Genomic DNA, 120,250 nt, shown 5'->3' on the forward strand with positions numbered 1-120,250 from the left:
AGATGGAAGAATGAAGAAAGGGGAGCAGAGCCTGAAGAACCTATGGGATACCATCAAACATAGCAATAGGAACATTGTGAGAGTCCCAGAAGGAGAAGAAAAAGAGAAAGAGGCAGAGAGAATATACAAAGAAGTAATGGCTGAAAACTTCCCAAATCTAATGAAAACCATGAATATACATATTGCAAATGCTCAGCAAACTCCAAACAGGATAAACTAAAATAGATCCACACTAAGACATATTGTAATCAAATAATTAAATGCCAAAAATAGAGAGTGAATTCTGAAAGTCACAAGAGAAAACATGTCAATACAAGGGTGCCTCAATAAGATTAAGTGCTGATTTCTCACTGGAAACCAAGGAGGTAAGAAGGCAGTGGGATGACATTTTTAAGGTTCTGAAAGCAAAAAAAAAAAAAAAAAAGTGCCAACCAAGAATTCTATATCTGGCAAAATGGTCTTTCAAAGTTGAGGGGGAGATTAAGACATTCTCAGATTTTAAAAACTAAGAGGTTTCATCACCATTAGACTGGTCCTACAAGAAATGTTAAAGGGAATTCTGCTGGTTGAAAAGAAAGGACAATAGGCAACCAAGAAAAGCTGCCTGAGAAATAAAGATCTCAAGTGAGGGTAACGAAATAAATGTCTGTGTTGTATTTTTGGTTTGAACTCCACTTTTTACTTCCTAAAGGATCTAAAAGGCAAACATAATAATAAATCAGTGGTTCTGGACTCATACTGTACAAATATGTAATTTGTGACAAGAACTACATAAAGGTGGGGGGACAGAGAAGTATAGGAAGTTACTTTATATGTGCTATTGAAGTTGTTGTCAAAGAAAACAAGATTATTATAGATTCAGAATGGTAAATTTAAGCCCATGGTAACTACAAAGAACATATCAGAGAACATGCAAGCTCATGGAGACAGGAATTAAAATACATGTTGCCAAGGGCAGGGGGCAGGTGAAATGGGGATTTAATGTGTAAAGGTGTAGAGTTTCTGTTTGGGGAGACAGAAGCATTTTAGTAATGGGTTGTGGTGAGGGCACCGCAATAGAGTGAATGTGATTAATCCCATTGAATGGTATGCTTGGGAGTGGCTGAGATGGGAAAGTTTATGTTGCATGTATGTTCCCACAGTTTAAAAAAAGAGAGAGAGCAAGTAAAGACATTAATGACAATTAAATGCAATACAGGGAAGCAGACATGGCTCAATTGATAGAGCACCCATCTACCATATGGAAGGTCCAGGGTTCGATCCCCAGGGCCTCCTGACCCATATCGTAAGCTGGCCCATGCCATGCGCAAGGAGTGCCATGCCACACAGAGGTGTCCCTGCATAGGAGTACCCCATGCACAAGAAGTGTGCCCTGCAAAGAGAGCCACCCCGTGTGAAAAAAGCACAGCCCACCCAGGAGTTGTGCCACACACATGGAGAGCTGACGCAGCAAGATGATGCAACAAAAAAGAGACACAGTTTCCCAGTGCTTCCAGATATTGCAAGCGGATGCAGAAAAACACACAGCAAATGGACAAAGAGCAGACAAAGGGTGGGGGGAAGGGGAGAGAAATAAAATAAATCTTAAAAAAAAAAATTCACTTAACTTTCAAACTGTAAAAAATATATATATATATATATATATATATATATATATATATATATATAAATGCAGTACATAATCCTGGATGGGATCTACAAGGAAGAGAAAAGATTCAAAGGGGCATTATTGGGACATTTGAAAAATTGGAATAGTGACTGTAAGCTGTTTATCAATGTTAGATTTCTTAGTCTTGATAACTGCACTTAAGGTGGTTACATAAGTGAATATCCTTGTTCTTAGGCAATGCACATGATGCTGGTATTAAGGGTTCAAGGAGCACAATGTTTACAACCTACACTCAAGTGTTCAGAAAATGGATAGAGGAATAGATAGAATGATACAGCAAATGTGGCAAAGAGTTAAAATTGGTATCTGGGGATTTAGGGGTATGCTGGAGTTCTTTGCATGGGGTTTGTATAATTTCTGTAACTGTCTGATAAGTTTGGAAGTATTTCAAAATAAAAAGTTAAATAAAAAATAATAATAATAATTACCCAGCCAACACACACACACACTCACAAAAATAAATTAGATTAGTCACCCATCCTCTCACCCCCATGTAAGGACCATGTGGGCTGCCTCTACTCCTCACCTGCCCCTCCTGGGCTGCCCCCCTCCTGCCGCTCAACTCCCCAGGGCAGCCCCTGTGCTTCCTCCGCCGTCTGTATAGCAGCTCTGCTCTCTATTGCTCCTAATCAAAACTCGCTCTCAGGAAAGGAGTTAAACCTGAGGGCCATTCTGTTCTTTCATCTTCCAGGGGCATTTCTATTACCAGTCTTCTCCTTATCATCAATTACCAAATGAAAACCTTTGTCCCACAATGTGAAGGAAAATTCAAGGGGTGGTTTTTCTCAGCCCTCTCAGAGCCTTAGTCTTTTAGTAACAGATAAGAAGAAGGGAAAGGAGAGCTGCGGAGGAAGGGGAGGAGAGAGAAGAGAAAATCTCCCCAGTGGGGTGAGGAGAGAGGGCAGGAAGACCCCTGACTGCTCAGACCCATTCTGTGGTTTTGAGCGGCTGTATACACCCGCAGTTAAGGTATGAGCAACGACGGAAGTGGGGAGACAGGGTTTTCAACAAGACCAAAGAGCTGGCTGAAGGCTGCAAGCTTGCGTGAGCGCTTGTGCCAGTCTGCAGCCTGAGAGAGGAAGGAAGAACCTCGGTCCTGAGGTAAAGAGGCCTGCTGGGGTTGGGGAGGAGGGATAAGACTGTGGCTCCCACAAAGGCAGTGTCTAGGGAGGTGCCCGGGGAACTGGGAAATCTGTTTCTTGGCGGGAAATGTCCTTTGCCTTCAGGAGTCGGGGGGAAGAAGGGTTACTTGTGCCTTCAGGCCCCTGCTTGCTCCTCGCAGCACACTTTCAGGGACGCTGGCCCCATCCTCAAATGGGAAAGACCCAAACTGTGAGGAAATCCAGGTGTGCTCCCTGAAGTGGCTTCCCCTGACAAAGCCTGAGCCATTTTTGCTGCTCTAAGTCCTTGAGGCTATTTTTCTTTTGTTCACGGCTCATAAGGGATGAATGACAAAGGGTAAGAAATTTTCATAAGCGAAAGGAAACAAAGAGCTCCTCTGGGAAATGGGTCAAGATATGGAGTTTTCTCGTAGCTGGTGCCCTCATGGCCTGGCCTGGGACAAGTCCTTCCAGGCTAGACAGAGGTTGGAGCTGGCCTGGCAGGTTCCTTTGAGAGAAATCCATGTCCCTGGTGGTGTGTTTCGTTGGGGCCGGGATGGTGATGCAAACAAAAGAGGCTTCTGGCCACTGGCATGTTCATGGCAGAATAAACCTGGGAATTCTGGTAAAAATAATTGTTTCAGACTTGCGCACTTCACTAGGAAGTCCTTGGGCCTAGGAATCAAGTGGCCTGGATGCCTCAGTTTCCCTACTTGCAAAATGAGAAGCCTAGTCTGCAGGGGTTCTCAACCAGGTGTCCTAGATGCAATCATGATATTCGTGACTTTGGTGGCCGGGGAGAGCACATCTTTATTTTCACCAATCTCTACTTGAAATTTAGCATTTGCTTCAACCAGCAATCCACAGAAATCAAAGATATTTTCCAATCACATTGCAGCCATTAGCAATTTCTTCTTCACTTATGATAGTTACTAGGCCTGATGCTGGATCTAAAGAAGCTCATAATTACTCTACTATGCATTCGTGTTAACGCTTTGACAACTCTTTTAATGTAATTTATTTCCTTTGTTATCCTTTGTATTTTGTTTCGTTAGTTGTTAAATGTTATTCTGGGGAGGGGACCCATATGCCTCACCAGACAACTCAAGGATCCATAGCACATAAAAGGTTAAGAAGCCCTGTTCTAGCAGGGAGAGGGGGCGAGAGGGGGAGCCTGAGCACAGCAGACAAGTGCTCCAAGGACCTTCTGTTGGTCTTAAAGTTTGTTTCCACTCTAGGGTAGTTGGGGTTGTGGAGAATGAAAGAGAGCAACTTCCCTCGCAGAGAAAAAAGAGCTCCCCTCTGTGGTCTGGGGCATCTTTTTTTTTTTTTTTTTTTTAAGTTTCCTGGGAAATCTGCAGGAATTCCTGGAGCTGAGAACCCACATCCAGCTTCTCTGAGAGTTAGAGCTGGGCTTTGGTTGCTGAGAGAAGAGAGCCTTTTCCTTACAATCTTGTCCGCACCACCGATGGCCCACACTCCAGAAAATCCTGGGTAAGGCGTTAGTGTGCCGTTTAACCCTCAGAACAGCCCCATGAAGGAGCTTTAACGTCAAGAGGAACGTGAAGCTGAGCAAGGATAAGGGTACAAAGAAGGCATAAACTTGACCACGTGGCCCACATCACACAGAGGCAGCCTGGATCTGAACTCCAGGACCACCCGACCATGCCTTAAAGCGGCAGGCAGCGAGGCCCCTTTGCTGCGGGCGGAGGTCGCCAGCCCCGCCGCCGCGCCATTCCCAGAGGAGGGAGGCCCTGGGCAGCCAGCACAGTTCAGAGCCCCGGGGAGGCTCAGAGGGAGGATGCCAACCTATTCTGCACCCTCACCCCGCTTTATGACCCGCTTCAGGGCTCACCACGTTGTACGAGGGACGGGCGCCCTGCCCCTGGCATGTGGTGGACCCGGAAAGTCCTCAAATTACCCTTCACTACCTCTTTGCCCCCCTGCCAAGGGAGGTTGCTGCTCTGGGAGGGCTGCGTCCCCGGAACCACCAGATGCCACCTCGTCCGCTCTTCACTTGCTCTACTGGTTGACGTTTTCCCCGAATCCTACTCCCGGGCTCCCCACCCCTTGGCGGCTCCGGGGGCCCGAGGCCGCAGCGAGGCCCGGCGGGGAGGCGGCCGTGGCCGGGTCGTACCGCGCCCTCTAGCGGCGGGAGCGCAGCCCCAGGGCGGCCTGCCCCGGCCCGCCCCGCCCGCGCTCGCCTCAGGGGCTCTCCCCTCAGGGCTGCCAAGGGCACCTCTTCCGAGAGCATCTTCGCCCCAGGGCCCTCACCGCTCCCAGCCCGCAGACCTGCTAGCGGCCCACAGCACCCTTACACGCTCTGCCCCCACTCGGCCCTAGGCACCTCAAAGCCAGGCCACTCGTGCCCCGGAGCCTGGGGGGTCCGTCCTCCTCCTGGAAACTGCCCCTACACCGCCCCCTAACAGCCCCCAGGAAACGCCTGGAGAAGGGAGCTGACCTCAACTGAGTGGCAGAGCCAGGACTGGAAGTCACACCTCTCCAGCCCACTCCCCGCCTTACTTCACCCACTAAATTCATCAGGCACCAGCTCCCCGGAGTCGGCAAACATCTGTCCATTGCCGTCTTGCAGCCTTTTTCACATCCATCATCCAGCACTTCTCTTTCCCTAACCCTGATATACTTTATGATTTTACTGTTCTTAGCAAGTCCTCCGTACATTACTGCTCATTGTGCATGGACGCATGGCTGTGACGATGTCCTCACAGCAGAGGGACAAAAAACTCCAAGAATAAAAGCTCATGGTGACCTTAGCAAGTCACCATGCCTCTCCAAAACCTCTACAGGCTGAGTACAAATGATAAGTCTAAAAAATAGTAATAGCTCAGCATTTTATGAGAACAAAACATAATCATAGATGTGCCCATGCTCAGGACACCATAAATTGCTTTGAATTTGAGGAACCATAGAATAACTGTGGCTAACCTTGCAGAGCCCTTGCTCTAGGACAGGCTCTATGGTAAGTATTTAAACAGGTTATCTATTTCATCCTCCCAACAACCCTGGGAAGGGAATATTATTATCATCACCATTTTATAGATCAATAAAATGCTTTTCAGAGTGGTTAAGAAAACTGCCCAAGTCACACAACTAGCCGGCTTTAGGACCAGGACTTGGGACATAGTCAGTGCTTTTAACCAGGACCCTGTACTGAATGAATGATGGCAATCCTTCTTTATCTTCCTCTGCAAGTCTAGATGTAAAGCAGGTCTCTAAAAGTATGTTTCATTTCAAGAATCAGCAGGATATTCTGGTGGAGATGTGGTGCAGCCTAAAGATGTGACCGTGCAGAAGTAGCAAGATGTTTAGGCTAGGAGAGGCAGCATTAGGGGATATTTTGCTGAGCTACTACTGGGATTTTTTTTTTATTAGGTTTGTAATAAATTTATAAGTAAATATATGGAAAATTAACAATAGTCTCTATTTAGATTTTCTTTTAGTTCCTTAATAACACTTTCTAGTTGTTATCCTATAGGTCTCACTAGAAATCTTGTTTTTCCTGGGTATTTTTTGGGGTTTTGTTGCTATTATAAATATATAGGTTACATTTTCTGTAATATGCTGTTTTTCTTTTAATTGGAGAAAAAAGCTATTTTTTAGTTAAAAGACAGATGACCATAAGGTAAAATAAATAAAAAAAGTGTACAATAAAAAAAATCACCTTTATCCTTGCCTCCCTCCCTCCCTACACCACCCCTCAAAAACAAACAAACAAACAAACAAACACACCATAGATTTTATTGTTTTAATTTGGGAGTGGATGTGGCTCAAGCATTTGAGCTCCTGCTTCCACATAGGAGATCCCAGGTTCGGTTCCTGGTGTCTCCTAAAAAAAAAACAAAACAAACAAGTGAAATAAATGGAAAAAAAAAAAAACAGGGAAGTTGATGTGGCTCAGTGGTTGAGCACTGGCTTCCCAGACACAAGGTATACAAGGTCCTAAATTCAATCTCTAGCCCCTGGTACCTCCAAAAAAAAAAATTATACTAAGTTTAACCAAAGAGTATCTATTGACTCTTCCCTATGAAAACGAGGAATTTAATACCCTTACATCCCACTTCCAATATTTGTTAATGATATTTAATGTTTCACTCCTTCTAGTGCTCATCTTCATAAATTTAAACAGAATTCTTAAACGTTTATTGTTTTATCAATTTTACATAATTGTTTACTCTCTTCTGAAAATTGGGGAAATCAGACTTTCTTCCTCCTCTCTGACTCTAATCTAATCTACCTTCTTGATAAGATACTTCTTCAACGTTGTCAAGTTTTATAACATATTTGTTCTATAACATTAATTAAGCATGTTATGTCTGTAGATGTATTCTATAAATTGAAAGCCAATCAGGAATATTATTAACAATATTACAATTATGTAAATATCATTTACAATTAAATTAAGCAGTGTTTTGGATCCAGAGAAAGAAATATAATCCTATGACATTAGATCTGTGCCTCTGAAAGAGAATATTAGTGTGTCAAAGTCAATTGGACTTCTTAATTTATTTCCATCTGTTTTCCATTCTCCAGATCATCTTCAGTGGTTGAGGTTTCTTGTGTCTCTATGTCATAATAATGTTTTGTCTTACTTTTTGGTTCTGCAGTAATTTTTTTCATAAGTCATGGGTAGGAGGTAAACTTTCTGAACCCTCAGTTCTGAGTTCTCAATTTTATATTCATAGTATCTACCTACCTACCTGTCTGCCTACCATCTTTCTATACTTTTTCTTTATCATATTTATTATATATTTCTAAAATATATCATTTGTTATGTACAAAAATATGGAATATATAAGATGCCTTCTCTGTATCCCATAAGTTTCGACAAGTTGTGTTTTCATCTCAATATAATTACTAACTTTTCTTGCAATTTCTTCTTTGACACGCTGAGTTTTAGGAGTGTGTTGTTCAACCTCCACAGATTTGTGAATTTCTCTCTTTCCTGTCTATTTTTTTTTTCAAATTCTCCAACCTTTTTTTGTTTTTATTCCCTCCCCCTCTTCCCCCCACATGGCTCCCTCATCTGTCTGCTCATTGTCTGCTCATCTTTAGGAGGCACGGCGAAGGCGAACCAAACGTGGGACCTCGCATTTGGGAGGTGAATGCCCCACCACTTGAGCCACTTCTGCTCCCTGCTGGTTGTGGCGTCTGCTGTTGCAGTGTCTGTTCCTTGTGGCGGTTGCAGCATCTGCTCATTGTGTTGTCTGCTCATCTTCTTTAGGAGGCACCAAGAACTGAACCTGGGACCTCCCATGTGGAAGGCAGGCACCCATTGCTTGAGCTACATCTGCTCCCTCCTGTCTATTATTGATTTCCAGCTTCATTCCATTATGATCTGAGAAGGTTGCTTTGTATAATTTCAATCTTTTTATAATTATTGAGACCTGCATTTTGATCTATCCTAGATAAAGATCCATGAGCACTTGAGAAAAATGTATAACCCACTGAGTTTGGATGCAACTTTCTGTATCTGTTACGGCTAGCCGGTTTATCATATTGTTCAAGTTCTCTGTTTCCTTGTTGATCTTCTGTCTAGTTGTTGTATCTAATGATGTGAATGGCATCCTGAAGTCTCCAATGATTATTGAAGAGATGTTTATTTCTCCCTTCAGTTTTGCCAGAGTGTGCCTCATGTATTTTAGAGCACCCTGGTTAGGTGCATGGATATTTATGACTGTTATATCTTCCTGGTGGATTGTCCCTTTTATTAATATATAATGTCCTTCTGTGTCTCTAATAACTTTTTTGCATTTAAAGTCTGATATTAGTGTAGCTACCCCTGCTCTTTTTTGGACTATTTGCATGGAGTATCTTTTTTTTTCCGACCTTTCACTTTCAGCTGGTTTGTATCCCTGGGTCTAAGGTGAGTCTCTTGTAGGCACAATGTGGATGGCTCATGTTTTCTTTATCAATTCTGTCAGCCTATATCTTTTGATTGGAGAGTTTAATCCTTTTACATTCAATTATATTACTGTAAATGCATTATTTACTTCCACCATTTTATTCTTTGGTTTTCATGTCATAATTCCATTTGTCTTTTTACTCTTTTGTTTATCCTTTCTTCTATTCTTTCTTCTACACTCTCCTCCAAGCCCCTCTCTCCTGTCTTTTTCTTTCAGGCTCTAAGTCTTCCTTTAATATTTTCTGCAAAGATGGGTTCTTTTTTATGAACTCTTTTAGTTTTTGTCTGTCTGTGAATATTTTAAACTCATCTTCATATTTGAAGGACAATTTTGCTGGATAAAGAATTCTCAGCTGGCAGTTTTTCTCTGTCAGTATCCTAATTGTATGATACCACTGTCTTCTTGGCCTCCATGGTTTCTTTTATTATTATTATTATTAATTTTTTAAAAATATTACATTAAAAAAATAGGAGGTCCCATTCAACCCCTCCACCCCCACCCCACCACTCCCCCCACAGCAACACTCTCTCCCATCATCTTGACACATCCATTGCATTTGGTAAGTACATCTCTGGGCATCGCTGCACCTCATGGTCAATGGTCCACATCATAGCCCATACTCTCCCACGTTCCATCCAGTGGGCCCTGGGAGAATCTACAATGTCCAGTATTTGTCCCTGAAGCACCACCCAGGACAACTCCAAGTCCCGAAAACACCTTCACATCTCATCTCTTCCTCCCATTCCTCGCACCCAGCAGCCACCATGGCCACTTTTCCCACTCCAATGCCACATTTTCTCTGTGGACTTTGGATTGGTTGTGTCCATTGCACATCTATGTCAAGAGGAGGCTTAGATTCCACATGGATACTGGGTGCAATCCTCCTGCTTTCAATTGTAGGCACTCTAGGGCCTCCATGGTTTCTGAAGAGAAATCTGCATTAAGTGATGGTTTTCTTCTCCTTTGCCGCTCTCAGAATTTTCTGTTTATCTTGGATGTTTGACATTCTGAGTAGTATGTGTCTCAAGTAGGTCTATTCAGATTTGTCCTGATTGTGGTACACTGTGCTGCTTGGCCATTTAAGTTCATTTCTTTCATGAGAGTTGGAAAATTTTCAATTATTATTTCCTCAAATACTTTCTGCCTCCTTTACCCTCTCTTCTCCTGGAACACCCATGACACATACGTTGTTGCATTTTGTGTTATTATTCAACTCCCTTGAACCCCTGCTTAATTTTTCCATTCTTTTCTCTCTTCAATTTCAGCTGTTCTGTCCTCTATACTTCTTATTCTGCTGTTATTGCCTCTATGTGTTTTTTGTTTGTTTGTTTGTTTTTTAGGAGGCAGCAGGGGCTGAACCCAGGATGGGAAGCAGGTGTTCAACTGCTTGAGCCACATCCACTCCCTTTAATGTGTTTTTGATCTCACCCATTGTGTCTTTTATTCCCATGAGCTGTGTTACTTTTTTATTCAGGTTTTCAAATTCCTCTTTGTGCTCATTCAGTGTCTTTTTGATGACCTTTATCTCTTTTTTTTTTAAAGATTTATTTCTCTCCCCTTCCCCCCCCGCCCCCGCTCTCTGTGTCCATTCCCTGCGTGTTCTTTTGTGTCCACCTGTATTCTTGTCAGCAGCACTGGGAAACTGCATCTCTTTTTTGTTGTGTCATCTTGCTGCATCAGCTCTCCATGTGTGTGGCGACACTCCTGGGCAGGCTGAACATTTCTTGCGCTGGGCAGCTCTCCTTATGGGATGCTCTCCTTGCGCATGGGGCTCTCCTACATATGGGACACCCCTGCATGGCCTGGCATTCCCCCTTGCGCGCATCAGCACTGCACGTGGACCAGCTCATCACACGGGTCAGGAGGCCCTGGGTTTGAACCCTGGACCTCCCATGTGGTAGGTGGTCGCTCTATCCATTGAGCCAAATCTGCTTCCCTCCTTTATCTCTTTAGTCATATTGTCTTTCAACTCATTAATTTGATTTTGGAAATTTGTGTGCATTTTGTTGATTAGTTGTCTCAAACCCTGCATCTCTTCTGCAGCTTTACTGTATTAGTTTTCTTGGGCTATTTCTTCCATTTTCTTAGTATGGCTTATAATTTTTGGCTGATGTCTAGGCACCTGATTAGGGTGGTGTGTTTACTCAGATGCTTGATTTCTCTCTTTCTTAGGGTTTTAGTGGTGGAAGGCTATGTGTTACTGCTTTTCTTTGATTCTTGGTTCATCCTGTTCTGCATCTTTAGGATTGTGCTTGTTAGTTGCTCAAATCTGGGACCTAGACCCAGTGGTTGCAGACCACTTTCCATGGACTTGGGGAGGGAGGCTGTAAAGGCCGAAAGAAGCCTCTATTTACTTTTACTTTCTCCATGTGCACATCCTTGGTCTGCCAGCAGTTGGCACTTTTTTTGCAGCCCTCTTAGTTCAGTGTCTGTTTTTGCTGCAACACTGACAGCAGCACTGTGACAGAGGATCCTTCCCTGAGGCTATTCAGAAGCTTGCAATTAAAACTTTCTCCTAGGCTGTTCTAAAAGTTTTGCTGGCAGCCCCCTCCCTTTTACTTGGTAGGAAATAATTCCACTCCTCTCTACAGTCTCAACAACCAGTCCTGGTCAGTAGAGAGGGAGGTTGAGAGGGTATTTAGTCCCTTGTTGGCTCCCAGGACAAAAAATGGCACAGCCTCACCTGGCCTGGAAGAGCTCGTGGGAAACAGCAGACAAAATTTGTGGGTCAAAAGCTGAATCAGCCTTAGGTTGTGTCCCTGTGCCCCCTTTGTCTATAGCTGTGGCCCAGGGGCCTGAGAACTCAAGAGCATCTCTAGGGTGGAGGATGATGTGTGGTGGCTTTTAATTCACAGTTTTGCTGTCTCGTTTCTTTTCCTTTGCCCCTCTCTCCTCTGTTTGGTGTCCAGTCTTACCCTGTGTCCTAAACTCTAGAAGATTTTTTTCCAGGCCATTTCTATCTGTCCCTTAGCTATTTTTCTGGGAGATAAGAGAGTCTTTATAGTCCGCCATCTTCTTGGAAATCCGTCACTCCTTTTTTTTTTTTAAAGATTTATTTATTTCCCCTCCACCCACCCCCTGTTGCCCCTTTGTCTGCTCTCTGGGTCCATTCACTCTGTATTCTTCTGTGTCTGCTTGTGTTCTCATTAGGCGGTGCCGGGAACGGATCCTGGGACCTTCCGGAATGGGAGAGAGGTGATTACTCTCTTGTGCCACCCCTCAGCTCCCCTGTTCTGCTACGTCTTCTTATTTTCTCTCATCTGTGTCTTTGTTCTGTCATCTTGCTGCACCAGGTCTCCCACACGGGCCAGCACTCCTGCACGGGGCCGCGTTCCCATGTGGGCCAGCACTCCATGTGGGCCACCTTGCCCTCACCAGGAGGCCCTGGGCATCGAACCCTGGACCTTCTATATAGTAGACGGGAGCCCAATTGCTTAAGCCAGAACACTTTCCCTTTAAAAAAAAAAAAAAGATTTATTTATTTTCCCCCTTCCCCTCCTCCCGCCCTGCTATTTTTGCTGTCAGTATTGTTTTCTCTTCTCATTTTCTCTCCTCTAGGATTTACTGGGATTCAATCCTGGAAACCTCTGATAGGGAGAGAGGTTCCCTGTCAATTGCGCCACCTAGTTCCTGGTTTTGGCTGTGCTTCACCTTGATTCTCTCCCCTTGTCTCTCTTTTGATGCATCATCTTGCTGTGTGACTCATTTGTGCAGGGCATGCAGGCACTTGCGCAGGCACTTGTGCAGGCACTGGCTCACCACGCGGGCAGTCGCGCGGGCACACTTTCTCTTCTTTTCACTAGGAGGCCTCATGGATCAAACCCAGGTCCTCCCATATGGCAGGTGGAAGCTCTATCACTTAAGTCACATCCATTTCCCCCTGTCATTCTTTTCTATAGCTGAATAGTATGTATATATGCTCTTTTGTTTATTCATTCATCTGTTGATGGACACTTGGGTTATTTTCACCTTTTGGCTATTATGAATAATGTTACTACTAACATTTGCATACAAGTATCTAAGTCCCTGCTTTCAATGCTTTTGGGGTATATACCTAGCAGTAGAGTTGCTGGGTCATATGGTAATTCTAAGTTTAACTTTTTGAAGATCTGCCAAACTGTTTACCACAGTGGCTACACCGTTTTACATTCTTACTATTTTGATTTCTCCACATTCTTCCCAACACTTATTTTTCAATTTTTAATAATAGCCATCTTATTGGTTATAAAGTGGTATCTCATTGTGGTTTTTATTTGCATTTCCTTATTGACTAAAGATGTTGAGCAAATTTTCATGTGCTTATTAACCATTTGTATATTTTCTTTGGAGTAATGCCTATTCAATCCTTTACCTATTTTTTTTTTTAAGATTTATTTCTTTAATCCCCCCCCCCCCCCCCCCCCCCCGTTGTCTGTTTTCTGTATCTATTTGCTGCGTCTTGTTTCTTTGTCCACTTCTGTTGTCGTCAGCGGCACGGGAAGTGTGGGCGGCGCCATTCCTGGGCAGGCTGCACTTTCTTTCGCGCTGGGCGGCTCTCCTTACGGGGAGCACTCCTTGCGCGTGGGGCTCCCCTACGCAGGGGTGTCCCCCGCGTGGCAGGGCACTCCTTGCGCACATCAGCACTGCGAATGGGCCAGCTCCACACGGGTCAAGGAGGCCCGGGGTTTGAACCGCGGACCTCCCATGTGGTAGACGGACGCCCTAACCACTGGGCCAAGTCCGTTGCCCTTTACCTATTTTTAATTAGCTTGTCTTTTTCATTGTTCTTCGGAAGTTCTTTATATTTTCTGAATATGAAGTCCATATCAGATATGATTTGCAACTATTTTTCTCCCATTCTGTATGTTGTCTTTTTGCTGTCTTGATAATGTCATTTGATACACAAGTTTTTTCATTTTAATGAAATCCAATTTATCTTTTTTGTTGTTGTTGCTCATGCTTTAGGTGCTATTGCCAAATCCTAGGTCTTGAAGATATCCCCCCATGTTTTCTACTTAAAGTTTTATTGTTTTAGCTTTTATATTTATGTTGTTGATCCATTTTGAATTACTTTTTAAAATGTGGACAGAAGTCCAATTCATTCTTTTGCATGTAGAAATCCAGTTTTCACAACACCATTTTTTGAAAAGAACAATCTCCCATTTGAGGATTGGTACTCTTGTCAAAACTCAATTTTTACTTTTAAGGCGGTCCCAGGGATTGAACCCAGGACCTTGTATATGTGAAGCAGGTGCTCAACCACTGAGGTATACTTGCCTCCCTCTTTGATTGGGTCTTATTTTACTGTTCCTTAGTGTGGCTTGTAATTTTTTGCCAATGTCTAGGCATCTAATTATCTTGATGAGTTTACTCTGAAGGTCAGTTTCTCTCTTTTCTAGGATTTTGTTGTTGATTGGCTTTGTATTGAGGCTCTTCTATGGCCCGTGGCTTGTATTTCCCAACTGAAAGAGCACCAGGAAAGATGAAAAAAGGCTTTTTGTTGGCTCCCCAAGGCTGTGCTTTCCTGACCTGCCCAGAAGTTGGCATTCTTTGGCAAACTATTCCCCACAGCTCTAAGAAAGCCGTTCCTTTTTTAAAACCTTCTGCTGGCTCCAACCCTGTCCAAGGTGGATCAAGACCCACTCAGTGACTCAGAGGTCCCAGTCAGGGGACTGAAACAGTTGGACCCAGTGATCTAAGTTCAGCCATCAAAGCTGAATCAGTCCTTGCTTGTGTCCCTCCTCTCTTCTCCTGGAGGAGGGCTTCCATGTCCTTCCCAGTCTGCAGCACCAGGCAGGGATTGGACAGAGGCGGCTTGCCTCCAGAATGGGGGATGGGCACCAGCAGTCATAGTGGTTTTTCCATTGCCATTTTTCTCTCTGCTATTCCCTGGATGCTGCACAATGCTCCCCTGGCATCCAGGGCCCAGAACAGGTGTTTCAGACAGTCTCTGCCTGTCCACCAGCTATCTCCAGAGGAGAAGTGATACCTGCAGCTCCCTACTCCACCATCCTTCCCAGAAATTTTCCCTTGGAAAGTTTTTAATATCTCCTGGGTTATGGACACTTCAGTTTTGAGGCAATTGCCTTAGAAAACTTTCTGATCACCTTCTTGTTTCTTTTTATATACTATTTGTAGCATTTTTAGTTCTGTCCTTTTTATTAGACCCACAAATAAAGGCATTTTTATTTTAATGTCATGTAATATAATATGACTAGGTTTTAAAACGTAATTGTCTGGAAACGGACTTTGGCCCAGTGGTTAGGGCGTCCGTCTACCATATGGGAGGTCCGCGGTTCAAACCCCGGGCCTCCTTGACCCGTGTGGAGCTGGCCATGCGCAGTGCTGATGCGCGCAAGGAGTGCCGTGCCACGCAAGGGTGTCCCCGCGTGGGGCAGCCCCACGCGCAAGGAGTGCGCCCGTGAGGAGAGCTGCCCAGCGTGAAAAGAAAGAGCAGCCTGCCCAGGAATGGCGCCACCCACACTACCCATGCCGCTGACGACAACAGAAGCGGACAAAGAAACAAGACGCAGCAAATAGACACCAAGAACAGACAACCAGGGGAGGGGTGGGGGGGGAATAAATAAATAAATCTTTAAAATAAATAAAACGTAATTGTCATTTTTAAAACACATACATACACAGTGTGTAAAAAACATAATGAAAATCCCTTTCACAACTCCCTAAATTGCCCACCCTACATTTTGACATATTTCTTTCCAGATTTGTATGTATGGGTATATGTATAAATGTGTACAAACATATATATACATATATATGTGCATATATACAGACACACAGACATATACATATATAGGTTGTATTCAATTTCTTAAATTATAAAAGTACTACAGGCTCATTTTAGCAAGTCAAACAACTGAAAATGGTATAAAGAAAAATTAATAAACTCTCCTGCTCCCCTCACAATACACCCCTCTAAGCCAAACAATATAAACAATTTGCTGTGCATTCTTGTAATCCTTTCTCTGTGGTCTATAAGCATACACAAAAAAATTCTCTGATCACAATGCAATGAAACTATAAACTAATAACAGAATTAGACTCTAATACCTTGAATTTATAAAACTCTTTCTTGGTGCAAAGAAATAATAAACAAGGGAAGTATAGAGTATCTGGGAAATAATAGTAAATGAAAAAGATTATAGGTACTGTTTAACTGGGAATTAGTTAAAGCAATACTAAGTGAACATTTTATTGTTTTTTATTTTAACTAACAGAAAATAATGAAATAAAAAGAGTCTCTAACTTGGAAAGGTAGAAAATGAAAAACCAAAATAAATCTTAAGGAAAGTAGAAGGAGGGAATTAATAAAGTTAAACATAGAAATCAATAAGTAAGAAAAACAGAAAATGGTGAAAATAAATAAGTAAACCAAGAGCTGCTTATTCAGGAAAAACAAGCAATAAAAGATAAGCAATAAACTAACCTAATCATTTTTAAAAAGGGAAAGCTTTTAATGTACTGATATGGAGTGATCTCCAGGACATACAGGTAAAGGAAAAAAACAAGATTTAGAATGGAGTATATTTTTGTTTTTTTAAAAAAGGAAAAATGTGATTTCTTATATATGCACAGAATATCTCTAGAAGGATCCACAAGAATCAGGCAACACTGGTTTACTCTGGAAAAGGGTATTGGGTCACTGGAAGGTAGAAGGGAAATTTCTCACTGTACACCCTCTGCATTGTTTGAATTTTGAATCCTGTGAATGAAATTATCCGTGCAAAAAATTATAAACTGTTTAAATATATGAAGACATATACACAGAGAGGATTTTTAAAAATAAAAACATTCCATGTACATAATTGCAATTTGCCTTTTTTTATTTAATGGTATTTATGATATCTCTTCATGCCCATATAGAATTAGCTCATTCTATTTTTTTTTAAGCTGGCTTCAAAGATATATATACACAAACGGTAAAACAATAAAAATGCAGGATAAAGATTATAACCTCAGCCTACAGGAAATTTTCTCAAACAATACAGGAAACCAAGATGCTGTAAAAGAAAAGAAAGATGTATTATATTTAACTGCATACAAATATACTTTCCTTATGGGAAAAAAGCATCATAAACAAAGTCAAGAAAAAACAAATTTGAGAAAATATTTCTTTTTTTAAATGGCAGATAGTTTAATATCTCTAATATAAAGAAAATTCCTAGAAGTTGATTTAAAAAACACGCAAAGAATATGCAACAGGTAACGCATAGAAGAGGAAATACTAACGACCAATAAACATAAGAAAAGATCCTCAACCTCACTAGTTTTAGAAATGCAAAATAAAATAATGGTGAGGTCTAATTTTTCATCCATCAGATTGGCAAAAATGTGAAAAACAGATAATATCCAGTGCTGGCAAAGACATATATGTATATATATGTATATATACTATCAATCATCTTTGGTGATGATTGAGATCCTTGGTAAGTGAAGCTCTACAACATTTTTGGAGCTCAATCTGACAATGTATAGTAGGAAAAAATTTTAATATATTATTTTCCCAGCAATCCAACCTAATTTAGGGGAGAAAAATGGGAAAAGTAGCCTTTAGTCTTCCCTTGTATCTTTCTCTTTCGCCCTCCCTTTCCCAAGACATACTTCCCTGCCAACTGGGCTCTCAAGCCCAAGCCCTCTTCTGCCTCCAGCAGACTCCAGCCAATGGAAGCTGGTGGCTGGAAGTGATGGGAAAATGGTCTTGGAGCCCTGGAAAGCCTTGTCTAGTGGGTCCCCCCTGTGCTTCCAGGAAAGTGAGGCCAAGGACATCAGCAGAGTCAACATTTGCTTCGAGATCCCAGGGCTACTGACATCGTGCAAGATGCTGATGGCATTTGGCAGAGGCTGCTTTACCCTGGCCATCCTGCTGGCAACTGTGGACATCCAGCCTGGTGGTGAGGAAAGACCCCAGAGCAGAGACAGCCTGAGGAAAGAATGCTGGGCACAGGAGGAGGGGTGGATCCCATGGGTTTTGTTTTTTCGTTTTCCTGGTGGGGAAGAAAAGCACCTACCCTTTCCGACACTTCCGAAGGTATGAAAAATATAATTTCTTTTTTGTGTTGACCTCCCCATCACACATTCTACCTCTGCTATGTGTTGGCAAAGATTCTGGCAGTATGGGCCCCAATCTAAGAGGCCCTTCAAGCTCTTATGAAATCTAGTTTGAGATACCAACACTACAATCTTTGTCATTTTAGCAACCCCTTTTTAACCACTCTGTGCCTTAGTTTATCTATAAAATAAATACTAACACACATTTCTAGGGCAATACTGATAAATATATAGAAAAGCACTATAATAGTTAAAGGCCCTATAGAAGTTTCAGTTAGAGAGAAGAAATAAAAATAAACCACTCACTTGGATATAGGTCTAGGCCACAGACACTCTTCTAAGAGGATGGCATGTAACATCTACGGGGCAGCCCCAGCTCTGCCTCCTCCACATTTATACGAGTGAATTCAGTTTACCATGTATATCAAGGGGAGTCTTACAGGAGAAAGCAACTCACAGAAGTCAACCTGTCAAGGATGTGGTGAAGGGAGTGGCAGCCTCAGCATTTGTCTGGTGAATTTTTAGCAGAGAGCTGGATTTAATCAGGGCTGGGGTTTTGCCAAGGGATCATAATAGAATAAACGTAAGGGTGCTGAAGCTATATGTAAAGGAGAAATTATAGCAATGGACCACAAAATATAAACTGCATAAGTGAAATGAAAAATAATAGGGTCAGTGGATTCGAAAATTAGGAGGTAGTGGTCAGATATACCCATGGAGCCAAAGCATGATCCTGTGTTAATTAAACTATTTTCTCCATTTCTATATCCAGTCTGTAGATTACTCATGGAGAAAATCATTAAAAGTCTGCAGGGAGTGGAGGTAGCTCAAGTTGTTGAGTGCCTGCTTCCCATGTACAAGGTCTGGGGTTCAATCCCTGGTACCTCCTAAAAAAAAAAAAGTCTGCAGATTGGCACTATCAAAAAGTCATTATCTCTGAACACAAATGGCCCCTCAATAGTCTGTCTGTTTCTCTGGTCAGTACTTCACTTCTTTTCCACACATTGACCATTTTTAATCTCTGCTCTTTCCAAGCTCCCTAGCTAATCCTCTTATTGACAGAAAAACTTCTATTCATCCTTCAGTTCTCAATTCAAGTGCTGATTTCTCTGTGAAGCTTCCCCAACTGTTCCAGGCAGACTCAGGAATCTCTAAGATTCCTCAAATATAGAATTGAATTATAAGTTTTTGATAATGTCTTTACATTAGACTGTAAGATCTTTGAGAGTGGGGCTCATGTCATAATTTGTCATCACAGCCCCAACCAGCACAGTGGTTGGCAGATGCCTAATAAACATTTGTTGAAGGAACAAATAAACGAATCTACTGGATGAATGGAAGTTTTGGGCTTATTTAGTCCCTCTCACTTTCTAGATGAAAAAACTAGAAAAGGAGTTAGTCAACTTGCCTCTAGTCACACAGCCAGACAGAGCTAGAACTTGGGTTTCCTGCCATTGTCCCTGCTAGGTCAATGAAGACCTCTACTGATAGGGAGTGCCTAAGGTGGGATTCAAGGGGCATTATCTGGTAATTTTTAAAAATTAAAAATGGGTAATTTTCCTTTTCCCATTGCAGGATGCATACAAATCTCCAGTTCAGTTTCCCAGAAAGGAAAGCAACTGAGCTTAAACTGTACTGTACGGCATAATAAAGAAGAGGCTGAGGGGCTTATAGTGTTTTTGTGCAAGGACAGGACTTCGAACTGTTCCCCTGAGACCAGCTTGAAGCAGCTGAGACTTAAACGGGATCCAGAGATAGATGGTGTCAATGAGATATCGTCTCAGTTGGTGTTCACCATAAACCATGCCACGTCCTTGGACAATGGAATCTACCAGTGTTGTGCCAGAAGCCAGACACCATATATCCACCTTCAGGGTCGTTTTATTTCAGTCACAGGTAAGCCCGTGATATCCCTTATGCCACTAGGGATATGCGTCTGCACTGCCTTAGTCTGTGTCCCTCTCTTTCCCCTTTCCTGGTGTGGTGGATCCCTAGAGCCCCCTTTGTCTGTAGTCACCGGCCCAGAGGCCTAGGTATTCTAACATGTCTTTAGTGTGTGGCAGGGTGCCAGCGGCAGCAGTCGCTGGTTTCAACTCAGTTCCGTCAACGTGATTCCTCTCCTTTGTTCCTCTCCCCTCTGGGTGGTGTCCAGCCTTCGCCTGGTGACCTAAACCCTAGAAAATCTTTTCCCAGGCTGTTTCAGCCTTATCTAGTATTTTTCTGGAGAAGACAGTCCTGTGTTTTTCTAACCCGCCATCTTCCTGGAAGACCCCCTCCCTCAGTTTTGAAAGATACAGAATTCTTGGTTTGCAGTTTCCTTTTTCCTATGAGCATTAAAAATATGTCATCCCACTGCCTTTTTGCCTCCATGGTTTCTAATAAGAAATCAGTAGTACTTAATCTTTCTTAGGCTTCCTTGTACATGGGAACCTTGTACATTGCTATTCTCTTGCTGCTTTCAGTATTCTCTGTCTTTGGCATTCAACAATTTGATTATGTTACTGGGTGTGGATCTTTCTGAGTTTGTCCTGGTTCAAGTTCACTGAGCTTTGTGGATGTGTATATTCGTCTTCCCTTAAACTTGAGAAATTTTCAGCCATTCATTGAATATTCTTTCTGCCCTTTCTCTCCTTCTTTGGGACTCCCTTAATTCATGTATTGGTATGACTGATGGTGTCCCACAGTTCTTTTATGTTGTTAACTCTCCTTTATCCCTTTCTTCCTATTCCTCACCCTGAACAAGTACACTTACTTTATCTTCAAGTTTACTGATTCTTTTGCCTGCTCGAATCTCCTGTTGAACTTCTCCAGGGAATTTCTAAGTTTCAGTTATGTTCCTCGGCCCCAGTATTTCTATTTGGTTTCTATCTCTATTGAATTCTCATTCTGTTCATACATAATTTTCATGATATCCTTTAGCTCTTTGTTCAGGTTTTAACTCTCTAAGCATATTTAAGACCATTTTTCAAAAGTTTGTCTGATATATTTGTTGTTTCATCTTGCTCCATTGGATCGGCCACTGTTTTCTGTTTCTTTGTAATCTTTTGTTGCACATGGACATTTTGATATTTTAATGTGTTAACACTAGCTTTTAGTACCTCAAGTGTTCATTCCTTAAGTTTGTATCCAGCTAGGGGTATAACAGAGATTTCCTTGAATGCCAGGGGCTAACAAAAACAAGCAAACAAATAAAAAATACCTTTCACAGTCTTTGCAGATTGGTTCTGTACTCACTTTCACTGGTTCTCTGGTACTCACTTTCAGAGCTTAGCCATCCGAACAATGAACCTGAAGATGAACCTGTGGCGAAAGCACTATGTCCCCACTAATCTTTTCTGAGCATGTATCTTCTCCTTGGCATGAACTCAGATCTTCCTCTAGAAAATAAGTCTTCCCTCATGTCCTGGGTGCTTTATTGTATGTCTTAAAGCCAGTAATCCTTCCAGGGACCCACACTAGAGTGTGGACTGGGTCTGTACTGAGCTAGGGAGGGAGTGGAGAAAGGACCAGTAATAGTACCATGATGTGTTTCTGTTTCTAAGCTGCCTTTTTATTAATTCAGTGCTTCCCTAATTACCACAACCCTTTAACTGTTCTCCAGAGCTCTGAGAAAGATAGTTTTGCCAGTTTGAGTTGTTTTAAAATTCTTTGGGGAAACAGAACTTTGGAGAGTCTCACTCTGGCATCTTGGTTAAGTCACTCACCAAAGGCCAAGATTTAAATTATGCTAACCTGCTTGGCCACTCCAAAAGATGGTCTATAATGACATTTGGGAACATTGAAGTCCAAGGTGTCTAAGTTATTTCACCTATCTCTCTGGCAAGAGTTCCTTCAAAGTAGGTTTATTTGCATTATTCAGACACTGAATTACACTGTAAAGTATCTTTGGAGTTCATAAAAGAGATGTTCTGAGATGATGCATAGGGCGGTACTAATGATTTCTGAAACCCTCCCTGATCCATTTATTCTCTTTTGAACCAGAGGCAGGGAACGACACTGTGACGGGACTGGAACAAAGACCATACTCTGAGTTCAGCCATAGCGAGGGCATTCTCATTTCAGGCTTCCTGCAAGAAAAGGTCTGGATGCTGCTGGTCACCAGCCTGATGGCCCTGCGAGGTATGTTAATTAAAACCTCGAGCACCTCAAGCAATAACTTTATTCTCCAGGAGGAGGAAGTTAGAAAAGAAGCATGAAATAGGAGAGGATATTGCTCCTTCAAGCCCTGGCTGTCTACTCAGGAAAACTTCAACACACTAAGAGGGCAAAATTGGTCCAAAGACTTCATAATACTGAGGGGAAGGCAGATGAATCAGATTTCCCTTTGGATAGGAGAGCAGACTTGTTAGGAAATAAAGTCTGTGGGAGAGGCAATAAATAAAGCTACCTCTATTCAATGTCTGAACAAAGGGCTATAAATTGGGTGAAAGATGTTTTACTATTATGGTAAGGTGAAAAGGCAAGGGGCAGACTTGGTCTAGAGGTGGGTTTTGAACAATGAAGCTCCTCAGCAAAGGCTGATGGCAGACTGACTATATTAAACGCATGTAGCTGAATCCTCAAGTACCATTTACCAACATGAATCAGGCTTTTTCCCAATTAAATAACAAAGAGATCACAACATCTAATGATCTGACATTAGATCTATGCATAACCAGCAACTGATGAAGGTTTTTGTCTGTCCCTGGCATAAATTCCATTTTTTTTTTCATGGTAGTATTGGGGATCGAACCCAGGACCTTGTATATGGGAAGCAGGACTCAACCACTTAGCTACATTGCTCCCTTCTTAATTCCATTTTATTTAGACTTTCTCCAAATCAGTAAATACTATTATTTGAATGCCACCAAAATCTAAACTCCATAAAAGCAGAGACTTTATCTTGTTTACACCAACAAAAAGAGAGTACCAGGCACATAACAGGCTCTTAATAAATTTATTGAAATAATTTATATGATGGATTAGATGCTTTACATATAATCATTCTAATTTCATATAACCCTTCCAGGCAAGCATCTGCAATTTATTATTATTCACCTGCAAATAGTCACAAAAGTGTTACATGTTGCCCAAATTTACATGTCTGTTTCACTCTAAAACTCTGTGCTCTCAGTAATTACCTACTAAACACAAAGCACCTTCTCTCCCACCTCCTTCACTGCACTCCCAAGTCTAAGACTGCCTCCTCCCATTTCCAGAAACAAGACTATCTAACACTTATTCCAATCCCTTAACTTCAGACCATCAAAAGAAAAGAGAGGGAGCAGGTATAGCTCAGTGGTTGAGCACCTGCTTCGCATGTATGAGGTCCTGGGTTCAATCTGGGGAAAGAAGTGGTGGAACAAAATGAGTGTACTCCTTGCTCTTCCTTCCCTAGTGCCAGAGCAAATCTGCATTCTTTCTCCTCAGTCACTGGTAAATAAAAAGAACAGCTTTAACTAAACTGCCTGGTATGACTTCTCAACTCAAATACTGAATAAGTGTATGTGTTTTTGTACCTCAGCACAACTTTTCCTCTATCCTCCAGCACAGTAAAATAAATAAGCAAACAAAACAAATAAGGACACCGTTTTTTTTAAAAAAGAGATTTTTATTTAACAAAGTAAAGGGAAGAGAGAAGGAACAAGCAGAGAGAGACAGAATAGGAGAGAAAGACAGGCAGACCCCAGTGACTGACTTGATATGAAAATGAGGAAAGAGAGAAAGCCTGGTCTTCAACAGCATCCACACAGCCCTGCTGGAGGAAGAGGAAGATTCGTGCATACCAGGTGCACCACAGATTATAACCGCACAAAAAAAACCCAAAACTGTCCAGCACCAATTAAGTTCTTTGATCCTAACTTGTCTACTTCTCTGGTCATTTCACTCTCTTTTTAAATAAATGCCCATATAACAGTATTTTTCTTTTTTACTAAACTTACAAATCCTCTTGTCTTTTTCTTTGGACAGATAGATGTTCTCTTATCATAGTTCAGCGGACAGGAGGAAGCAAGATATTTCTAGTAGAAAGAACTACCTAAATTGCCAAGTCATCAAAAGGAAAGAGATTTTACCTATGACCCTTGGCAAGGACTTGTCAAATGTGGGAGCTAAAGTTTGTGGGAAAAGAGAGATAAGGCTAAAATAAGCAGGTGAGACCAATATTAGGAATGGTTTTGAATCTCAAGGTAAGGAATTTGGACTTTGTAGAAAAAAGACCAGGGATGGAATTAAAAGACCTGGATTCAAATTCTAGTTCTACAATATACCAGCTGTGTCTTCGGGCAAATGAAGTTTTGAGATGCTCTTTCTATTTACTTATCTGTGAAATGGGACATTACCTATGCTATCTTCTATTTCCACAGGCTTGTTCTGAGGATCAAATGAGATTCTGGATTTTGAACCCAGAGCCATTTGAATTCTGATTCTGAAGACTGGCGCTCTCCATTAAAACACATTCCATTTCATCTTTCATTACCTGTTAGTATGTTAGTTTTGTGTTTCTAACTAAATTTTAAACAGACATGAGTAGAGATGTCTTTTGCTTCCCTTTACTATTAAGAATCTTCTGAAACTGTTGGAAGGCTCACAAAGACATGTCCCAACTATAGAAAAGGTTTCACACATTGTGCTATCCTCATCACAGTCCACCTATAAAAATCTGCAAAAAAGGACACGTGGTCCCACCCAAGTTTATCAAGAAATTCAAGAGCATTAGACTATTAGCTCTGACTTGAACTAAGCAGAATAACCAAAGTAGCCACAAGTCAAAGGTCTCACTTCTGAAAATTTTATTTATTCTGCTTATCTCAAGACTCAGTTAAACAGACATTTGAAATACATTTTGAAATACTTATATATCTTGGCTTTCAAAATGTTTTGATTTCATTTAAACCTATAGACCTCCATGCATGAACAGGTAGCTTTCTGGACACATAGTTTAACCTCAATCTACATGAGTGATTGACAAATCATGGGTTTTAAAACTCTGTAAGGTCGTGGGGTTATTACAAGGAATCTGTATAAGCATTATCTTCAGTCTGAATAAATAGTATATCTTACAAGAATGAATATACTATATTTCAATTGAATGTAGATGCTGGTATGACTAATAAAAGACAAACTGATTTAAAAGCATACTAAAATCAACAGCAGTTTTGTTTTGTTTTGTTTTTTCATCAAAAGACTCTAAAAATACAGCTTATTACCTTGTTGAAAGTAAGTCTAACGATATTTGGACCTTAAAAATGGAAAAGGTAAAGGACCACAAACATGATTCATAGTTTGAGGTGTCCTAGTTGAAGGAGGAAAGGCAACAGATAGACTCCATTTCTGTGATACCATCTAAGGTGTAATTTGGCAGCAAAACAAAGTTTACATATATAAGATCTTAGAATTGAATACCTATAATTGCACTTGTCTTTGGCAGGTGTGACATATCAAAACTTCATAATGTCCTTTGGATCAGACAAGGGCTCTATTTTGACCTTGGAAAATATATCCAGTTATACACATATTCTATGCATTCTTTTTCTTTCTTTTTAATCCATGCATTTTTAAAAAAAATCCTAGGAGTAGCCCTGTGATTCCTAGCCTGAGTGCTGAGGTGCTAGCTGATATCACTGCAAGCTGATTCCTCCCTGCCTCTCTCACTCACCCCAGTACAGCAATTTGTGACATCTTACCCCCATTAAATCTTTCCCCAAACTCCCTGTATCAGAACTTACATTGAGATTCATTTTGGGAACTAGTCCCCCATAAATTCCACTGATTTATAAACAGTACCTCTTATCTTTCCACGTCTCTGCTACAGAAGCCAAAGAGGGTTGGGGTTCCCTAACATCCTATTTTCTATTCACGAGCTCTGCTCCTTCTCCTCTTAAAAATCTGTTTTCCTTTACAGATGTCAGTGGCCTCCCTAGACCAGCTCTAGCAACCAACTCAGAAGTGCCCCTCAACCTCTAAAAGCCCCAGAGGCTATTTTGTTGTTATTCTTTAAAAAGAGACATGGACTATGCTTCCTTCCTTCTTTTTTTTTTTTAAAAGAGGTACCAGGGATTGAACCCAGGTAATAGGAAACAAGCAGGCGCTAACCACTGAGCAACACCCAATCCCCAACAAGAGCTGGGTTTTTTTGTTGTTTGTTTTGTTTTGTTTTTAGGAGGTACTGGGGGTCAAATCTGGGACCTCACATATGGGAAGCAGGCACTCAACCACCTGAGCTACATCCACTTCCCTCCTGATAAATTTTCGTTAAAACTTATGTATTTAATTTGTATTCCTTGAGGAAATAGCACCTGGGAACCAAAGAGAAAAAAACTGATGCAAGTAGAAGGTCATGAGAGAAGTCAATTTGGTACCAATAAATTTATCAAGACATTAAAAAAATTCAATAGTATTTCAATTCAATGAATTTTAACACAGAAGCAATGCATGATGAACAAACACCCTTTCTTCAAAATCTTTTTTTTTTTTTCCTCAACCCTGGGAAATAACTAGGTTTTTTTACCTCCAGTGAATCCCTTCACCACAGACCATATAGGAGGGTGCCTGACCAAGCCAACAGTGTCCCCCAAAGACAGAATGCATAGAAACATAGGTGGCTAAAGGTATGTACAATGGAAGAATCAGTCAGTAGGCTCCAGTCCCCCACTGTACCCTGCTCACTCCACCTGTGTCCACCATATCTTCTCTTCCTCCAGTATGAATACATATACACACATGCATGCATATGAATCTGCAGTACAAGGACTTAAACAGGAATTTTTCCCCATTAACTAATGAGTTAAAGTAAGACTTGTATGGATAGAAAATAAATTCTTCCCCCAAAATCTTCCTTATAACTTGAACCAATTATTGGACCAAAATATTGTTTAAGGAAAATATCTAGTAAGCACTTGCTCAATTCTTATGCAACAAATGTTGACAACTAAAATTTATAATAAGCTAAGGAAGCCATTTAATTAATAGTCTTTTCCACTTCCTTTACCTAGAGTTATTCCTTTTTCTTATAAAATAGGACATTATTGTGAAGAAAGAATCAAGGTGTAACAACAGGGACAAAACATCACTCTGGATTACTAGGTTTTCCAACCCTCCAGAGAAGTGGTAATAGGAACTTTGAGGGAAAATTAAATTTTAACGCCAGGATTATTCCCCCCTGGCCCCAACTCATTAGCCCAGAAACTTTTAAGATGTTGGAAATATCAGCCAAATGTCCACCTCTCTGCCTTTCCCACGCCTCTCCCCAGCTCCGACCAGTCAGAACTCACCTATATGAAGATGGGCTAGGCCAACACATCCTGGAAGGTACCCAGATGAGGCACATGGGGAGGCCAGCAAGAAGCTCCCCTAAATAATCTCTAAACCTCCAAGCCCACCAACCTACAGGCAGTCTCTCCTAATCATGTGCTAACCAAAGAGTTTTCTTTCCTCTTTCAAATTATAATGGAAAAGAAGAAGATAAAGAAGACATTCATGAATAAGGAAACAATCTGTTCAGCTCTGCATGTAATTCAAAGGACAGTCCATTTAACATGAATGTAGAGGCATCAATCACACCAGTTTTCTCAGGGACAATTAGGGACAGCCAAATCACCTCTTCCTCCTTCACTCCCAAAAAGGTTTAGATTCCTGAGACTGTAAACCATCCAGCTATAAAGGAATGAACACCTGAACAGTCTGGGTTATCTAAACTATGTTAGAAACATTTAACAGCAAAGCATTTCTAGAAATAATATCTTAATCCCAGCCATGTTCTGGTGTTAAGACTAATGAATCTGCAACGTTTCTACCTAGAATGCGAGGCATCTCAAACTACAGTTAATTTGGGTTAAGGAGAAAAAAACAGAAATGATGTACAGCAGAGTGATCCTCATCCTATACATAGTTCCTCCACTGTTTAACCCTAGTACCCAGTGAAGTCTCTCAGTCTTTCTTGCAGACACTGTTCACTTGACAAAACTTAAGTGGGAAGGTCTGGGAAACAGCAAAATAAGCTTTATCTCCTCTATCAGAGCAGGAAAAGTGAAGAAAATTTCAGGAACTTTGTCTGATCTTGTTTGCTATACTGTGCAATTGAAAGGCAAAGCCCTATCGAAGGTTTCTGTCCCTTTGTAAAGCTACTTGGATCCTTTCTATTTCTCTAGGCAACCTAAGTAAAGAATAACTCCCTGGCCTGAGAGACAAAAAATCCCAGGCTGTCAAAATTTTTCTAAGATAACTGTTATTGTTTCACTTGAAAACTGCAATGTGCTCAAACTTCAGCATCATAGCCTTCCCCCATCTAAGTAGTGGCCAAATATTCATGACACCCCTCATACCTCTGTCTCTCCCTCCCCACCCCCAATTTAAAACCAATGTGCATTTTCAGGGTACATTTCAATAGCCATAGTAAGTAACTAACATTTCCCAAAAGAACAATCTCTACAGAGATGTCATAGGATAGGTATATGAGAGAACAGCTTTATTTACCTGTGCCCAACCTGAATCATACCTTCTGGTCACAGCCTTTTCAGGTGGAATATTAGTTCAGCAGGCCACTCTCCTACTTTCTCTTTCCTCCCCTACTCCTTCATCCTCTTCAAAGTACAGGTAAAGATATCTCTAACCCTCTTTCCTTATCCCCAAAATCAGTGTATGATAGTCAACAAAAAACTCAGGAGACTCCTAGCCAAGAAACAGACTCACCAACGAGTGACCCTCTGTGTTCTGATCATTCCAAACTGATGAAGGGCTGATGTGACCATACAAACAGTGCCTGCCCCTCTGTGCACGATCAGTTCCCTTCTAGGTGCACCAACAGCTGTTACATGTCCCCATTATTTCCTTTTGACAGATTGAAGTTATAACGATATTCTTAACTTTCTTCATTTACTCAACATTAAACACTAAAATGCTCCAAAGAGCCATGTAATGTGCATGGGGCACTTTTAGGCTGAAAACAGTAATGTCTACTTCTCCTAGGTCATAGTGTTTTAGGTGTGATCACAATAATCAATTTGACACCAAGTGTAGCCAGAACTGAGCAGAATAGGAAAGTTTCAGAGATTTTAAAAAATGAGTTCTAAAAATTAAAATAAGACCATGTAAATTTCAATTTCTGAAGAACAATGAATTATCAAAAACATTGGACTGGCTATGAAAGCAGTAATAAAGTAATCCCATTTCTGTAAAGGAAATTATTTTAAGTCCTGCACGATAAAAAAAGAAAAAAGAAAACAAACAAACAAAAAAGGTCTGCAGGATAAGACAGTAAACAGAGAGTTGGGAGTTATTAAAAAAACATCAGAACCGAAGGCTCCAAACATCTGTCCCTTTGTGCCCACATCCTGCCCAGCTCATTCCCAGAAAGAGGCCAGAATCAGGTTCCACCCAAACTCCTAAGACATGTCATGCTGGTTTCTGGGAAAACTGCATCTCCTGATGTAGTCCTTAAAAATTACAATGAGCAAACCAAAGAGTAAAATGATATGTCACTTTCTCTTTCCCACTTTAATTTTTCTCTGATTTGCTCGTTGAGGATCAAAACAAAATAAAACTTAGGTTCAGATTCCTGAATTAATTTGACCTCACCTTACGGCTAAGCGGCCAACAGGAGCACTTTCATACAATTAAGACAAAAATGACTTATATCAGCAGGACTTAAGGGTACTGTTTCCACCATATTTACTATAAAATGCACTAATGGTAAGGTGGCGGTTGGAGAAGGAGATTGAACTCTCCATTACAGGGCAGCATGACAGATAGCAGGACCCTAGCTAGACTTTAAGGAACTGATTCTATTCTGGGGGAGGGGGGGAACCCACATAATTAAGTTTCAAACTTATAAAATTATCACTCTTAATTCAGGAATAAGAGGCATTTGGTTGTAGATACAATACCATCTGTAGATACTAACTTTAAATTTGGAGAGGAAAAACACTCATTGCATTAACATTATGTGTTAGGTTTCTTATGAGATTCCTAAATCCACCTACTATTTTTTTGTTTGATACAGTTAATAAGCTGTGGTAAGAAGACAACCACAGCCCTGGCTCAGTTGTGGTCTTTAGCTTCAGAAAGTCCATCGGTCATGTAGCTGGCTGTCACTGCTAAATCTGTTGCTTGCAGAGGCCTCTGAGCTCTGGGTTTGCCGAGTAGAGTCCTCACCATTTAAACTCTTTCTGCATACAGGACATGTGTCATGCTGAAACAGAAAGATATCAGTCCTGAGAAGCTACACGCTGAAAGGGCACTGAGACCTGGCAAATCAAAAACTATGACTTGGCAGCTAGAACAACAAAAAGAACATGCATCCTTACACTGTGCACTTTGAGCACCAAGATGTAATATCAGGATATATCCCAAGTAAAACTTTAAGCAGAAGTGACAGACAGAATTCTAAGTCAGCAACCTAACTATAGTTAACACATACCACCAGACAGAACTATCCAGAAACAATCATCTGGGATCTGAGTGGAGGATAACCGCCCACTACTCCCTATATGATCTGGGCTATGATATAGACCACTGACCATGAGGTGCAGCGGTGCTCAGAGATGTATTCACCAAATGCAATGAATGTCTCATGATGATGGAGGAGATTGTTGTTATGGGGGGAGGAGTGGGGTCAGGGGGGTGGGGGCTATATGGGGACCTCATATTTTTTTAATGTAATATTAAAAAAATAGACAAAAAAAAAAAAAGGAGAGATAATAACTATTTTAGACTTTGTTGCCCATACTGTCCATCACAACTATGCAACCCTGTTAATGAGACACAGAAGTAGCCATAGATAATTTTATATATATATATATATATATATATATATATATATATATATATATATATATATATATATATATATATATTGCCCGCCCCCCCCTTTAGGAAGTACCAGGGATTGAACCCAGGACTATACATGGGAAGGAGGTGCTTAACCACTGAGCTACACCTGCTCCCCAATGACAGTAATTTTTTTCATTTGTTTGTTTTTATTTTTCAGAGTTGCCAGGGATTGAACCCAGGACCTCATACATGGGAAACAGGCACTCAACCATTTGAACTACATCCACTCCCCCATAGAAAATTTGTCAACAAATGAGCGATTAAGCTTTATTTATAAAAACAGGTAATAGCCTAGTTTTGACCCATGGGCTGATGTTTGTCAATCTCTGGTCTAGAGACAGAAAGTTTTAAAGAGATAGTAATCTAAAAATCAATAATGGTAGTATTAGGAGTTAGCCAGATATTCATGGGACAAAAATCTGATCTACTTGGCTACAAGACCTGTTAACTGTACCCTTACTCTGAACCATCCTCCCCAGAAGGTGTGAGTGGTATAGATGGCCCCATCATAGCTGACTGTACTTACCAGTTCTAACCATGGCACAATACAACTACTGTGAAAGAAATGGTTGCAGGGTAACTGCCGGACTTCCTCTTCAACTGTGTAATCTTCTTTGCATACTGGACACTCTAAACCCATATCTGTTGAAGGAAGAAATACCGTTTAAAGTAAACAACTGAAAAAGAGGGGAGAAAAATAAAACCCAACCTAAAACCTCTAACAACCCAATGAATGCATAAAGGAAAAACAGAAGATTAAAAGAAGAGGTGCATCCAAGTGGGAGGCAATTACAAGGCATGGATTCTATTTCAAAACTGGAGTGGGGGTAGACAGGATTATGAAATGGAGGAATGAAGAATGGGGTCTATTCCAACAAGGCCTAGATAGGAACTACGTAAGGCCTACTTTTCCATTTAAAGATTTGGAAGAAATAAATTGGGGCTTAGATTATCTGCTATGTAAAACAGGAAAACCATTTTCCCAAATGTTATGATAACTTTCTGGCAGTCAGTTTCCACTGAGGAAATACTGGCAACCTGTCAACCAAGGGACTCATCTCAACAATCTCAGTAGTGTCTACTCAGCCATCTCAAGCCAATTTTATCCGCTCTTTTACACATTACTCATCTTCTTTCAGCAAGGCAGCCCTAAAGCCCTCTGTACAAGCTATTAATTAAAAGCTGTATCAGGAGGTAGTGCCACAGAATTGTAAAGCCTAGATGTAGTTCAGGCCTCTAAATCTACAGACAGGAAACCTCTCCCGAGAGGACATGGCCACAGAGCACACTGGGAAGAGTATCAAGAAGCAAGTTCTTGATGAGTTTCTCAAGTTTGGCTAATAATACCAGCTAGTCTGTCCCCCTCCCTATTGGCTAGAGTATGCTCCATCTCCCACAGAGCTCAAAGTATATGGAGTAGGAATACCATTAGAGAGATTCACTCCTTCCTTTCCATTCCCAGCACCTTCACCCTAATTCTAGCTTTACCTCTCATTCCAAGTCTACTGCAATGGCCTCCTAGGAAGTCTATCTGACTCCAGGCCCTCAACCCTGCAGATACACCTTATACTTTGCTACCAGTTCATCTGCCCTAAAACCAGCATCATAGCAATCAATCTCCAGCTCATCTTTAGATTCTTAGCGTTCACCTCAAAATCAACTGACTCAAAGTTAAAACATCACATCATCTCCCTACTCAAACCAGGGCCCACTCGCAACTTGCCCATCCCTAATGATGGTGGCATCATCTTTGTCATTTCAAAGTTGCAAGATCTCAGAATCATCTTTGGCCCTCTCCCCTCCTTCATCCTATTAGGCAATCAGTGACAAGAGCGTTTCTTCAAAATGATCTTCTGAGTCTAACCCTTTCCTTTCTTCTAGCATTGCCACCATCACCTGAACCCTATCTGGACTGCTCTAACAGCCTCTTAAATCCCTGCTTTTGTCCTCTCCTCCTTCTAATCTATTTTATATACTACCTCCAAACTAATATTCTCTAAAGAACAGTTAAATTCCCTCATTTCTCCATATGGGGACCCACAAAACTTCCTTAATACCTAAACATCCAGACCTAACTTCTCTGCCACATTCAAAGTCCTCTGTAACAAGGTCCCACTTCTTATCCAGTGACACTCCCACTACTCCCTCAAAAGAGATTCTATTTCAGAGCTAACAAAGTCATAAGGTCATTCTCCTTATGATCATATCTGACACAGATAGCATGTTCATGCTGGTATTTTTATATTGGTTGCTACTTTTCTTCAAATAAAATTTTATCTCCTCTCTAAGACTGTCATCTTGTCTTTAAAGTCTTCTCTGATTCAAAACCTGAATTTGTGGAAAAAGAAACCCCCAGTGAAAAATAACATGTTTATTTTGTTTTTATCCCTCCCCCTTGTGGCTTTTTGCATGCTGTCTGCTCTCTGTGTCCATTCGCTGTGCATTCTTCTGTGTCTGTATTTATTTTATTTTATTCCTCCCTGCCGTGGCTTGCTTGCTGTCTGCTCTCTGTGTCCATTCGTTGCATGCTCCTCTGTGTTGTCTCCCTCTTTTTTTTTTTGTTGCGTCACCTTGCTGAGTTGGTGCTCTATGGTGCCTGTGGGCCTGGTGACGCTCTTGGCACCTGTGGGAGCCTGCCTTCATGAGGACGCGAACCCAGGGCCTCCCATATGGTAGAAGGGAGCCCTGCTGATTGAGCCACAGCCGCTTCCCGAAAAATAATGTTTTTACCACTAAATTCCTTTAGTGCTTATAAATAAAATGAGAAAATACCTACATCTGATGTTTAAGTGTGTCTGACACTTGGTAAATGTGAAACAAATCTCCAGGCTCCCATTTTTTCCCTTCCCCTACACCAAAATCAGCATCATTTGTTTAATGCTATTTCTTACAATATCTAAATCATTTAATAAGTTTTGCTTCCCCTAATAAGCTTCTTAAGGATTCAAGTGTTATATATTTTTCTAACTCTCTACTTGTCCTGGCTCCTAGAAAAGTGACATGGTAAATGCTTAGGATATACCTGTTGACAAGTATATCATCCTAGACCCCAGGAAGAAATTTTTTTTTTAAAGATTCATTTATGGGAAACGGACTTTGGCGCAGTGGTTAGGGCGTCCGTCTACCATATGGGAGGTCCGCGGTTCAAACCCTGGGCCTCCTTGACCCGTGTGGAGCTGGCCATGCGCAGTGCTGATGCGCGCAAGGAGTGCCGAGCCACGCAAGGGTGTCCCCTGCGTGGGGGAGCCCCACGCGCAAGGAGTGCGCCCGTGAGGAAAGCCGCCCAGCGTGAAAAGAAAGTGCAGCCTGCCCAGGAATGGCGCCGCCCACACTTCCCGTGCCGTGCCGCTGACGACAACAGAAGCGGACAAAGAAACAAGACGCAGCAAATAGACACTAAGAACAGACAACCAGGGGAGGGGGGGAAATTAAATAAATAAATAAATCTTTAAAAAAAAAAAAAAGATTCATTTATTATTACTGCCCGCCCACCCTGCATTGTTTTGCACTCACTGTCTGCTCTCTGTGTTCATTCACTATGTACTCTCTGTGTCTGCTTTTCTTCTCTTTAGGAGGCACCAGGAACCAAACCTGGGACCTCCCATGTACGAGAGAGGCGCTCAATTACTTTGAGCCACCTCTGCTCCTTGCTTTGTTGTGTCTCTCATAACTTTCCTCTTTCTTTCTTTTTTTTTTTTTAAAGACTTATTTCTCTCTGCCCCACCCCGACCCCCACCCCAGTTGTCTGTTCTCTTTGTCTATCTGCTGTGTCTTGTTTCTTTGTCCACTTCTGTTGTTGTCAGTGGCACGGGAATCTGTGTCTCTTTTTTGTTGCGTCATCTTGCGTCAGCTCTCCGCATTCTTAGGCAGGCTGCACTTTCTTTTGCACTGGACAGCTCTCCTTACAGGGCGCACTCCTTGCGCATGGGGTTCCCCTACGCAGGGGACACCCCTGCGTGGCACGGCACTCCTTGTGCACATCAGCACTGCACACGGGCCAGCTCCACACGGGTCAAGGAAGCCCAGGGTTTGAACCGCGGACCTCCCATGTGGTAGATGGATGCCCTAACCACTGGGCCAAGTCCATTTCCCACTTTCCTCTTTCTGTCTCCTTGTTGTGTCATCTTGTTGCATCAGCTCCCTGTGCCTCCTCGTCACGCCAGCTTGTCTTCTCCAGGAGGCACTGGGAATCGAACCTGGGACCTCTCATGCGGTAGGGGGGAGCTCAATCACCTGCACCACACTCGCATCCCCAGGAAGAAATTTAATTTAAAAACTGCTATAGCTTCACCTGGAAATCCTTAATATAGGAAGATGCTGGGACTTACAACAGAAATCAGAAGATGAGAGAATAAGTATGAAAATGAACCTACCAACTTGATCCTGAGTTACTGTCACTGTTGGAAGAGATGAGATCTTTTCCTTATCAGCTGGGGGAGGCCCTGTGTTTTCCAGTTGTCCTAAAAGCTACCAAAAAAATAAAGAAGATGATGATGAAGAAAAATAAAAGCAGACATGTCAATATCCCTGGGGAGGCTGCTCCAGCTGAGAATAAACAGTACATATATTAGAAATGTTAGTTACTCTGACTTCTACAAGGCTCTGAGAGGCTCAGGTTTCCTCTTCCCCACTGCCAGAACACTCATAATTGCTTCACAATTTCAGAATGACATTAGTATAAGCCTACAGATAGACACATGCTTGCAAGGACCATCTCTATGCATAAAGCAACTTCAGATGCAGCAAAGGGTTTGTGATGTCATGAATAAGACTACAGTTTAATAAAAAGAAACAATTAACTGGACCAAAAACTTCATGCTGCCTGAAAGAAGAAAAGGGTAGGAGTATAGAAAATAGTATAAAGTAAGCCAAGAAATAGTAATTATTGCGTACAAGAAGACTTAAAAATAAACAACAGGCTTTCTGTTCTCAGCAATTTACAAGGGAAATGAAAAACCAATCAAATTAAAATAAACATAAACAAGTGGAAGCTATTGTACATGGCACGAGAGAATCTTTTTCTCTGCTTCCTTCCCTAACTTTTGCTCCATCTAGCAGAAATCCCTGCTTCAACACATGAAGTTACCCTCCTTTTTTGTGGAGTACTTGGTTAATGGAATCTTCACAGGACTGAACAAGAGGCCAAAAATACAATATACTATTCGTTTTAGGAGAGGTCTATTTCCCTGTGGAGGTGAAAGTATCACCTAGAAAGCCCTAGGATGTAAGGAGGTATGTGGTTATTGAGCTAAACCTCAAACCATTTTAAAGCTTTAGTAAAATGGAAACCCACAAGGTCAAAATACTAGAGAAAGCAAAGCGACTACCATTTTAGAAAGTAGCTGAAGAAAAGCAGAAAGTCTGTAAACCAAGAGACAAACTGAAAAGATACCCTCAAAAAGCAGCTCCTCACCTGGGTAACAATGGCATCAAGCCCTGTCTGGCCCCAGGCGTAGTCCCCAGGGTTGGAGTGCAGCATCCCGCTCCTATACATGAGATGAGACAGACAGCATTAGACGGAGTGACCAGGTTCTTTCCTACACCACAGAACAAACTGGCAGACGGATCCTATTCTCTTTCAGAGCTGGAAAGTCACCAGTCCTCTAGAATCAAATGTCAAAGAATTTTAATACAAGTTTAAACAGATTATGCAGAGATAGTCTCTCATTCTCTAAGAATTTTTACTTTACTGAAAGGAACATAAAATGTGAAGTTACATAAAGGTTGTCTTTTTTTGTGCCCACTTACATTAACACAGATGGACTTGCCTCAAGGCTAGCCAAAATCTATTAGCAGACTTCCCTCAATCTATGAGGCTGTCTGTGGTCCTGGACAATGAGGAGCTTGTAAGGCATACCAGTCTCTCTGAATTACAATTTAGAGTAATTACAAAAGGGACTTGGCAGCACCACTCTTTGGAGCTGCTAGTACAAGGGATGATGGAGGTTCAGACTCTCTGGCTGGAAAAGAGGATTACCATGTAGAAGGACAGAGGTTACTTTGAAAAAAGTCTTTGGAGGAGAATAAGCAAGATGAAATAATAACTGTACAGACAAGATGTTAAATCCCATCTTTAACCCTACCATACATAAGTGTCACTTCAATCTGATAGTGGATTATACACTTTCGTTTCTTCTGACAAACCTCCTTAACTTTGGGAAAAGGAAATTGGGCTATTTTTTTTTTTCAGTTTCAGAAATTCTTAAGGCATAAAATCTTCCCATGTAGAGGGGAAACCCACAAATCAGATACCAAGTCTGGTAGGGATCAGTTCATTCCATTCCTCAACACAACTCTCAGATCAGAATAAAATCAGAATCAGACATACGCAGCATACAGACATCCTAGGGGCAGAATGGGGGGTGATGGTATGTGATTAGGAGGGCCCAGCTAAGCCTGAACATTAAAAAATAAGATCTGATTAAGTCTGGGTCTCAGCAGATAAAGGTCATCTAATAGCTTACCAGTCACATCTATTTACTCCTCTATGCAGCACTTTCTCTCTGAGCTGGTAGTGCAGAAACTACATAGCACCTAAAATGATGCTCCTCTAGCATGCAATGGGAGGCAATTAGTTACTTACCAGGAAAAAGGATGTGGGGACCCAGGAATTGCAGAATTTGCAAAGAATCCTGCAAAAATCTGTTGTATTATTCTGTTGGAAGAGAAAAAATTAGGTAAGCTGACAAATAAATGAACAAACTCCACAGAAACCCATGGAAAGCCAATCACCAATTCCTTCCCCAAACCACAATGGCTTTTCATTATTAAATAAAAGATAGCACCAGAAATCAGTCTGCCACCTGGCAGCAAGCTGTTTTGCTATTATGACTATCTTCCTGAGTTTGCTATCTTGTGGATTAATATATTTTTGTGAATGTGGCTCGACCAGAAAGGGTTCTGACTGCATGGTATAAATTTCAAACTTTGTTCCTTGGTTCCCTGTCATCAATATGAGGAGAGGCCGAAAGGAATGCTGAGCCCATGGGGTTCTGAGGGTTCTGGGCCCACCTTCCTTTAATAAGGACTGTTTCATTTTTATGTTTTCTAGATAACATTTAATGCATTCAATTACTTTTTCTAAAAGACTGACAAGACTTGATAGCCTAAAAGTTAAAAATATTTACAGAGCAAAACTTACCACAGTAGAAAGACAAGGGACTGGGAAAAAAAATTATATACACTATATAAATAAAAGATTAATATCCAACCCATCCTTAAGACAGAGCTCCTACAAACAATTTTTTAAAACTCCATATTGGAAAACTGGGCAAAGGATATTAACAAACAATAACTAGAAGAAATATAAATATCCAGTAACAAAATGAAAATAAGCTTAATCAATTTAAAAATCAAAGAGACAGAAATTAAAACAAAAAGAGATGACATGTTTTTGTCTATCATATTAGCAAAAATAAAGACAGATAACATTAAGTTTGATGATAGTGTGTAGTACACTTTCAAACAGTGTTAGTGGGAATATAATAGTTAGAGTCTTCCAGGAGGGCAATTTAGTAATATCAATTTTTAAGTGGTCATACCCTTTGATGCAGCACTTTCCTCCTAGGATTTCATCCTACAGAAATACTTCACAGATTCCCCGACCTCCCATCCCAGGTAAGCTGAAGGAGTTGGTGGCAGATTAGTGCTTTGATTTTGAATAATTCAGAAAAGTCAGATACAAACCAGATATAATTTGTGTGATGGAAAAGAAGAGCAGCTGAGGCAAAGAGAAATAGAGGGTTTAAGACCAGAGAGGGAATAACCTTGGAAGAATGAATTGCTGGCAACCACATTTGTTGTTGCAGAAGGCTGAGATCCTATGCGAAGCTTCAATGGAGGGCCAGTGTGAGGGCAAGAGTGAACCCAGATCTTCTGGAAATGACGTGGGGGAACCTCAAGCACAAAGCAATATTGCCTTCAGAACATCTGCCATATTTAGGACTACACAGGGCAGCAAGCCAAAACCTTAAGTGCAGGACTTGGGAGGATTATGGTAAGATGGCAGAGTAGGAAGGAACAAGAATGAGTCCTTTCACCAGAACAACTACTGAACAGGAAGCAAGTGTAGAAAACAATTATTCTGAAACTCCAGAGGCAAGCAGAACAATGTACAGCATCTAGGGAATAGTGGAAGGAAAAGGCTGGTAAATTACAGTAAAGATCAGTAAATTGCTATCTTTGTGTGGTTGTTACCAACAACCATCTCTGACTCTCATAGCAGGTGGCCATGCAGTCTAGCCCCTGGCTAGGATGCTGGTGACAGAAAGGGACATAGAAATCCTTTCCCCCAAGACTGGGGATGGGCACAGCCAATTACTGATCATGGCTTTTGATTAAGACATTCCAAGATAAACAAAAGCTGAGGGAATTCATCACCACTAGACCTACCCTACAAGTAATGGCAAATGGCGTTCTTCAGAGAGCAAGGAAAGAACACTAACTAGACAGTGGTTCAGAAAGGAAAGAACACCAACTAGACAGTGATTCAAAGTGGCATAGAGAAATAAAAGCCTCCAGTAAAGGTAACCATTTAGGTAATTACAAATGCCAGTTTTATTGTACTAGACTGTTTGTTATATAACTACTTACTTCCTAAAGATGCTAAAATGCAAATACATGAAAAATAATGATAAATCTATGGTTTTGGAGTTATAATATACCCAGATTTAAGTGGTAAGTACAAAAATGGTGGACGAATGGAGGGGTACTGGAAAAGTATATGTCTATGCTATTGAAGTCAAGCTGTTTTCAAATGAAATATGACTGTTAAATATTTAGGATGTTAACTTTAAACCCCTTGGTAACCACAAAGAAAATATAGGAAAAATGTAATCAGATAGAAAAGAGAAGGCACTAAATACAATACAACATAATAAACTGGATAAACATAAAAGTAGGCAAAATGGAAGAGTTAAGGGGCAAAAATGGTGTAAGACCTAAAAGGATAAATAGCAAAATGGCAGAAGAAAGTCCTGCATTATCAGTACTGAGTTTAAATGTAAGCACATTAAACTCTCAAGGCAGAAGGCAAGGACTGACAGAATGGATAAAAAAGCATGACCCAACTGATGCTGTTGGCAAGAGACTCACCCTAATTCAAAGAAAAAAGTAGGCTGAAAGTGAAAGGATGGAAAATAAATAAATACTATGCAAGTAGTAACCAAAAGAGTGCTGGGGTAGCTTTATTAATATCAGATAAAACAGACTTTAAGTCAAATACAGTTACAAGGAACAAAGATGGTCATTATATAATGAAAAGGGGGTCAAGTCAATCCAATGATTTAAATATATATGCACCCCATATTAGAGCCCCAAAATATATGAAGCAAATGCTGACAGATTTGAAGGGAGAAACTGATGGTTCTATACTAATAGTAGGAGACCTTAATATAGCATTTTCAATAATGAACAGAATATCTAGTCTGAAGATCAATATGAAAATACAAGACTTGAACAGCACTCTAAAACAACTAGACCTAACAGACATACATAAAAACATTTCACCCAACAAAAACAGAATACACATTCTTCTCAAGTGCACATGAATCATTCTCCAGAATATACCATATGTGAGGTCACAAATCAAGTCTCAATAAATTAAAAAATATTAATCTTATACAATGATTCTTCTCCACCCACAACAAAATAAAGTTAGAAATTAATAACAGAGGGAAAAAGGAAAAAATTTAAAATATGTGGAAATTAAACAACCAATGGGTTAACAAGGAAATCACAAGCAAAATCAGGTTATATCTTGAGGCGAATAAAACTGAAAATACAACATACCAAACATATGGGGTGCAGCAAAGGCAGTGCTGAGAGGCAAATTTATAGCTTTAAATGCTTACATTATAAAAGAAGAAAGACTTCAAATCAGAGACCTAATCTCAAAACTGGAAGAATTAGAAAAAGAAGAGCAAGCTAAATCCAAAGGGAACAGAAGGAAGAAAATAACAAAGATTAGAGTGCAGATAACTGGAAACAGAAAAACAAACAAAAAACAGTAGAATCAACAAAACCAAAAGCTGGTTCTTTGAAAAGATCAATAACATTGACAAGCCTTTAGCTAGATGGACAAAGAAAAAAAGAAGACAAAAATAACTAAAATCAGACTTGAAAAAGGGGACATTACTACTGACCCTGCTGAAATAAAAAGTACTGTAAGAGGATACAATGGACAATTGTATGCCAATAAACTAGACAACCTAGATGAAATGGACAAATTCTTAGAAACACACAAACTACCTACACTGGGTTAAAAAGAAATAAAAGATATCAAGAAACTAATTACTAGTTAAGAGGCTCAATCAATAATAAAAAACCTCCCAACAAAGAAAAGACCAGGACCATGTGGCTTCACATGGGAGTTCTACCAAGCATACCAAGACTTAACTCCAATTTTGCTCAAACTTTCAAAAACTTGAAGAGGAGGAATACTCCCTAATTCATTTTACAAGGCCAACATTAACCTCATACCAAAGCCAGATAAAGACACTACAAGAACAGAAAACTATAGACCAATATCTCTTAGGAATAAAGACATAAAAATCATCAACAAAGTACTTGCAAATTGAACCCAAAAGCACATTAGAAACATTTCAACATAAGAAAATCAATTAATGTACCACACCATATTAATGGAATAAGGAAAAATAAAACACACAATCATCTCGATTGATGCAGAAAAGGCACTTGACAAAATCCAGTCTTTTCTTGATAAAACCACTTAAAATATTAGGAATAGAATCCTCAATTTGATAAAGAGTATACATGAAAAGCCCATAGCTAACATCATACTCTATGGTGAAAGATTAAAAGCTTTCCCTCTGAGATCTGGAACAAGTCAAGGAGGTTCAATCACCATTGTTGTTCTTACCAGAGTATAATCAGGAAAGAAAAAAGTAATAAAAGGCACCCAAATTGGAAAGGAAAAAATAAAACTTTCCTTATTTGCACCTGATATGATCCTATATACAGAAAATCCTGAATAATCTGCAATAAAGCTCCTACATCTAATAAATTCAGCTAAGTAGCTGGGTATAAGATCAACACCCAAAATACAGTAATGTTTATATACACAAGCAATGAACAATTAGAAGAAAAAATAAAGAAATAAATTCCATTCACAATAGCACTAAAAGAATCAAGTATTTAGGAATAAATCCAATCAAGGATGTAAAGGACTTGTACATAGAAAACTATAAAACATTGATAAAAGAAATCGAAGACCTAAATAGGAAAGCAGACATAGCTCAGACTAGTTGGGCTTCCACCTACCACATGGTAGGTTGCTGGTTTGGATCCCAGTGCCTCCTAAAGAAGACAGCTAGCTGGTGCAATGGGCAGGCACAGCAAGCTGATGCAACAAGAGACATGAGGAAAAAAAAACAGAATGAGAGACACAACAAAGGAGGGAGCAGAGGTGGCTTAAGCATTTAGGCACCTCCCTCCCATATCAGAGGTCTCAGGTACCTCCTAAAGTAACAAGGAGGTCAAACAGACACAGCAAGTGAACAACAAAGGGGTGGGGATAAATAAATAAATAAATAAATAAAGACCTAAATAAACGGAAGGACATACCATGTTCAGGGATTAGAAAACTAAATATCATTAAGATGTCAATCCTACCCAAAGTAGTTTACAGATTCAACACAATCCCATTCAAAATTCCAACAACCATCTTTGCAGAAATGGAAAAGCCAGTCATCAAATTTATATGGTCATCAAATTTATATGGAGGGTAAGGAGTCCTGAACAGCTAAAGCCATCTTGAAAAAGAAAAATGAAGTTGGAGGATTCATACTTCCTACTCTTAAAAGTTAAGGTAATCAAAACAGCATGGTACTGGCACAGGACAAACCACAGAGCAATAGACTCAAACTGAGAACTCAAAAATCATAATTATAGCCAAGCGATTTTGACAAGGGGGCAAAGACCACTCAATTGAGAAAGAATAATCTCCATTTGCAAAAAATGGACCTCTACCCCATACCTTATACAAAAATCAACTCAAGATGGATCAAAGGCCTAACATAAGAGCTAGAACTACATCTTCAGGACCTTGTGTTAGCCCATGATTTGCTTTTTGTTTTGTTAAGATTTATTTTATTTATATATTTCTCCCTTTCCTTGTTTGCGCTCACTGTCTGCTTGTTGTGTGCTTCCTGTGTCTGCTTGTGTTCTTTTAGAAGGCACCGGGAACTGAACCTGGCAACTCTCATGTGGGAGGGAAGTGCCCAATCATTTGAGCTAAATCCACTTGTGTCCTTGTTGTATCTTTCATTGTGTTTCCTTGTTTGTCTCCTCATTGCAGCATCTTGTTGCTTCAGCTCGCTGCACGAGCTTGCTGTCTTGCTTGTCTTCTTTAGGAGGCACTGGGAACTGAACCCAGACCTCCCATGTGGGAGAAAGGCGTTCAATTGCTTGAGCTTCCTCCACTCCCTGCTTTGTTGTGTCTCTCATGTTTCCTCTTTGTGTCTCCTTGTTGCATCATCTTATTGCTTCACCTCACCGTGCCAGCCCATCACACCAGCTTGCTGCCTTGCTTGTCTTTTCCAGGAGGCGCCAGGAACCAAACCCCATACTACTCATACGGTAGGCAGATGCCCAACTGCTTGAGTCACATCCCTTCCCAGGAAATGGTTTCTTAGACTTTACACTCAAAGCGCAACCAAGAAAAGAAAAAAAATAGCTAAAAGGGATCTCATCAAAATTGAAAAGTTTTCTGCCTCAAAGGACTTTATCATAAAAGGACAGGGAAGCAGACTTGGCCCAGTGGATAGGGCATCCACCTACCACACGGGAGGTCCGTGGTTCAAACCCCGGGCCTCCTTGACCCATGTGGAGCTGGCCCATGTGCAGTGCTGATGTGCTCAATGAGTGCCATGCCACGCAGGGATGTCCCCCGCGTAGGGGAGCCCCACGCGCAAGGAGTGCGCCCCATAAGGAGAGCCGCCCAGCGCGAAAGAAGGTGCAGCCTGCCCAGGAATGGCGCCACATGCACGGAGAGTTGACACAGCAAGATGACTCAATAAAAAGAAATACAGATTCCCGTGCCGCTGACAACAAAAGTGGACAAAAAGAAGAACATGCAGCGAATGGACACAAGAACAGACAACTGGGGCAGGGGGTGGGGGAAGGGGAAATAAATAAAATAAATCTTTAAAAAAAAAAAGTAAAAGGACAAACTACAAAATGGAAGAAAATATTTGGAAACCACATATACAAGAAAGGTTTAACATCTAGGATATATAAAGAAATCCTCCACCTTAGCAAGAAAAATGGAAACAATCCAATTTTTAAAACAGGCAAAAGACTTAACAGACATCTCTTCAAAGAAGATACACAAATGGCGAGAATGCGCATAAAAAGATGCTTCAACACCATTAGCCTTGAGGGAAATACAAATCAAAACCACAATCAGATATCCTTTCACACCCATGAGAATGGCTGCTATTAAATAAAAATGTAAAATTACAAGCGTTGGAGAGGATGCAGACAAAAAGGAACACTCATTCATTGCTGCTGGCAATGTAAAATGGTGCAGCTACCCGTGGAAGAGTTTGGCGGTTCCTCAGAAACTTATGTACAGAATTATCATATGACTTGGCCATCCCACTACTAGGGATATACCCAAAAGAAATGAAAGCAGGGACTTGAACAGATATTTACACACTGACATTCACTGTAGCTTTATTCACAACTACCAAAAGATAGAAACAATCAAAGTGTCCCTCAACTGATAAAGAGATAAAATACAATAAATACAATGGAGTTCTGATATATGCAACAACATGGATGAACCTTGAAGACATCATGCTGAATGAAATAAGTCAGACACAAAAGGACAAATAATGTATGATCTCACTGATACGAAACTATTAGTAAAGCAATCTCATTGAGTCAGAATCTAGAATACAGTTACCAGTGCATGGGGTGGGGACTGGGAATGGGAGGTTAAGGTTTAAAATGTGCAGGCCTCCTGTTTGGAATGATGGAAATGTTTTGGTACTGGATGGTGGTGATGGTGGCACAACATTGTAAACGTAATTAACAGCAAAATGAAATACATATCTGAATGTAGTTAATTAAAAGAGGAAATATTAGGCTGAATATATGGTAATGAATATATGTACTATGTAGTTAATAGTACAATTATAAAAAGGTGCTTTCATCAATTGTAACAAATGTTCCCACACAGTATAGGTATTAATAATAGGGTAGTATATGGGAATCCTGTATTTTATGCATGATTGTTTTGTAAACCCACAACTTTTCTAGTAAAGTGGGAAAATTTTAAAAAATAAAATAAAATAAAAACACTTTAAGTTCTGCTTCCCTCCCCGCCCCATGGAGTGATTATGTTGACAATAATGTATGATGTGTGTTTGCTTCACTGGTTTATCTGCAGAAATTTCTCTGGGCTTTTTATTCGATGTATGATTTGACACTGTGTTAAAGGGGGAAGTGCCATTGAATAAAAGAGCAGTGTGGTTTAAAAAAAAACAAACACCTTAAGTGGAAGAAACCTATGAAAAACACCTTTGAAAAACAACAAATTTTGCAGCACTCTCAGAAGACCAAGATTAGAATTGAGGTGAGGGACAGGGAAAAGAGTATAGAAAAGCTTTTGCTTTCTTTTTAAAAAAAAAAAGGGACAAATATAGTGCTAACCCTTTACCCTTTCTTTCTGCCTGATGTCTCAAGACAACAAGCATGAGGGAAATGCCAAGAGAAGCACAGAGATCCAACTCTGACATGGTGGAGACAGTGAACTAATCCACTGCCTCCTAGGTATAGGCTTCTTGTTCTATGGGAGAAAAACCTCTTGTTTAAGACAGTGTTAATTCAGATTATCTGCTAATCGCAACCAAATGCACTCCTATAATTGCATGTTACTAAGATAATGTGATGATCTGTAAAGACATGTCAGATAAGGAAGCTTAATTCTCTCTCCCAATCTCTGTTGTCAAAGGGACAATGTTCTAGTAGAGTAGACCATGATTTCCTATGGAGAAAAGAGGTCAAAGCAACCAAGGAAGCATGATTTAAGCTAATATGCTCACATTGATATTTCATTAGTCTGGCAAGGAATTTTTAAGCAGAAGACTAAAAAATTTGACCCCTGTATGTTAGTTACCTTCTTCTCTCTTTGCAGGCAGGATATAATGCTCAAAGGCATTCACATTGTGTTTTTAAGCATTCATATAGTAAAAAGAACAAATTAAAGTAATTCTCCCCATTTTTATCCAGCAACTAAGAAAATATTCTTGAAAATATTTTTATTTCCATCAAAAGAACTCCAGCAAAAACTGTATTTGTCTGATAGCTTATAATCAGAGAAACACAACTTGATCACTTTGCCTTAATGCCCCAACTCCCTTATTAATTTAGAACTATGAACAAAGACTGCTGTCTAAAATGTTTAGATCCAATTACTCTAGCCAAATTGGGACTATTTCCACATCAAAATGAATAATGATTAAAACAAAATTCATGAGTCCATACTAAAATAAATAAATGAGACAGATAGATAAGGGGGCATGGAGAAGAGAAAAGCTTTTTTTAAAATAGAAAATACCAATCATTATCTGAAGAATATAAATAGGAGATTATTGTTTTATAAGCATTACAGTAATAATTCAGGCAAGAATCATTGATGCATACTAATACTGTTGGGTAAATCAGTCACTCAATCTCCAAGTATCATCCCAGACTGCTTATTAATAACAAAGAAGAAATTCTTTAATAAGAACTTGGCAGGTACCTTCATAACCAAGTGGTAAAATGTTACATCACCCATGATGGGACAAACTGACATCGTGCACCTTTTGTTGTAATACCTGAGAAGGATATGATAACATCTAAGTAGTATTCTCAAGCAAATATTTAATGTGAATGAGGAAACAACGAGACAAACCCAAATTAATGTATATCCTGTAAAAATACAAAAACAAAAACAAAAAAAACTAGCCTGGACTTTTAAAAACTAAGGAAGGCTCAGGTGATTCTTACACAAAATGAGAATGGCAATAGTACCTTTTACTTCATACGGATTAAACGAGATAAAGCAGGAAGCACAGTACTGAAAAATGGCAAACACTGAAAAAATATTTATTAATTCCCACTAAATGGGATCCATGAGATCACGAACTGCCATCTGTTTTGCTCACGATTATATCTCCAATGCCTAGTACAGTGCCCATATATGAGACTCAATAAAATTTGTGACATGAATGCTTTTGCAATCAAGACTTTATATTTATTCCTGTTAAATTTCCTATGTCCATTGTTCCAACCTGTTGGGATATTTATGAATCCTACTATTATCCAATACTTGATTTCTTTCAGTGTTTCTGAAATTTTGATAAAAAAGCATACCAATATATTCATCTCAGACATTAATAAAAATTAGTAGATTAAACAGATACCTATATCATTAGCTTTATCACCCTTTATTATCATCATTCATTAACTAGTACTAGGTGAGTACAGACAGTCAACTTAGCTTCATTTTCATCCTCACTGTAATCTCCATCTTATCTACAAGGGTACTAAATATGAGAACCTTATAAAATTTACATCTTGTCAACATGTCTTTCATGTCCTTCATGAAACTACCCTTAAAGAGAAATTAAAAAACAACAACTTTGCACTCACTCACCCTTCAATAGCTGGGGATCTGTCAGGACGAGTGCTTCCTCGGGATCTGTATCTCCGAGTCATTGGCAACCGTGGAGGTCGACTTGGTCCCCAGAAGTCAGTGTGAGTTTGATTACCCCTCTCACTGGCTCTGTTATCTTGGTCCAGTGGATGGCTACTTAAAAAAGGTCTAAAATCTTGGAAAAACATCGTGTGGTCCAAATGGTCCCAGAGCTAGGAAAAACCAGAAACAAACAAATCACGTTATTTTTTCAAGAAACAGGGTGTTGGGAAGCGGATTTGGCTCAACTGATAAGGCGTCCACCGACCACATGGGAGGTCCAGGGTTCAAAACCAGGGCCTCCTGACCCGTGTGGTGAGCTGGCCCACATGCAGTGCTGATGCACGCAAGGAGTGCTGTGCCACACAGGGGTGTCCCCCGCATAGGGGAGGTCCCACATGCAAGGATTGCACCCTGTAAGGAGAGCCACCCCACGCGAAAAGAGCGCAGCCTGCCCAGGAGTGGCGCTGCACAGAGAGCTGATGCAGCAAGACGATGCAATGAAAAGAAACACAGATTCCTGGTGCCGCTGACAAGAATGTGAGTGGACAAAGAAGAACACACAGCAAATGGACATGGAGAGCAGACACAGAGGGTGGGAAGAGGTGGAAAAGGGAGAGAAATAAATAAAAAATGAATCTTAAAAAAAAACAAAACAAAACAGAGTGCAGCAGTTTGACATAGTTATGAATTCCAAAATAGATATTGGATTACATTTGTAAACTGATCTGAACCTGGGCATGATTAAGTTATGATTAGGGCTTTGACTGGGCCCTGTCATTAGGGCATTGAGTCCCCACCCTTGGTGGGAAGGGACTCACAGATAAAAGGCATGGCAAAGGACAGAGCTGGAGCTTTTTGATGCAAGAATTTTTGATGTTGGAATTTTGATGTTGCAGTTTGATGCTGAAGCCTTAAGCTGGAGTCCCAGGAAGAAAGGAACCCTGAACCCAGAGAGAAGGAAGACCCTGGAAGGGAGGAACCCAGGAAGCCTGAACTCTCGCAGACATCGGCAGCCATCTTGCTCCAACACGTGAAAATAGACTTTGGTGAGGGAAGTAACTTAGGCTTTATGCCTAGTATCTGTAAGCTCCTACCCCAAATACATACCCTTTATAAAACCAACCAATTTCTGGTATTTTGCATAAGCACCTCTCTGGCTGACTAATACACAGGGGAAGAATAATACTGAAACAGAAAGGAACAATTTGTAACGCTTTGAAGGTACTCCAAAATAAAGAGGTATATACTCCCCCAATTTCATGGAAGAAAAAAGAGAAGCATTTAAAATACATGCTTAGGGCGGGGAAACCTTATAAATTAAGAAATAGAATTTCCTTCATATAGAAACAAGCTAGCCAACGCCTGGACACTCTCCTTCACATTTGAGCACATATCCACATGACTCTGACCAGTTTTCCATTCTGAAATAGAAACATAAATCAAAGTTGATCATGGACTTCTTCTGTCCCAAGCATTTTCATTCAGATTAACATTATATAACCTTGCATTTTATCACAAATGAAATCCATACTCCCATTCTAGAATAATCTAAGATTTAAATAAATTTATTTACACACTTGGAAAAAGCATCATCTCTACAAAGTTGAGGTAGATATCTATGAAATACTTCTCTTGATCTAGAACCTGCGTGAATAAGAGGCTGTGTTGGAGCAGATGTGACACAAGCAGTTGAGATTCCCACATGGGAGGTCCTGAGTTTAATCCCTAGTGCCTCCTAAACAACAACAACAAAAACCAAACTACAAGCAAATAAATGGAAAAAAAAACAACAATAACAACTCAGGAGAGGCAATGTGACTCAGTGGTTGAGAACTGGCATTCCACATACAAGGTCCTGGGTTCAATTCTCTGCCCAAGCACCTTAAAAAAAAAAGTATGGTGAGGGGAGGCGTTAGATAAAAGTTTAGTCAATGCAATGCAGGAATGTCTCAGATGGGCATTCTGTTGTACATACTTTTATCACTAAAAGGATTTGGGGGTGGAGTGGGGGATAGTGGGGGAGTAATCATTAAGCAAAAGATTAGGGAAACGGACTTGGTCCAGTGGTTAGGGCGTCCGTCTACCACATGGGAGGTCCACGGTTCAAACCCCGGGCCTCCTTGACCAGTGTGGAGCTGGCCCACGCGCAGTGCTGATGCGCGCAAGGAGAGCGGTGCCACGCAGGGGTGTCCCCCGCGTAGGGGAGCCCCACGTGCAAGGAGTGTGCCCATAAGGAGAGCCACCCAGCACGAAAGAAAGTGCAGCCTGCCCAGGAATGGCACCACTCACACTTCCTGTGCCGCTGACGACAACAGAAGCAGACAAAAGAAACAAGACGCAGCAAATAGACACAGAGAACAGACAACCGGGGGAGGAGAGGGGGGAATTAAATAAATAAATCTTTAAAAAAAAAAAAAGCAAAAGATGAGTAAGGAAAAATCATTTCTAAAGTGATTCTTTTGGTTATTCAAGTGCACCTGCCCTTCCAAATAAATTTCATAATTGCCTTTTCTATTTCTGTAATGTAGGCTGTTGGAAATTAGATTGATATTATATTGAATCTATAAATCAGTTTGGTTAAGATTGACATCATCATCATTTTTAGTCTTCCAATCCATGAACAAGGAATGCCTTTCCATTTGTTTAGGTCTTCAATGATTTCTTTTAGCAATTTTTTGTAGTTTTTTGCATATAGGTCTTATATTTCTTCAATTAAATTGATTCCTAGGTGTTTGAGTCTTTGTGTTGCTCCTGAAAATGGAATTTTTCCCGATTTCCTCCTCAGATTATTCAATACTAGTGTACAAAAACATTACTGATTTTTACATGTTGATCTTGTATCCTGCCACTTTGCTGAACGCATTTATTAGTTCAAGTAGCTTTGTTGTACACATTTCAGAATTTTTAAAATATAGGATCATGCCATCTACAAATAGAGTTTTACTTTCTCTTTTCCTATTTGGATCCGCCCCCCCCCCCTTTTTTTGTCTAATTGTTCTAGTTGGAACTTCTAGTACAATGTTGAGTAACAATGGTGAATCCTTGTCTCGTTCACCATCTTAGATGGAAAGCTATCAGCCTTTCTCCCCTGAGTATGATGTTGGCTGTGGGTTTTTCATATATGCCTTTTATCGTATTGAGGAATTCTCCTTTTTACATTTATTTTATTTTTTTGAGGTACCAGGGCCAGGGAGAGACCCCAGGACCTCATAATTGGGAAGCTGGAGCTCAATCACTGAGCCACACTGGGTCCCTTGTGTTGGGTTTTAGTTTGTCTGTTTTTGCTTGTTGTTTGTCTGTTTTTAGGAGGTACCAGGAACCAAACCCAGGACCTCCCATGTGGGAAGCAGATGCTCAGCCACTTCAGCCACATACGTTCCCAGGAATTTTCCTTCTATTCCTATCTTTTGAAGCATTTTTATCAAGAAAGGATGCTGGATTTGGTCGAACGCCTTTTCTGCACTGACTGAGATAATCATGTGTTTCTTTTTTTCCCTTCAATTTGTTAATGTGGTGTTTTATATTGATTGATTCTCTTATTTTGAACCAGCCTTGCTTACCAGGAATAAATTCCATTTGGTCATGATATAGAAGTCTCTTGATATGCTGCTGGATTCTATTTGCAAGTATTTTGTTGAAAATTTTTGCATCTGTGTTCATTAGAGAGATTGGTCTGGAATTTTCTTTTCTTGTAGAATCTTTATCTGGCTTTGGTATTAGAGTGTTGACTTTATAAAATGTATTGGGTAATTTTTCCTCCTCTTCAATTTTTTGGAAGAGTTTAAACAGGGTTGGTGCTAATTCTTTTTGAAATGCTTGAAAGAATTCACCTATGAAGCCAATATGGTCTTCATAGACTATTATATCTTCCTGGTGGATTTTCTCTTTTATTAATATATAATGTCTTTTCTTTGTTGGGAGATTTTTGATGATGGATTCAATCTCTTTAAATACGATTGGCTTGTTGAATTCTTGTACTTCTTGTAGTGTCAGTGTAGGTTGCTTGCGCATTTCTAGAAATTTGTCCATTTCATCTAGGTTACCTAATTTGTTGGCACAGTGTTTCTTCTATTTTCTTATGATCCTTTTTATTTCTGTGGAGTCAGTAATAACATCCCCTCTTCACTTCTGATTGTATTTGTTTGCATCTTCTCTCTTTTTTACTTTGTTAATCTAACTAGGGGTTTGTGAATTTTACTGATCTTCTCAAACAACCAGCTTTTGGTTTTGTTGATTTTCTCTATTTTTTGTTGTTGTTGTTGTTCTCAATCTCATTTATTTCACTCTATTCCTTTTTTTTTTTTCCTTCTGCTTGCTTTGGGATTGGTCTGCTGTTCTTTTTCTAGTTTTTCCACTTGTTATTTAGATCTTTGATGTTAGTTCTTTCTTCTTTTTTAATATAGGAGGTTTAGGGCTTATACATTTCCCTCTCAAGTCTGCCTTTGCTGTACCCCATAAATTTTGATAAATTGTATTCTCACTTTCATTTATCTCAATATATTTATTGATTTCATGTGCAATTTTTTCTTTGACCCACTGATTATTTCAGAGTGTCTTGTTTAGCCTCTACACATTTGCAAATTTACCTCTTTCGTGTTTATTATTGATTTCCAGTTTCATTCCATAATGATCTGGGTAGATGCTTTGAATAATTTCAATCTTTTAATATATATATTGAGAGCTGTACTGTGACCTAACTTGTGATCTATCCTGGAAAAAGATCCATGGGCACCTGAGAAGAATGTACAACCTGCTGAGTTTGGGTGCAGTATTCTGAATCTGTCTGTTAGGTCTAACTCGTTTATCATATTGTTCAAGTTCTCTGTTTCCTTGTTGATACTTCTGTCTAGTCCTATTTAATGATGTGAGTGAGGTGTTGAAATCTCCAACAATTATTGTAGAGATGCCTATTTCTCCCTTCAGTTTTGCAGTTTGCCTCACGTATTTTGGGCACTCTGGTTAGATGCATAGGTATTTATGACTATTATATCTTCTTGGTGGATTGTCCCTTTTATTAATATATAATGTCTTTATCTCTGATCTTTTTTGGTTACTTTCTGCAGGGAGTATATTTTTCCAAGTTTTCACTTTCAGCCGGTTTGTATCCCTGGGTCTAAGGTGAGTCTCTTAAAAGCAGCATATGGATAGCTCATGTTTTTTTATCCAGTCTGTCAGCCTATACTTTTTCATTCCCATGAGCTCTGTTACTTTTCCATTCAGTATTTCAAAGTCTTTGTGCTCACTCAATGTCTTCTTGATGTCATTTATCTCTTTAGCCATATTGTCTTTCAATTCATTAATATGATTTGGGAAATTTGTGTGTATCTTCCTAACGAGCTGTCCCAAATCCTTCATCTCTTCTGGGGCTTTGATATATTTATTTTCTTGGACCATGCCTTCTATTTTCCTAGCACGGCTCATAACTTTTTGCTGATGTCTAGGCATCTGATTAGGATGGTGCATTTACTCACATGTTCAATTCCTCTGTCTTTCATAGGGATTTAGTGGCAGGAGGCTGTGTGTTACCGCTATTCTTTGATTCTTGGTTCAATCTAGGTCTTTAGGATTGTCCTTGTTGCTCAAAACTGGGCTCTTGGACCCAGTAATTCACTGCAATCCGCTTTCTAGGAGCTTGGGGAGAGAGGCTATAAAGGCTGCAAAAAGCCTCTCTTTATTTAAATTTCCTCACATGCACTTCCTTGGTCTGCCAGCAGATGGCACTTTTTGACAGCCATCTCAGTTCAAAGCCTGGTTGGAGTGTGTATGCCGCAATGTGGACTGAATCAGTGTGACATAGGTTTACTACCTGGAGGCCAAGAGCCTTGTAATTCAAACTTTCTCAGAGATAACTTCTCCAACTTTCCCTGGTAGCCCCCTCCCTTTTTCCAGGCAGAAAATAACTCCTCTTCCCTCTGTGCCTTCAAAAATCAGGCCCAGTTAGCAGAGAGGGAGCTCAAGAGAGTAGATCTCTAGTTTGGATCTCTTTTGTCCCAGGTTGGTTCCCAAGGCAAACAATGGCTGGGCTCCCCTGGGCCTGAAGAGCTCCTGGGACACGGCAGACCAAATCTGTGTGTCAAAAGGTAAATCAGCTGTGTCCCCTTCTCTCCCCTTTCCTGGGGAGGTGCATCCTCAACAGTCAGTCCTGGTTAGTAGAGGAGATTGGCAAGGTCGATTTCTTTAGTCCTTGATCGCCTAAGCTGGCTCCACGGCAAACATTGGTGCAACCCCACCAGGCCTAGAAGGGTTCCCGGGACCCAGCAGACCAAATCTGTGGGTCAAGAGTTGTGTCCCTCTCTCTCCCTTTCCTGGGGAGGTAGATGCCTGAGGCCCCCTGTGTCTGTAGCTGCAGTATTCAGAAGTGTGTTTAGTGTGGAGGAGGGTGCTAAGAGTAGCAGCTGCCACTTTCAACTCACAGTTTTGGCATCGTGACTCTTTTCCTTTGACCCTCTCTCTTCTGAGCAGCCTTCTCCTGGTGGCCTAAACCCTAGATTTTTATCCAGGCCATTTCTGCCTGTCCTCTAGCTATTTTTCTGGGAGAAAACAAAGTCCCATGTCTTTTTGGTTCATCATTTTCCTGGAAGTTCTCCTGATTTTTATATATTGATCTTAAATACAGGAGGCTGTGGAACTCATAGTAATTCTAATAATTTGTCTGACTACATAGAAAACACAAAAGCACATGCAATTCATATCATCTGAGGAAAATATCAGTTCGTTTCTATTCCAGTCATTACCTTTTCATTTCTTTTTATCTAATTGCACTAGATTAGAATCTGCAATACAATGTTGAGAGGAAGCAATGATAGCAGGCAACCCTGACTTCTTTCTGACTTTAAAGAGATCATGCCTGGCATCTCAGCATTAAATATGTTTCACTCTAGGTTTTTTGTAAATATCTGTAGTGGACTGAAAAGTTTTCCCCCAAATTCATGCCCACCTGGGACCTTACCATGTGACTTTATTTGGAAGTAAGTTTTTGCAGATGTAATTAAAGACCAAGATAAGATCATATTAGATTAGGGTTGGTCCTAAATCCAAAGACTGTCCTTTCAAGGGGCAGAAAAGGAAACAGAAAGACACATGGAAGAAGGCCATGTGAAGATGGAAGCAGAGATTGACGTGATACTTCACAAGCCAGGGAATACCAGGAGAAAAAGCTGGAAGAGACCAGAAAGGATTCTCCCCTAGACACTTTAGAGGAACATGGCCCTACCAACACCTAGATTTTGGACTTCTGGTCTCCAGAACTGTAAGACAATAAATTCCTGTTGGTTTTGGGGTCATTTGTTACTGCAGTCCTGGAAAACTAATACGATACCCTTATCAAACGAAAGTTTTCTTCTCTTCTGGTTTACTAAAAATAAATTGTCATGAATGAATGTTGAATTTTATCAAATACTTTTTCTGCATCTATTAGACAATCATGGTTTTCATTTTCAATCTGTAAATGTATTAAATTACATTAACAAGGGAAGCAGATGTGGCTCAAGTGATTGGGCTCCCATCTACCATGTGGGAGGTCCTGGGTTCGGATTACCAGGGCCTCCTCGTGAAAGTGAGCTAGCCTGAGTGGAGAGCGGGTCTGTGCAGGAGTGCTTGCCCACACAGCAAGCTGACCTACAGAGATGGTGCAGCAAGATGATGCAACAAAGAGACACAAAGGAGAGACAATAAAAGACACAGCAGGCAAGAGAGGTGAGGTGGCTCAAGAGATTGAGTCTCCCCGACTCCAGAAGGTCCCAGGATTGATTTCCAGTGCCGCCTGAAGAACAGACAAGCAGACACTGAAGAACATACAGGCAATGGACACAGAGACCAGATAAGGGGGGATGGGGTGTGTGTGGAGGGGTGAGAGATAAATCTTTTCAAAAAATAAAATAAATTACATTAACAGGTTTTATAATAACTGATCCTTGAATTCTTGGGATGAATGCAATATTCCTTAAAATATCTTGCCAGATTCCATTTCTGGTATTTTTAGAAAATTTCTGTATCAATGTTCATGAGTGAGTTGGCCTGTAATTTTCCTTTCTTTTATTATCTTTATTTGGCTTTGGTATCAGTTTATACTAGCCTCATAAAATGTACTGGGAAGCATTCCTTCTCTATTTTCTGGAAATTTTATATATAATTTCAGAATATCTTTCCTTGAATATTTAATGGAATGCACCTATAAAACCACCTGTGCCTGGTGTTTATAGTGTGGATTTTTAACCACCAATAATGATTTTTATCATTATCTCCTTTTCTGTGTAATAAGAGTTCTCATATGGGTTGTTTTTTTTTAAAAGATTTATTTATTTATTTCTCTCCCCTTTCCCCCCTGACCCCGGTTGTCTGTTCTCTGTGTCTATTTGCTGCGTCTTGTTTGTCCGCTTCTGTTATTGTCAGCCGCACGGGAATCTGTGTTTCGCTGCATCATCTTGTTGTGTCAGCTCTTTGTGTGTGCAGCGCCATTCCTGGGCAGGCTGCACTTTCGCGATGGGAGGCTCTCCTTACGGGGCGCACTCCTTGCGTGTGGGGCTCCCCTATGCGAGGGACACCCCTGTGTGGCACAGCACTCCTTGCACACATCAGCACTGTGCGTGGGCAGCTCCACACGGGTCAAGGAGGCAAGGGGTTTGAACCGCGGACCTCCCATGTGGTAGACGGACGCCCTAACCACTGGGCCAAGTCTTCCGCCTCGTATGGGTTTTATACACTAGTCATATTTTTACTTTTTTTTACAAAACTAGTTTTTACAAAACTAGTCAGGTTTTTACTTTTTATAGATGTGTTTTAAGTAATAGCTATGGGTACTATTATGAGGCTCTTCACAAATTTAAATTCTTAGCCTTTGGGAAGACAGGGTCCTTTTGAGAACCTGATATAAATTCTGGAGACTCTCCCTTGAAAAATCTACATATGAACACATACTAAATTTGCATTTTATTTCAAGTTCATGAAGGCTTAACACCCTTTCAGAGATACAGTCACAATTCATCTTTCATGATTTTAGCTCTATTGTGGTTTTCATTCTGCATCAGTTTTGGTAAATTAAATTTCCTAAGAATGTTGTATCCTTTTCATCTAAATTTTCAACGCCATTGGTATGCCTGATAAACAGGCTGTTTCCAAAATTCACTATAAAACAATGTTACATGTGAACAACCTATGGCTCAGAAATAGAATTATTGAGTTACTAGGCATAAGCATTTTAAATTTTGCTAGACACAACCAAACTACCCTCCGAAGAGCTACACTTACATTCTCTCATACCCCTATGATTGGATGTGTCCCCCACCCCCACAAAAAAATACCCTGAAGTCATATTCACCAGTACCTCAGCATGTGATCTTGTTTGGAAATAGAGTTGTTACAGATGGAATTACCCAAATTAAAATGAGGGTGAGGTTACACTGGAGTAGGGTGGACACTTAATCTGACTAGTGTACTTAAAAGAAGAAATTGAGGGAAGCATATTTAGCTCAATGGATAGAGCATCCACCTATCACATGGGAGTTCCAGGGTTCAAACTCAGGGCCTCCTGACCCATGTGATGAGCTGGCCCACACGCAGCACTGATGAGCACAAGGAATGCCATGCCACGCAGGGGTGTCCCCCATGTAGGGAAGTCCCATGCTTAAGAATTGCACCCCATAAGGAGAGCCGCCTAGCACGAAAAAAGTGCAGCCTGCCCAGGAGTGGTACCGCACACATGGAGAACTGATGCAGCAAGATGATGCCACAAAAAGAGACAGATTCCCGGTGCCGCTGACAAGAATACAAGCGGACACAGAAGAACACACAGTAAAAAGACAAAGAGAGCAGACAACTGGGGAGGGAGGGAAGAGAAATAAAAATAAATAAATCTTTAAAAAAAAAAAGAAGAAACCGGGAGACAGACCAAAGGGGAGAACACCATGGATGGCCAGCAAGCCACTGCCAGAAGCCAGGACAGAGGCAAGGAGAAGATTCTCCTCTACATATTTAAAAGGAAAAATGACTCTACCAACACCTTGCTTTCCCACTTCTAGCCTCCACAACTATGAGACAAGAAATTTCTGTTGTTTTAAAGCTACCCCAGTTTGTGGTACTTTGTTATGGCAGCCTTAGAAAACTAAGACACATACTCTTGCCAACATTGTTAAAAGTTAAAAAATTTTAATATCCAATCTGAAAAGCAAAAAATAATATACATACTACATATTATTAAGACTTCACTAAATACAATAGAGGGTTTTTTTTTGTTTTCTTTTTCATTTTAACTGCAATTTGTACTTCTTATGATATCAGACTTTTTATCCCCCCTTTGCTCTCTACTTCATCTGTTCGAGATCACTGAGTTTCCAGTCTCAAAAGTGGTCCAGAACAAGGTTTTTCTTAATCCAAAATTCCAAAGCAAATACAAGAAAATTCAAAACTATATTTGCCTTCAATAAGGGAAAAATTTTTGAACAACCCACTCTACTCAATTATCTCACTTATGTAAATTATAAAAAACCTACAATTCATAAGAAATCTGACTCCCTTACTCTATGAATAAAGTTCTTCAATGTTTGCTCACTGAAAAAAATCTCAGAGTAGCCATTATTTTCATTAACATTAATGTATAAGCTAAATTTAAAAAAAATTTACTAGAAGAAAGGTCAAGCACCAAGTTCATAATACTAATAATTTGTATTTATAATGACATACTTTAGATAGCTGTAAATTATCAATCTAATATGTATACAAACATATTAGGAAGGAATCCAAGCTTAGAAGCAAGTTCAACATCAGCACTGAAGACATCTTGCTTGTTTGAAAAGAGAAAATTAGTGAAAACTAGCAGTAACCATGTATTTATGGCCTATTTTCATCCCAAAATAATAAGTGCATACTGATTCCACAGGCTGAAAGGGTAGACCAAACAAATCTATACCAAATCAACAGGATAAGAATATTTCAGGTCCTGTGCCTCTGAGCAGACTTAGACAAGCACAAGAGAAAAAAAAGTAGCTCATACAACAAAACTGGGTATTCAGGACATGGCTTACATAAGTAAAAACTAATAGGGAACACTATTTAGAGTTCTTAATGGAACATCCCAAAGAACTTCTGAAAAAAGTTTATCTGATAAGGTTTTTTTTTAAACTATCTTATCTTACAAAAAAAAGAAAAAATTACTCTTTATGAAGGTAAAGGTCAATACTTACGAAAATATCTGGGCTGAAATATTTACATATTTTAATATAAAATATAAGATGAACAACATCATTTAGCAGATTTTTCTCTGACTTAACCAGGTACACACTGGCAACTCTCAATTTAAAATATTATGGCACGTACCTCAAAAAGTTAAACAGAATTACTATATAACAAAGCAATTCCACTCCTAGGTACATATTCACCAGAAATGAAAACATATTTCTGCACAAAACTTGCGCACAAAGTTCACAGCAGCATTACTCATAACAGCCAAAAAGCAAAAACAAACCGAAAGTCCATCAACTGATAAATGGAAAAACAAAACACGGTATATATCCATAAAATAGCATAAGGTACTGAAACATACTACAACATGTATGAACCTTGAAAACATTCTAGCAAGTGAAAGAAGCTAGTCACAAAGGACCACATATTGTATATTTCCATTTACATGAAATGCCCACAATAGGCAAATTCAGAGACAGAAAGTGTTTGCCTAAGGCATGGAGTTGGGATAAAATAGTGAGCGACAGCTAATAAGTGTACTTCCTTTTCAGGGCGATGAAAAAGTTCTGGAATTAGGTAATAATAATGGGTACACACTATTAATAAAACTACTGAACTATACACTTTAAAAGAATTGTATGGTATGTTATTTATACCTCAAAAAATATTGGGAAGTGGACTTGGCCCAATGGATAGGACGTCCACCTACCACATGGGAGGCCCGCAGTTCAAACCCCAGGCCTCCTTAACCCATGTGGAGCTCACACAAGCGCAGTGTTAATGTGTGCAAGGAGTGCTATGCCACGCAGGGGTGTCCCCCACGTAGGGGAGCCCCACGCGCAAGAAGTGCACCCTTTAAGGAGAGCCGCCCAGCACGAAAGAAAGTGCAGCCTGCCCAGGAATGGCGCTGCACACACGGAGAGCTGATACAACAAGATGACGCAACAGAAAGAAACACAGATTCCAGGTGCTGCTGATAAGGATAGAAGCAGTCACAGAGGAGCACACAGCAAATGGACAGAGAGAGCAGACAACTGGAGGGGGGGGGGGGAAGGGGAGAGAAATAAAAAATAAATCTTAATAAAAAATAAAAATAATAAAAATGAAAAAAAAAGTTTAAAAAAATATTATGGTCTACAGAGATAAGCCAATTGAAGGTGTCCACCAGTTCATATTATCTACAGACATGCAATTCTGAAAAATTTCACAGGCAATTTTATGAAAACACCAAAAATAAAACCACAATGAACGTAAAATACACTTTTCAGAAAAATTCCAGTGACAGAATAGAGACAAGGACCTATGTTTGTATGGAATTTTAAAAACTGCTGTTATATAAATGACATACAATAAATTGCACATATTTAAAGTAGACAATATACGTTTTGACATATATATGCACCCTTGAAACCATCACCATAATCAAGATAACGAACATAACCCATCATCCCCAAAGGTTTCCTAGTGTTACTTTGTAATTCCTGTCTCCTATACCTCTCAGCCCCAGAACAACTGCTGACCTTTCTGTGATTTGCATTTTCTAGAATTTTATATTTTCTAGAATGTTATATAAAGGGAATCATATAGTATGTATTCGGGGTGGGAGGGGGCAGTACCTGGCTTCCTTCATGCAGCCTAATTATTTTGAGACTTGTCCATATTTTTACATGTATTGATGGTTTATGCCCTTTTATTACTGAGTAGTATTCCACAGTATAGACATATCACAATTTGTGTATCTATTCACCTGTCAATGGACATTTGGGTTGTTTCTAGTTTTTTGTTATTACAAATAAAGCTGCTATGAACATTTATGTATATATGTATATATGTACGGCTATATGCTTCCTTGTCTGTTGGGTAAATACTTAGGAGCAGTATGGCTGGATCATTTGTCTACCTACCTACCTTTCATCTGTCTTATTACACTGCCTAGAATATCCAGTTTATCCATCTATCTACCTTGCCTTATTACACTGACTAGAACCTCCAATACAATGCTGAATAGAAGTAGTGAATGTAGACATTCTGAACTTGTCCTGATCTTAGTGGGAAAGCACTCAGCCTTTCATTATTAAGTATGATGTTAACTGTAGGTTTTTCATAAATGCCCTTTGTCATATTAAGGCAGTTCCCCTCTATTCCTAGTTTGTTGAGAATTTTTTTATCAAGAATAGATGTTGGATTTTGTCAAATGCCTTTTTTGCATCTACTGAGATGATTAGATGGTTTTCATTTTTCAGTGAGTTAACACAGTGAATTACACAGATTGATTTTCAAAAGCTGAACCAACCTTGCACTACTGGGATAAACCCCACCTGATATGGTACATGATCCTTTTCACATATTGTTGGATTCTATTTCCCAAAATTTTGTTTAGATTTTTCACATCTATATTCATGAGGGATACTGGTATGTAGTTTTCTTTTCTTGTAATGGCTTTGTCAGGTTTTGAGGACCTAAGTTATTCCTATTTTATAGAATTTTAGTTGTGAAAAGTGAACACAATTATTTAATAATTCCAGTAACATAATAAAGCCAATTATTGGTCACTAAATTAATTCTCAAAAAATTATATATTTTTGTTATTTTTATTGTACCCATTCACACAGAGTCCAGTTTGGAAGTTACAGACTGTGGTTACCACAGCTGTAGAAGCACTGTACTATTTAAATGTTAACTACTGACAGCTGAGTTAAATGGCATTAGATTAGCTAATGGTATCTGAGTGTAAGCCCTCTGGCTGGGACTAAAAATAGCAAACAGGAAAAGGATGGTTTAACCAAAAGATAGTCTCAAATCTTTAACTTTTTATTAGGTTGTACCATTTAAAATCACTATTTTTGTAGGTCAAAAAACATGAAATACTGAGTTTTATTTAGTTCAACTTAACACTGTATATTATTCTTGAGCATTTCAGAGACTTCAGCAGGCAAAAGTTAAAATGCTACCACAGGTCCCAGAAGCATACCCAAAAGAGCATTCAGTTGTTATTGAAGAGGATGTTCATGAAGGTGAGAGCAAAACTGCCCTACAGATTACTGATCTCCTCATCTCCTCCCATACCTTCCACAGTTACTCCCAGACCTTCCATAGTTACTCCCAGACCTCTGTTGACCAGACTTAAATTACTAAACCCAAAGGGTTAAGAGAGAAGAATCTGATGTCCATTTTCCTCTTCTGACTTCTTCCTTCATTCCTCATTAGTCTTCCCTACCAGAGAAGTAATGCGTCTGATCGGTGAATGGCAAAAGCCTAGCATCTTCTGGTTCGCATTTCTCCAGGGGATAGAGGAGTTCATGCATTAGGAAGCTACACAAATGTAAAGGAAGCGATTCTAATATGTGTGCCTGCTCTGCCCTAATTCTCACCAGTCATCCCGCATACACTTAGGAGGTCCATTTGGCCACAAATCAAATGTGTTCTTTCTTTATTTACTTTGATCTTTTAATTTTTTACTCCCCCACCCTGCTGTTTTTGCTGTGTCCATTTGCTGTGTGATCTTCTGTATCTACTTCTCCTTTTTGTCTTCCCTTCTCATCTTTCTCCTCTAGGATTCACTGGGATTCAATCCTGGGGACCCTCTGATGTGGAGAGAAGTTTCCTGTCAACTGCGCTACTTCAGTTCCTGGTCTCTGCTGTACTTCATCTTGACTCTCCCCTTTGTCTCTCTTTGGTTGCATGATCATCTTGCTGCGTGACTTACTTGCATGGGCACTGGCTCTCCACACGGACACTTGGCTTGCTTCAAGGGCACTAGGCTCACCACAGGGGGCATTGGCTCACCGTGTGGGCACTGGCTCACCATGCGGGCACTCAGCTAGCTGCACAGGCACTGGCTTCCTGCGCAGGCTTTCTTCTTTTTTTTCACCAGAAGGCCCCAGGGATTGAACTTGGGTCCTCCCATATGGTAGGCGAAGGCCCTGTTGCTTGAGCCACATCCACTTCCCTCAACTGTGTTCTTTAATTCAGTTAAATCAAAACTAAATTTTTATTTCTGACTTTTGTTTTGTTTCTCAATTTGTACTAGACTCAGGGGTGGAGGAAAATACAATCAATGATCAACCATCACGTAACTAGACATGTCTAACACAGGATGAGAGGTTAGTAGACACATTACAGGCATAAAAGAAAGTGATGTCATAAAATATATAATCCTTATAACTATGCAGAGATAAGAAAAAGGCTTATGATGAAATGCTAAGTAAAGTTTTAAAAGCAGAAATACAATATGATATACTCTATGCAAGTAAAAAGTTAAAATGCATGCAGTTGAAAAATGGGAGATATTATGTAAAAATCTTAATATTTTTATAATAGCTTTCATTTTAGCTTCTGGAGAAAATCTGAAAGAGTTATTAGACTAGTGGGATTAAGACATTTTTAAATATCTTTCACTGTCATTATAATGTTGCTTATGTAACAAAAATAAATTTTATTTAAGATAAAATTTAATTAAAGAGCACCTTGCTTTCTTGTGCATTCCTGGGAACTCTTTTTCCAGGAAGCTATTTTTTATCTTGTTTTCTGCTATTCCGAGGCAGCAACCACAGGTACTCCTGAACTGAAGTGATCCACTGAGGTAAAATGAGACTGGAAGATCAGATGTCTCACTGACACCAGGTTCCAGTGAGAGGTTTTCAAGTAATCAATGAAACCCTCAGGTAAACACGGGCTCAATTCCCCAGGTTATCATCAGAGACCTGAGTACAGCAATGTCCTGTCTCTCCACAAACTGCTGGCAACAGTTTTAGGTCTACTGACCTCCACACCAAACATAGCTCCCATTCAAAAGGAAGCCCTCCTCCCACCCGTACCCCCATACTCATTCACTCTCTTTATCTCCCCGCCCCATTCCCACCCAAAAAATAAAAAAGTCAACACTGATTTTGTTGGAAATTTTGCTCAGACTAAGCATTTTTCAATAATCCAGTATTTTAAGAACTCAGCTAACAGTAGAAAATAACCTCTTCATTGTATAAGTAGCTTTGGCTGAAGAAAAATAGAACAAAAATGAGCATAGAGCTATGCTGAATTATCAATTAAGACATGGAAAAGAAAAAGTCTCTATATAATTTTCTTTCTAAGTTTTTCCTCCAGAAACAATGGGTATAAAATCTTACAGCTTCTGAATACTACTTTAACATGTTTTTTCTCACCTCTCTGTTTATCTAAATTCCACCTACCCTTCAAGACTCCAGTTCAAATTTTACCTTCTCCATGAAGTTGGGTTTTTATTTTTTAAAATTTTAAAATTTCTTTCCTTTCTTTTCCTTACGAAAAACTTTTTCAACTTCAAAAAATAAAGTAACAGACAAAAGACAGCTCAACAAATTATGGAAACATTAGTTTTAAAAAATCCTGTCCAGGAACATTTATCTTATTTAATCCCAAAAACAAACTCAATTGCTTTTCCAGTGTTCTACAAGAAGAATAAATGTGCACAGATTGGTGAAATGACAGGACCAAGGTCTCCTTGTTAATGAAGAAAATGAAAAAAGAGTGCTTGATCATATTCACTCTCATAAAACGAAATCCCATATTCGTTTTCCTTTTTTTAAACTTTTTGCATTGGTATAGTAACTTCTTTGGCTTTACTACAAAAATATTACAATATTATTGTTAACTCTATTCTATAAATTACATTAGTTGTATTTTTCCCATGTATCACCATATTCTTAACACCTTGTAATAGAAGAACTTCTTGTATTTGTATTAACTACAATCCTCATCTACCACTGCATTAGACAACCCCTAGATTATCCTGTCTTTCAATTAACATTAATCTTCCTAGACTACCCTTTTCAGCTACAATCATATTTATAAATCAGCAGTGAAGTTTTAATAATGGCTAAAATTTATTAAGCACTTACTATGGCAGGCACATTCCTCACTGAATACTGTATGTATTAATTCATCAAACCTCAGAACAACCCTGAAGTAGGTATTATTATGTTTCCCAATTTACAGATAAGGAAACAGAGGCACAGAGAGAGCCTAATTAATTTTGCCCAAGGTTACTGAGCCAGTATGTGGGAAGGAAAGCAGGATTTGAATTCAGGCAATCTGGTTCTAGAGGTTGTGCTCTTAATCACTGTGCCACATGACTTCTCTTTCTAAAGACTTTAGTCTTTCCAAAGGCTGTAGCCCACTTGGTCTCTTCCTTCTACTGTACTTGTTACATATACCCCACAATAAATTTATTATACTCTCTGTACATCCTGTCTTATCTTCCTGTTTGTTTCAAATGTGTTTGCACTTGTTCCCCAATTAAATTATAAGTTCCTCATAGGAAAGGCAACCATTATATCTGCTTCTTTCCACTAGTCCTAGGAGAGTGCTATACATAAAAACACTCAATATATACTACTTAGCTGATTTTTTCAATACCTGGCAACTTCCGTATTCTATAAAGATAGATTCCCCCCACCCCCATCTTTTAAATGTGAAGAATCATTAAAAAGGAGAAAACTGAAATAGGCAAGATGACAAGGGAATTCTACAGAAGGAAAACTGGACAGATGCATTCCCTGGCACTGCTAAAGAATGTGAAGTCACAGGCTATGACTCAGCATAATTATTTCAACACCTGAAGGATGGATAGCTCATGCCATCAGTGTCTGATTTAGCATTACTAAAGTTAAGAAACTGACTACATTTATTTTTCTTCTTACTCAATGCATCTCCTCATGGTGAGTCATATCTGTAAAACTGACAGACCAATCTACTTCCATTGCCTAAAAGAAAACTAACACTTAAAGAAAAGCAGATGAAGTTTCTTCTGAATATGCATAACCAGTAAGTAACAATCTGTGTTGTCAGGAATAGCACAAACAGGAAAGACAAAGTACCGAAATCTGAAAGACTGCCAGGCCTGGGAAGCAGAATAAATTTTCAAGAATGCTTTTTTAATCCATCAGAATGAGAAAATAAAAATGGGAATTCAAAGAAACATTCTGTCTTGAATCATACTCTAATCAACCAAAGCATGTGCCAAGGAAGTTCAGAGGTAACCAAAAAAATTTAATACTGAATATTAAGCATAATTAAGTATCATGGAGGCGCCAAAGCAAAATAAAACACCTTTTAAAAAAACAGGACGATTACCCAAACATTTCATTTCAAATTTCTTGGCTATAAATCTAACAATATAAAACCTGGGCTTTAGAGCTATAGGTCTTATGATTTCCTTCAGAAGGTAAAAGAAAGAAGACTGGGGTTTCATGGTCTTCTTACTGAACACCCCTTTTCAAATATGCTGCTAATGCAGCAAAACACACAAATAATAAAAATATCTGCTAGTGCTTTAGGTACTTCAGCTATCTTTGGAAGAGGTTAATGTGATCCAGAAACACAAAGAAATTCTGAGTATAGGATTTAACCTTCTTTTCTTTTAGAGTTTATTGGCTTCTTAGAGCCAGGCAAGTTGTGTGGAAGAGGGTGTATACAGAGAAATAAAAGAAGATCAGGGAAGCGGATTTGGCTCAATGGATAGAGTGTCCGCTTACCACATGAGAGGTCCAAGGTTCAAACCCAGGGACTCCTGACCCATGTGATGAGCTGGCCCACGAGCAGCGCTGATGCGCGCAAGAAGTGCCCTGCCATGCAGGGGTATCCCCCGCATAGGGGAGCCCCACGCACAAGGAATGTCCTCTGGAAGGAGAGCCACCCAGCGCGAAAAAAGTGCGGATTGCCCAGAAGTGTCGCCGCACACACGGAGAGCTAACGCAGCAAGATGACGCAACAAAAAAGAAACACAGATTCCGGGTGCCGCTGACAAGAATACAAGCAGACACAGAAGAACACACAACAAATGGACACAGACAGCAGACAACTCGGGGGGGGGGGCGAGGCGGGGAAGGGGACAGAAATAAATAAATTAAATTAATAAACAAAAAGCAGATCAGTGTGTTTTTCTAGGCTGAGTTAATATGTTCCTTTTGGGCTATCATCTCTAAATGATTAAAAACAAAGAGGAGATTTATTTAATGGCTAAAATGAGAAAAGAAAATAACTCTGTATTTAATATAAAATAGTATTCAAAGATACAGGGAAGCGAACTTGGCCCAATGGATAGGGTGTCCGCCTACCACATGCGAGGTCCGCGGTTCAAACCCTGGGCCTCCTTGACCCGTGTGCAGCTGGCCCATGCGCAGTGCTGATGCACACAAGGAATGCCGTGCCACGCAGGGGTGTCCCCCACATAGGGGAGCCCCACGCACAAGGAGTGCGCCTCATAAGGAGTACGAAACAAAGTGCAGTACGAACAAAGTGCAGCCTGCCCAGGAATGGAGCCGCACACACCAACAGCTGACACAACAAGGTGACGAAACAAAAAGAAACACAGATTCCCGTGCTGCTGACAACAACAGAAGCAGACAAAAAGAAGAACACGCAGCAAATGGACATAGAGAATAGACAACTGGGGCGGGGGGCGGGAGGGGGAGGAGGGGAAGAGTAGAGAAAAAAAATAAAATAAAATAAATCTTTAAAAATAAAATAAAAAAAAAATAATAAAATTGGGAGGAACTTAAAAAAAAAAACAAAAAAACCCCCAAAGATACAGATAGCAGCCTTATTTTCAAGTCATAGTTAAGTTTTCTTTTTCCCCCATATTTTGCCATATAACATAAAGTACCAGAAATTAATCATAGATACCAACTTGAGATCTGGAAGGCAAGTAAATATTATATTATTACTCTAGCCCTCTCATTCCAGTTATACCAAACTAGCATGTTCATTAGTGGTAAGTGCTAGAAACCAGTACCTCTGCACAAGTTGAAGACTAGGCCTCATTGTGACGTCAACAGAACTCATTCTCGCCTGCTCTTTACCTGCCTGTTATGTCACTAGAGCAGAGACTGCAGTACTGTTATTTCAAAAACAGTAGAAGCTCCTTATTCTCACACCGTATACACAATAAAGAAGCAGAAAACAGTTCTGAAAACATCACCATGTTTAAAACAGCAGAGATTAAGACGATTACTTTCACCTAATCAATAGTTTACCAAAAGCAAGACACCAAAGCTCCAGCTATTGAAAACACTAATCTTTCTAAAGACCACTCTTGCCCACATTTTTCTTAAACATTTAATTAAACTCTAATGTTCTGAACTGGAAAGTGCATATCTGTCATGATTTCAACACCCACTGACTTCCTAAAGAATCTTTTCAGCCAAAAAGAAAACTCACCTCTGCAAAATGTGTTGATGTGCTACTGTCTATCCGGCTGCCACCACCACCTAAAAAACTAAAGAGAAAAAGGAATGAGTGATGATTCTATTCCTGGGAACAAGCTGCCCTCCCTGAAGCTAAATATAGAATGGTATAATGAGAACAAAGCCCAATAAGGAAAAATAAATCATCCCAACATGACAACCATAAAAGAAATTATGCGGATTAATCTATCAAAAATATCACTTAAAAAATCCACACACACACACACAATCAAAGCTAAATCAAGTGAAAACTGAAGGCAGGGGTTACTACAGAACAGGAAGAAGTACCCATAAGCCGAGCAATATAATCAGAAGTTGACCTAGCAAAATATGAAAAACAAACTCATATTCTCAAAGATGATAAGAAAAAAAAAATTCTCAAAATAGTTTCACTAAAAAAACCATTCAATCACCAGATGAATGTAACAACTGAGACTACAATAGTTAAAATTTTCTTAGGAATAACTAAATGTAATAATTTAAGGGGTCTGGTGGTATCTTCAGTATATTATGAAAGGGCTAATAAATATTTCTTCTTCTTCTGATAGTTTATCCTATTCTTTACTTATTCTACCCACTCTTCAAGGCCCATCTCAAATGCTGCCTCCTCCACAAAGTCTATTCTGATCTCACCAACCACATGAGACTCCTCAATACACCTCTGCATTCTGACTTTAATGCTAAATTCTACTTTGTATTATAAATATGTAGGCTTTGTCTCATCTAGTTTTACTTTCATAAATACAAACCTCAGAGCACAAAGATAATATTTTATCAATGTCACAAATACATGGAGAGCGTTTATTATGTATAGGACACTACACAGAGTACTCACCACCTTTGAAAACCCTGCAATGCCATATATTGGTAACTCAAAAATAAAAGTTATTGACTTAATATCACATGTATAAACAATAAAATAACTACCTGTTCCCAAGGATCCTGATGATTCAGGAGAAATATTAGATCCCACTGTTTCCAAAAAAAAAATTGCAAAGAAAGGAAACTGGCTAACACTTTGTGGGGAAGGGGATGGAAAGAATCACAAGAACTGCTGTATACCACTTTTTTTTTTTCCAGGACAGACACATAGTGCACAAACATTCAACCCAATGATATAAAATCCCCAAACTACAAATAGCCTTTCATTTTCAGGATTATAATACTAATCTAGGCATAGTGCTGAGTTCATTGAGGGAAAAAACCACACCCTGGTTAGTCTAAAAAAACAAGTGAAAAAGCAAAGCTAAAGCCATTCTTTATATAATCATTCTCATGCCTTATTTTCTGTATTAAAGAGGTCAAAGAATGTGTACAGCCAACCTGGAGAGACATGAACTTACCCAAAGTGGGGAACATGTAATGATTTCTCAAATTGCACCCCACTTGGCAATTGTTGCTTCTTCCCTTATCTTTCTTGCCTTATTATTTCCTATGACTTACCATTTCTATTAATTTATCCCTCTCCACTTACTTTTCCTTCACAATTCCCTAAAGGTCACAACAAAACAAATAAAAATCAGAAAAACTATCCCTAATATCAACACCAAAAAAAGAAAATGAAAAAGCTATCCCAATTGTCAGTTAAATATTTATCGAGCACCTATTATGTGACAGGCATTATTCCTTGCCCTCAAAGAGCAAAACTCAGTCTAGGAAATTCTCAGCACAAATCTGAGTCTTCCTTATAAGCATTTGGAGACAGACAGCTTCAGGGTGCATTTTGTATCTTAAGAATCCTTCTTCTGAAGCAAAATAAAGTAAAAATCAAGAACCATGTTACCATCCATTAAGGAAAATACTGATTTGCTACTAGAGCCTGCACCCAGAATTTTACCCTCCCAATTTCCCTCTAAACTGAAATTTAGTAGTCTAGACAAGAACTTCGAACCTAAGTGTTTTATGATTTCTTTTTATGAGTCTTTTCTACAAATGAAAAAGAATAAAATCTATAACCAGAAATGCTAAAGAAATTTGCAATCCAAACTAAAACCCATAGATATAAAATGCTATTTAGTGTCTGTATTTGTTTCAGAAGTTAAAAATATTCTTGTAAAAATTACTTTAAATGCAGAACAAGTTTAAAAATCTGTGTATCTATGCTAAATAAATAACTAACAGAACTAACACATGCTATAAGAAACAAAGTTGAATGGTTGTGTATCTATTTTATTGCTCAAGTCTTAACAGGCTCCCAGGGTCCTTCTTTTCTGCTTTCACTATATGGTCTCAGAGACTTAAATATCCTTGGTAATTGAAACCACTAATTCTATCTATCCCCTAAAATTCCCTTGACATTCTCTTTCCTTAAAATTCCTTTATATTTTAAGAATTAAAAGGCTAATCACAGAGAAGGGATAATTTTTTTAAAATCTACATTAAGAAATGTTACAAAATTTAAGAAAACTTACAAGTTACCCATCTAGATATACATCTAGTAGCAGATGGGGACCATTATGCAATATTTAAATGCAAGGACTTCCTCTTATTAATTCTTACCATCTACCACTTATCACTATAATGCTAAGAATTCAAACTGGCTTTGTATACGAACTTTATTAGAGGAAATACATGCTGCCTTTAACAGACACAGACTCTAAAAAATATTTCTTTAGACATTTAAAACACTGATCTCTTTCAAGAGATTCAATCTTTGCATTTGAGTAGTTGCTACACTTAACACCTATACAATATAACCTTCGACCCATGAAGGCACAAATAAAAGAACTGTTAAGTGAGAACAGGATCCAGAGAATTCATAATCTGAGGCTAGACAAAGATTCATCCTCCAGTTAAACATTATCCTCACGTATAACAGCACTTTATACACAGGTCTAAAAAAAACAGGATTACTATTTTAAAATCTAGAAAAAAATAAGCCCCAACACGCCTCAACTGATATCCCCTTTATTTAACACATGCAGAGCACAAATAAAAAGTACAAATAATAAGATATCCATATTAGCATGCCATCCTTATAAAACTGCTAATTTTGCTGTCATGCTAATCTTACAAGTTTAGAGTTGGTAATGTGTTATTTAAAATCAGGATTGCTGGATCAACGTGCTTGTAACAAACAAGATTCCATGCCACATACTGCCCCAGAAGTTCCAGCTCATTTACAAATATTATTAGCAATCGTTAATAAAGCCAAACTAATAGTACATACTGTAGTGTAGTTTTTCCTGGCTGTGAAACGGACCATCAACTTAGATTCTGCCAACAGTGATAGTAAAGACATTATCTACTGCCATTAAAAACCCCCAACTTGCTCCAAAATTTAAAGAAGTTTCAGATTACAGATCCATTTTAGCCAGTCAGTACTTCTTCAATTGTCTATCCAATGTTTAACTAGATAACCCCAAGTGAACAAATCTGTTATTATGTTTGGTCAAAAAAGGTCACTCTATCAATGCTATTCTACTTTACATTAAGTTTCCCCCCCCCCCCCCCCCCCCCGGGAGGTACCAGGGATTAAACCCAGGACCTCATATATGGGAAGCAGGTGCTCAACCACTGAGCTACATCTGCTCCCCTTAAGTTTTTATAGTTTTATTTATATTAACCAAGAATGAATACATATTATCCTTTTAAAAATATTTTCTCCTTTTATCAGTTTTTTACCTTTATTTAAAACCAATGAGAGCCAATTACAAATACAGATATTAATTACAGTGGCAAATAGCATAAATTTCATAGTAATTGTAAAGCATTTACTCAAAAGAACAAAGAACTCAAGCTTCCCCGGAACAGATTAATAACCCAGTTTTTCCAAGTATACCATCCTATATCTATGCCTTATGAGATATCTTTGTCACAAGTTGCTCCCTGGCCCACCAAAGAGATATGACAGCAATTTATCTTCGGGCAAAAAAAGTGGTTACTAACAACCAACCAATAATCTGAGTGAACCAATAAGTCTCTGAAAATAAATGAAAACTTACCAGATTTACTGATAGGTATAAAGATTTCCAAGGAATGCCACACAATCAGGAGCAATGGATCTCATCACACCCACTATCACATGATGTTCCAAATCCTGATGTTATAGTTCTCCTTCTTCCCACTTTTCTACACGCATATACACACACATCACTCTATTCTCTAAAAGAATAAGTTATATAAACAAATCCCCTTTCTATTCATTCATTTGATGCTTAAAATGATTCTGATAACAGGATGCCTGATTTATTCATGAACTTGTACAATACCTGGAATCATCTGTCACTTCTTCAATAAAGCCTGATTCACATCTGGGACAAATATATTCCTATAAAAAAAAAAAGGAAGAAATAAAAGTCTTTCATTAGAAAGCCAAGTATGTGGTTTCAGACTAGCATACAGTATACAAGCTGATGCTATGAAAGGTTGAACATACTCACTGGCTCTTACAACAGGTTCTTCTATTATACTCTGGCCAGTATGTACTTTGGCAAATACAGAATTCCTTAAGATATCTGAAGAATTCCTTCATAGCTACCTAAGTGGTTACCACTGAAAGCTGAAAGGTAGTATCAAAGATTTTTGGATTTCTCTTTTTTTAAATCTGGGTTACCAGGAAGCAGATGTAACTCAAGAGATTGGGCTCCCATCTACGACACAGGAGGTCCAGGGTTCAATACCCGGGGCCTCCTGGTGAAGGTAAGCTGGCCCGCGTAGCGAGTTGGCCTGAGAGGAGAACTGGCCTGCATGGAGTACTGCCCTGCACAGGAGTGCTGGCCCGCATGGAGCGCTGTCCTGTGCAGGAGTGCTGGCCCATGAGGACAGTTGGCATGGCAAGATGACAAAACTAAAAGACAATAAGAGAGGCAGCAGACCAGGGAGCTGAGGTGGCACAAGAGAATGATCACCTCTCTCCCACTCCAGAAGGTCCCAAGATCAGTTTCAGGAGCCACCTAATAAGGAGACAAGCAGACACAAAAGAACACACAGCAAATGGACACAGAGAGCAGACAATGAGGGGGAGGGGATAAATAAATAAATCTTAAAAATAAAAATCTGAGTAACTGATTTTTTAAAAATTGGAATGAATTCATCATTTAATTTCCTCTTCAAATTTAGTGAAAATGTTCTACTAGATATATCAAAGCAGTAAAAGATAATAATGCTGATGAATACAGAAATTATTTTTTACTTTGTACGCACAAGAAGACAAACTGAATCACAGCATAAGTCAATTTGTAGATTAGAAATTTATGAGATTTTACAATATCTAATCTATTTTCTGATTATCAATGAATCCAAATAAAACAATATTCTCAGGTATTCTACAGAAATGCTAATTCAAACAACCAAAACAATTCCATTTTATCAGTTTCTACTTCCTTTAGTATCATAAACCATCATTTTCAATAATATCAAGCTTTGGGGCTGACAGGAAAAGTTATAGAGTCTGTCTTATCAACTTATAAAAAGTACATTTTAACAACCTATTATTATAGATAGGGAAACACATTTTTGAGTACCTTCTTGTTGTCTATATCTTCTGAGCTCTAAACTTTGTCTTATCATAAGGTGATATATAACACTGTATTTGGTTGCTCAAGCAAAGACAATCAAAATGGTAGCACAAATATTAAAATGCTTACTTAAAAGGGATGCAGAGGGAAGCAGATGTGCCTCAACTGACAGAGCATCCGCCTACCATATAGGAGGTCCAAGGTTCAAACCCAGGGCCTCCTGGCCTGTGTGGTGAGCTGGCCCATGTGCAGTGCTGCCACACACAAAGAGTGCCACGCCATATAGGGGTGTCCCCCCCAAGCACAAGGAATGTGCCCTGCAAGTAGAGCCGCCCCATGCAAAAAAAGCATAGCCCACCAAGGAGTGGCACCACACATATGGAGAGCTGATGCAGCAAGATGATGCAACAAAAAGAGACAGATTCCCGGTGCTGCTGAGAATGCAAGTGGACACAGAAGAACACACAGTGAATGGACACAAGAGAGCAGACAAAGGCAGGGGGAAGGGGAGAGAAATAAATAAAAAATAAATCTTAAAAAAAAAAAAAATGGATGCAGGGAAGAAGAGACCAATCCCTCCTTACATGAAGAAGATATCTTGAGTGAGGAAACATTATGGAAAACTTTTCAGGTATCATGGCAAACAGGACTTTATCCTGTAGGTCTGAGTTCTCAACCTTTAATCTCTACTGCACACATGAAGGATGATACACACTCCTAACAGGCATACTGAAAACTATTCCAGTAATAAAATACTCTGGAGACCATATAAACCCCTGAGTCCCTCACCACCCTCCATTTCTTCATCCCCGCCCTCCCAGGTCTCATAAACTCCATTCCTATCTCTCCCACTATGAAGGCTTATCTGAATGCAAGTGAGATTAACTTTAGAAGGCTAACCTTAAATCTATTCTAATATCTGAAGTTAAAAAAAAAGTTGTAATTCATCAACATCACAGTTCTGGGCCCTTTTCTTTCTTCCCTCTTCTCGCACCTAGTCCCGTTGCTTTAAATATTCCCAATATGCCAATGACTTCCAAATATTTATCTCCACCCTAGGCCACTCTTGTCGACTCCAAATTCATTTACCAACATATGTATTCTCACTTGCTTTTCTCTCTCTTACACACATATACACACACATAGACCCAGCTCAAGAAGAGGCATTTTACTCATTCCTAACACCTCCTTCTTTATAATCTCCCACATCCACCAACCATCAAGTCCTGGCACTCTTATCTCCAACACATTTCTCAAATCTACCTATTTCTTACTTCATTGCCACCATCTTAACCCAAGCCAGCACTAGTTCTAGGCACTGAATATCATCCCTCTTAAGTGATGTCCTGCTTCTCTTACAGCCTTTTCCCATCTGTTATGCATAGTGAAAGAATAATCTTTTTTAAAACATAAAACACACCATATCATTCCCCAGCTTAAAATTCTTCAATTATTTCCCAAAACACTTAGAATAATATCAAACTCTTCAGCATGACCTACAAGGCCCTGATTTAGGAGGTTTCTGTTTAACTCGCTAACCTCAATTCAGGTTATCTGCTCCCTCCCTCAGTGAATTCCATTCACAGTGGCCTTCTTTTAAGTTTTCTAACTTACCACGCTCATATATTGCTTTCTATAACTGGAACACTATTCCCCTAGCTTTTTGCATGGCAAGGGACCTCTAACCCTCTAGGTTTTCATTTTAATGTCACTTCAGAAAGGCCTCCTTTAATTACCTGATCTAAAGTGACTTCCACTTACATTTTTCTACAGCACCTTGTTCATTCCTTTATAGCATTTATCTACAATTTGTAATTATATGTTTAATGCTTTTTTTTTAATCCCCCCTTGTGGCTTTTTGCATGCTGTCTGCTCTCTGTGTCCATTCGCTGTGCGTTCTTCTGTGTTTGTATTTATTTATTTAATTTCCCCTCCCTCCTTGCACCTTGCTTGCTGTCTGCTCTCTGTGCCCATTTGCTGCGTGCTCCTGTGTTCTTGCTTGTCTTCCTCTTTTGCTGCGTCACCTTGCTGAGTCAGCTCTCCGCAGTGCTTGTGGGTCGGGTGGCGCTCCACAGCATGCAGGCAAGCCTGCCTTCACAAGGAGGTCCTGGGATGCAAACCCAGGGCCTCCCATATGGTAGATGGGAGCCCAACTGATTGAGCCACAGCCGCTTCCCTGTCTAATGCTTTTCTAATGTCTGTTTCACTCAGTAAACTCTCAGGCAGAGTCAACATCAGTTTTGTTTGCCTAAAATATACAGGTGTTCAATAAATATTAACTGAAAAATGAATATGAAATTACTTGTCACACACCTCACAACTAGGAGGAATTAAAAGTACCATATGAATCTGATATGGTAAGAGATGGGTAGAGTGGAAGTAAAGGACTAAAAAAGTTAGAAACATAAGAAGCTGTGGCCTAATCATGGAATAGTAGAGACTGGGATTTCAGAAGCAGAATGGTTTGGATGATCACAAGATCCAAGGTATGGTTGTGAGAGTAGATAGCTGTAGTGGAGTAGAGTAAAGGTCTTCAGAGTTAAAGGGTCACCCACATTGATAGTGAACTTCCAAAATGATGTTTGGAATTGTGGAGGAGGAAAAATAATTGCAAAAGGCAGCTCTCACAACTAGGAAAACAAAAAACACTCTGAAACAAGCATCAAACTAACAGAGTAAAAAAGTATACAAGCCCTTTCTTTATGACCTCAGATATGGTTCTAGGAACCAGCTTCAGCCACCATGGCTTCTTCAGGAGAACAAGACACTTCAGAGGTATAAACAGTATTGAAGAAGCATGATATAGTTCTTCTTGTCACTTGGCATGCTTCCATTTACAAACAGCAGCCCAACCTTTCTGAATAATTCTATTTCAATTACAGAGAAGAAAAGAAAAGCCAAAACTCTTTCTAAACACTCATGAATTATTTTAGATAAAAGTAACTATTTATAAAACCAACTAACCTCACAGTAATGTACTATGTCCCTCCTGTAATCATTACAGGAAACAGAACTTTTTAGAATTCACAAATTATTCACTAATTATCAAAGTCCAAATGCACACTTACATATTTCAATGGTCTGATCTCAGTATAAAGTTCTGGCCTCAGAAAACTCTTCTATTCCCTCAACCTACCTCTTGGAAGCCTAAAATGTGGTTAACAGTAAAAATATGAGAGCCTTCTCTCATGAAATAAAGCAAATGTACAATACTAGTACATGGTGTTAACAATAGGAGGATATATGGGAAAAATATACCAAATGTAAGCTATGGATCATAGTTAGTAGTAATATTTTGATGATACTGTTTCATAATCTGTAACAAACATTCCACAACAATGTAAGGTGTTGGTGGAGCGATGATGCATGGGAACTCTGCACATTATGCAAGATTGTTTTATAAACTCACAACTTCACTTAAAAATATATATTAAAATAAAAAATTATCCACTAAAAAAATCTTATGACTTGCTTCACAATAATTCAGAGGCAGGATGCTGGGTGAGGGTAGAGATTAAGTAAGACTGGCTATGAGTTATAATTCCTAAAAGTGGCACATGTGCACTTGTTACACTCTTCTCTCTACTTTCATGTATTTGAAATTTTCTATGATAAAATGTTTCATTTTAAGTTACATCAGTCTGAGAAACATAGTCAAATCAAAAAACTGCTAACCAAACTATGTACTAAACAAACTGGGAACACCCTAACATAAAAGTAGAAGGTCAGAAATAACTCATTATATTAGGGAATTAAGGGGAAGAGTACTAATATTTTCAAACACCTATGATGCAGTTGGCATACTGCTATTCCTCTTAACCACTCCGTAAAATGAACATTGTTATTTCTATTTTACAAATAAGAAAGTGAAGTAGTCCATGGCAGATTTTATTTTCCAAAGATGGTCCCCACACAATCTCCCAACCAATATGCTCTTTAGCAACGGGACCTTCCTGTTCCCTTCTAAGATATAGAGTCTCACCCCTTTGAATCTGGAGGGCCCTATGACTTCTTTTAAAACCAACAGAGTAAGGCAGAAGTGATGCTGGGCCAGTTCCAGCAGAGTCCTTAACTAGCCTGATAGCTTCTGCTTCCTCACTCTTGGAGCGCTAAGCAGCCACATAATAAATCCAAGCTACTCTGCTGGAGAGAGAGCCCACATGGAGGAGCACTGAGACATCAAACAAGGAAGACAAAAAGACCATCTCAGAGGTCCAGCCCAGCAGAGGCTTAAGATGGCTCCATTTCCAGGAACTGTCTGACCAAAACTGCATGAAAGTTCCCAAGTAAGAACTTACCAGCTGAGCCCTGTCAATCCAAAGAACCATGAATGATAATAAAAGATTGTTATTTTAATCCACTAAATTTTGGGCAACTGTTAGGCAGTAATAGAAAACCAGAATATTGTCTGTCAGAGATTAAAGGTTTTTGTGAATCCCAGAAAAGATCATGTTCTTGAAGCCAATCCATTCTTGTGAGGGTGGAACTTTTGATTAGATTGGATTCAGTTAGGGGGGCTTTGATTGGATTACTTTAGTTAGGGTGGGTCTTGATCCGAGTGCTAGAATCCTTTTATAAACCAAGGACTGAAAGCACAGACACAGAGAAAAAAGCCAGAGACAGACAAAAGGAATCAAGCTCAGAAAAGTACCTGGGAAACGGACTTGGCCCAGTGGTTAGGGCGTCCGTCTACCACATGGAAGGTCCGTGGTTCAAACCCCAGGCCTCCTTGACCCGTGTGGAGCTGGCCCATGCGCAGTGCTGATGCATGCAAGGAGTGCCCTGCCAAGCAGGGGTGTCCCCCGCGTAGGGGAGCCTCATGCGCAAGGAGTGCGCCCCGTAGGGAGAGCCACCCAGCGCGAAAGAAAGTGCAGCCTGCCCAGGAATGGTGCCACCCACACTTCCTGTGCCGCTGATGACAATAGAAGCGGACAAAGAAACAAGACTCAGCAGAGACACAGAGAATGGACACCCCGGGGGAGGGGGGGGAATTAAATAAATAAATAAATCTTTAAAAAAAAAAGAAAAGAAAAAGAAAAAGGAAAAGAACCTGGAAGAGAGTAAGCCATGGACAGAGAAGTCAAAAGTAAAGCAACAAGACCTGGAAGAGAAGCAGATGCCTTCACTGCTTGCCACGTGGCAGGAGCCCAGGATCACCAGCAGCCGACCTTTAGGGAGACAGTATCTCTGACAGAGTCTTGATTTGAACATTTTCACAGCCTCAGAACCGTAAGCTTTTAAACTAATACATTCCCGTTATAAAAGCCAGCCCATTTCTGATATATTGTTCCCAGAAGCTTTTAGCAAACTGAAATATTGTCCACAGGATGAAAAGAGCGTTGAACCTTGTTTTTTTGTTCTTTTTTTAAAAATCTTTTATTAAAAACTCTGTTATTTCCATATTGACTGGAAATAACTATGATCTTAAAGGAAGCAACGCGAACTAAAATTTGCTGAGAATTGAACAGAAAAGATAATGGCAAGGCCAGATGAAGCCTTGGGAAATTCACAGCCATTCAGACCAGTTCCCCTTCCCTGTTACAAGGGACCATCACCCCAGTGAGCACAACACAATTCCAAGTCTGAACTCAATCCTACAAGCACAGAAACCTAACTAAGTAGACCGAGAGAACCTGTCTTTCTGAGAGAGATTCACAGACCCTCACATCTATAGCTAATTGATTTTTTAACTTTCTAAAAAAATTTCTATCTGGTTGTGTCATCCTCTTTTTGGTGCATCACTTCGCCATGTGGGGCCTGTGCCTCTCCACACCCATCTGGGACACCTTTTTTTTTTTTAAGCAGGAGGTCCTGGGGATCAAACCTGGGTACTCCATATGGTAAATGGGAGCTCATTTGCTTGAGCCACAGCCCCTTCCAAATTGACTTTTTTAAAGATTTATTTTTTATTATTTCTCCTCTCCCCGTTCTCCTCATCGTCTCTTCTCTGTGTCCATTCACTATGTGTTCTTCTGTGTCTGCTTGTGTTCTCATTAGGAGGCTCTGCGAACTGATCCTAGGACCATCCGGAGTGGGAGAGAGGTGATTACTCTCCTGCATACCTTAGCTCCCCTGTTCTGCTACGTCTTCTTATTTTCTATCCTCTGTGTCTCTTGTTGCGTCATCTTGCTGAGCCAGCTCTCCACGTTGGCTGGCACTCCTGTGCAGGGCGGCTTTCCACGCAGGGTGGCACTCCTCTGCGGGTCCACATTCCTGAGTGGGATGGCACTCCACGTGGGCCAGCTCACCACGTGGGCCAGCTTGCCCTCATCAGGAGGTCCTGGGGATTGAACCCTGGACCTCCTATATGGCAGATGGGAGCCCAATTGGTTGAGCCACATCCGTTTCCCCCACATTGATTTTTGATAAGGCTGTCAAGTGCACTTAATTGGGAAAGAATAGTCTCTTCAACAAATGGTGCTGCAAGAACTGTATATCCATAAGCAAAAGAATAAAGGGGAACCCCTATCTCATACCATATACAAAAAATTAACTCAAAATGGATCAAAGATCTAAATATAATAGCCAGGTCTATAAAACTCCTTGAAGAAAATATAGGTAAGCATCTTCAGGGTCTTCTGTTAGGCAATGGTTTAGACTTTACACCCAAAACATCTGCAACAAAAGGAAAAATAGAGGGAAGCAGACTTGGTCCAATGGATAGGGTGTCCACCTACCACATGGGAGGTTCGCAGTTTAAACCCCAGGCCTCCTTGGCCCGTGTGGAGCTGGCCCATGCACAGTGCTGATGCGTGCTAGGAGTGCCCTGCCATGCAGGGGTGTCCCCCGCGTAGGGGAGCCCCATGGCGCAAGGAGTGCGCCCCATAAGGAGAGCCGCCCAGCACAAGAGAAAGTGCAGCCTGCCCAGGAATGGTGCTGCACAAACTGAGAACTGACACAACAAGATGAACACAACAAAAAGAAACACAGATTCCGGTGCTGCTGCTAAGGATAGAAGCGGTCACAGAAGAACACACAGCGAATGGACACAAAGAGCAGACAACTGGGGGTAAGGGGAGAGAAATAAAAAAATTTTTAAAAAGAAAAAATAAATAAATGGGACCTCATAAAAATAAAAACTTCTGTGCATCAAAGGACTTTATCCCAAAAGTGAAGACAACTTATTTAATGGGAGAAAATACTTGGAAACATATCTGATAAGGATTTAATATCCAGAATATATAAAGAAATCCTGTAACTCAACAATAAAAAGACAAACAATCCAATTTAAAAAGGACAAAAGATGTGACTAGTCATTTCTCCAAAGAAGATATACGAATGGTCAGAATGCACATGAAATGATGTTCAACATCACTAACTACTACGGAAATGGAAATCAAACCACAATGAAAAAAAATGAAAAAACAAAAACAAAATTAAAAAACACAATGAGATGCCATTCACACCCACTAGAATGGCTACTGTTTTTTAAAAATTACAAGGGTTAGAGACAATGCAGAGAAATAAGACCACTCATTCATTGCTGGTAGAAATATAAAATGGTACAGCCACTGTCGAAGAGAGTTCAGCAAGACCTCAGAAAGCTAAGTATAGAATTACCATATGACTTGGCAATCCCTCTATTAGGAATATACCCAAAACAATTGAAAGCAGGGACTCCAACACATATTTACACACTGATATTCACAGTGGCATTATTCACAGTTGCCCAAAGATAGAAGCAACCCAAGTGTCAATCAACCAAGAATGGGTAAACAAAATGTGGTATACACATACAATGGCATATTATTTAGCTGTGAAAGGAAATGAAGTCTTGATACATTTGATAACATGGATGAATCTTGAAAACATTATGCTGAGTGAAATAAGCCAGACACTAAAGTACAAATATTGCATGATCTCACCAATATGAAATAATTAGAATAAACAAATTCATAGAGTTAGAATCTAGAATATAGGTTACCAGGGACTAGGCTGGGGGTAGAGAATGGGGAGTTAATGCCTTAGTATCATCCTGATATCAGATACAGAGTTCTGAATTTTAGGCATAAAGAGTATGTGCTGGGAGCAACAGTGGAGACAGCAGGGAGACCAAGAGTAATAACATAAATGCCCGTTATATGCCAGAGACTATGGGACTCTCTACTCCCCTTATTTTTTTTTTTTTAAGATTTTTAAATTTATTTCTCTCCCATTCCCCACCGACCCCCCGTTGTCTGCTCTCTGTGTCCATTCGCTGTGTGTTCTTCTGTGATGGCTTCTATCCTTATCAGCGGCACCAGGAATCTGTGTTTCTTTTTGTTGTATCATCTTGTTATGTCAACTCTCCGTGTGTGCGGCGCCATTCCTGGGCAGGCTGCAATTTCTTTTGCGCTGGGCAGCTCTCCTTACGGGACGCACTCCTTGCGCGTGGGGCACCCCTACACAGGGGACACCTCTGCCTGGCAGGGCATTCCTTGCGTGCATCAGCACTGCGCACGGGCCAGCTCCGCACAGGTCAAGGAGGCCCTGGGTCTGAACCACGGGCCTCCCATGTCATAGGTGGACGCCCTATCCATTGGGCCAAGTCTGCTTCCCTCCCCTTAATTATTAATACATCAAGGCTTCACAATGAACCCTCCTCCCCAAATATTTCCCATGTATATAAGCCCCAACAATCAAGAAAAATTTTAGTCATTTCTATCATCCAATACTTGTAAAAGAGAAGCATAACAAACCTAGGTTACTTACCCGGAACCACTGGGAAAAGGAACCCATTTGTTTCCAGCAAACTTAAGTTGCTTTGCCCCTAGGGTCTGAAAGTGTACTGTATACAATTCTAGTGAAGGCACTCAGCTTCAGGTACATATGAATAAGCTGCTTCAGCTGTTCTACTACCTGTTTAATCTAAGAATACCCACAAGCAGAAAAAAATTTCACCATCAGTAGTCTGCATCAGGAACAACTCCGTAAGTATAGCTTAGCCCTCATGCTTACCAATTTAAAAGAGGAATAGCACAAGAGGACACAAACATTTGGATTACAGGAGAGAAAGGGAAAGGATGGTTTTAATGAATTATTTTACTTTCCCTCCTAAACTTAAAGGCATCAATTATCACAAGATTTGAGGTCTTGGTAGGACAATGAGCTACAAGCCAGGACCTATTTATAACAAATACCATAAGTGAAGATATATATCATTAAAGCCCAGCAAATACATACCCAATATTTATTCAGTATATAAAATATCATACAAAGACTTACTATTTATATCCTAATTCTACAGCTTTGCTTTGCTACATTTCACTACCAACTTCTAAGTATTTTTTTGAAATTTTATCCAAACAGAAGTAGTCTATTTTCTGTCTCATCTGACAGCATCAAAATCTAAGATGATCACAATATTAAGTTAGTCATGCCCTATTGTTCACATTCACTTTATCACCTGACAAAACTGCTCAGAAACAGTTCCTTTCTAAACTCCTAATTAGAAGAATTAGAAACATAAAATATTTGAAATATCATCACAGCTTGTAGGCCAGCACCCACCACACCTTGAATTCACTGTCAACTCACACCTCAAAATAAAAGACCCAGCTTTTTTTCTAGAGACTATTTCCATAATTCCTTATCATTAAAGCTTTACAAGCCAGTCATACCTCCTCCATTTTCAAAAGTATTCAGTAAGCCCCAAAATAAAGACAACACAACTACTGAGTTCTATTCCCAATTCCAGCATTACTTTTGTGGTCTTTCACAAAGACCTGTTTCTCCATCTGTAAAACAAGAGCAGAAATTCTGTCCTCATTAACTTGTCTCTCTCAACTCTCCTTCAGGAAAGCAAGATGGTCCTTTCTTTCCTTCATGTGGCCAACTACTCATTTAAAAGGAAGAGAAAAGTTTCTAGTTTAAGCATTTTGAAATTAGTTCTCTAAGCTCAAGAAATCTTAAGCTTTTGTTCCCTTGGCTCTTTTTTTTCTTTTTTTTAAAGATTTATGTTATTTATTTATTTCTCCCCACTCCCTCATTATTTGCATTTGCTGTGCCTGTTCTTCCTTGTTTCTTTAGGAGGCACCAAGAACTGAACCCAGGACCTCCAATGTGGGAGGGAGGCACCGAACTGCTTGAGCCATGTCCAGTCCCTGCTTTTTTTGAGTCTCTCATTATGTTTTTCTTCTTGTGTCTCTTGTTGAGTCAGCTTGTTGGGTCAGCTTGCCATGCCTGCCCATTGCATCAGCTCGCTGTCTTGCTCATCTTCTTTAGGAGGCACTGGGAACCTTTGTTGCCTGGCTTGTTGAGTCTCTTATTACGTTTTTTCTTCTTGTGTCTCTTGTTGCATGATCTTGTTGCATTAGCTCGACACACCTGCCCACTGCACCAGCTCACTGTCTTCTTTAGGAGGTACTGGGAACTGAACCACGGACCTCCCACATGGTAGGCAGGAGCTCAAAAACTTGAGCTACATTTGCTTCCCTCCCTTGGCTCTTAATCAGAAAGAAAACCACGGAAGCAGACTTGGCCCAGTGGTTAGGGCATCTGTCTACCACATGGGAGGTCTGCAGTTCAAACCCCGGGCCTCCGTGACCCGTATGCCACTGGTCCATGCGCAGTGCTGGTGCGCGCAAGGAGTGCCATGCCATGCAGAGGTGTCCCCGCGTCAGGGAGCCCCAAGCGCAAGGAGTGTGCACCATAAGATGAGCCTCCCAGCGCGAAAGGAAGTGCAGCCTGCCCAGGAGTGGTGCCACACACACAGAGAGCTGACAGAACAAGATGACGCAACAAAAAGAAACACCGATTCCCGTGCCGCTGACAACAACAGAAGCAGACAAAGAAGAACACGCAGCAGGTAGACACAGAGAACAGAAAACTGGGGCGGGGGAGACGGGGGGAGGGAAGGGGAGAAAAACAAAATAAATAAACCTTTAAAAAAAAAAAAAGAAAACCAGTTTAAAAAAACACAAAAACTTCAGACCAGTTTAAATGTTAAATACAAGAATACTGATTTAATTTGAATATGGTTTGAAGAGCTGCAATTCAGTTCCAGACCAATAAAACTGCCTTGATTTATGGTTTCACTCACTAAGAATAGTAATATTCACAACCTTCATCATTTTGTTCCTTCTTTCCAGGCCATGACTGAACACTAACATTACCAGGGACTCCAACAGGAGTGTATAATCAACCAATTTCCATTAGCTAATTGTGTAAGAAGGCAGAAAATCAGGTCATGGGACAAAGCGTTACTTGATAGAAGCTTAATCAGATGGACAAGAAGTCACATTTTCTAAGGAAAAAAACAGACAAGAAATATCAGAGAGAAACTTAACTTCATACAACACAGACATGTCCAGAAAAAATTATAGTTAGCTTGCACTAAAAGTAGCAAGAGGGAGAATAACCCAGTGGCTTAGATATAAAAATGCAAATGATCTAAAAGTATAAACCTTTAGCTATAATATGGTCCACATTAGTTTAGAGATAAAATTTATCTTCTTCCATTCAGCTTAGGTTGATAGAATCATCTGATATAAACTGACAACATTCATGCATTCATTCCAAGCATAAAGAAAACCATGCTTGGTAGAAAAGAAAAATAACCTGGCATTAAAAGTTACTGAAATGAGGTACAAAACTGACATTGTTAAAATCATACTTCCAATAACTGTATTCTAGTAGTTAGGGAAGAAAAGGGATATAAAACAAACTTCTTGGAATACCCTAACCTTAGGTACTTAGTCTCAAAATAAGAACTAAGCATTGCTTCAAAACAGCATTAAGTGGTTAAAAAAAAAAACATCTGGGGGAGTGGATGTGGCTCAAGCTAAGTTCCACTCAACAAATTCAGCTAGGAATGATTAATGAAATGACTGCTTAAAAAGTCACTTGGGGGAGCAGGTGTAAGGCAGTGGTTAAGCACCTGCTTTGTCTATAAGAAGTCTTGGGTTCAATCTCTGGTACCTCCTTCTAAAAAAAAAGCCAATCAGCTATTCATCTGGAGGGCAAGTAATTATGCTCCTCTACTTATAAGCTTTCATATGAAAAAATAAAGCTATACTCAAAATCAAGAGGCTCAACTCTATCTGCCTTACTAATTGTACTGGGGGACTTGGTCCATCAGATCACTGCTTTGAGCCAATGCTTTACTCATTAGTTTACATGCCTGTGCTTTGTTTTAAGGTTTTATGAACACTATTACCCCATGATTTTCAACAACCACAAAAGCAAAAAGTGGCAAGAAGTCTACAATTACAGTCCATTCATTTAATAAATACTATTGAATGTCTTCTATGCACCAGGCACTGTTTCTTTTTTTTCTATTTCTTTTTCTTTTTTAGGAGGTACTGGGGATTGAACTTGGGACCTTGTACGTGGGAAGCAGGCACCCAACCACTGAGATACTCCTGCTCCCCAGCACTATTTCTAAACACAGACAGGAAAAAGAAATAGCAATAATAAATAACAGAGGTAAGGAAAGAAATTTAATATGGGGGAACTATTTAAAAGACAAGTCTAAAGGACAAAGACTACATCTTGCAATGTGTAAAGTACTGTGCAAAAGTAGTGAATAATAAGAGAAAAGGGGTGGCGGACTTGGCCCAGGGGTTAGGGCATCCGTCTACCACATGGGAGGTCCGCGGTTCAAACCCCGGACCTCCTTGACCCGTGTGGAGCAGGCCCACGTGCAGTGCTGATGCGCACAAGGAGTGCCGTACCACGCAGAGGTGTCCCCCGCATAGGGGAGCCCCACACGCAAGGAGTACACCCTGGAAGGAGAGCCGCCCAGCGCAAAAGAAAGTGCAGCCTGCCCACGAATGGTGCCACACACGCGGAGAGCTGACACAAGATGATGCAACAAAAAGAGACAAAGATTCCCTTGCCGCTGGCAACAGAAGCAGACAAAGGAGACGCAGCAAATAGACACAAACAGACAACCGGAGTGGGAGGGGGGAAGGGGAAATAAATAAATAAATAAATCTTTTAAAAAAAGAGAGAAAAGGAAGAGCATGATAATATGGAAAGTTTTCCTGCTTGACTAGAAGACAGTAGTCCTCTTGGGGATTTGGGAACATACATGGAAGTGTTTTGGTTGTCACAATCAAGTGCTACTAACATTTAATGGGCAGAGGTCAGGAAACCCCAGCACAAAGAAGAAACATCTCTATTCTCAAATTTTCCATAGGATAGTTACGTGAATGAAAAACATCGTCATAATAATCAAAGTCCAGGACCTAACTCCATTCTACATATAAACACCAAGTCTTTTCAGCATAATTTTAATATATACTAAATTCCCAGGGGAATTACTACTGAATATAGAAAACTATACTCTCTTTTATTCATAACTTTACAAGAATTGTTAATCACTTTGGTGGTTTGCCTCTCGTGGTGTTCCTTTTTTTTTTTTTTTAAGATTTTTAATTGATTTCTCTCCTAGACCCCCCCCCGTTGTCTGCTCTGTGTCCATTTGCTGTGTGTTCCTCTGTGTCCGCTTGTATTCTTGTCAGTGGCACCCAGAATCTGTGTCTCGTTTTGTTGCATCATCTTGCTGCTTCAGCTCTCTGTGTGTGCGGTGCCATTCCTGGGCAGGTTGCACCTTTTTCACATTGGGTGGCTCTCCTTACGGGGCGTACTCCTTGCGCATGGGACTCCCCTACACGGGGGACAACCCTGCATGGCAGGGCACCCCTCGCGCGCATCAACACTGCGCATGGGCCAGCTCCACATGGGTCAAGGAGGCCCTGGGTTTGACCTTGGACCTCCCACGTGGTAGGCGAACACCCTATCCATTGAGCCAAATCTGCTTCCCTCATGGTGTTTTAAGCTGCAAATACCTTTACAGCAGCCTTATCAGGGAGCTATCATGTTAAGATTATTCTGTTTGATGCCAATATCTACTACATTATGTCTTTCACTGATGAACAACCTGAGTATTTACAGATTGAAATATATTTTCTTTTTATTTATCATTTACATCACAGATAATTATTTTTTAATGATATCTGTAAAGCCGCATCACCTATGAATTTCATTTCATTAAAGGAAGTGAGTACAGGCATATCTCAGAGATACTGATGGGTTCGATTCCAGAACACTACAATAAAATGAGAATCACAATAAAGCAAGTCATAAAAGTCACACAAAGTTTTTGGTTTCCCAGTGCATATAAAAGTTATGTTTACACTATACTATAGTCTATTAAGAGTGTGATAACATTATGTCTTTTAAAAATGTACACACCTTAATTAAATTATGACACAGAGACATCAAGTGAGCACATGCTGTTGGAAAAATGACACCAACAGACTTGCTCAAGGCAAGGTTGCCACAAACCTTCAATTTGTAAAAAATGCAAGATTTGCAAATACAATAATGAGGTATGCCTGTATTTCAAAATATTTATTATAAAAAGACAGCATTGGGTCTGATAGGTTTCAGAAACTGGACTAGAAAATTAGCATTTCTAATATTTACAAGTTTTGGTTAATTCAGGAAAAGGCAGAAAGGGCATGTAACTATGGGTCTTTTTTTTTTCTTTAGAATATAAATTCCAAGCATGGCAAAAAAGAGTCCGATGAAACTTTCGTGAGTCAAAGATGGGTCTACAGATTTGAAGTCTATTCAATTTGCAGTACATCAAGTGAGTGAAAAGGAGGTGAATATAGGCTATCTTGTCTGCTAAGAAGTATCCTGTAACACTTGTGGAAATTACCAAAGAGAGAAATTACCTGTCTTAGATTTTCAAGGGAGACAAAACTAACTGGTCTATTTTGGGAAAAATGCCCAACAGTTTATTTAACATACAAGAGAAGTATACTTGGTCTAAGATGACCAAAAGAGCTACCACATTCTATTTGATTATTTGATATACATGCACCTGGGGACTAAGGAACTTTGAACTTACTAACAAATGAATGTAAAAAAATCTTTCAGAACCTAACTTGAATATCTGTATGTGAAACTGCAGTGTTTTTACTATGGAAAAGCCCCTATTTCTCTACAAATAAGGACTGCTTATTCCTACACTGCCTTTCAATCAAGGATTACAAAGCGCCATTCCTTTAAATGCTCCTTCAACCTTTCAATAAGTACACCTAAGTATCACTTTACAGTGGGATACATTAAGGTAAACTGAGAGGGTCAGATGACTCATCTCCAGTCAAATGAAAACTTAGTATTAGCAAGATTGGAACTTCCGGGAAGATGGTGATTAGAAAGACACAGGATTCTCTCCTCTCACAGAAAAACAGCTAGAGGACAGAAATGACCAGGGGAAAAAGTTCTAGAGTGCAGGTCACCAGGGGAAGGCTGGACGCTGGCGACGAGAGAGGCACAGAAACCGAACCTTGACATTGGGACAGTGAGTAGACTGCAGCAGTGGCTGCCAGCTCCCCTCCCCCACCCTAAAATGAGAAAGCATTTAATTCTCCCACCTCTGCAGCCCTAAGCCTGCAGCCACAAAGTGGGCCACAGGGATCTATCTCCCCAGGAAAAGGCAGAGGGAGTGACTCAGTCTAAAATTGGTTCCGCTTTTGACCCACAGATTTGGTCTGCGGTGTCCCACAAGCCCTTCCAGGCTGGGTGTGGCCACACCACTGTTTGCCTTGCAACCCTGTAAAGGACTAAGAGATCTGACCCTCTCGAACACCACCCTACTTACTAGGACTGTTTGTTAAGGACCCAGAGAGGAAAGGAATTATTTCCTACCCAGGAAAAGAGAGGTGGCTTCCAGGAAAGCCTGGAGAACTGTCTCTGAGAAAGTTTGAATTGCCAGGCTCTTAGCCTCCAGGCAGGATCCTCTGTCACATAAATTCACTCCACGTTGCAGGGACTTTGACCAAGCTTTGAACTGAGAGGCCGGTGGAAAAGCGCCATCTGCTGACCAACCAAGGACGTGCATGTGAGGGAATTAAAAGTAATATGTATGAGAGGCTTTTTCCGGCCTTTACAACCTCCATCAACAAGGCCCTTGGAAGCAGATCTACAAACATTACCTAGTAAAGGGCCCAGATTTGAGCAACTAACAGGGGCAATCCTAAAAACCAGAACAGGTTGAACCACAAATCAAAAAACGGCAATAACACGGCCTGCCCCACTAAATCCCTACAAAAAAGAGAGAAATTGAGCAACAGAGTAAACTCATCATCATAATCAGATGCCTAAACATCAGTAAAAAAAAAAAAAAAAATACAAACCATACTAAGAAAATGGAAGAAATGGCCCAAGCAAAGGAATATATCAAAGCCCCAGATGAAACACAGAATTTGAGAAAACTAATCAAAAAGATACAAACAATATGGCTAAAGAGATAAAAGACATTAAGAAGACAATGAGCAAGCACAAAGAAGAATTTGAAAACCTGATTAGAAAAGTAATTGAGCTCATGGGAATGAAAGTAACAATAGGTAAGATAAAAAACATATTATAGGCATACAACATCAGACTCAAAAAGACAGAAATAAGCTAAAGTGATACCGAAGAAAGAAAAGAACACAGAAAAGAATGGGAAAAAAATTGAAAAGGAGCTCGGGGAGTTGAATATAACCAAAACACAACAACACACATGCCGCAGGGGTTCCAGGGGGAGAAAGAAGGGAAAAGGGGCAGAAAGAGTATTAGAGGAAATAATACCTGAAAATTTCCCAACTCTCATGAAAGAAATGAACTTACATGCCCAAGAAGCACACCATACCCCAATCAGAATAAATCAGAATAGACCTACTCTAAGACACATACTACTCTGAATGTCAAACATCAAAAACAAAGAGAAATTTCTGGGAACAGCAAAGGAGAAGAAAACCATCACATACAAGGGACACCTAGTAAGACTTAATGTGGATTTCTCATCAGAAACCATGGAGGTGAGAAGACAATGGTATGATACAATTAGGATACTGAAAGAAAAAAACAGCTGGCCAAGAATTCTTTATCTGGCAAAATTGTCCTTCAAATATCAAAGTGACTTTAAAATATTCACAAACAAGTAGAAATTAGGAGAGTTCATAAAAAAGATCCACCTTTGCAGAAAGTATTAAAGGAAGCCTTACAGCCAGAAAGAAAAAAAGACTTAGGAGAGACAGGCTTGGAGGAGAGTGTAGATGGCAAGAAAGGCAGAAAGGATAGCCAAAAAAATATAAAGACAGACGAAAATAAGATACTACATATGAACACCAAAGAATAAATTGGTGGAAGTAAATAAAGCATTTACAGTGAATGTGAATGGATTAAACTCCCCAATCGAAAGATGACAAAATGGATTAAAAAAAAAAAAATAACCCATTCATATACTGCCTCCATGGGATTCACCTTAGATCCAGGGATACAAACCAGCGGAAAGTGAAAGGTTGGAAAAAAATAATCCACGCAAACAGTAACCAAAAAAGAGCAGGGGTAGCTATACCACAATTGGACAAATCAGACTTTAAATGCAACAAAGTTTTGAGATACAGAAGGTCATTATATACTAAAAAAAGGGACATCCACCAGAAAGATACGTTATAAATATCTATGCCGCTAACCAGGGTGTCACAAAATACATGATGCCAACTCAAGCCAAACTGAAGGGAAAAAAAGACATCTCTACAATAATAGCTGAAGACTTCAAGATAACATTCACATCATTAGATAGAACAACTAGACAGAATATCAACAAGGAAACAGAGAACTTAATCAATATGATAAATGAGCTAGACCTAACAGACATATAAAGAACACTGAATCCCGAAGCATCAAGTTATATATTCTTTTCAACTGCTCATGGATCTTTCTCCAGCATAAAACACATGTTAGGTCACAGGGAAGATCTAAATAAATAAAGACTGAAATGATACAAAGCACCTACCCAGATCATTAAGAGAAAGAAATTGGAAGTCAATAATAGAGGGGAAAAGGGAAAATCTGCAAATGTGTGGAGGCTGAACAACACACTCCTAAATAATCAGTGGAGATCAAAGAAGAAATTGTAAGTGAAATTAGTAAATATATAGAGGTGAATGAAAATGCGAATGCAACATATCAAAACTTACGTAATACAGGACAGTAAAAAAGAAAAAAACTTATGGGATACAGCAAAGACAGTGCTGAGAGGGAAATTTATAGGCCCCTAAATGCCTATATTGAAAAAGAAGAAAAAGCTTAAATCGAATATCTAACTGAACAACTGGAGAAATTACAAAAAGAACCGCAAATCATTCCCAAAGCAAGCAGAAGAAATAAAGAGAGGAGAAATAAATTGAGAACTAAAAAGTAGAGAAAATCAACAAAACCAAAATCTGGTTCTTTGAGTAGATCAATAAAATTGACAAACCCTTAGCTAGACTAACAAAGAAAAAAGAATGAAGATGCAAATAAACACAAGCAGAAATGAAAGGGGTAAAGTTATGACTAACCCCCAGAAATAAAAAGGATCATAAGAGGATATTATGAGAAACATTATGCCAACAAACTTAGAAAACCAAGATGAAATGAACAAATACCTAGAAATGCACTAACAACTTACGTTTATGCTACAAGAATTCAACAAACCAATCACATTTAAAGAGACTGAATCCATCATCAAAAATATCCCAACAAAGAAAACTCCAGGACCAGATGGCTTCACAGGTGAATTCTACACCAAGCATTTAATGTTAACACCAATCCTTTTTAAATTCTTCCAAAAAATCGAAGAGGAGGGAAAATTATCCAAAACACTTTATGAAGTTAATATCGCCCTAATATTAAAGGCAGATAAAGACACTACAGGGAAAGAAAATTACACACCAATTTCTCTAATGAACATAGACGCAAAAATTTTCATCAAAATACCAGCAAATAGAATCTGACAGCACATCAAAAGAATTATACACCACGACCAAGTGGTTATAACTGGAATGCAAAGCTGGTTCAACATAAGAAAATCAATCAACATAATATGCCACATAAACAAACTGAAGGAAAAAAACACATGATCATCTTGACTGATGCAGAAACGGCATTTGACAAAATCCAGCATCCTTTCTGGATACAAACACTTCAAAAGATAGGAATAGAAGGAAAATTCCTCAATATGATAAAAGGCATATATGAAAAATTCCACAGCCAATGTCGTACTCAATGGGGAAAGTTTGAAAGCTTTCCTTCTAAGATCAAGAAAAAGACAAGGATGCCCACTGCCACCACTGTTAATCAACATTGTGCTGTAAGTTCTAGTTAGAGCGATTAGACATGGAAAAATAAATAAAAAGGCATCCAAAGGGAAATGGACTTGGCCCAGTGGTTAGGGCGTCCGTCTACCACATGGGAAGTCTGAGGTTCAAACCCCCGGCCTCCTTGACCGGTGTGGAGCTGGCCCGTGAGCAGTGCTGATGCACGCAAGGAGTGACGCCCCACGCAGGGGTGTCCCCCGCGTAGGGGAGCCCCACGCGCAAGGAGTGCACCCGTAAGGAGAGCTGCCCAGCGCGAAAGAAAGTGCAGCCTGCCCAGGAATGGTGCCGCCCACACTTCCCGAGCCGCTGACAACAACAGAAGTGGACAAAGAAACAAGACGCAGCAAATAGACACAGAGAAGGGGGGGGGGGGTTTAAATAAATAAATAAATCTTAAAAAAAAAAAGGCATCCAAATAGGAAAAGAGGAAGTAAAACTCTCACTATTTGCAGATGACATGATCTCATATTTAGAAAATTCTGAAGTGTCTACGACAAAGCTACTTGACATAATAAACGAGCTCACCAAAGTGGCAGAATACAAAATCAACATGCAAAAATGAACAATGTTTCTGGACACTAATAATGAACAATCTGAGGAGGAAATCAGGAAAAAATGCCATTTACAAATTTTCAAAAGCAATCAAAAAACTCAAATACCTAGGAATCAATTTAATCAAGGAAGTACAGAACCTATATGCAGAAAACTACATAACAATGCTAAAAGAAATCAATGAAGACCCAAACAAACAGAAAGACATTACATGTTCATGGACTGGAAGACTAAAACATTGTAAAAATGGCAACCCTACCCAAGCTGATTTATAGATTCAATGTAATCCCATTCAAAATTCCAACAGCCTACTTTACAGAAATAGGAAAGGCAATTACCAAATTTATTTGGAAGAGACTGTGCACCCATATAGTCAAAAGCATTCTAAAAAAAAAAGCAATATAGGAGGAATTTCACTGCCTGACCTTGCAACATATTACAAAGGTACAGAGGCCAAAACAGCATCGTATTGGCATAAAGATAGACACATCGATCAGTGGGACAGAACTGAGAGTCCAGAAATAAACCCTCAGCTCTATGGCCAACTGTTTTTTAACAAACATACCAACTCCATGTTAATAGGATAAAACAGTCCCTTCAACAAATGGTGCTGGGAGAACTGAATATCTATAACCAAAGGAATGAATGAGGACCCTTATCTCACTCCCTACACAATAATCAACACAAAATGGGTCAAAGATCTAAATATAAAAGCCAGGAACATAAAACTACTAGAAGAAAATGTAGGGAAGCATCTTAAAGATCCTGTGATAGGTGGTGGTTTCCTAGACCTACACTCAAAACATGAGTAACAAAAGCAAAAATAGATAAATGGGACCTCCTCAAAATTAAACCCTTTTGTACCTCAAAGGACTTCATCACAAGGGTGAAAAGACAGCTGAATCAATGGGAGAAAATATTTGCAAATCACATATCCGATAAGGGTTTCTTTTGTTGTTGTCTTTTTAAGATTTATTCATTTATTTATTTTTTCCCCTTTCCCCTCCTCTGCCCTACTGTTTTTACTGTCTGCGTTGTCTTCTTTTCTCATTTTCTCTCCTCTAGGATTCATTGGGATTTGATCCTGGAGACCTCTGATGTGGAAAGAGGTTCCCTGTCAATTGTGCCACCTCAATTCCTGGTTTCTGCTGCACTTCACCTTGACTCTCCCCTTGTCTCTCTTGTTGTGTCATCATCTTGCTGCGTGACTCACTTGTGCAGGCACTGGCTCACCACGTGGGTACTGGCTCGCTGCATGGGCACGCTTTCTCTTCTTTTTTCACCAGGAGGCCCCAGGGATCAAACCCAGGTCCCTCCCATATGGTAGATAGAAGCTCTATCACTTGAGCCACATCTGCTTCCTGTGATAAGGGTTTAATATCCATGATATATAGAGAGATGCTACAACTCAGCAATAAAAAGACAAAAAAAAAACCAACTAAAAAATGGATCCAAAGAAGAAACACAAATGGCAAAAAAAACACGTGAAAACCTGTTTAACATCATTAGTGATTAGGGAAGTGCAAATCAAACCTATAATGAGATATCATTTCACACCTCACAGAATGGCCACTATTAAAAAGATAAAATTGGGAAGCGGATGTGACTCAAGCAACTGGGCTCCCATCTACCATATAGGAGGTCCAGGGTTCGATGCACAGGGCCTCCTGATGAAAGCAAGCTAGCCCATGGCAGCGAGCTGGCCCACGGGGAGTGCTGCCCTGCACAGGAGTGCTGCCCTGCACAGGAGTGCTGGCCCACATCGAGAGCTGGCGCAGCAAGATGACACAGCTAAAAGAGATACAAAGAACAGATAATAAGAGACGCGGCAGACCCAGGAGCTGAGGTGGCACAAGAGGATGATCACCTCTCTCCCACTCAGGAGGGTCCCAGGATTGGTTCCCGGAGCCACCTAATGAGAATACAAGCAGACACAGAAGAACATACCACAAATGGACAGAGAGAGCAGACAATGGAGACAGTGGGGAGAAATAAATCTTTAAAAAAACAAACAGGGGTTGAATGGGACCTCAAATTTTTTGAATGTAATATTTTTTAAAAATAAAAAAAAAAAAAAAAAAACCAAACAAACATAACTACAAGTGTTGAAGAGGATGTGGAAGGAACACTTACTCACTGTTGGTGGGAATGTAGAATGGTATAGTCACTGGGGAGGACTATTTGGCAGTCCCTAAATAAGTTGGATATAGAGCTGCCACATGACCTGGCAATATTAGTACTGGATATATACCCAGCAGAACTGAGAGTAGTGACATGAACAGACATCTGCACACCAATGTTCATAGTGGCATTATTCATGATTGCCAAAAGATGGAAACATTCCATGTGTCCATCAACTGATGAATGGATAAACAAACTGTGATGTTTACACACAATGGAATACTATGCAATTGCAAGAAGGAAAAAAGTCGTGAAGCTTATGATAACATGGATAAACCTGGAAGATATTATGTTGAATGAAGCAAGCCAGACACAAAAGGACAAATACTGTATGACTGTGCTATTGTGAATTTATTTAAATAGATTGTGTAATCTTTATGGAGTTAATAACCTGAATATGGGTTACCAGAAAATAGAATGAGGTTAGAGAATGGAAATCTGAGGATTACCTACTGTAGAATTGGTAAAAAGGATGTGTGTTAAGCTTTGGAAATGAATAGAAAAGGTGAAAGCACATCATTGCATTGGTTACTAGCAGTGCTATGACATGGATATGACAGTAGTTGAAAAGAAAAGTCTAATGTCATATAAATTACTAAAAGGAAAGCTAAAAAATGCAACATGGGACTGTAAAGCATAGTAAAACCTCATGTGAAATATGAATATGGGTAATACTGCATGTATATATAAGACTGTTTTTCTTTGACACTGAACAAATGCATGTTAATGTTACAAGACATGAATATCACCAAAACAAAAAACAAAAAAAATTATACTAAGTGAAAGAAACAAGACACTAAGTATTATGTATTGTATAATTCCATTTCTTTAACATGTAAATATAAATCCATTTATAAAGATGAAATAAGATTAATGGTTAAATAGGACTATAGAAGGATAGAGGGATTGAGAGGTAAGTGCTAAGGGGTTTGGAGTTTTTCTTTTTGAAGAAATAAATCTGTTCTAAAAATTTTTTTGGGGTGATGAATGCACAACATTGTGATTACACTAAAAGCCACTGATTATACACTATGGATGAATTGTATGGTATAAGAATATATCTCAATTAAACTGTTATAAAATAAAATAAAAATAAATTTAAAAAGGCATAACTTCAGTCCACCCTCTGCACCAAATTAGAAGTTTAAACACACCATCATGAACTCATGAAACCTCTAAAAGAAACACAGAAAGTAAAAGTGACTAATGCTAAGTTGAGTTACAGAAAAACTAAGTTAAGCCTTTTGTGTGCTTTTTGCTTTGTTTTCAATCTGGAATTTCCAGACGTTTTACTAATTACATGTGGTATTACTCCCTCAATTAATTTCCAACTAACAAAAAGTTTGGATATTTTTATTTTCCAAGTGCCCTCCAGTGTGTAACTTGAGAGCAGGGATCCAATTCCTCTTGTCTCAGTAACCACAAAGAGAGAAACTGACTCCAACAGATACTGCTATAAGGGAATAGCAGTCACTAATTACTAAGACCTAGTCCCTGCATTCTAAACAATACCTCCCCTCTTGACCTTAGCTAACATTATATGGCCTCAATTATCTTACTGAAAATTCTCATCAGGATTCCAAAACTAGAAATCAAAGCTGTATCAGAACAAAACTTTAGGCACCCTGAAACAAAAAGAAATTACTATTCTTTTATCTTAATCTCAAATCTCTTGACATTTTGGGTACTCTTCATTTGAGGGAGGGTGCTGTTCTGTGCACCATAGCATGTTTAGCAGCTCCCTGGCTTCTACCCAGTCAATGCCAAGAGCACCACCCCCTAAGTTATGACATTCAAAAAATGTCTGCAGACATTGCCAAATGTCTCCTAGGGAGCAAAACCGTTTGTGGCTGAGCATCACAGCTCTATACTATCTCCTTTACTTCTCATTAAGTTGTGGAGGATGAAAAAGAAGCCATAATAGGCTTCTTATTCCTAGGCCCCTTCTAATTTGACTACAGAGAACAAGAAGTAACCACACCTTCTTTCCCCTTCTTACAAACTGGTTGTCTGAAAACCATAAATAAAGGTCATAAAAAACAACTAAAGACAAGCATGAAATGCATACAGTTGGTACTTCCCAAAAAAATACAAGGAATTTCATCACAATGAGTTTAAGATTCTGTTTTTTCTCATACTGAAAAAGTCCCACAAGACTTCCCCAATATATACATGTAGAATTTCCAGGTTAGAACTAGCCTACTGCCCACAAGAATGTATTTTTGATTTCTAGATCCTTGCAGGGAATATATTTATTAACACTGCTGACTGAAAATTCACATGGTAGCACCTGCATTTTGTACCACTCTGGCCTTCTTAAATAAAGATCTCAAATCACTAAAATCACTACTTTTAAATATAACTGGTTGATGTTCAACTTATGATATCACTTATTCATTCAAGAAATATTATGGGAGGCGGACTTGGCCCAGTGGATAGGGCGTCCACCTACCACAAGAGAGGCCCGCGGTTCAAACCCCGTGCCTCCTTGACCCGTGTGCAGCTGGCCCATGCACAGTCCTGATGCGCGCAAGGAGTGCCCTGCCACGCAGGGGTGTTCCCGCGTAGGGGAGCCCCATGCGCAAGGAGTGCGCCCCATAAGGAGAGCCGCGCAGCACAAAAGAAAGTGCAGCCTGCCCAGGAATGGCGCCGCACACACGGAGAGCTGACACAACAAGATGACGCAACAAAAAGAAACACAGATTCCCGTGCTGCTGACAACAAAAGAAGTAGACAAAGAAAAGCATGCAGCAAATAGACACAGAGAACAGACAACTGGGGTGGGGGAGGGGGGCAGGGAAGGTGAGAGAAATAAATAAATAAATAAATCTTTAAAAAAAAAAAGAAAGAAAGAAATATTGGATTGGCACCAGTGGAGATGCGTGCTCTTTCGTGGTGCCTGAGGCCATTTAGACCAGGCTCCCCGGCTGTCGCTGGCCTTTGTACCAGACTGGCCGCCAGGTAAGGCAAAAGCCAACCAAGAGACTATCCAGTGGCTCCTGGAGGAGAATGATCAGTTGATCCGCTGTAACATGGAGTATCAGAACAAGGGTCGTTTGAATAAGTGCATCCAGTACCAGCATGTGTTACACAGAGATCCACCATTGCAGATGCCAGACCAACCAGCACTTCAAAACCAATGGAATAATCTTCCAGCTGGCTGTTTTGAGTCATAATTGAATATAATCCATCTCCTATGCAATGTAGACAGAATCTTTAGCAACTCAACTGCTTCAAACATGAATGAAACCTCTGTGATATTTTAAAATGTGAAAATGTGAAGAAAGCTACTAAATTAACTGTAAAGTATATATATATAAATAGATAAGTGCTACATAGCATCAGACAGATGCTATATAATCAAGCAGACTTTTCAGCTGGTAAGTCACCAAGAGCAGAGTTTCAGATAATCTAATAATTAAGTGCTTTCAGATCTAGCTCAAATCACAAAATTATTTCCCCTAGGGAGTTCAGCAATGCCACTAACAACTTAGATACCTCTCTGCGATCTTTCTAAGAATGATGCTATTTAAAAAGCCAGGCCATTAAACTTAAAGTTTTAAGGGTTACAAAATCTTTAAGAAATCTACTTTTAACAATTCATGGGGTGGTTAGAATGTTTTCCTGTATTAAAGCCATTACAAGTATAGTATAAATTAACAATTTGGGTAGCACCTGGTAAAAAGGCAAACTATGAACCTTACTTATTGGTAATAATCACAGATTATTAGATCAAAGAAGGTGATATAATAAGAAGATGTGACAGTTAGCTCCTTAAGTCTGAGCCTCAGAGGTCAACAAATACAGCTGCAGTCCCTAATTACATTTGTCTCTTGTATGGATACCCTGATCTCAAAACACTTAAAAACTACCCTCATCTCATTAACACCAAAAGTAGATAACTTCAGTATATGATTTATCTCACCTGTTTAATGATGATACTACCAGATTCAATTTCATCAGATAATATTCCCTGAATTTAAAATTGGGGTGGGGAAAGGGTATGATATGGAATGACACCTTACCTTACAGCTCTATGAGATGTACTACCTGGTCATCCCTAAAGCTAGCATAGTAACTCCCATTAATCTTGGCTTCATATTGTCTCTCAATAGGACAGTCAGGTGAGGTAGGAGTTTTTGCTGTGTTTTGAAAATAATTTTAAGATAATTAAGTATTTCTTAGCATTTCTCTTTCATCTCATAACCAAAAAACATACAATGCCATTTTACCCAATCACATGTAAACTTGAAACCCTGAGGCTTCAGACACTTTCATAATCAAGATTTCTTTTTAAAATCCACATTTAGTACTCACTAAACTTCACTAAAGTTATTTTCATTTAAAATAGGAAGATATTTTTAATAAAAGAAATTCCTGAATCAATATTCACTTCTAGAATGAAGACTCTTTTTGACAGCTAACAATTAACAGTACCATTGAATATACTTACTTTTTTAAAATTCCCTTCATGATTTCCCTTAATTTCTTTTTTTCCCCCTTAGTTTCTTAATATCTTCTTTCTGAATAAAACTTTTGTCCTCTTATCTGGGAGGATCCAAACCAAAGACACACAAAGCTAAGATAGATCAGAATTAGCAGTAAGGAGTGTTAGTTCAACAAATTAAATGAATTTAACCTACATGTGGCTTAACCTACTTAGCATTAGGCATACTTCCAGATATCTCAGCAGTTGTAATCAGAACTATTTCTTCCCATGTATGAGGTCCTGGGTTTGATCCCCAGTACCTAAAAAAACAAACAAACAAACAAAAATACCAACTCTCATTGGCGGAGTGGATGAAGCTAAGTGGTTGAGAACCTGATTCCCACTTATGAGGTTCTGGGTTCAATTCCCAGTACCTCCTTAAAAAATAAATAAAAATAAAAACTATCTCCCTTACTACAGAAATTAATCCTTCAGAGTAATAGGTCTAGTAAGAAAGATGACAAAAAAACAAAAACTAAACCTAAGGGTAGTTAAGGGATGAACCCTGGGTAAGCTATTTCTATTACCTACACACTTTCAAATATATCTAGAAGAGCTAGATCCTAAAGACTGAGGAAGGAAGAAAAAATAAGGAAAGAGTTGTAAAAACCTTTCAAGTTAGTCATACTGAACACAATTACAGCTCTGCTCTGTTGCTGGATAAATGGCAAAGAGTTGAGCTAGTTCCAAAGCAGTCATTCCCAGAGACTGGGTAAAGAAACTCTACCTAGAGGTAGCTCATTAAAGGCTGATATAAATACCCAGTCTCTGGTAATCAGAGAGGACAGCACTCATGGGTGATGATGGTTCTTGTCACCCAACTATCACATCAAGAGTCAGTACTTTTAGTAGGTACCAGGCAATGAACCCAGGACCTTGTACATGTGAAGCAGGCACTCAACCACTGAACTGCACCAGCCCAGTACCCTCTTTAGAAACAAATTCAGTCAAGACAAGAAAAATGTTATCCAAGATAAGCTGGGCCTGGCTATCCTCAGAGAGACATCCAGGTTTCCCATAACAGTCATTCCAGTTCAACAAACACTGCATGCCGAGTGTATGCTGGGTACTTAGAGGGAATCTCAAATTCATATTTAAAAAATATTTTTTAAATGTCCTTTATATATGAAAATCATGTTAATGACTTACCAGTGTTTGAGATGGTTTTCAGTAGCAGAGATACACTTGCCCTGAACCAGCCACTTAGTGACCAGGTCATCCTTCTACCCAACAATTTCAAGATGACTATCTGGGGTTAAGGACACAGAAATGGCGGTGAAACAACATCAAACTCACTGGCTCACACACGCATCAAAATTATAACCTTGCCCTCATTGCACCCTTCCTAAAAAGGCAAACAACAATGATTTACTGTTTCACCCTTCTTCCTCAAGTCACCCTTCCTTTTTCTACCTCAGTCGGTGCTATTCTATTCAGTCTGAATTCTACCCATATTCTTCACAAATCATTTATTTTTATTTATTTATTTATTTTTAAACTGTATTTCTCCCCTACCCCTGCCCTGGTTGTCTGTTCTCTGTGTCTATTTGCTGCGTGTTCTTCTTTGTCCGCTTCTGTTGTTGTCAGCAGCACAGGAATCTGTGTTTCCTTTTGTTGAGTCATCTTGTTGTGTCAGCTCTCCGTGTGTGCAGCGCCATTCCTGGGCAGGCTGCATTTTCTTTCGCACTGAGCGGCTCTCCTTACAGGGTGCACTCCTTGCGCACGGGGCTCCCCTACGCGGGGTACACCCCTGCGTGGCAGGACACTCCTTGGGCGCATCAGCACTGCGCATGGGCCAGCTCCACATGGGTCAAGGAGGCCCGGGGTTTGAACCGCGGACCTCCCATGTGGTAGACGGACGCCCTAACCACTGGGCCAAGTCCGCTTCCCACAAATCAATTTAAATCCCACCTCGCCCGTCCCACCTTCTTTGACCTCACCAACACTACCATATCCTCCTCTCTCTGGACTTGAAAGCATATATTATCCATTCTTATTCACCTTACATTATTATAGTTTCCATGTCAGTCAGGACTATGAGGTCCTTAAGGTCAGGGACCATATATTCCTCGATATCACCTCCAGGACATCCAGCAGAGAGGGTCATATGTATATAGGAAGTATTTTATTATATTTAATTTTTACAAATAGGCATAACAGATAATAAATCAGACTTAAAAGATCAAGAATTTCTTCTTTAGGCATCTAATGAAGGCTTAGAAAAACACCTTAAAAATCTTTCAAAGTATCTCTTTCCAAGAGCACTTAGAAGTGAGGACTTCAAGTGGTAAGAAGAAAAGATAAAATAAATTGTGAGAATTTGAAATAGGTTTTTTCACTCTTACAGGCAAGGGAGTGAAGAGTGACAAAATTTGGAAACCACAAGCCGTAATGTTCAAAAGGCACATCATATTCGACAGCATGTCACTAGTCATACACATACTGGTTGATCCAGACTCCCTCTCTGTAGTCAGAGTTCTGGAAGTTCTAAAGGCACCTGCTCTGGGAAGCACTGAAATGTGGAGAGGGAAAACAAAAAACAAAAAAATAAAACCCAAACAAACAAAAAACCCACATGTACACAACCAAATCAACAGGCAAATCAAATTTAGCTTTAATTATTATAAAGAAGTTTGGGGTGGCATAAATAGAGGAAAGAAAATGTTGTAAAAGCCTGGAAAAAACACAACTTTGAGGTGAAAAGGCAGACCCTTGAGGCACTTATTCACAGGACTCCATAATTTCTAAGAATTAAGAACACATGCAGCAAACACCAGTTAACAGGCTTTCTCACAGATTGTATCTGAGCCTATAAATAGAGAACTAGTAACTATTAATATAGCCACCTTGTCTTAAACTGAACCTGGACACTTCTAAGGAATAGAACGAACATAACTAATTTTAAAGAGGACCCGCCAAGGGTAGGATTGATATTCACCCTGGTGTGGGTCTCCCCACTGTGACCCAAAGCGGTTTCTGAGTTTAGCATGCTGCAGAGACGCTTTCCCCACAACCACAGAACTACCTCTCTAGGGGCTAATGCTCTTAACAGAAACAAGTGAAAACCTATTTTATGTCAGAGGACGCGGTCCCCAACATTCTGTCCTGAATGTTTGTTTTTAAGTGAGGAGGCTGGGTGTAAGGGAGGTGGTACTAAAGACAATGGCAGCATCCTAACCAAAATAAACCAAGCTGAACCACCATGCCCTACCTCCTTCCTAAAGCCATTTCCTTCAATAGTGATAGGGAAAGCAGGCAAGTCATTAGTACACTGCTGTTTTCACTTTCACAAGAACCCTGGAAACCAATGGATAGTAAAATCCCCTCCTCTCCACCTCACGGTTACCTTCTAACCCCCTTTCCGTGCTTTCTTCCGTCCTTCCCTAGAGATAACCGAATAGAGACAATCCTCAAGCAATCCATTATTTTGCTTCACTCTGGGGAGGGGGGTTGGGGGGGACCAGTGAACAGTGAAAAAGGAAACAGAAGAAGGGGAGCAGGAAGAGAGGAAGAGAATCGAGTGGAGGGAGGAAAAGGTCATCGAGGGAAGGAGAGAAGGTGAAGAGTGCAAAACAAAACTGGGAAGAGTTGTCAGAGAACTTACTAAGGAAGACAAAAAGATAGAGGGGGGCAAGTAAAGAGAAAGAGTGAGGGGCTGATGGAACATTCGAGGAGAAAATATGGGCTGGGCGGGAGTTACCGAGTCAGGTAAGGGCGCCGAGGGTTTGAGGCCAGCGAGCGGAGTCAGCGGACAGCAGGTAGTTGGGAAGCCGAGATCAGGGGAATCAAGGGTGTACAGGAACCTTACGACCCAGTTCCGGGACACCGGGGCGAGGAATCCCTGTCGGTGCCGGAGCGTTAGGGGCACCGGGTTCTTACCGGTAGTTTGGGGCTGACCTCGCCCTTGCAAAAGTGGCAGAAAAACCGGTGCGCGGCCACAGCGGCGCCGGCGCCCGCCCCGGCCGCCGAGGCCTCCGCCATTTTTCTTCTCCTCCCGGCCGTCCGAAAGGGCAGTCGGCCCTTCCCTCGCCAAGCCGCTATCTCTCCGCTGCGGTCGCCGTCGCCGCCTCCGCTGCCTCCTCAGTGCGCCGGGAGGCTCCAGAGCCCGCGTCGGTCACGTGAGTCCGCCAGGCCCTGCGAGGCGGTGGCGCGGACTGCAGCCCCCCAGGCCCGCCCCCAGCACCAAAGAGGCGCAGGAAAGAGCGTCCCCCAGCCGCAGCCCGCCCGCCGGCTCCTCAGACAGTCCCTCGCTGGTCCTCCAACCTTCCAACGAGAGGAAAGAAAGAGCGTCCCCGGAAGCCACCAGAACTCCGAGGTAGAGTGGCACACGTTTTTCCCCTTTGCCTATTTTCCTCTGTGTCCTTCCTTTTGCCGGAAAGGGCCGTGGGCTCCCCCTTTGCTCGGGCGGTTAGTGAGCGCTGCAAGAAGCCGTTGGGGGTGCTCATCACGCTAGATTGGAGTCCCTGGATTGCATTGACCCTGAGGTTAGTGGAAAATGCTTTCTGAACAAGGCGGCCCTGACCCCAGACCAAGAAGCCAAGTCCGGAATGAGAACCTGCCTGAAGGGAGTGGAGAGCCTGGAGTCAAGCCCTTCGAGGATGGCGTAGGACCTAAGGGTGCTTCTCCAGAGACATGTGTATAGGTGAAATAGGCCTGTCTGGTGACGCTGAGGCTGGGAGGCAGACTTGGGTTCTGAGGAATTGGAAGGAATAAATGAATAAAACAATGTTGGGTAATAGCGTAAGGAAATCATGTCATCGATCAACTGTACCCGTTTTTGTGTCTCTTTTGTCAAAGAGTAGAAGTTGCAGAATTAAATACTAACCTGTAAACAACATATATCGTCTCCTATTTGAAACACCCTGTTGAGAAGCTCTCCTTTATCTACTCATTTCGTTTTTTAAACTTTTAATTTCCTTTATGAATTGAAAATGACACTGCCTTTTAACCACCAGAGAGCTGTGACAACTGGCCGTTGTCAACAATCAAGCAACGAAGTAAAGAATTTAAGATCTGTGACAAATCACAAAACTATAACCAATCTTAAAAAATAAGAATCATGAATAATCCCATAAAGATAGGTTTGGTGTATACTCTTTCCGTTTTTTTTTTAAACATTTATACATGTTTTTCTTTTTTTTTTTAATAATTGAATTTTCTTAGTAGAGAAGTTGTAAGTTTACAGATAAGTACATAAAATAGAGCTTCTTTATACTACTCCCCACTATTAACGCCTTACATTTGTTACAACTGATGAAAGATTATTATAATTGTACTACAGTCCATGGTTTACATTAGGGTTCACTGTGTTGTACAGTCCTATGTTGTCAGGTGTTTCAAAATTTTTATTCTAGTAACATATATGCAAACCTAAAATTTCCCCTTTTAAACACATTCAACTATATGTCAGTGCCATTAATTCCATTCACTATGTTGTGCTGACAGCACCACCATCCATTACCAAAACTGAATCACCCCAAATAGGAAGTATTAACTCCCCATTTCCTACCCATATCCCATCCCCTGGTAACCTATATTCTAATTTTAAGTTTTTCATATCAGATCATACAGTATTTGTCTTTGTGTCTGGCTTATTTCACTCAACATGTAAAATAGTTGAATTTTTAATCAACATTTTGCTTTATAACTTGCTTTTTTCACTTAATACACTATAAACAGTTTTCTATGCTAATACATATTATACTATAATACATCATTTTAAATGTTGATGTACTATTCATTATATGAGTATACCATAATTTATTGAACTAATCCTTTATTAGACATTAGGTTGTGTTCAGTATCATAAAGCATATTACAGTGATATCTTTTTCATTCCTTGGGATCATAGTACTCAAAGTGAAATTGTTAGGTTGAAGGTATACAAGATTTTAATGCATTAGCTATATTTTTACCAAATCGCCCTCCAGAAAGAGGACACAAATTTAAACTCAGCATATCTGCTCCCAACAGGAAAGAAAAACCTTCCATCATAGTATATATTTTTTTTAAGATTTTATTTATTTATTTTTCCCTATCCCCTCATTGTTTTGCAATTGTTGTCTGTTCATCCTCCTTGTTTCTTTAGGAGGCGCCAGGAGCTGAAGCCAGGACCTCCGATGTGGGAGGGAGGCACCTAACTGCTTAAGCCACCTCCACTCCTTGCTTTGATGTGTTTCTCATGTTTTTCCTCCCCATGTCTCTTTGCATCTCTTGTTGCGTCAGCTCACTGTCTTCTTCAGGAGGCACTGGGAACCTCTGTTCCCTGCATCTCTTTTATGTTTTTCTTCTTTTTTTTTTTTTTTTGTACTGGTCATTTTTATTGGACATTCATTCTCAATTAGCATAGGAAAGGATTCTCCAAGGATTGTGTTTGTCAAGGAGGGGCCAGGGCAGAGGTGGCCAGAGTTGGGAATGTGGAATGCGTCCACACTGCTTCCTCAGTGGTACTTGCGCAACCGTTCATGTTTGAGTTCCTTGTATGAAAGGCAGTAGCTGAAAACCACGTACGCTGTCAGCACCATAGAAAGCCCAGCAATGCCGCCTTTCTTCACATCGATGTACTTGTAATACCGGTAGTAACCTCTCTGAAAGGCTCCAGCAATGCCTCTAGGGGTGAAATCCCGCATCAGTATCCAGCTTGGCAGCTCCCCTAATTTGACATCCATCAGTTTCTTCTCCTTCAACGGTACGACAGACGCCATCTTGGAGTCCTGGTGTCCGCTGTGTGGGGCCCCGCGAGGGCTGCTGCCTGTTTTTCTTCTTGTGTCTCTTTTTGCATCATCTCATTGCATCAACTTGCCACGCCTGCTCGTCGCGCCTGCTTGCTGTCTTCTTTAGGAGGCACCAGGAACCAAACCAGGGACTTCCCATGTGGTGGGCGGGAGTTCAATGGCTTAGGCCACATCCACTTCCCCATAGTATCTTTTTTGTGTTTTGGTTTTTTTAGATTGTCTAGCTCTGATTCCCCAGTACAATGACTCAAGCAGAAATTAAACTGTGCTCTTTGTTGCTGCAAGAACACTTTGGAGAGATAGTGGAAAAAATTGGAGCTCACCTAATCAGAACTGGCAGCCAACCACTAAGAGTAATTGCTCATGACACAGGAACATCGCTGGATCAGGTATGTTTAAATGGCATTAGTTTGATCTTCTTTAACCTACCTTTGAATGTTCTTCCACCCCATCCCAGAATAAGGAAAAGGGAGGAAGCCTGCCCTGGAATTAGTGCAGTGTTATTTGTGTGGGGAAAGAGAATGGAATATAGTTCCCAAGTTTCTCTTCTCAAAGAATTCCTAATTCATCATGGCTTCCTAGGCAAATCTTTCATCTTCCCATGCCACACCTCATTAATTTAGGATGATTTTGTCAATCCCAGTACTACCTTTAAGGAATGAGAATGTGTGATAAAGGGCAAGAAAATTGAGCTTGCTTTGAATGATAAGGATCAGAGGAAATAGGAGCATTGTAGCAAGGAGTCTTCCTGATTTCTTCCATTGACATGTGATTCTTGTTAACTGCTCCAACTTAGGGAGGAAAGAAATGCAGCTTTGTATCTGGTCATTTCCTGATGCTCAGAAGCTGTTGGACAAAAATTGCCAGTAATATTAAGCAGTGTCTTCAGGTCTTTTCCTCAATTTTTCTTTTCTATCTAGGTAAAAAAAGCCCTTTGTGTCCTCATTCAGCATAACCTAGTGATATACCAAGTACACAAACGTGGTGTGGTGGAGTATGAAGCCCAGTGCAGCCGGGTATTGCGAATGCTTAGGTACCCCCGGTACATTTATACCGCCAAAACGCTCTACAGTGACACTGGAGAGTTGATTGTTGAGGAGCTGCTGTTAAACGGTAAAATGACAATGTCAGCTGTTGTGAAGAAAGTGGCAGACCGGCTCACAGAGACTATGGAGGGTCAGTACTGTATCCACAGCTACTACCAAGGTATAGACAGGCTGGCTGCAGAAGAGGCCCCTCAGCTATGTCAGGCCATCTCACCTCCCTCTTTCCTCCTGTTGTACAGATGGCAAGACCATGGACTATGCTGAGGTATCAGGCACATTTGTGCGACTGGCCGACACACACTTTGTACAGCGCTGCCCCTTGGTGACTGCCACTGAGAATTCAGACCCTGGGCCACCACCGCCTGCCCCCACCCTTGTCATTAATGAAAAGGACATGTACCTGGTTCCTAAACTGAGCTTGATAGGTGAGGAATTTGACTCCTGAAACTGTTACTTAACTATGTGCTCTTCATTGATTAATTGAATAAATCAGTCATTCAGGTGTTTACCAGTGTTTGCTATTTGCCAGACACTGTTGTATATAATGATGAAAAAGCCAACATGTACCCTGTCTTTAATCTAGTATAGGAAACATATATTAATCAAATATCCACATAGACACATAATATGTATGTATAATATAATAACAAACTATGATAAGCACTATGAAGGAAGAGTAAGGGTGTTATGAAAACATATAACAGGACCATATTTATCTCAGGGCTTAGGGCATATGCTTCCTTGAGAAAGTGGCATATGAGCTAAGATTTGAAGAATAAGCAGGAGCCAACCATTGAAGTATGGAGGGTACAGAAGATAAGCATTTTTGGCAAAGGGAATAGCATGTAGTGCGGAGGAAAATAAGGGGGTATTTTTCCTGGTTCAGAGGAACAAACTAGGTCATTGTGGCTAAAGCATGGTGAACAAAGGAAAGAGAGGCATGAGATAAGGCTAGAGAGATAGGCAGGGGCTAGATGAAGCAGGACCTTATAGAGCATCTATGCTTTATCCTATGCATAAAGGAAAACCACTAAAGGATTTTAAGTATGGAAGCGACATGACCTGATTTACATTTTTAAGAGATTTGTCTTTCTGTAGAAAGGATGGGAGAATGGTCAAAGGTACATGTAGACAAACCAGTGAAAAATTAGATTAAACAAAGGGTAAGGGAGATGGAGCTATTAAGAATGACATCTAGGTGTCTGACTTGCACACATGGGAGGATGATAGTGTTAAATTCATTGTGAAGTGGGGTGTATAACTCAGGCCGTTGGGCACCCACTTTCCACATGGGAGGTCCTGGGTTTGGTTTCCAGTGCCTCCTAAGAAGACGAGCAAGACAGCGAGCTGACACAATAAGGAGACACAAGAGACACAACAGCAGGGAGCAGATGTGGCTGAAGTGATTGGGTGCCTCCCTCCCACATGGGAGGTCCCAGGTTCAATTCCCAATGCCTCCAAAAAAAAAGATGAGCAGAAGCAGCACACAGTGAACAGACACAGAGAGCAGACAGTAAACACAAACAATGGGGATGGGGGGAATAAATAAATCTTTAAAAAAAAAATTCACTGTGAAAGGAAGCCTTGGGGGAAGTCCAGTTTGAGGGAGAAAGATTATGTGTTTCTTTTTGAACAGGTTGAGTTTAAGGTACAGTAGCAGTTTGATGTGGTTATGTGATAATCTAATATCCAAAAATAGCTGTTAGATTATGTTTGTAATCTCATCTGTAACCTGGGCATGATTGAGTTATGATTAGGGCATTGTGTGTCTACCCCTTGGTGGGTGAGGACTCACAGATAAAAGGCATGACAAAGAACAGAGCTGAGGGTTCTTAATGTTGGAGTTCTGATGTTGGAGTTTGATGCTGAAGCTTTAAGCTGGAGCCTCAGGGAAAGAGACAGAGCCTTTTGCCTGATAGTCTGCTGCTGACCTTGTGGAGAGAGGCAAAGCCTAGAGAGCCTTATAGTCTACAGCTGTTCTTGTGGAGAAAACAGGAGCTGAGCCCAGAGGAACCCAGGAAGCCTGAACCCTCACAGACATCAGCAGCCATCTTGCTCCAACACATGAAAATAGCCTTTGGTGAGGGAACTAACCTATGCTTTAGGCCTGATATCTTTAAGCTCCTACCCCAAATAAATACCCTTTATAAAAACCAACCAATTTCTGGTATTTTGCATCTGCACCCCTTTGGCTGACTAATACAGGTACCTTTGTTATTTACTTGAGTTTCTTGTAATTCCTCAGCCTCCTAAGCAACTCCAACCTAGAGACAACAGATCTCTTTGGAATGAAGAAGACACCTGCTTTCATGTTCAGTCATTTCCTATCATAATGTAAGATGTAGCTTACCTGTTCAACTGTTTCATTTGGCAGGGAAAGGAAAAAGGAGGAGATCATCAGATGAAGATGCTGCTGGGGAGCCCAAGGCCAAGAGACCAAAGCATAGCATGGATAATAAAGAGGTAATGGGGCTTCTTGATTAGGAGTTGAGGTAGGCCAGAAAGAGCACTCTGATAACAGCCCCTGAAAGGTCCTGAGCTGAGAAGTAGTTGGATTATGAACTTATGAATTTCATTAAATATTAGCAGGAATAGACCAATGAAAAGTGAACTCTCTCACTGACTCCCTTCTAAGACTTAATTTACTTCATTCATTGAACAGAGGTAACAGCTTATAAAAAGAGGGCCTAGACAAGGATGAAAACAATCATGGATAAACACACTTTAGAAGTAAAAAAAAAAAAAGGCTTAAAATTTTTAACTTATAGTATGGAAGGAATTAAAAATAAAAAGATCATTGAGGCCAGTGGTGAGAAATGAATCTAGAAAGATATATATATGCCTGAGCTATATCCAAATGCCTTCTCAGCATCATAAAGATGTCTAATAAGCATCTCAAAATTAACATGGCCAAAAGAGAATAATTGATTTCCCCCACTATATCTGCTGCCTCCTACCTTTCCTCATCTTAGTGGAGGCTATTACCACCTTTGCTCAGGTCAAAATCCTGGGAGCCATCCAATCTAGCAGGAAAATTTGTCGACTTAGTTTCCAAAATTACCTCCAGTTCAACTGCTTCTCACGACTTCCACTGAAATCATCCTGTTTCAAGCCACTGTCATCTGTTTTCAAGGCTTCACCAACACTCTTCCTAAATGGTTTCCCTACCTGCATTCCTATCTACTTAACAGCCAAAATGACTTTCTAAGTTGTTTTTTAAAAATCCCAACACATCACTACTTAACCTCCTCTAATAGCTTCCCATTGTTCTTAGAACTCTAAGCCCTTTACTGTCGACTGTTAAGCCTTACATGATCTAGGTTCTTACATGATCTGCTGGAAACAAGGCTCTTCCACTTCAACTCTGTTCACACTCCTTCTCATTCATTGTATTCCTGCTGTCCTGTTTTCCCCTGTGTCCCTCAAACATGTGAACTTATTCCAGTATTAAGGCTTTGCCCTTAATCCTTCTGCTTCAGATGCTTTTCCCCAGATTTTCTTGTAGTTGCCTCTGTTTCATCATTTATATCTCAACTCAAATGCTTCACTCTCAGAGTTCAGGCACCATTGCCTACCCCTACTCCAGTATCTACCACATTTTCCCATTTTATCTTCTTCATAGCATTTATAAGTAGCTGAGATTGTTTATTATTTGTGTATGGGTTTGTCCTTGTGCCCTCAGTGGAATATAAAATTCTTGAGGGCAATATCTTATCCCTGCCAACTGGAATACTTTCAGGACATCAACAGATATTTCTTGATTGACTAATTGACTAAGGGTTTTGGACTTTAACTTTTTTTTTTTTTTCTCATTAAAAAAAAATTATTGAAGTATATCACTCATACATAAACAATAAGTGTATAATAATAGTTGTGAACTTACAAAACAAACATGTATAACATCATACAGGACTCTTATAACTCACCCTACCCTTGCATTATTGTTAAACATTTTAATTAATGATTAAAGTGGACTTTATCTTGAAGGCAAAGAGAATCCATTTATATTTCAGTTAAGATTTCTGTAACACAGACGTTCATAACTTTTGGACCTCTGTGGATGGATTTCAGAGAGTCCACCTGTACTTGTGCACATGTGCATTTTTCTGTGGAGCACTCCGTATTCTCCAAGGAACCTGTGTGACCCAGAAAGGTTAAAAAAAAAAAAAAAAAGCACTGCTCTGTGAGAAATGAGAAAGATAAAAAAAGAACAAGATTAAATCAGTACAGTGGTGGAAATGGGTTGAGAAAATCTGTGAATAGAGATACAGTTGAGATGATCGACTCTTTAAGAAGCTTGGCTGTGAATGAAAGGAAAAGGAGGGGAGGCATAGAGTTGAAGGGGAATTTTTTTTAAATTATTATCTTGTATTTTTAAAGATACATAGATCACACAAAAGGAATTTTTTTAAGAAGAGATTTGAACAAGGTAAAAGCTGATAGGAAAAAGGCAAGAAAGGGGAGAGGTTGAAGATTTAGAGAAGATTTCTGCGTTGCTGCCCTTGGGGATTTGGGAACCCACCTGGGTCCTTATAAACCTCTCATCATGTTTTTTTGTTAAACATCTTAAGTTTGTTTCTGTCATTTACCACCAAAAGAGCCTTCTAGATACTCCCTCAGCTCACTTCTGAGCCTACATGGGATGGCCTTCTCTTCAGGTGTGTGGCCTCTCTAGTTGGCCTGTTAAATTGATTGAACCGGGTCCCTGATAATGCAGGAAGGGGTGAGATCTAGAATACCAGTGTAGACATTAACCTTTGGTAAGAGGAGGAACATTTTCCTACTGTGATAAAGACAGGTATAAATGCAGAATTTTTTTAAAAAATGGAAATGTGGTAGGAACATGTGTACAAAGTTTAATGAGTTCTGGCCTAAGCTTCTGTTGTCTCTGTGAAATGAGGGGCAAGGTCATCTGCTGAGAGTGAGAAGTGAGAGGTCAAGTGGGTCATTTGAGGATCATGGGGAAGAGTTAAAATTGGGAGAGAGGATATAATTATACCAATGAATTGTATAATTGAAAGTGGTTAAAATGGGAAATTTTATGTTATATATGTATGTTACAAAAATAATTTCTTTACTTGGGAAAGAAAGAAGATTGGAAGTAAGCTTAGAGAATCTGTTTAAGTTGGGAACCATGAATTTGTCAAGTCACTGATCCACATGATTGAATGATTTTTCTCCAACCAATTCAGCTTCTGTTGTCTAGGAAAGGAAAGGGTGAACAATTAAATCCAAGCTCCTCACCAAAAAACTCTTCACTCTACCTAAATGTTTCTCTTTAATCCTTTTCACTTTAGCCCATTCCAGATGACGGCATTTACTGGCAGGCCAACCTTGACAGATTCCACCAGCACTTCCGCGACCAAGCCATTGTGAGTGCAGTTGCCAACAGAATGGACCAGGTAATAATATCTGAGTGCAGGGATCAGTGATCAGCAAGGACTTGCACTTATTTTAAGCCACATGTGGCCATTGGCATGTTGTCAAAGCTAGAGCAGCAGAGTGACTTCTGAATTCCAGTTTACTTTTCAAACTCAGACCAGCAGTGAGATCGTGAGGACCATGCTGCGCATGAGTGAAATTACCACTTCTTCTAGTGCCCCCTTCACCCAACCATTGTCCTCCAATGAGGTGAGTTTCATGTTCTTGTGCTAGCCTTCAGCCAGACTCTCGGGTGATATAATTATTGTACATAGAGCCTGGGATAAGGTTGAGATGTAAGCATGAAAAAAAAAAAGGTTTTGTTATCTGGGGTGGGTTGAGGATTATCTTCAAATGGCGAGTACTGAAATGTTTGGGCTTTGGGGATCCAGCTTTTAAAAACCTGGACCATTACCTTATCAAAGCATTTATCCTTGAATTACAAGCTAGTCCTAGTTGTTCTAAGAATCCTCTATTTGGAATCTGAGAGCCTTATATATTTACTATATTTTTATTTTATAGTTTACTTTAAAAATATTTAACTTGTTTAACAGTATATTTATATTTTATATTTAAAATATGAAATTTTCTCATGACAAAAGTAATTACATGACCTATATTCAGAAAACATGGAGATGAATAATTTTTTAAAAAGTTACAGTTCCTCAGACTTTCAGGAGTAGTGGGAATGTTAAATATCTTGTTTGGGGTGATAGTTACACAGATGTACGCCATTGTCAACACTCTTCAAACTGAACCTTTAAGATCTGTGCTTCATATTGTACATAACTTATACCTCAATTTAAAATAATAAATAGTTTTGCATAATCCCAGCCCTAGAGACCTTTGTTAATAGTTTATATTAACTATAAATGGTATATATCTTCATTCAGACTTTTTTTATATATATATGTGAGTATATGTATCTGTATTTTTTAAACCAAAAAGCATGCGATTATACTTTACTGTTCTACGATTTGCTTTTTCATATGACAGTCTATGTAAAGTATCTTTCCATGTCATTCTTTATAGATGTTTCTCATTCTTTATAATGGCCACATCATATTCCATTTAATGATCATGCCGTACTTTAATCACTTACTTATTACAGGACAAAATTTTTATTGTTTCTAGTTTTTTACCCTTAATAAACAATGTTGCTGAATATTTTTTGACATGTTTATATCGATGATATTTAAAATTAAAACATCTTTATTTGAGTAATGTCAGCAATTCTAAGTTCCCAAACCAATTTTGGGAATTGGTTCATAGATCTTTTTGCTTCATAGATCTTCAGATCCCTACCTGTTGGCTATAATATCTCTAAGCAAGTTCTTGATCAGTATCTCACTTTGCTGGCCGATGATCCGGTAAGTCTGTTTTGCTTTTTTCTGTTACTGTTAATGTTGTTGTTTCTGTCTTGTTTATTATTTATTTCTGCCATTAATACCTGGCATCATTCTCCTATAGCCTCATTCTCTGCCTAGCCAGCTCAGACAATATTTCTACCATTGCCTGATAGTACGGCTACCTGCTGAAGACTCTTGGCCAGATTTGCTCCTTTGGAAACAGAATCACTGGACTTTCCATTCAGTTAACACTGTTTTGTTTTGTTTTTTTAATAGCTAGAGTTTGTTGGAAAGTCTGGCGACAGTGGTGGAGGAATGTATGTCATCAGTATCCTTACCAGTTATTTCCTATAGTCAGGCAGCCCGAACTATGAAGCAAAATGGTGACTTATTAAAGAAAGCCTTATAGTCAGAAAATTCACTTAATACATTTATGATAAAGAAACTTTTAATTAACCAAAATTTGAACTATTAAATACAGTAAATTAGACCAATATGAAAAACCAAATAGCATTTTAACATTTTAATTATAAATCAGAGACTTAGAAGGAAAACTAGATCAGGCCAAAATATTACTGAGTGACCTTAATCCTCTACATAAAGACCTCCATAAGGCTCTAGCATCCCTTGCCACAGCTACCCTGGAGTCTGTTGTACAGGAGAGGTAAGGGGATTGCCTTGATTGGGATCAGGATCAAATATTCCTTTCTAGCCCCCATTTGAAAAGTAATTTGGTCAAATGTAAGTAACCAATATAGACACACCTTGGTATACCTTGCCCCATTATTCCACAGGACTGCTGTGGATTCCATCTACTCTTCTCTGTAAATATCCAAGTGCCTAATTCCCAGTGATGCCAATTAAGCAGCTTCCTTAAAATCTTTGCTTACAAATGCAGGAACTGAGGCATTCAAGTGAGTCAACAGTTGGCGACCACCTAATGATTAGCAGTACCATTACCAGTCTTACAGATTTGGGAAAATAATTTTCTGATTGCTGTTCTTTTTCTGATTCTGGCTTCACACAAGAAGCTGTGACTAGGAGCTGAAGCTAATCTTCTGTGTTGCTATGCCATTTGCTTTCTTCACTCCTTTTTAGATTTGGGTCTCGCTGTGCCAGAATATTTCGACTAGTTTTGCAAAAGAAACACCTAGAGCAGAAGCAGGTGGAAGACTTTGCAATGATTCCAGCAAAAGAGGCAAAGGATATGCTATATAAGATGCTCTCTGAAAATTTCATATCACTCCAGGTAACCAACGGTATAATATCCACCAACCAGTGGAGCAGGCCTAGGGGGAGAGAAACTGCTGAGGCTAATATCCTGAACCCCTAAGCAAATGTTATCTCCAGCTTTCAAACAGAAAAATGATTAACAAATAGCTATAACAAGCACTTGAATGATCATTGTTGAGCTTTAACCAACCTAGATAGAAAGTGGCATGGCCAAGAAATCACCCCAAAATCACCCTGCCCTTTTTCCTCATTTCTGTCCTTTCCTCAAGTCATAAATCTATTATAGATTAAATCTATCAATATCATCTATTTTGTATAGAGCTCTGTAATGGACCCTATGAGGAAACAGAATGGTTTTAGAGTCAGAATCACAGCTCTTCCTTGTCCTCAATTGCCTTAAATAAAGTACCTAACTTCATTTTTCTTATCTATAAAATGGTGATGGATGGTGATTAATAAGAATAATAAGGTTTATCATAAAGATCAAATATGAGCTACTTGGCACTTAAGAGTTGCCCAGTAAATGTTAGTTGCCTTTCCTTTCTTGCCCACTCAGGTTGCTGACAGTCAAATGGAAAACCCAGGATAGCCCAATGCCCCCTGTAATGTCAATCATGCTGTAAAAACAGGTTCTGAATGACTGGGGAAGAGGAAAATATCAGTAAAAGAGAGAGCTGTGTAACTCTGGATAAGAACTTTGCCAGTTCTGAAGAACGGTATAATTTCTCATTTTTCCTTTTGTGCGTACATAGGAAATTCCCAAAACACCAGACCATGCCCCATCTAGGACTTTCTATTTATATACAGTGAACATCCTGTCAGCTGCCCGCATGTTGCTACACAGGTGCTACAAGGTAACTCTGTCTGGCCTGTCTCCCTGTTCCCTCCACACAAATCTCCCCACTCATGCCCCTTTTACCCATTTTACCTGAGCTACTTAAACAGAACTGGTGTGTGCATTTCTCGTCTTTCTTTTCTTCCCTCAGAGCATAGCCAACTTAATAGAAAGGAGGCAGTTTGAAACCAAAGAAAACAAGTGAGTAGCATTTTCAGTTGAGTCATTTACATTTTTCAAGGTCAAAGTCTTGAATTTGGAAATTTCCTATAGAAATGAATAACAATAGAGATAGTAACTGGTGTAGTTGCATTGAATCATTGGCTTAGGTTGGCATTATTCATGCATTGATCTACACTTTCCTAACATATCCCTGATGAAACAATTTTGCAGATTAAATTTATGAGAAATGTAAAAACTGGCACCAAACTTTAAGTGCAAATGAGAGGCAGTAAGAGTTTCAGGGGGGCAGCAGACTTGGCCCAGTGGTTAGGGCGTCCATCTACCACATGGGAGGTCCGCAATTCAAACCCCGGGCCTCCTCTACCAGTGTGGAGCTGGCCCATGCACAGTGCTGATGCACGCAAGGAGTGCCATGCCACGCAGGGGTGTCCCCCGCGTAGGGGAGCCCCACGCGCAAGGAGTGCGCCCTGTAAGGAGAGCTGCCCAGTGGGAAAGAAAGTGCAGCCTGCCCAGGAATGGCACCGCATACTCAGAGAGCTGACACAACGAGATGACACAACAAAAAGAAACACAGATTCCTATGCCGCTGACAACAGAAGCGGACAAAGAAGACGCAGCAAATAGACGCAGAGAACAGACAACCAGGGTTGGGGGGGGAGAGAAATAAATAAATAAATCTAAAAAAAAAAAAATAGTTTCAGGGGGGAAGCCATATTTCCAATTAGGTTTGTAGAAAAGTCCTTAGAAGGTTATATTTTCCACCATGAACCGAAACATGGCAAAATTGGGAGTTATAGCAAGCTAAAGGGTAAGAGAATTTCCAAAGTTAGATGACATGCCTCAGAGTTGTGTTTGTCTGACAGGCGTCTACTAGAGAAGTCTCAGAGGGTAGAAGCCATCATAGCGTCTATGCAGGCTACAGGTGCAGAGGAGGCACAGCTGCAAGAAATAGAGGAGATGATCACAGCCCCTGAACGCCAACAGCTAGAGACCCTGAAACGTAATGTCAACAAGTAAGCATCATAAACTTCAGACTTATATTTCAAAATACCTTCCAGAAAACTCCAGCTCAATATTCTAAAACCCCTCCAACTTCACATGAGCAAACCTAAACTTAGTATCTTCTTCCCTAACTCTCAATTAACAGAATTATCATCCATTTTCCTAAGCTAGAAACTCTGCAGATATCCTCAGCTTCTCCCTCACCACACACATTTTCTTCACCAAGTCTTCTTGTTTTTTTTATTAGAGAAGTTGTAGATTTACAGAAAAATCATGCAGAAAATACAGAACTCCCAATACTCCCTCCACACCCACAGTTTTCCCTATTAACACTTCGAATTAATGCCACACCTTTGTTACAAGTGATGAAAGAATATTATAATTTTACAATTAACTATAGTCCATCATTTAAAATTAGGGTTCACTGTGTTGTACCGTACTATGTTGTTGTTGTGTAATTTTTTCTAGTAACATATATAATCTAAAATTTCTCCTTTCAACATTCAAATATATAATTCACTCTTGTTAATTACATTCACAATGTTGTGCTACCATCACCACCATTCATTTTCAAAACTTTTCCATCACTGCAGCCAGAAACTCTGTACCAATTTAAGCATTACAGGTCCTATTGATTTTACTTTTGTAGTGTATCTCAAATCTGGACCTTCATCTTAGTCCCCTTGCAGGCCCTCATTCCTCTTTCCTAGGCCTTCACAATCACCACCCCTCTCCAAACCACTTCCCAAAGTTATTATCTTAAAAAGAATTGATAATACTGTTCTCCTACTTTAAATGTTTTATTTCCTCATATTTATAGTGTAAAGACCAGACTCCTTGGCGTGACATAGAGCCTTTCATGATTTCCTAACAACCTATCTCTCCATCTTCATTTCCTTTCACTCCTCACCACTCACTTTAATAGGGATTGCTTTGACTCTGTAGATCAAGTTGGGGAGTATTGTTATCTTAACAATAATAAATCTTTCAATCCATAAACACAATATATCTTCCCATTTATCTAGGTTTTTAAATTTCTTTCATTGATGTTTCATAGTTTTCAGTGTACAAGTCTTATACTTCTTTTGTTAAATTTATTTCTAATATTTTATCCTTTATGATGTTATTATAGTATTTTCTTAATTTCATTTTTATAAATTAATCATTGTTAGTGTATAGAAATACAATTAATTTTTTTTATATTGATCTTGTTGAAAGGGGTACAAAACCAGACATCCTTGTCTTGTTCCTAACCTTAGGAGGAAAACTTTGCATCTTTTACCATTAAGTATGATATTAGCTGTGCGTTTTTCATGGATGACCTTTATCGGGTTAAGGAAGTTCACTTCTACTCCTGAGCACCACTCACTTGACCCGTCGGCCAGCCACTCACTATTTGGAAACGCACTAGGTCCTTTTATACCTGTGCCTTTGCACATGCTATTCTTACTCTTGGCTGCAAGTTAGACTGCATCTTACCCAGGACAGCGGCTATTCCGACTGTGCCTGGCACTTGAGGTGCTCAGTAAATGAGAGAATGAGCTATTGATTCTCCTACTTTCCTACCCACTAACTTTCTCAAGGATAACCAAGCTGTTCTCCATGGCCACAGGCACCCTAGCCCCTAATCTTAGATATGCTAATGACCATTCAGTCCCAGGTGTATGGTTTGACTTTTTCACTCAGGTTGGATGCCAGCGAGATCCAGGTAGATGAAACCATCTTCCTGTTGGAGTCATACATTGAGAGCACCATGAAGAGACCATGACCCAGTGAAGAGTCTTCCTCAAAAGATCAGGAGGATGGAAGGAAAATAAAGAAACGTAGCTGGATGCATTCTTTGCAGTGGGATAAGTTGCATTCTTGTGCTGAAACCCCCTCTCTGTCCCTACCATCCAGGATACACCAGAAAAGACTTTGACATATTTTTTCAAGGTTGCTGATCCTATCACCCATCACTCTGTTTTCCCTTCATCAAATTCAGCACTGGATAGCTAGATTAAATCATCTATCAGATGCATCAGTTCCCAGAAAGAAATAAGTCAAGCCTGTGTTTATACATCCTGCTAATGAGAAACGTCTTCCTAAGCAGTTCATTTCATTTTAAAAAGTATTTATTTTGTTGTGCTGTAATCCTGAAACACATGTGTGTACACATGCACACACACAATGTGGGGAATATGGAAGACATAAGGTGCGGAATATGGAAGACATACTGTGGGAGTGAAGTGGGGGTGGAGTTATCAGGGTTGCCCAAGCAATCACACTAGAAACTAGGCTAGAAACCACATTCACCAGCTCTGGGCTTCTAGGACGTCTGAAATTTTGTAGGTAAAACACCTTGCACAATGCCTGGTGTATGTTAAGTATTCAATGAATTATTGCCTTCCTCTTCCCCATGATTCCTTAAACAGTGGCAAAAGTTTTGTTTTACAGTACCATGGATGTAATTTGTCCCAGCAAGGGTGTTTTGTTCATTTAAAGCAGTTAGATATTATTTTATAGTCTCTTCAGTTTCATCCTATTAATAGTGATTCTAATCCGTAAACATTTGACTGCCAATTAATTGCAAGACACTATACTGGATACAGTATAGAGATAAGAGACCATCTCTGCCTTCAAGCCTCTCAACCATGTATACATCATTTATTGAGCAACTGTTATGTGCTAGGTATTGGGCCATGCCTTAGGGATACAACAATGAAGAAACCTTGGCCATACAGCCTATTAGGAGGAGACAAATGAGTACAAGGAAGTATTGGAGGGCGGGAGGGGTGCTATAGTAGAAGAGTTAATAGTTAAGTAGAGAGGCAACAAAGGGAAGAGGGTTGGACAGGAAAAGGAGCATGGAGAAGGTGACAACCTAATTTGAAAGATGAGAATTTGCCAGGTGGAAGGGGAAAGTATACTGGAGGGAGGAACCTTGTTCTTGGGGTAACTGCGAATAGACTATGACTAGAAAGAGGCAGGAGTCCTGCCTGAATTGAGGCTGG

General features: G+C 39.9%; 3 protein-coding genes across 5 annotated transcripts; 2 read left to right on the plus strand and 1 right to left on the minus strand.

Annotated features, from left to right (window-relative positions):
* Window positions 1-2,685: 2,685 nt before the first annotated feature.
* On the plus strand, window positions 2,686-24,174 carry CD160 (CD160 molecule). The gene is made up of 5 exons (XM_023585217.3): window positions 2,686-2,770; window positions 17,440-17,584; window positions 19,317-19,637; window positions 21,723-21,860; window positions 24,086-24,174. The coding sequence occupies exons 2-5, from the start codon at window positions 17,512-17,514 to the stop codon at window positions 24,094-24,096; spliced, it is 543 nt and encodes a 180-aa protein (XP_023440985.2). The 5' UTR covers window positions 2,686-2,770; window positions 17,440-17,511; the 3' UTR covers window positions 24,097-24,174.
* Window positions 24,175-24,496: 322 nt separating this feature from the next.
* Window positions 24,497-103,725, minus strand: RNF115 (ring finger protein 115). Its single transcript, XM_004480498.4, has 9 exons — window positions 103,334-103,725; window positions 71,861-71,919; window positions 67,624-67,681; window positions 47,215-47,426; window positions 37,132-37,203; window positions 35,962-36,034; window positions 34,922-35,015; window positions 31,075-31,190; window positions 24,497-29,907 (listed from the first exon to the last, which is right to left on the minus strand). The coding sequence occupies exons 1-9, from the start codon at window positions 103,433-103,435 to the stop codon at window positions 29,776-29,778; spliced, it is 918 nt and encodes a 305-aa protein (XP_004480555.1). The 5' UTR covers window positions 103,436-103,725; the 3' UTR covers window positions 24,497-29,775.
* On the plus strand, window positions 103,680-119,093 carry POLR3C (RNA polymerase III subunit C). Of its 3 annotated transcripts, none has more exons than XM_058309604.1 (15): window positions 103,680-103,769; window positions 106,404-106,577; window positions 107,109-107,364; window positions 107,474-107,659; window positions 109,609-109,697; window positions 112,532-112,636; window positions 112,755-112,865; window positions 113,945-114,025; window positions 114,281-114,332; window positions 114,608-114,668; window positions 115,103-115,253; window positions 115,990-116,091; window positions 116,224-116,273; window positions 117,119-117,268; window positions 118,944-119,093. In XM_058309604.1, the coding sequence occupies exons 2-15, from the start codon at window positions 106,431-106,433 to the stop codon at window positions 119,023-119,025; spliced, it is 1,623 nt and encodes a 540-aa protein (XP_058165587.1). In that variant the 5' UTR covers window positions 103,680-103,769; window positions 106,404-106,430; the 3' UTR covers window positions 119,026-119,093. The 3 variants fall into 3 exon arrangements, with proteins under 3 accessions (XP_058165587.1, XP_058165586.1, XP_058165588.1); XM_058309603.2 differs by lacking the exon at window positions 103,680-103,769 and adding an exon at window positions 103,818-103,938; XM_058309605.2 differs by lacking the exon at window positions 103,680-103,769 and adding an exon at window positions 103,818-103,938 and having other exon boundaries at window positions 112,773-112,865.
* Window positions 119,094-120,250: the final 1,157 nt, after the last annotated feature.

The sequence above is a fragment of the Dasypus novemcinctus genome, chromosome 13 (assembly GCF_030445035.2).
Source record: "Dasypus novemcinctus isolate mDasNov1 chromosome 13, mDasNov1.1.hap2, whole genome shotgun sequence".
NCBI classification, from domain to species: Eukaryota; Metazoa; Chordata; class Mammalia; order Cingulata; family Dasypodidae; genus Dasypus; species Dasypus novemcinctus.

Bases quoted from the DNA above. Each gene is read 5' to 3' on its own strand.
- POLR3C (XM_058309604.1), top strand. From the start codon at position 106,431: ATGACTCAAGCAGAAATTAAACTGTGCTCTTTGTTGCTGCAAGAACAC. The intron at 115,254-115,989 runs GTAACCAACGGT...GTGCGTACATAG, and splicing joins AAAATTTCATATCACTCCAG to GAAATTCCCAAAACACCAGA. The intron at 116,092-116,223 runs GTAACTCTGTCT...TTCTTCCCTCAG, and splicing joins TGCTACACAGGTGCTACAAG to AGCATAGCCAACTTAATAGA.
- RNF115 (XM_004480498.4), bottom strand. From the start codon at position 103,435: ATGGCGGAGGCCTCGGCGGCCGGGGCGGGCGCCGGCGCCGCTGTGGCC. The intron at 35,016-35,961 runs GTGAGGAGCTGC...TTTTTTTGGTAG, and splicing joins TTGATGCCATTGTTACCCAG to CTTTTAGGACAACTGGAAAA. The intron at 31,191-34,921 runs GTAGGTTCATTT...TTCCTTCAACAG, and splicing joins AGTAACTCAGGATCAAGTTG to ATATGGGTTTAGAGTGTCCA.
- CD160 (XM_023585217.3), top strand. From the start codon at position 17,512: ATGCTGATGGCATTTGGCAGAGGCTGCTTTACCCTGGCCATCCTGCTG. The intron at 17,585-19,316 runs GTGAGGAAAGAC...TTCCCATTGCAG, and splicing joins TGTGGACATCCAGCCTGGTG to GATGCATACAAATCTCCAGT. The intron at 19,638-21,722 runs GTAAGCCCGTGA...CTTTTGAACCAG, and splicing joins TCGTTTTATTTCAGTCACAG to AGGCAGGGAACGACACTGTG.